Source organism: Dendrobates tinctorius, unplaced genomic scaffold (genome assembly GCF_039654945.1).
Source record: "Dendrobates tinctorius isolate UK_male_01 unplaced genomic scaffold, ASM3965494v1 ptg000044l, whole genome shotgun sequence".
Classification (NCBI taxonomy): Eukaryota; Metazoa; Chordata; class Amphibia; order Anura; family Dendrobatidae; genus Dendrobates; species Dendrobates tinctorius.
The window spans coordinates 31,373,737-31,517,915 of NW_027361712.1; the positions used below are offsets into that span (position 1 = coordinate 31,373,737).

Here is a 144,179-nt window from a genome sequence, read left to right on the forward strand (position 1 = left end):
TGCACAATATATACCATGTGGGAATAAACATGCTAGAAATAGGAGGAAACCACTATGGCTAATTAGAGCTGTAAGGGACGCAATAAGAGATCAAAATAAAGCATTTAGAGAATTAAAGCAAGTAGGTAGTGATGAGGCATTAAATAAATGCAGAAAATTAAATAAATTCTGGGAAAAGCAAATCAAAACAGCAAAGATTGAGACAGAGAGACTCATTGCCAGAGAAAGTAAAAATAATCCCAAAATATTATTTAACTACATAAATAGTAAGAAACTAAAAATGATAGTGTTGGTCCCCTTAAAAATAGTCTGGGTGAAATGGTGGATGAGGATGAGGAAAAAGCCAATATGCTAAATGACTTTTTTTCAACAGTATTTACACAAGAAAATCCCATGACAGATAACATGATCAGGGATAAAAAATTCTCCATTAAATGTCACCTGCTTAACCCAGCAGGAAGTACGGCGGCGTCTAAAAATCACTAAAATTGACAAATCCCCGGGCCCGGATGGGATACACCCCCGAGTACTGCAGGAATTAAGCACAGTCATAGATAGACCATTATTTTTAATCTTTAAAGATTCCATAATAGCAGGGTCTGTACCACAGGTCTGGCGTATAGCAAATGTGGTGCCAATATTCAAAAAGGGGACAAAAACTGAACTTGGAAATTATAGGCCAGTAAGTTTAACCTCAACTGTGGGTAAAATCCTGGAGGGTTTTCTAAGAGATACTATACTGGAGTATCTGGAGAAGAATAACCTTATGACCCAATATCAACATGGGTTTACCAGTGACCGTTCCTGTCAGACTAATCTGATAAGCTTTTATGAAGAGGTAAGTTCCGGACTGGACCAAGGGAATGCAGTTGACGTGGTGTACATGGACTTTTCAAAAGCTTTTGATACGGTGCCACACAAAAGGTTGATACATAAAATGAGAACAATGGGGATGGGGAAAATATGTGTAGGCGGGTTAAGAGCTGGCTCAGGGATAAGAAACAAAGGGTGGTTATTAATGGAGCACACTCAGACTGGGTCACGGTTAGCAGTGGGGTACCACAGGGGTCAGTTTTGGGCCCACTTCTTTTTAACATATTTATTTGACCTTGTAGGGGGCATAGAGAGTAGAATTTCAATATTTGCAGATGACACTAAACTCTGCAGGGTAATCAATACAGAGGAAGACAATTTTATATTACAGGAGGATTTATGTAAACTAGAAGCTTTGGCTGATAAATGGCAAATGAGCTTTAATGTGGATAAATGTAAGGTCATGCACTTGGGTAGAACGAACAAGATGTATAATTATGTGCTTAATTGTAAAACACTGGGCAAAACAGTCACTGAAAAAGACCTGGGTGTATGGGGGAACGACAAACTCACATTTAGTGGCCAGTGTCAGGCAGCTGCTGCAAAGGCAAATAAAATAATGGGATGCATTAAAAGAGGCATAGATGCTCATGAGGAGAACATAATTTTACCTCTATATAAGTCACTAGTGCGACCACACTTAGAATACTGTGTACAGTTCTGGTCTCTGGTGTATAAGAAAGACATAGCTGAACTGGAGCGGGTGCAGAGAAGAGCGACCAAGGTTATTAGGGAACTAGGGGGTCTGCAATACCAAGACAGGTTATTACACTTGGGGTTATTTAGTTTGGAGAATCGAAGGCTTATGGGGTGATCTTATTACAATGTATTAATATATGCGGGGACAATACCAAGACCTTTCTAATGATCTTTTTACTCTTAGACCTGTGACGGGGACAAGGGGGCATCCTCTACGTCTGGAGGAAAGAAGGTTTAAGTATACTCACAGACGCGGATTCTTTACTGTAAGAGCAGTGAGACTATGGAACTGTCTGCCATATGATGTTGTAATGAGTGATTCCCTACTAAAATTTAAGAAGGGACTGGTTGCCTTTCTTGAAAAGTATAATATTACAGGGTATATACACTAGTTTCCTTAATATTGTGTTGATCCAGGGAGCTATTCTGATTGCCGTATGTGGAGTCGGGAAGGAATTTTTTTCCCCAATGTGAAGCTTACTGTTTGCCACATGGGTTTTTTTTGCCTTCCTCTGGATCAACATGTTTGGGCAAGTTAGGATAGGATATGGGTTGAACTAGATGGACTTAAAGTCTCCCTTCAACCTTAATAACTATGTTACTATGTTACTATGTAATATCAGCCCTCAGCTGTCGGCTTTAGTCAGGTTGGTTGTCAAAAATAGGGGGGACCCCACACCATTTTTTTAATTATTTATTTAAATAATTAAAAAAACTGCGTGGGGACCCCTCTATTTTTCACAACCAACCTGGCTGAAGCTGACAGCTGAGGGTCGCAGCCCCTAGCTGTAAGTTTCGTCTGGTTGGTTATGAAAATGAGGGGAATCCCACGTCGGGTTTTCATTCATTCTGCTCTCCTGCCAGCAGGGCAGGAGAGCAGAATGTCAGCCGTGGTCAGCACCAGCCGCCGGGAACAGCACTTACAGTAGCCGCTTCTTCCCAGCGGCAGCACGCTGGTAACTAAGGTACTCAGCTCGTAACTAAGTGACGGCACGCCCTTAGTTACCTGATATTTACCTTAGATACCAGCGTCCTCGCTGGTCCTGATCGCTGGTGAGTCTGCCTGTTTGACAGCTCCCCAGTGATTATGTAGCGATGCACCAGCTATCCTGACCAGGTCGTATCGTTGTCGGGATCACTGGTGCATCGCTTAGTGTGTCGGCACCCTAAATTCAGGTCACATTTCTGTCTTGATAGTCCAGCCGAGGTCAACAAGTCCTGCTTAGTGTAGGATGCTACCTGCTGTGTCTGAGACGGAGAGAAAGCTCAGCAGAGCACTACCTAGGGGTATGTATTGCATTGTCTTAAACCAAGAAACAGTAGTCTGTGCCTGACCAAGAATATAGTGGATCACTTGGCTACTAGTTATTTTATTACTGAAATATTTGGAACTTTTACAAGGTCCACTGAGATGCAGTTTGTGAAGTTTGGTGTTGCGCTTCTCTCCACAACCTAGAACCACCACAGCTGGGGATCAGGCGAAAGAACCACCATAATCCCACATGTTATCTTAAGGGCATGTCACACTAAGAGATATTGCTAGCAATATTGCTATAACTAGTGACGTTATAGCGATATTGCTAGCGATATCTCTGTGTCTGATACTTACCAGCGACCGGCTCCCCCGCTGATTATCGCTGATCGCGCGAGAACCTCCTGGACTGTTTCTCGTCGTCAGCTTCCTGCGGCGCTTCCTGCTGTGAAGACGAGCGACGCGTGGAGCCGGGCGGGAGGACGCAGGATCGCCTGGTCTGACAGGTAAGTAGCGATCCCCGTCCCCAGCGATGTCGCTAGTGAGATCTGCCTGTGTGGCAGCTCACTAGCGACTACTTAGTCGGGATCGCTGGTACATCGCTAAGTGTGACAGTACCTTTACACTTCTATTTATCTATAAACTAATCAAACAAGGAAGATAAGATGCTGCAAACACTTTCCACAACATCTTCTGTAAGGGGTCAGTCAATAAGCCATTGGATAGCTATGATTCACTGACTAAATCTATGTTATATTTACTTGTTCCTCTGTGTTAATTTTAATGGTGAGCGGGTTAGGCCACAGCCTGATTCTTCTGAAATCCATCTACTATCAAGGAATTGTCAAATTTGGCAAAGTTATACCTAATTTCTTAAAACAGGATGTGTAGAGATGTTGAGGAAGCCTGAAATATCTTAGAGACACGTGTACATCTCTATTTTCCATAATAGAACCCTTTCCTGCATGTTACCCCATCTTTATTACTTTATATTCCACTGGCATCGTGTCAAGCTTCCCACCGAGTTACTGCCTTTGTTTTAGCTCTTGATTTCCTTGGCTAACTTTGTCTCGGCTCAAGACAGTTAAGTGCAATCTGCCTATTACTATGCCACACTTTTGGCCTCTCCTGTATCAAAATACTGAAGGTCACAGGATTTCCTGCGGCACTACAAATTGGTTGGACACATATCCCTCAGCATCCTGTTGAGGCTGCGTATGTGACAACACTTTCAATTTATACATCTAGAGGACATCTGCTGTGTGGCTTCATAGTCACTTTCATTGATTCCCCTCCCAATCTCTTCTTACCCTCAATGTCCCTTTTTTTCCCCCTCTTTCTACCCCGCCTCCATCTTCCCCTGCAGAGATATTGTTCTCTGCTAGAACTTCATGATATGCTGAATGAGAAGGGGATCAAAGAGACACAAAAGAATAGAAAACTCAGTGCTACATCCCAAACTTGTCTTACAGGTTTTACAACCAACTTAATGAAACTGTTCACTATTTATCTAGGGAATATATATAATACCGCTTCTATATATTTACTTATTTTTAGAGGTATAGGATTTGCACCGAGAAAATATAAACTGTTTTATAGTAAATGTGTAATGCAGTAAATGCAGTAATGTAATAGTAAATGTGTAATGCAGATAAAGTTTTATTACTGTCGTAGGAAAGTCTTATCTTCTTCCATCTAACATTACTTTTCAGAAATGTCTAGTTCTAGAATTTCATGTTAGAAAACGTTTATGTAAGTCTGGACTAGCCTGAAGCTTTCAAATTTTTTGCCTTAATTTTGTACTTACAGAGATTTTCAGACACAAAATAACCACACGGAAACAATAATAGTAGTGGTTGACAAATAAAAACTCATAAAATAACAAATAAGAAGTTCGGTGTAAGGTAAGATGCAAGATTTTTTATTTCCGTACTATGCTCGACCATGTTTACTGATTTAGCGTTAAAACAAGAGTGATGGAGTGCTGATCTGTCACATGATGAACACTAATGGTGCCCACCGCACTCCATTGACTTATAATGGGCACTTTCTGGTCCATTGTGGTGCCTGCCATTTTAGCTTGAAGAATAGATGTGAACTCAGCCTTATGTCTAGGGTCATCTTTTATTTAGCATGTCCAATGATGATTATTGCCTCAGTGATCAATAATCAAGACAAACAACCTCTAGGGCCAAGGAACAGGTTTGGGGCATATGTGGCACGATTGACCTGATCACCATTAACATGTATTTTTGGAGGGTTTGATGCCTTTCAACAGCATGTTTGGCATGGCTGTTCCAGCCAAAGGTCAGGGCTACTTTAAGATTATGAAAGATTTATTTTAAGATGTTAACATATAGCTCTGTTTCAGAGTGCAATTATTATTATTTATTTATTTATATAGCACCATTGATTCCATGGCGTTGTACAAAAGAACGGGTTACATCAAGATAACAGTATTACGATAATGTTAGGTAGAAAAATAATGGAAACTTAAGAAGGAGCAAGTATTTATAAAGAGCACAGTTTAGACATATAGAGTATTTAAGTGTATGGAGAGTAATAAAATAATATTTATAGCAATTGTAGCAATATTCTTTCCGTCTTTCTATAACTTGTCAAAAGTTCAAATGACTGCTGCATTATCGATGGCCTAACCGCGAAATCACATTAAAATCTGTGGGTTTATCATATAGAAGTTTCACAAAGCCGCATTCTTCAAACTGTCCTCTATAGTAAAAGGAAGGTGACTCTGGGGGGGGAGGACTAGGCACCCATTTCAGAGGGGCAATCAGTCAATTTCATGGAATTCTTGCCTTATTTGTCACATTAAGTGGGAGTTGGAGAAAGTAGGAGTGTCTGATTAGTAGCTGACCAACAGTGATGTGCCGGAGAGTTTGGGACAGGGGCTTCAGATAAAGCAAACACAGGGTGAGATTAAATATGCTACAGGGAGACAGACAAAGAAAGTTCCTAGCACATTTGTGAAGGGTGAATAGCGGGATCGATAGATAGATAGATAGATAGATAGATAGATAGATAGATAGATAGATAGATAGATAGACAGAATGATATGAAGGACAGAGACTACACATGATAAGTGACGTCCAGAACTGAGCAGGGAAGGGAACAAAGGAGGGTCTCATCTATTGTGAGGCAGCAGGCACAGATCAGGTTCTGCACTTGTTCTGTGGACGTGGTGTGGCTGAAATGTCACGCAGGAAACAGAGAAAACCTCAGCAGCTCATCTCTGACTGTGACAACTCGACCTCTTCAGAGAATGGTAAGGACAGAGAGAATGCGATGTAAGGAGGAAACAATTCCCAGCTTGTCTTATTTCCCATCTTATTAGTCTCATGGGAAAAGTTTGCCAACTTATATTGAAAATAGTGATATCAACTTTTAAGATTTAGACTAAGCTCCTCTAGTCCACTTGGATGTAACATGTGGCAGCAATAAATAGCAATGTATATAGATGACAATATGCACTCTAAGCCAGCATTTCTTAGTCATTTGGTGCTCTATGATATCATATGTTTTCTTTGTTATATCCTAAATTGAGAAGTGTTATATGTGGCTTTACATAGGACTGCAGATAAACAGACAGAAGCAATGTTTCCATGGAAATGTTCAAATGTCATCAAACAGAAACAATGAGCAAAGTCGATTACATTACAAGTCTATGTGTGAGACAGGAATCAGGTTCTAATAACTCCGCTTGTTGAGATTTTGATACAATTATTTCTTTTTTGGTAAATCAATATGAGGATCCTACAAGGAGGAAAAGCGTACAGGAAAATGGACTTATCTGTCGTGTATCTACTTGTTTTGGCTAAAAAAGACAAATCCAAAAATTCTTCAGTGTGAACCTGGCCTTACAGACATAACAGCAGAATATTGATGTAGTGCATTTTATCTGTTTCTTCATATCACATCTTTTTAGTAATGATGAGCTCACCATACTGTACAAAGGGTACATAGCACCTCGGGGGCTCCTGGATCTGGAGCCGTTAAGAAATAGTGACTGACTTGTTAGACACAACTTTCCAACTTAAATCATCAGAATGTTTCATTAGTACTAATCTATTTATTCAAACTATTACTAATCATTATTGTCTAAATTGACATGCAATACTACTGATTTATGGTTTTTAACCTATTATTTTATATATTTATTGTATATGTCTAGAGTAACTATATATGCATTGTTTTTATCTAAAGTATGCATTGTTTTTATCTATATCAGTGTAAAGTATCTTTAGTATCTATCTACAGTATCCATCTTTTGTATCTATTTACAGTATCTATCAATCTACTGTAATATCTGTAGTATCTATCAATCTACAGTATTCTTCTACACTATCTTTGTAGTATATCTGTATAGCATCGATTTACAGTATCTATAGTATATCTATACTATATATATATAGTATGTATCCCTCTATAGTATATATCTTCAATATTGACCTATATCATCTATCCAGTAATCTATAGTATCCATCTGTGCTATGTATCTAGTATATATATTTATAGTATCTATGTATGGTATGTACAGTATCGATCTATCCAACTATATTATTTATCTGGTATTTATCTATAGCATCTATTTCTAGTATCTATTCATAGTTTTACCCACAGTACATATTTACACTTTCTACAGTATTAATCCATAGTATCTATATGCAGAATTTACAGTATACATCTATAGGATCTATATACAGTATGTAGCTATAGCTACAATATTTATTTATAGTACCTTTTTATATTATAATATCTATTTACATTATCTATAGTACAGATCTAGAGTAAAGTTTACATTGTATATCCTTGCATATCGTTTATGTATACTATTTACATTATCTATAGTATCTACTTACAATCTCTACCTATATATAGTGTGTATCTAAAGTATCTACATTATTTATAGCATACATCTTTACTATCTATTTACAATGTTTCTCTATGGTATCTATTTACATTATAGCACAAATCTAGATTACTTACAGTATCTATAGCATACGACAATAGTATCTATATACAGTATTTATCTATAGTATCGATTTACTTTATCTAAAGTATATACCTATGTATCTGTTTACAGAATCTACCTCTATACAATGTTTCTCTATATGGTCTATTTATAGTATCTATAGTAGATGCAGTATCTATTTATAGCATATATTTAAAGTATCTATAGCATATAACAATACTAACTATTTACAGTATATATAGTATATATTTACAGTATACATGTAGTACGTTTATATATATATTGTATTTATGTACATTATCTATAGTATATATAGTATCTACGGTATTTGCAGTATCTATAGCATATAAAGAATCTATTATTATTATTTATTTATATAGTGCCATTAATTCCGTGGTGCTGTACATGAGAAGGGGGCTACTAATCTATTCACAGTATCTATATTATACATAGTATCGATTTACAGTATCTGATATACAACTATGGCATCTATTAACAGTATCTATAGTATATATCTATAGTATCACTTTACAGTAGTTATCTTTAGCCTCTGTTCACAATACTGCAATGTCCACATGTAGTCTTTATCTATTTGCAGAAACTGTATGTAACATTTACCTACCCTATTTACAGTATGTATAATATCTAAATCTCATTTTTCAAGTCCATCCGTAGACACTTCTCTGTTCTTTACCCTCTGCTCGATGTGCTTCTCTGTAGTCTTTGTGAGCAACACTACACGACTATTTCATAGAAATGATAATGTAGTTTAAACAATGGGAACTATTTCACAGTGACACTAAGATGTTGTTTCTTAAATCTAAGTTTCTCTTCATTTTGAATTGTCTTCAACTTTTCACTTTTTATTCAAAGTTCTCCCTCTGTCTGCTTAACATAAATGCTGTTAGTTTTCAAATGCAAAAAGTTTTAGTGTAATGAAAGAATGAGTGAATTGCTTAAAAAGCTTCACAAAGATTGGAATTTCTTATTCTAAAGTAGCTAAGTATTGTTACTTTTTAGCAATGGACACTTTAATGAATGAACCAGTGCAATTCTGATGAACATTTTGTCACAATTATCTGTAATGTCCGTATTATTAGGTTTACTTATAAGACCTGTAACCTACATTATCTATACAGATCAATTCTTGTTTTAGTTAAGTCTTCCTGAAGGAGATTGTACAGCTCGTTCCTTAGGCCTGTTTCACACATCAGTTTTTTGCTTCTGTTAAAATCCGCCAAAATGGCGGACAACGGATCCGTTCTTGGACTGATGACAACGTTTGTCACCGGACCGTTATTTTAACAGATCCGTCAAAGGAAGAATTTTAAAGGAACCACTGCCTGGGGAGGAGAGAGAGAGAGAGAATATTTTTGCTGCCAGAACAGAGTTTAGGGTTAAATTTCCTAGTGAGGCAAATCCACCGGGCATGCGCAATGTCAAATGCGGATCCGGCCACCGAAAAAACGTTGCATGGTCCGTTCAAGCATGTCGGCGGATGCCAAAGTTTTAGCGGATCCGCTAAAAAACGGATCGAATGGATGGCCATCCGTCAAGATCCACCGGTAATGCAACTCAATGGGAAAAAAAAAGGATCCGCCAAGCAAAATGGCGGATCCGTTTTTTTTTGCACAACGGCAGATTTTGACGGATTTAAAAAAACTGATGTGTGAAACAGGCCTTATATACGGTACATATAATGAAGGATTCTTACTTTTCCAGCCTTCGCTCACCTACTAGTTTAGAGAGTGTGATGTGAAAAGGCCAAATTCCCAATACTGTTCCCGACAGTCTTTGTACAATGTCTGCTTTTGTGTTAAATGTAAGAGCAGAAACACAGACTATAAAGCTAGAAAAGATGAAATGAATCATGAGTACAAGTCCATAAACAGCAATTTCCTTATTGTTTTAAACCGAGAATCTCTCCTCCTAGGCTGGACGTTTTCAACAATGTTGATGGAGGATGGACGTGAAGAATAAATGTCCTCCTGAGGCGAAAGCCAATTTTAGTAAATATATAGAACAATCATTTGATCATAAAGTCTTTTAGGTTTCAAAAAATGTGTAGCTTGTGTCCCTTTCTCCCATTCTCCATCATCTCCGAGTATGTAGTGAATTCACTGCAGTACATATTCTGTTACAGACTAGTGAAAAGGACATTTGCATTTTCCAACATAATGTGAGTATCGTAAGTGGAATCTGTTACTACCTCAAAGGTCCCTAAACCAGTGCCACTGTCGTGGGCTGTAGTTCAGTAACTTTCTATATAGGCCACTAAATGTATTATCAGTAACTGCATTATGTACATATACTAGTTGTCATGAGTCATGGAGGTAAAACCTATTGGATGAATAGTCACCGTGTCAATACCTTATATGTACCCGCTCTAGCTAGACTGATATCTCTGAAAACTGGATGTGTCATCTTAAGCCAGCTCTTGCAAATCCAGTGCAGTGCACATATAAAGCCAGTACATGTCACTTCACTGGACTTGTGCCTGATGCCTTGGAGGCTCCTTCTGCTGATTTGGATTTCTGAAAAGTTTTAATGAACGCTAGCCTATCTGTTCATTTCCACTGCCTATGAGACTTTATCTCTGATATTAAGTTGTTGATTAAGGGTAGTTCAGACTCTGTATGCCACCGGTCATCTGACAGGGAGATCTTGTGTCTGTTGTCACACAGTTGCTTAAAGAAGTTGTCCACTAATTGGCCAACTCCTTCTTATACCCCACGCTTGGACATGATAAAATAAAAAAGCACATACTCGCCTCCCGAACCATGCCAGTCCCGCAGATTTGGCACTCGCTCTCCCCAGGACTCCCGTGCGGTTATTGTGACATGTGACCCAGGCGCCCAATCAGCGCTGGCTTCACTGTCCCTGCCTCCAGACAAATTGAACATGAAGAGGAAGTCCGGGCTGCAGCTGATCTCTGACTTTCTTTTCATGTTTAATTTGTTCGAAGGTGGGGACAGCGACACCAGCGCTGATTGGGTGAGTGGGTCATGTGTCATACAGCAGCTCGAGAGCCCTGGGGACAGTGAGTGCCGACATGGCGGGAGGTGAGTATAATCTTTTTTACTTTATCGGAGCCAAGCGTGGGGTGTGAGAAGGGGTTGTCCTATTAGTGGACAGCCCCTTTAAGTGCAATAACAGGGCAGAGAAAAAAATTGTTCCATTTAGCCCTCCATTGCCCTACCTGCGGCATTTGACTCCTTAAAATAAATGCAGATCACACCCTAGACTAATAAAAATCACACACAGAGGCATCAGTTACTGTATACAGTGAGAGAGAACATTAGTTAACGTTGAACCTCTATACATAATATGGGAATACAATGTATGTAATAAGGAACAGCATCATATATAATACAGGAGGACACTATGTAACAGGGGATGGCAATGTACATAATAACTGAGTACACTGTATGTTATAAGGAATGGCACTATATATAATAATGGCGAAAACCATTTAATAAGGAAAGGTGCTATACATATTAAGGCAGAATACTTTATAGTAAGAGAACACTATATAGTGTGGACCATATCATGGACACACCTAAATAAAATGGGAATGGTTGGTGATATCAACTTCCTGTTTGTGGCACATTAGTATATGGGAGTGGGGAAACTTTTCAAGATGGGTGGTGACTATGGCAGCCATTTTGAAGTTGGCCATTTTGGATCCAACTTTATTTTTTTCAATGGGAAGAGGGTCATTTGACACATCAAGTTTTTTGAGAATTTCACAAGAAAAACAATGGTGTGCTTGTTTTTAACGTAACTTTATTATTTCATGAGTTATTTATAAGTTTATGAGCACTTATAAAATGTGTTCAAAGTGCTGCCCATTGTGTTGGATTGTCAATGCAACCCTCTTCTCCCACTCTTGACACACTGATAGCAACACCACAGAAGAAATGCTAGCTCAGGCTTCCAGTATCTGTTGTTTCAGATGCTGCAATTCTCTTATCTTCACAGCATAGAAAATTGCCTTCAGATGACCCCAAAGATAAAAGTCTAAGGGGGTCAGATCGGGAGACCTTGGTGGCCATTCAACTGGCCCATGATGACCAATCAACTTTCCAGGAAACTGTTCATGTAGGAATGCTCGGACCTGACACCCATAATTGATGGTATGGTGTGTTATATGAGGTACAAAGATAGTGGGGCCATTCTTCATCAATGGAAACCTCAAAGCCACTGGATATCTGAAATTACTACATGATGATGTGTTGCCCTCTTTATGCACTGAAGATGGCACGTTCCCTCAGTTTTTCCAGCAAGATGGTGCACCACCACATTATGGGTGTCAGGTCCGAGCATTCCTGCAAGGAATCTGACCCCCTTGGACTAGCATTTCTTCTGCGGGGTTGCTATCAGTGTGTCAAGAGACAGAGAAGAGGGTTACATTGACAATCCAACACAATGGGCAGCACTTTGAACACATTTTATAAGTGTTCATAAGCTTGTAAATAACTCATGAAAGATTAAATTTATGTTAAAACCAAGCACACCATTGTTTTTTTTTCTTGTGAAATAATCAATAAGCTTGATGTGTCACATTACCCTCTTCCCATTGGAAAAAATAAAGTTGGATCCAAAATGGCTGACTTCAAAATGGCCAGCATGGTCACCACCCATCTTGAAAAGTTTCCCCCCTCCCATATACTAATGTGCCACAAACAGGAAGTTGATATCACCAACCATTCCCATTTTATTTAGGTGTATCCATATAAATGGCCCACCCTTGTATGGTGCTATACATAATAAGAGAGCTAACTATGTAATAAGTAACTGTGCTATCCATAACCATTCAATCTGGTCATCCAATCTTCTCAATCTGGCCAGGCTTTAATGTCATTTCCTTCAACAATATCTCACTTGTGAATTTTCAGGGCGGAAGTCTGTTGCTCCTTGCTTTTTTAGCAGATCACTGTGTCTGTGAAAAATAATAATAATCTTTATTTTTATATAGCGCTAACATATTCTGCAGCGCTTAACACACATTGTCATCACTGTCCCCGATGGGGCTCACGATCTAAATTCCCTATCACTGTCCCTGATGGGGCTCACGATCTAAATTCCCTATCAGTATGTCTTTGGAATATGGGAGGAAACCGGAGTACCCGGAGGAAACCTATGCAAACATACAAACTCCTTGCAGATGTTATCCTTGGTGGGATTTGAACCCAGGACTCCAGCGCTGCAAGGCTGCAGTGCTAACCACTGAGCCACCATGCTGCCCATGTTAACTAGGTTAACTGCATAAGACCCCTGAAAAAAATTCACATGGTGTACCCTTGAATGTAAACTTGCACCACACCATTAATATATAATTAGCCAATGTGTCCCCCCTTGAAAATATAAGTATTTGATACACAGCCAATGTTGCAAGTTTTCCCACCTACAAAGAATGGAGGGGTCTGTAATTTTTATTGTAGGTACACTTCAACTGTGAGAGACAGAATCTAAAAATAAATCTAGAAACTCACATTGTATGATTTTTAAATAACTAATTTGCATTTTATTGCATGAAATAAGTATTTGAAAAACAGAACGTAATATTTTGTACAGAAACCTTTGTTTGCAATTATAGAGTTCAGACATTTCCTATTGTTCTTGAACAAGTTTGCACACACTGCAGCAGGGATTTTGGCCCACTCCTCCATACAGGTATTCTCCAGATCTTTATGGGGCTGTCGCTGGGCAACATTGAGTTTCAGCTCCCTCCAAAGATTTTCTATTGGGTTCAGGTCTGGAGGCTGGCTAGGTCACTCCAGGACCTTGAAATACTTCTCATGGAGCCATTCCATAGTTGCCCTGACTGTGTGTTTTGGATAATCGTTATGTTAAATACCCAGCCTTGACCTATCTTCAATGCTCTTAATGAGGGAAGGAGGCTGTTGGCCAAAATCCCTATACATGACCCCATCCATCCTCTCTTCAATACGGTGCAGTCGTTCTGTCCCCCTTGCAGAAACGCACCCCCAAAGTATAATGTTTCCCTCACCATGCTTCATGGTTGGGACGATGTTCATGGGGTTGTACCCATTCATCTTCTTCCTCCAAACACGGCAAGTGGAGTTGATACCAAAAAGTTCTATTTTGGTCTTGTCTGACCACTTGACCTTCTCCCATGCCTCATCTGGATCATCCAGATGGTCATTGGCGAACTTCAAACAGGCCTGGACATGTGCTGCCATGATCAGGGTGACCTTGTGTGCCCTGCAGGATTTTCATTCATGAGGGTGTAGTGCGTTACTAACGGTAATGTTTGAAACTGTGGTTACAGCTCTCTTCAGGTCATTGACCATGTCCTCGCATGTAGTTCTGGGCTGATTCCTGACCTTTCTTAGAATCAGCCTAAAGGGCCTGTCACACTAAGCGATATCGCTAGCAATATCGCTATAACGTCACTGGTTTTTGTGACGTTATAGCGATATTGCTAGCGATTTCGCTATGTCTGATACTTACCTCCGACCGCTCCCCCGCTGGTTATCGCTGATCGTGCAAGAACGTCCTGGACCGTTTCTCGTCGTCTGCTTCCTGCTGGGCTTCCTGCTGTGGAGACGAGCAACGTGTGGACGCGGGCGGGAGGACGTCATCATCGCCGCATCTGACAGGTAAGTAACGACCCCTGACCGCTCCTATGTGCCTGTGTGGCAGCTCACTAGCGACCACTTAGCTATGCACCAGCGATCCTGACCGCGTCATATCGCTGGTCGGGATCGCTGGTGCATCGCTAAGTGTGACAGTACCTTTACCCCAAGAGGCGAGATCTTGCATGGATCCCCAGACTGAGGAAGATTGACAGTCATCTTGTGTTTCTTCCATTTTCTAATAATTGCACCAACAGTTCTTGCCTTCTAACCAAGCTGCTTGGGTATTGTCCTGTAGCCCATCCCAGCCTTGTGCAGGTTTACAATTTTGTCCCTGGTGTCCTTAGACAGCTCTTTGGTCTCGGCCATCGTGGATAGGTTGGAGTGTGATTGATTGATTGAGTGTGTGGACAGCTGTCTTTTATACAGGTAACGAGTTCAAATAGGTGCAATTAATAGAGGTATTGAGTGCAGAGTAGGAGGGCTTCTTAAAGAAAAACTAACAGGTCTGTGAGAGCCAGAATTCCTGCTGGTTAGTAGGTGATCAAATACTTCTTTCATACAATAAAATGCAGTTTAATTATTTAAAAATAATACAATGTGATTTTTTGTTTTTTATTTTTTATTTTTAGTTTCTGTCTCTCACAGGTGAAGTGTTCCTACAATAAAATTTACAGACCTCCCCATTCTGTGTAGGTGGGAAAACTTGCAAAATCGTCTGTGTATCAAATATTTATTTTAGTTAAAAAGACAGCAGGTTGGCAGTCACCATTCTCTTGAAATGATTCACTTTATTTCATATCGACAAAGCATAGGCAACATCACGGGAGAAATGTAAAAAGACGGACAACAGCCGTTTCATGCACAATACACTTCAACAGGTCCCATGATGGGACCTGTTGAAGTGCATTGTGCACAAACGGCTGTTGTCCGTCTTTTTACATTTCTCCCGTGCCGGTGCCTATGCTTTGTCGATATGAAATAAAGTGAATCATTTCAAGAGAACGGTGAGTGCCATCCTGCTGTCTTTTTTACTATGACATTTCATGTTTTTTCTTCACATGGATACAGCACCCGTTCAGTAAAGGGTTACAGATGTCACACTGATAGCGGTTACAAGCAGCTTTGCGGGTATTTCTTTCCCAGGGACAGTGCCGGATGTTTTCTTTCTTTCTTTGGACTGATATTTGCCAAATATTTATTTTCCCCACTGTATATAATCTACTTTCTCCCACCCAAAAAAATTGGCTAACACAATAGCACCCTCCCATTAAAAATATTAGCTCATTAGCCACTGTTCGCTCCCATTGAACATATAAATCCATTACCCACTTCTTTGCTCTCCTTAATGCATTAACGACAGTGCTTCCTCTGCTCTAATTCATTACCCAGTGTGTTCTCACCCCAATTCATTACCCACGTCTTCTTCATTAATATATTGCCCACTGTGCCTCTCCTCTTCCCCATTCTTTACCAACCTTGCCTCTCATTCATTAATCACTGCCCCTCTTCCTCAAATTCATTACACACTGGCATACCCCCTTAAAATATATACCATAACTAAATTAATAGCAGCCGAGAAATATCACTTACCTTTCAATAATCCCATGGAGAGCCACTTACATGTGTGTCAAAGGCCTCTCCTGGCCAGGATCCTGTTGAATAACGCAGGCAATTGCATCATCGCTTTCCTGCCTCACAGAGACCAAGTTGGGCAGGGAGTGAGGGATGGCATCCTGCCATACCACTGATATATTCAGTTATATCTGCTTCCTTAAGATGCTGATTTAATTGTACAAGGCAGGCATGAGACCTGCAGGTAGCTACCCTTGGCAGTCAGCCTTGAAACCTTGCACCAATGGTGGCGATTCAGATTGTAATGGGGCCAATCTGGTCATTCCCACCACCTTCTTGAGCATTTTGCCTCTGTGCCTCAGTGCATAAAAGTACAACAATTAGAATTCACTATAATTGTACCAACCAATAGAATAAAGTTAAGACATCATTTTTACCGCACTGTGAATGTATTGCTATATAAAAGGAAAAAAAACATGGAAGATGGGGAGGCAAAATTAGGGTTGATTACTTTTGTGTCATATTTTCTGAGAGCGATTATTTTTTTATTTCAGTAGCAGAGCTGTGTGAGGACCTGATTTTTCCAGGACTAGCTGTGGTTTTCCTTGAGTTTCCTGGGTACATGCAACTTTTTGATAACTTTTTGGTCACACTGTCTGATACAATTGAATAGGAGCATTCAACTACCTTTGTTAGGGTATGTGCACACATCGCGTTGTTCCTGCCTTTTCCCCAAGCGTTTTTGCCTTGAAAAACGCAGCATTTTACTGTCCTAGCAAAGTGAAGGAGATTTCTCAAAAAATCTCATGCACATGTTGCTTATTTTTTCTTTGCAGACTGGAAACAGTTTCATATTTGCAGCAGGTCAATTTTTTCAGCGTTTTTCACCCATTCTAACGACTGGGAAAAACACATAAAAACATACGAAAAAGAGGCAAGACGTGCGCTTTTTAAGAAGCGTTTTTCCTGCTAAGAGATGCTTTGGATGCAGAAGTGTCTTACTTAATGTGCACATACCCTTAGTGGATGAAACCTAGCAAGCGGGCTTTTGGCAATGGCTCTAACTTCTGAGATGGCTCAGATGAGAGGAACATAAGGTAACATGAGTCATCATTGAAATTTGAATCCATTTTGGATATTTTCCATGTTGTATACTTTATCGCAAATGAGAAAAACACAACTTCAATGAAAAACCAAAGCATTAATTTGCTTGTAGCTGTCTGCAGTTTTACAAAACTTAGTTCCCTTGTAAGGCCGGGGTCACACTGGCGAGGAATACGGGAGAGTGAGAGGCGCAAAAAGCACGCATTAGACACGGACCAATGATTCTCTATGGGGTCCCTCGCACCAGCCGTATATTTCTCATCCGTATTCTACGCTCCGTGCCACTCGCAGCATGCTGCGATTGTCAGCGTACTACGACCGTAATACGCCAATGCAGGTCTATGGGTGCGCAAAAAATACGGATTACACACGGACCACACGTGTGACTTGCGAGAAATACGCACCAGGTGTCTTTGAGCAAAGCCGGCAATTCAGTGCGCTATACAGTAAACTCACACTGACAGGTTTAATAAAGATAGAAAGAATAGATATAGACACATAGAATACATAGAATGCATATATATATATATATATATATATATATGTGTGTCTATATCTATTCTTTCATTTCTTTATTAAAACTGTCATAGGGCTCCATTATATGTCCATTTTGCAAGCCTGTGAGAAAATCTCGCCATACGGATGCCATACGGATTACATACGGATGCTGACATGCGCAAAATACGCGACCACACCTTGATTACGGATGAAATACGGAGCACTGTTTAGGGGTCTGTCATCCGTATTACGCATGTAAAATACTGACTGTATTTTGCGCAGGTTAGTGCGACCCCAGCCTAAATGGTTCACATGACCATTTAAAAATCGTCAGTTTTATCCAGAAAACTCGGACGATTTTCTTTCTGACTCATGCATGTAGTCTATAATCAATCCATTTTTTATGGTAGCAGCTATTAGTCATTTAGAATACCATTTATAAGGTCACGTTCACACGTTCAGTATTTGGTCAGTATTTTACCTCAGTATTTGGTCAGTATTTTACCTCAGCTATTAGTCATATAGAATACCATTTATAAGGTCACGTTCACACGTTCAGTATTTGGTCAGTATTTTACCTCAGTATTTGGTCAGTATTTTACCTCAGCTATTAGTCATATAGAATACCATTTATAAGGTCACGTTCACACGTTCAGTATTTGGTCAGTATTTTACCTCAGTATTTGGTCAGTATTTTACCTCAGCTATTAGGCTGGAGTCACACTAACCTGCGCAAAATATGGTCAGTATTTTACATGCGTAATACGGATGACAGACCCCTAAATAGTGCTCCATATGTCATCCGTAATCAAGGTGTGGTCGCGTATTTTGCGCATGTCAGCATCCGTATGTAATCCGTATGGCATCCGTATGGTGAGATTTTCTCGCAGGCTTGCAAAATGGACATATAATGGAGCCCTATGACAGTTTTAATAAAGAAATGAAAGAATAGATATAGACACATAGAATGCGTGTATATATATTTATATATATATATATATGTGTATTCTATGTGTCTATATCTATTCTTTGGTTTCTTTATTAAACCTGTCAGTGTGAGTTTACTGTATAGCGCACTGAATTGCCGGCTTTGCTAAAAGACACCGGGTGCGTATTTCTCGCAAGTCACATGTGTGGTCCGTGTTTAATCCATATTTTTTGCGCACCCATAGACTTGCATTGGTGTACTACGGCCGTAGTACGCTGACAATCGCAGCATGCTGCGATTTGCACGGACATTAGAATACGGATGAGAAATATATGGCTGGCGCGAGGGACCCCATAGAGAATCATTGGTCCGTGTCTAATGCGTGCTTTTAGCGCCTCTCACTCGGCCGTATTCCTCGCCAGTGTGACCCCGGCCTTAGTCATTTAGAATACCATTTATAAGGTCACGTTCACACGTTCAGTATTTGGTCAGTATTTTACCTCAGTATTTGGTCAGTATTTTACCTCAGCTATTAGTCATTTAGAATACCATTTATAAGGTCACGTTCACACGTTCAGTATTTGGTCAGTATTTTAACTCACTATATCTGAAACTGAACCGGTCAAAGACTGAACTCCTGGTGTTTCCTCCCTCTACTAATGTACCTATACCCGACATTGCCATTTCTGTGTGTGGCTCCACTATTACTCCCCAGCAACATGCCCGCTGTCTTGGGGTCATACTTGATTCCGAGCTTTCCTTTGCCCCCCACATTCGATCACTGGCTCGCTCTTGTCATCTGCACCTCAAAAACATTTCTAGAATTCGACCTTTTCTTACTTTTGAGTCTGCAAAAACTCTTAGGCTGGGGTCACACTAACCTGCGCAAAATACGGTCAGTATTTTACATGCGTAATACGGATGACAGACCCCTAAACAGTGCTCCGTATTTCATCCGTAATCAAGGTGTGGTCGCGTATTTTGCGCATGTCAGCATCCGTATGTAATCCGTATGGCATCCGTATGGTGAGATTTTCTCGCAGGCTTGCAAAATGGACATATAATGGAGCCCTATGACAGTTTTAATAAAGAAATGAAAGAATAGAAATAGACACATGGAATGCGTGTATATATATATATATATGTATTCTATGTGTCTATATCTATTCTTTCATTTCTTTATTAAACCTGTCAGTGTGAGTTTACTGTATAGCGCACTGAATTGCCGGCTTTGCTAAAAGACACCTGGTGCGTATTTCTCGCAAGTCACACGTGTGGTCCGTGTGTAATCCGTATTTTTTGCGCACCCATAGACTTGCATTGGCGTATTACGGGCGTAGTACGCTGACAATCGCAGCATGCTGCCAGTGGCACGGAGTGTAGGATACTGAGGAGAAATATACGCCTGGTGCGAGTGACCCCATAGAGAATCATTTGTCCGTGTCTAATGCATGCTTTTAGCGCCTCTCACTCGGCCGTATTCCTCGCCAGTGTGACCCCGGCCTTACTGTTTCTCTTATTCATTCTCGTCTCGACTATTGTAACTCTCTTCTAATCGGTCTCCCTCTTACCAAACTCTCCCCTCTCCAATCTGTCTAGAATGCTGCAGCCAGGATCATATTCCCCACTAATCGTTACACCGATGCCTCTACCTTGTGCCAGTCATTACACTGGCTACCCATCCACTCCAGAATTCAGTATAAACTTATTACCCTCACCCACAAAGCCCTCCATGGCTCAGCACCACCCTACATCTCCTCCCTTGTTTCAGTATACCACCCTACCCACGCCCTTCGTTCTGCTGATGACCTGAGGTTAGCATCCTCAATAATCAGAACCTCCCACTCCCGTCTCCAAGACATTACATGTGCTGCGCCAATTCTTTGGAATGCACTTCCCAGGTCAATACGATTAGTCCCCACAATTTTAAGCGTGCCCTGAAAACACATTTATTCAGACTGGCCTATCGCCTCAACATATTAACCTAATCTATCCCTGTGTGGCACAGCCAAAAGTTTTACCATAACCAGGTTCCCCGCATCATGTTCCCACATGCTTTATGCATCCATTAGCCCTCTGTGTCTGTACTGATACACACTTAACATTATGGCTGGTCCATACAATCTGGGCAACTGTTACCACCCACCTTTCGTGTCTCCCCTTTTTCCCTCATAGATTGTAAGCTTGCGAGCAGGGCCCTCATTCCTCTTGGTATTTGTTATAATCTATGTGATTATTATAATGCTGTAATGTCTATTATCTGTACAAGTCCCCTCTGAAATGTAAAGTGCTGGGGAATATGTCAGCGCTATAGAAATAAAATTTATTATTATTATTATAGCATGTGTGAGCCAAAACAAAGAGTGGGTGATACATACAGAAGTGGTGACGTGTTTCTATTATACTTTTTCTCTGAATGATCCTCTCCTGGTTTTCGATTACAAATACAGGGGTAAAAAACTCACCAAATACTGAACGTGTGAACGTGGCTTTACAGTTTCCTATGTTACAGAACTGCTGTGCATCCATTAAAACTGGATGCTGTACTGTGGCTCTGTATGGCATCCAAGTTTGCTCTCCTACCTATAGGCTCAAATGCGCAAGTCTCATTCAATTTACAGAAGAAAATGGAGCATGCTATGATGATTTTTCACACAAAAATTTGGTCAGTGAAAAAAAACTCTGCCCCATTGAATAAAATTGGTTTAAGCGTGGTCCATTTTTTATGGACAGCACTTGGACCGAAAATATGGTTGTGTGAATGTGTTGAATTTAAGTCATTACTTTTAGGTTTTTGTGACAGACACAGATTTGTTGAAAACATTTCTGTGGCAATTAGGGTTTGTAGAGATACCGCATATACAGCTCTGGCAAAAATTAAGAGACCACTGGAGTTGGTTTCTAACCGTTCGTGCAGACACATGCACATTTGTAGCCTGCTGGAGGTCATTTTGCAGGGCTCTGGCAGTGCTCCTCCTGTTCCTCCTTGCACAAAGGCTGAGGTAACGTTTCTGCTGGTGGGTTGTTGCCCTCCTACGGCCACCTCCACCTCTCCTGGTGTACTGGCCTGTCTCCTGGTAGCGCCTCCAGCCTCTGGACACCACGCTGACAGACACAGCAAACCTTCTTGCCACAGCTCGCTTTGATGTACCATCCTGGATGAGCTGCACTACCTGAGCCACTTGTGTGGGTTGTAGAGTCCGTCTCATGCTACCACGAGTGTGAAAGCACAACCAACATTCAAAAGTGACCAAAACATTAGCCAGAAAGCATTGGTACTGAGATGTGGTCTGTGGTCCCCACCTGCAGAACCACTCCTTTATTGAGGGTGTCTTGATAATTGCCAATAATTTCCATCTGCTGTCTATTCCATTTGCACAACAGCATGTGAAATTGATTGTCAATCAGTGTTGCTTCCTACTTGGACAGTTTGAATTCACAGAAGTTTGCTCTACTTGGAGTTATATTCTGTTGTTTGTGTTCCCTTTATTTTTTTGAGCAGTGTATTTCATAATCAACTGTGAACTAAACTATTGAAAAATGACAGCATTTAGGAACCACAGCAACTCAGCCAAATGGCAGACCAGAATGTGGTCATTGAGTGCTGAAGTACATAGTGCATAAAAGTCACCATCGATCAACCTTAACAACAGAAAAAATCTGCACCCGAAGCTTCATAGTAGGGGTTTCTAAGGCCAAGCAGCTGCATGCAAACCTTACATCATCAAGCGAATGGAGTAGAGTAAAACACACCACAACTGGTGGACTCTCAAGCAGTGGAAAGGTGACCTGAGAAGTCACCTGGAAGGCAGATAGATGAATCTGGCTTGGGGGAATAAGTGTAATACAATGGTGTTTTTCAGGTGTTCTTAGGGGTTGATAGACCAATAGTTCCAGTGACGTGAAATCTTAAAGCTTCAGCAAACTAAGACATTTTGCACAATTGTATTCTTCCGACTTTCTAGTAACTATTTGGAGAAGGACCTTTTCTGTTCCACCATGACCTTGTCCAAGTGTACAAAGTCCGTAAAGCCAAGTTTGGTAGTTTGGTGTGCAAGAACTTCACTAAACAGATTAAGAGACCTGAACTCAAACCAATCAAACACCATTGTGGTGAACTAGAGATTGTGAGCCAGGCCCCCCTCATCCAACCTTTCCTCTCACCTCACAAATTCTCTTCTGCTAGAATAGGCAAAAATTCCCACAGTTCACCATAAATATAATGTCCAAAAAACAAGTGAAAAAATGGCACTTCACCTCAAAATTACACACTCAAACCCTTACTTATAATAAAGAAGGGGAACAGAAGAGATCCATAAAACAAATTATTTTATTTAAATATAAAATTAAAAAACAGAAGAAATAACATAAAAAAGCAGAATGCCTCACATGAAAGGACCGTGTATCTCAGCTCCACATTTTCAAGGTGAATCAGTCTCCTATACTACGGGCTTTGCTATGCATATTCACATTATGTTTGCATTATAGGTTACGTGGCATTATAAAGATGATTCATCCTTTTGCTTATCATAGCAGTTGACCTGTTTTACTATATGCCATTTGGTGTTTGTCGATATTGAGGGATTTGCTTTGTTTTTCTTTTTGCTTATTATAGCATTTGGCCTATCTTTAAGCCATTGCGGTTAGTATTGCACTTTATTGTTTACCACATTATATACAGTAATTTTGCATAATTGGTGTCATAATTTGTGGAAATGGGTATAGTATGGTTTAGGTGACCCCAGGGAGTACATATATGGCTTTTATACATGTTATCTTATTTTGGTCAAATTTTTGTGTTTTGCTGACTCGTCCTTTCATGTGAGGCATTCTGCTTTTTTATCTGTTATTTCTTCTGTTTTTTTAATTTTATATTTAAGTAAAATAATATTTTTTATGTATCTCTTCTGTTCCCCTTCTTTATTTTGAGTATGTAAAAATTCCCACGGGCACACTCCAAAATCTAGTACAAAGCCTTCCAAGAATGGTAGAAGCTGTTATAGCTACAAATGGAGGCCAGTTCCATATTAATGTCTATGGATTTAGAATGGGAAGTTATTAAAGCTCCTGCAGGTATAATCTGTCGTGTGAGTAGTTGTCACAGTTCCACCCCTCAGTGTGATGCAGTGACTGACAACTCAGCCGTACAATCTCGTCTAGGGGCGTGCTGAAGCTGTCAGTACTTTCACTGAAAGCTCAGTCATCCAGTCTGGTGCAGGGGCATGCTGAGCTGTCAGTGTGTTGATTGACAGCACGGTCATCCAATATGAGCCTGAGAGATGCTGGCTGTCTCCAATTGTTCATTGTCCCAGGTGATTGCCAGGTTACTTGACTGGACTGCTACTCCCAGACCTCTACCAGACGTGTAGGGTCGGTGGGCCGGGCTGGGGGGTGGTCCCTCTGTATACCGCGCAGTGGACACAAGATGGAGGCAAGTTTCGGGTGCAACAGGTCCAAGTTTATTCTCTCACCGTCCACACGACGGCCTCACAGCACATCACAATCCTCTTCAAGGCTCTCCGGTTACAGAACTCATCAATGTACCGTACTTTTCACCTGGGACGTATATCTACGCACCGTCCCTTCGCACTTAGTGACGCTCTGACAGCTCCGTCACTGTGGCTGCCTTAGGCCTGTACACCAACAGTAATTTTACTGGTCAAACGTCGTTCCCTATACGGTATCCTTCACCCGGAGCCTCGTCTATACTGCGGTACTTCGTGTCAGGACCACCCCCCTGACTTCCTTTCTCCTCAGTCCCCTGGTTAGGTTCTCCTCACAGTGCACCAACTGTCACTGTCTCCTCGTCACTTGAGCTCCCCCTGGGGACTGGAATCTTCTGGAACCCTTCTGTCAAATTTATAGCTTTCCCGGTTCCCTGTAACTCCGCCGCCCATGACCAACGGTTTCTTAGCCCTAAGCTGATGTCAAGTCCTATGCTCAGACTCCTCCCTGCCCTCTAATGTCAATTCCAGGTACTGCACGTCACCTACACTTTCCTAGCTGTTTTCCCTTCTGTCATAATAACTGACATCCTACCTGACAAGTGCAAACCCCTTTGAAACCTGACCAGTCAGTCCATCCGTCAGGTCACCTTCCCTACAGACGTACATTCAGCTACTGTGTGGATTTTCTCTCTGTGCTTTGAGTTTTGTTTGTAGATCTTTCACTACCTGACCTTGGACCTCATTCTGACCATCTCTCTGTTTAACCCCTTCTGCTCTGATCCTCTATTCTCCTGATATTCTGACCTCGGAATGTTACCTGACTACGCCTTTGTCCTTCTGTTTATGATGTACCTTCCTGAATGTTGACCTCGGACTCATAGACTAACTCGTCTCATCTCTTGGCTGTGAGAAATGCCTTAGCATCACAGTAGTAATCCTAATAACTGAAGGAACTCTAGCATAGTGTCTATTACTAGACTTTCAATTAAATCAGAAGCATATGGAGGTACGCTACTGCATGTAAATATCTATGGGTGCAGCATAATGGCTCCATACATCTCAGAGCTTGTGATTGTGCAAAGCAAACAATTTCTGGGTCCAGTGTGTGGGCAATACATTTTAACTAACTGATGCAGCATACATTTATGATCACATATTTATAATGGCTCAAAGGACTGGGGCAAAGATCTAATAAGTTCAAGTATTTTAATACAATTTTTAAGATGCTCTAGATTTCCCGTAGCCAAAAATGCAGAAATGGGAGAAGCTACCTGTATCAATCCAATGTTAAACGTGTAGAAAAATGAGATGTGCAATATATATTTACATAGTTACATAGATTGAAAAAAAGACCTAGGTCCATTAAGTTCAACCTTTCTCCAACAATTGTACATTTTGTCACTAATTTATCTATAACCCACAATGTTATGTGTACTGAGGAAATCATCCAGACCTTTTCTAAAAGCTGTTATAGTGTCTGCCATTACTATCTTTTATGGTAGGGCATTCCACAGTCTGACTGCTCTAACTGTAAAGAACTCTTTCCTAGTTAGCTGCTGGAATCACCATTCTTCCAACCATGAGTGCCCCCTAGTCCTCAGTATGTGTCACGCCACCAGTCACGCTGCTCTCACCTCGGGCTGGGACCCTGCACCCAAAGTCACCACTTCCATTGCCACGGCCGCTCTCGGGGTCATGTCAGGTGCGCACGCTCACCTCTCGTGCCTAGTCCCATGGCTGCGCTATGTTCCTAGTGCGCACATGCGCTCTTCTCTGCTCTGACTCCAGTCTTGTTACCTCTATGGTCCTGGAGGACCTGACCCAGAAGTGTCAGCGTCCGTGTCCTATATCAGGCTGCCTCTTCCTTTGGGAGGCACCTGATTATTGTTGAGCTTCCTGGCTTGGTCTGCTTGGTCCTTGCTTGGCTGCGCGCTGTATTTGGGTCCTCTGCCTTGTGCTCTGTGCCTGTACTCTGCCTTGTGCTCCGTGCCTGTACTCTGCCTTGCCGTGCTTCCTAGCACATTGTCACGGGGCAACTGGCCCTGTGTAACGTGACCCGATGATCGGTCAGTCACCAAGCAAAAAGACAAAACAAGGGGACACCAGGGACACAATTACAACGGTGGGCCCTTCAATAGGGAATGGGGAAGTGGACACCTCCTGCACTCTCCTAAGGAAGAGCCCTGAACTCTCCTCACGTTCCCTATACAGGTTCTTTCAACCTGTTGCCGACCAGGATACCTAGGTCCCTCACTTGCCCTGGACCTATCCCTTACTAGGAACTGGCAAGTGCGGACACTGGTCCCACTGCTGTACGAATAAGACACCAGGGAAAATAGCAGACAGGGAAAAACAACAACACTTAGCTTGCTCTGTAGTCATGCACCGGACCGCAGAGTAAGGCACCCGAACACCGCTTCCAGCAGGATAACCACTGCTCCGGATCAGCTGCAAACAGCATTGCTCAAGATAGCTTCTCTTTTCAGCATGGTTGGCTTCCAAATGAACGGTATTACCAACAGCTAGATGGTGTACCAGGTGACCTTATATAGGAAGGAGGGAGTGGTCACCAGCAGCTTGACTAACTTAACATGCAGTAACACCCGTGGCCACCGGATGCAAAAACCCACAAGCAGACTAGCTAAACTTGTAGTAACAAAAAAACTCACTTTCAAAAAATTATGCCAAGGAAATTGAAATCATATAGTGAACATAAATCTCCTTTAAAAACAAAAATGTTTAATTTAATACTTTTAAAAGCCACCTAACCCAGTGTAGAAAGGTACATAAACCAATAAATACAAAATATAACTGACCAAGCACCTGCCTGCCAAAACCCTACAATAAACCTAATCTCGCTCTTTCCTTGCTGTGGAGGTTGGCACTGTGGACTGTCCCTCTCTCCCCTGGTTTAACCCTATCAATATAGGTGGGAAAACAATATAGTGAAGGAAAGAAATGAAAGGAATAGATCCTTATATAATATATAACATCTCATACGTTGCTCTATGGGTGTGGCAGTACAGGAGCAGAAACAAACAAAAATCTCAAAAACATGCCCAAAATCTGCCTGCTCAGTGGCTATCTGGCAGATCTTAATACAATAGTCCTATACAAAAAGACATTATAGCATCAAGAAAGCATATAGCCCAGAATACAATAGAGCTTCACATAAATTGAGGGTGTTCAGTTTCCGGTAGTCCACGCAGAACCGTAGCATGCCAACTTTCTTCCGCACCAGCACGATGGGGGCTGCCCAGGGGCTTTGGCTTTCCCGGATAACCCCCTTTTGCAGCTCTTGACCCAGAAGAGTCTTCACTTCTTGGTATAATTGCGGAGGGATCTGCCGATATCGTTCTCTGATGGGGGCTGTTCCTTCGGAGGGGATGTCGTGGGTGATAGCTGTGGTGCATCGGGAATCATCATCGTGGCTGGTGAATGCCTCTCGGTAATGGCCCAGAATAGCTTCTACCTGGTGTATGTGGGTCGGCTCTAGTCTGGAGAGTTCCGCTCGCTTCTTCTCCAAAGTTACTCGCCCTTCCTGCTCAGGCGGCGACCCTGCGGTCTGGATGGAGCGTACAGTCACTGCCCAGGGATCCCTCATGCTCACCCCCAGCTGTATCTTCTGGACCGGGAGCATCTCTTCCAGTGATTTCACCAGTTTTGCCATTTCGGTGCAGGGTTTCAGAACGATATCTTGATCCTGTAGATTGACACACCGTACGAGGGCTGTCCCCTTCCGCACGGTGGCTAGGGCGTGAGCCACCAGGAGCCCGGGGGGTAAGCACTCAGAGAAGCATGGCCCCACCTGCACCTCTACTCCTTCCAGAGGCACATGGGCCCGGACGGGCAGGGCGACTACTGTCTGTCCTGGCGGCAGCACCAGCTGAGGAGCTGCAGGCGTGATCACTCACCCCAGCACCTCCCCCTCCTGATAGTCTTCTTGGACTCGCGCCCCTCGCACCAGCTGCTGAAAGATCTGCCCCTGCGTCGTACGGGAGCTCCATTGTTTCAAAGTCTCTTGGGCGGGTTCACTGAGGAGAAGGCTGCCGAACTCCTTTAGTATATTCATGCCCAGGGTGACAGCGTGTTTCTCGCCTGGGTCTCCCCGAGTCAGGACCACGCCTCGCCAGCCTAATTGCTTGCCGCCCATCGAGTTCTGCATCCAGGCTACTCCAACTATGGGGATTGGTAGGTGGTTGGCGGCCACTAGCTTTATCACGGACCCCCTTTTGGGCCTAGCGGCTTCAGGGAAGTGCTGCTGGTAGTAGGTTTCCGGCATGGTAGTAACTTGCCACTCTGTATCCACCAAGTGGGTCGCCCCCGTCCCAGGGCTGTGGGGTACTCGGTACCGAGCCAGTGTCAGGGGAATGTGTCACAGCAGCGGTGACCCAGTCCGTGTAATGGCGGAATATGTAGTTAATGGAATGGAATAGTTTGTGACGCCACCTGTGGTGTTCGGCAAGGGAGGTATTAAGCCGACGCTGCAGACAGATCCTCTGGGACAGATGGTGTGATGCAGCAATGGTGGTATAGCCCTCCACAGGCAGGGCTGTTGTCCCAGGGCAGTGTAGATATGGGGACACTTTGGTGGTGTAGTGTCCGACGCAGGGGATGCAGCAGTGCTGGCGGGCGCAAGAAGGAATGGAGGACACCAGTGCTTGCAGTTTCAAGGCTTTACTCACAGTTCGTGGTACACACTGGTGCCCGCTTCCATGCCGTGTCCTCCGGGGCAGAGACTCAATCAACCTCCCAGGCAAGTCAGGATTCTCCTCTCCAACACTCCGCCAACATGTACCTTTCCTGAACGATTCCTCTATTGCACCGAAGAGCTCCAGTACCGTGGTACTCTGGAGTTCCTCCTGTCAGATGTTACTAACAACTCTACTCGTATGGCAGACAGCTGTAGCCTCTATCGGGGACTCCCTTCTCCAGAGTCCTGGCTCTCTATTCAGTTGCTGTTGTGCCCCAAGTCTTAGATGGGAGTAGTGCATTTCCAGCCAACTACTCCACCGGTGTCTGCTGTAGAACCATAAGTGCCCATACAACCTCGGGGACCGGGCCCCGGCCTTGTGCTGAGAACCTATAGGCAGGGTTCCTCTTCCAACCCACAACTCCTCTCTGTCCTCTTACTCCTTCGTTCCGTACTGATCTTTCTCTCTCTTATGGAAGCTTAGGTTGCAGTTCTACGTCTTTCTCTCTCTTGCTCTTTTCCCGTGCCAGCTGTCTCAGATCACTAAGACAGCTGCAGCACTCCTTCTTCTCTCCCTCTTCTAGGGATCTGCTTCCTCTCGGACCCGTCCTCAGACTCTCCTGACTGACTGTCCTCTCTCTTCTCGCCTGACCTCCCGCCAGACTGAACCTGTAATTCTAAACCTTCCCAACCTTTTATATGAGTCTCAACTCCACCCACCTCCCAGCACATCCAGCGTTCCAAGCAGGGAACCACCAGAGGTGCTCTGCTACTCTCTAAGCACTGAGCCGCAATGTGGTTGTGCAGAACTACCCTGTTGTATGGGATGCGAGTGTTGGAGTGTGGAAAGGAGCTCCCAACTTACCTAGGCGGTGGGGCACTACACCTTAGGAGAAGGTGCAGTACCTCTGTGGTGACTGAGCCTCAGTGGCGCCACATACCCCTCCCTGTTAAACACAGCACGTCCGCGGGCTGCAAGGTAAACAGAGTTAACAGCAAAGAAACATACAAAAATTTTATAATGCTGCATAAACATTTCTTATACTTATCTTCCTAGTATAGGAGGTACTCATTCTTGAACGTTACAAACAATTCTAATTTAACTATCTAAATTTCAAGTCAAAAAGTGCAATTTTTCATTTTAAGTGCCATTATCTGTGACTCACTATCACTTTATTCAGCTTTCCTTCTCTAGTACACATTTCTTTATTATTATTCTCTCTTCTAGACGCAAGACGCTGACCGCAAGTACCTGGTCCGTCATCTGTCTACTTTCAATTCTTTATTCTTAATTCTGTATCAAAACATTCTCAATTCTCTGTAAAAGCTATTTCTCAGTTACTAATACTCTTATAAAACACATTGTCAAATACTTTACAGTAAAACATTCAACAGTCATTCTTGTAAGTGCTGGACACCGCTCCCAGCTGGGATCTCTTGCAGTGTCCTTTGAGGTAGACATCATCTTTGAAAAGTGTCCATGCAAATCATCATCTTCGCAAAGTGTCCTTATATAAAACTTGACATTATCTTCACAAAGTGTCTTTTTATGTAAAACCAAGAGAGGGCACCTAAAGAGGTGCAAACTATTTACAACAAAAGTTTTGGATCATACAGCGTTCATGATCTCCTCAGTTCCAAATATAGAAACGCTGCCAATGAAAACAGGGCAACAAAAGTGCTACCAGAAAAACATGATAGCAAAAGCAAAAAGGCACAACTGGTGCAAACAAACCCTCCTGGGTAACAAAATTTAAATTTTCTTAATTGTGGTCCCCTCCTGGGGTTCTGGAATTGTCCTCATCCTGACTTTGGTTTCTGGCTAACCGCATGTACTCTGCTTCCCACAGGGAGAGGTAGGGACTAGTCGGGGTTATTGACAGGGCCATAGAAATGTCTATTGCCTGCAGGGACGGCATATCCGCTACCTCCGATGCTGCTTCTGCTGCCGTTGGTGACTCAGCCAGCGTTGTCACTGGTTCCTCGGAGTCCGACTCTTCGGTGTCCATCGGGACCTCGGTCAGTGGTACCACAGGCGGGGATCGTCGGCGGAGGTCAACTGGGCCATTCCTATCCCTGGGTTCCGCTCCCAAAGTTAGGGTTAACCCGGGGCAGTAATCATACCTGGCGTTTCCAGACGCGGTTCCGGGTCCGGTTCCTGGTGGTAGATGGCAGCAGCCGCAACTCCTGGAGTGACCGAGGGAATGGACCGCAGTTGGATCCGTGTCGGGGACAGGCCGGTCTCAGCCGGGGTCGTCGGTGGAGGTCGGTACAGCCGCACCCGGTCCGGGCAGGGGCACGGTCCCGGCCCTCCGTTCTGCTCCAGAGCCCTCATGTATCTTCTCCAAACGGGGCTCACCCAATGGCAGTATCGGGTGTGCGGTGGTGGCGGCCGCTGCTGAGGATGTATCAGCGGTCGCAGCCTCCGCGTGGGCGGCCTACGGGCGAGTGACCTCTCCTCCCCCTGTTCTTCTGACTTCTCGTCTTCTTTCATCATGGCATTCTGGCGTTCTTCTTCCTGCCTCAGCCCCTTTCCCGCCACTGACTTCTTCTGCTCCTCCTTCCGGGGGGCGGCGTCTTCTTCCAGCACCTCCATACCAAGCCAGTATACGAACCCCTCGGGGGGTGGGCCATGTCGCTGTCACATTGTAATTCAGGCAGGGAAGGCCCAATACTCTTCGCGGTCTTTTCCTAGGACCTCCCATCTCTTCACGCCCTTCTTCTCCGCGCCAGCTGCCATTTCTAATGTCCATTTTACAGTCTATCAAATCAGGTCTTCTACACATTTTCAAAAGTATAAAGTCCAACAAATCTTAGGCACACAGAACCCGATGGCATCGGGTCTCGTCATCCTGTTCGTGACGCCAAGTTGGGTCGCCCCCATCCCAGGGCTGTGGGTTACTCGGTACCGGGCCGGTGTCAGGGGAATGTGCAGTTTCAAGGCTTTACTCACAGTTCGTGGTACACACTGGTGCCCGCTTCCATGCCGTGTCCTCTGGGGCAGAGACTCAATAAACCTCCCAGGCAAGTCAGGATTCTCCTCTCCAACACTCCGCCAACATGTACCTTTCCTTAACGACTCCTCTATTGCGCCATAAGGTGTGAAGAGCCCCAGTACCGTGGTACTCTGGAGTTCCTCCTGTCAGATGTTCCTAACAACTCTACTCGTATGGCAGACAGCTGTAGCCTCTATCGGGGACTCCCTTCTCCAGAGTCCTGGCTCTCTATTCAGTTGATGTTGTGCCCCAAGTCTTAGATGGGAGTAGTGCATTTACAGCCTCCTACTCCACCGGTGTCTGCTGCAGAACCAAAAGTGTCCATACAACCTCGGGGACCGGGCCCCGTCCTTGCGCTGAGAACCTATAGGCAGGGTTCCTCTTCCAACCCACAACTCCTCTCTGTTCTCTTACTCCTTCGTTCCGTACTGATCTTTCTCTCTCTTATGGAAGATCCACAGGCAAGGCTGTTGTCCCAGGGCAGTGTAGATGTGGGGACACTTCGGTGGTGTAGTGTCCGGCGCAGGGGATGCAGCAGTGCTGGCGGACGCAAGAAGTAATGGAGGTCACCAGGGCTTGCAGTTTCAATGCTTTACTCACAGTTCTTGAAAACCACTGGTGCCCGCTTCCATGCCGTGTCCGCCGGGGCAGAGACTATCAACCTCCCGGGCAAGTCAGGCTTCTCCTCTTCAACACTCCGCCAACATGTAACTTTCTGAACGACTCCTCCAAATGCGCCTTTTAGGGCGAAGCACTCCAGAACTTAGTTACCCTGGAATGCCTCTCTCTAGGTGTTCCTAGTCTCTACTTGTATGACAGACAGCTGTAGCCTCTATCGGGGACTCCCTTCTCAGAAGTCCTGGCTCTCTTTCCAGTTGCTGTTGTGTCCCAAGTCTTTGATGGGAGTAGTTCATTTACAGCCAATTACTCCACCGATGTCTGCTGCAGAACCATAAGTGTCCATACAACCTTGGGGACCGGGCCCCAGCCTTGCGTTGAGAACCAATAGGCAGAGTTCCTCTTCCAACCCACAACTCCTCTCTGTTCTCCTACTCCTTCATTCCGCGCTGTTCCTCCTCTCTCTTATGGAAGCATAGGTTGCAGTTCTACATCTTTCTCCTTCAGCCTCGCCTGACTGACTGTCTTCCTTCACCTTGAGCTCCCCTCAGGCTGACCTGCTGTCAGCCTGCTCTCCCTCTCAGACCCTCGTCTGACTGACCTCCAGACTCAACTCAGACTCAACTCCAATTCTACACTTTCCCGCTCTTTTATACTAACGCCACCCACCTCCCAGCTCATCTCGTGTTACGAAGCAGGGTTCCACGAAGGGTGATCTGCTACCCCCAGCCTGAAGCTGCTATGTGGACCTACTGAACTATTCTGTGTGTGGGATGCAGGTGTTGGAGCGTGGAAAGGAGCTTCCAACTTACCTAGGCGGTGGGGCACTACACCTTAGAAGAAGGTGCAGTACCTCTGTGGCGACTGAGCCTCAGGAGCGCCATATATATATGGCTATTTTGAATAACTTGCAAGCTAACAATAGTTATTTTCACAGGGATCAAACAATAATAGACTGGTAACATGGTAACACGGTTATAACTACCCGGTCGGAACCGGTAAGTATGAGGCCGCGGTGTGGCCGACTACGGGTCCAAGAACTAAGAATGAACAACTACGACGTGTCACTTATCCTCCTCTGACATACGGCAGAGTGGTGGTCGGTGTCTATTTGGCGTCTCAGCCGCTGGGCCCACCTGACGAGGAGCTGACGCAAGCTTCTGGCGTTCCTACACCCAGGTGGAGCGTGGGCACAACAGGCCCCTGAAGAGTTCCTCTGCGTTGCGCCTCCCGGCGGAGGCGGAATGGCGGTGGCCGGGGCCCTTGACGTGTAGGCCGCAGCCGCGGGCTGGGGCCAGGCAGCAGCGACCACGGGTGATGGCAGGCAGGCCGCAGCTGCGGGCTGAAGTCAGGCAGCGGCAGCCACGGGTGGCAGCGGGCAGGCCAAAGCCGTGGGCTGAAGTCGGGCAGAGGCGGCCGCGGGTGGCAGTGGGCAGGCAGCGACGGCGGGCTGGAGTCGGGCAGCGGCGGCAGCGGACAGACCATGGGCTGGAGTCGGGCAGTGGTGGCCGCGGGTGGCAGTGGACAGGCCGCAACCGCGGGCTTGAATTGGGTAGTGGCGGTTGTGGGTGGCGGTGGACAGGCCGCGACCACGGGCTGGAGTGATGGGAGTGGGAGTCCGGTCGTTCAGTCGGCGTCACACGGCTGGGCTGCTTGGTGCTGTCTCCTCCCTGACCGTGGTGAGTCCCCTTCTAGGCTCTCTGGTCATCGCTCACTCCTTCTGGCTCTGGCATTCTGGCACCACCTAGGCTTCCTGCTCCTTCTCTCCCGGTCTGTCGAGTGCCCCCTGCTGGCGTTCTCAGCTCCTTTTATATCTGCTCCACCTCCACTCCTTCTAGAACTGTCTCCAGTCCGTCCTCTAATTATGTCCCCCAGAAACAGTCTCCCTAGGAACCTTGGAGATAGTCTCCTTGGTTCCAACCCGGTTACACAGCGGGGACTCTCCCTCCTACACATGCTCCATTCTTACACTCTGCTCTGTGCTCTGTCGTGCTTCTTGGCACACCTTCTGCATTGCCTTACACTCAGGCATGCTTCCCAGCACGGGCTCTGGCTAACCCTGTGCTCTAGCGTGCTCCCTTGCACACAGCCGGGCGTGCTTGCCAGTGCGCGCCATACGTGCTCCCATGTAATCGCCTTGCACTATCCTGTATGTAGTGCACTCCCGTGTACACGCCTTGTATTGTCCTGAGCCCTCCGTACACTCGCCCTGTATTGTCCTGTACCCTGCGTACCCCTGTGTCCACGCTTTGCACACTCCTGTTTTCTGCACACTCCCAGTGGCACCCTGCAGACACACTCTTTCGTGTCTCCTGTGAGGCCGGCCACCTGGTTCCAGCAGCCGTGGTACCTTACCCCCTTGGGCTTGCCCCTGACATTCCCTGTGTAGGGGGTGGTCCTCACTAGATCAGCTCACCCTGGGTGGGTTGGTGCCACAACCCAGAAGGTCCACTCCAGGAGTCACAGTACGGTCTTTGGAAGGAATAAAGCATGTGTCAGTGCTTTGTACTGAACACACATATATTTAGACATGTAAATCAGATCTCCTTTGAGACATCTTTATTCTAAGCTAAACAAACTCAGCTTTTCCAACCTGTCATCATATCAGAGGCCTTTCATCTCTTGTAATAATCTAGTTGCCGCCTTTGAACTGACTCTAATTTCTGAATATCCTTTTTAAAATGTGGAGCCCAAGTTTGGATGCCATATTCTAGATGTGGCTTCACCAGTGATTTATAAAGGGGTAATAATACGTTGGGATTGCAGAATTTTCTCTCTCTTTTTATACACCCTAAAATCTTGTTTGCTTTTGCAGCTGCTGCTTGACATTGAGTACTGCTGCTCAACTTACTTGTAACGAGAATATCCTAGTATTTCTCCTGTTCAGTAGTCGCGAGTATGCTCCCATTCAATGTATATGAAGTAATAGGATTACTCCGTCTTAAGTGCATCACTCTCCATTTATCAACATTAAATCTAATTTGCCAAATGTTGCCCATTCAGTCATCTTATCCAGATCTTTTTGTAATATTGTACTGTCAAGGTCAGTTTTTAATATCTTACATAGCTTGGTGTCATCAGCAACTACCAAAACCTTACTCTCAATTTCACCAACAAGGTCATTAATAAAGAGGTTAAAAAGAATTGGAAGAACAAATTAATTCACGTAAGGGCAGGTGCAGCACATCGGGACAGTGTTATGCTATGGGACCACTGCATACCTGAGTTTGATTCACAATTCGGAACGCCATCAGCCATGCAAGTCAGTGAGTGTGTGGACAACATTTAGCTGAACTCGGATGACATCCAAGTGCGATACGATTTCCACAGACTGACAGAATAGAGAAGATGGAGACATTTTTTCTCCATATACTCCTCATCTGAAAGAATTGGATCACACAATGCTTATGCTCTGATCAGAGTATCATTTGCATATGTAATGTGTCATGGGGCGGTAGTCGTGTGGGCGAGGTACTTGTCTCTTGTGCCCCAGCACATTACATGAAGGTGGTGGTCCTGGCTGGGTGTGTGGACTTGTGCTGTGTGGGCGGTACACCCTTGTAGGCCACACGTAAACAATGACTTGAGTTGGCCAGGACCAGATGTTAGACAGTCCAATGATGGAAACCACCAGTCAAAAAGAAACTTTTTATTCAATGTTAACTTGGAGGGGATTATATACAGTAGATAGCGGGTAAATAACTTTATGAACATTTCCGTCACATTAAGGAGCATTTTCCTCACAGTTTAACTTAATTCTTTTTTACTTGCCTCTCATCTATTTTAAATGTTCCTCTCTTCTTCACCACAGCCCAGCTCAGTAATACAGTCCAGTTAGCAAGAGTCCTATTCTCAACCTACGGTTCAGCATCTTCTTTTCCTTCTAGGGAACTATATTGCCAATATGACTGATACTTGTCTTCTCCGTCTCTGAAGCTCTGGGGGCACTCGCTTCATCTTACGTACTCTGTCTCGCTTAGGCCCGTTACCTCTATGATTTATAAACTCTGGGATGTACTGCTAAGTGTCCTGACCTAGGACCCGTCTCTAATCGATCACTCTGTTCTTTCGGTCATTTCTCTTTCTCTTCTCTAGGATCTCGCTATCCTCCATATCTGTCTCCTCTCTCGTTAGGGACACCCACATCATGCAGCACCGCTCACATCAGATTTTAGGTTCTTTTTCTATGCACGCTGGGCCCTTTTCTGACTTACTGACGGAAGCTGTCTCTGTCTCTTCAGGTTAGCCTCTCCAACTCTGGGTTAGTACCAACCATTTTCTCTCACTTTCCCTAAGATTAAACAGCATACAACATTAACGCATATCACTATTCACATTACAACAACACACTTGTTCTTCAAGGGGGAATGTGGACAATATGTTAGTTTCCTTACACATAATTGACCTGATTCTCTTACATGAAACAATACATGCTCGTCTGCACCTGACCTAAAGAGTATTCTGATTTCAGCAAATAATGCTTCACTTTCCTAGTATACATCAATTCAAAATCTCTGCTTGCAGTCACGCAATAAAAACATTTATTCATTAACTCTGTCCTAGTTATATCATGGTTGTAACAGCTTACTACAAAACAGCTATCAAGGCCTTCAATTGTAACAAACTGGCCCCCTTTTTGACCATTACATGACCAGGCCAGGTTGTCAGGTTCAAGGAGTGAGCAATTAAAAGTTGCTGCTAATAATAGGAGTAAGCAATGAGCGGAAAAAAATTAGTATATCCCAAAACTGCATGTGCTTCTATCACACAATGAATAAACTTTCTGGGAAAACTGGCCTAAAAGCTTTCAAATGTCCCAACAATTTTGATCAATGTGAAGTTTTGGTGTTTTCGCAAAGGTTTGAATCAGCCCGATGAAATGGGTGGACTTGGGTGGGATGGGATTGTGACCACATTCGCCCATCAATGACATGAAAAATGCCAGCGTTTTGTATGCCAGAAATGCTCCTCCACTTTATACATTTTGTACAGAAATGCTAATGAATGGCATGAAGGAATAAGTTGAGACAAATTGATGAATTCATTAAAGGCAATCTGTCACCCCATTTTCAGCCTATAAGCTGGGGCCACCGCCATCAGGGGCTTATCTACAGCATTCGGTAATGCTGTAGAAAAGCCCCCGATGTAACCTGAAAGAGAAGAAAACAAGTTAGATTATACTCACCGGGGGATGGGTGCGGTCTGTGTCGCAGTCCGGTCCGGCGCCTCCCATCTTCATACGATGACGTCCTCCTCCTTGCTTCTCCCTCGACTCCTGCGCAGGCAGACTGATTTGCCCTGTTGAGGGCAAAGTAAAGTATTGCAGTGCGCAGGTGCCGGGAAAGGTCAGAGAGGTCCGGTGCCTGCGCACTGCAGTATTTTTCTCTGCCCTTAACAGGACAGATAAAGTATGCCTGCGCAGGAGCCGCGACAGAAGTAAGAAGGAGGACGTCATCGCTAGAAGATGGGAGGCGCCGGACCGGACCACGACACCCATCGGACCGGACCGAACACCCAGGTGAGTATAATCTAACTTGTTTTTCTTCTCTTTCAGGTTACATCGGGGGCTTATCTACAGCATTACAGAATGAATGCTGTAGATAAGCCCCTGATGGTGATGGCCGCAGCTTATAGACCGAAAATGGGGTGAGAGATTCCCTTTAAAAAGCACACGGCCATTAATGGATTAGGCACATATTATCAGTGGCGTGCACCCCCATGTGCCGCTCCAGATAAGTTACTTGAGTTGGGGACTTTTGATGAATATGTTGGGTGGGCTTTGCCACGTACTGTCCTGCTCCAGCTTAACCCACTTTTACAGAGCTGGCTGACTGTGGCGTGAAAACACCAAAAAGTCAATGATTTTTTTTCCCAATTGTGTGCAAAAATTTACAGATTTTTCAAAGTCTTTTACGCCAGAATTCTGGTGTGAGCACCATGATGGATCTGGGCCAATGCCAATATGTTGAAACTGGATGCCCTAAATCAGTTTCATAAATGGGATTTTTCTAAAGAGAGAAGTCAGATAGCCTGGAAAGTAGATTTGAAGTTGTAGTACTATTACATTAAGGTGGTCTATTAATTATTACCTTAACAATTAAGGCTAGAACATAAAGCGGTATGGGTATGGCCAGGCTTAGAATATTCTAATATACATGCTTTTCTAGAAAGTGTCCAGTACTCCTTTGTTAATTGGCTCTTACAAGGTACTGTGGAATATGTTGGCATCTCGCAAATACGTAATATTAATGCAAGGCCACACACAGTGTGGATGAGATAAAGCCTTTCTGGCTTGTAGAATCAGCGGCAAAGCTCGGATGGGAATTCAGGGGGGTTGTCTCCATTCTCAGCTCATTGGGTTGGGACACTTTCTTTGCATTGTCCCTGTGATGAGAGGGGGCTTTTGTGACTCACAACCTTAGTTCAGCCAGCTGCAAAATCTTTTTCCCAGGATCTGAATAGGAGAAAAAGCGTGAGTGAAGGAGGGGGAGAAGAGCAGGAGAGGAGGGGGTGAGTGAAGCAGGAGCAGGCATCTATGCACTGGGCTTCTGCGGCTCATCTTAGAAGGGTGGGCGCCGCGGCCTTACCTGACCAGCTTGTAACGTGACATGAATTGTACAGTAATTCTGTATGCTATATGATATAGACAAAGGAGAAATAACTCACCATTACATGGTGAGATATTGCAGAAATCTTTAGATAGATTGTATCAACCAGCAAAATGTAACAATTCCATGCAAATATAATGTCAGATCATCTCATTCAAGGTTTATCTTCTCATCCTGGAGGAAACAAGATCAGACAGGTGAATACAACCTCTCTAATTTTTTTTACACTTATACCTTATGCTAAATGAGGGTTTGCTAGATTTGCATACCGATTTTCCATTCCAAAATAGCATGATCCATCACGTGTAATGTATTGTTGTGCCGTAGGCTATGAGATATTGGTGCTGAGGGAGATTATGGGGAATGATCAAGTGGAGCATAGCCTCTATGACTAAGCTACTGGTTCTAAAGACCAAGCATTATTATATAAAATCAATTAATATATATTATATATATTAATATCCTAGAAGTCGTCTCCTCAAAGATTTTTCACTCATATAAGACATTAAAAGTACATGCTTAGAGAGCAACTCTCCATCCTGGCTCATAGAGAGAAGACCCCTCTGTAGGATGTCTATATACTCTCACAGGGCAGATGGACAGGGGTGGCATGAGGAGATAATTATTGTAATTGTTTCTGTAGCAGATACAGTAAGTATAAGTCAAGATAAGGCTGCGGCTACATGGTGACATTTGTCATGTGAGAACAATTCTCAGAAAAATTGAGCGGCATAAAAGAATTGTGCACCCAGCTTGTGACTTGCTGTCGAATGACTATTTTACAGCCGTGCTCTTGCTGTAAAAAAAAGCGGCAAAATTGTAGAGATGTTGCAGTCACTTGCGACTTGAATTGAAGTCTGACCCAACTAAGCCGCTTGCGAACAGAGGAAAAAATCCAAAACAATTGAAAATATTTGCGACTCGGTGTCACAGGACGTCACAATGCATTAGATGCAAAGTTGCAATGCGTCACTGTGATTTCAATGTCATGACGTCATGTCGCCGTGTAGCCCTGGCCTAAAAGGGTAGTCTCACAAGAAACATTTATGGAATAGCCAAAAAATATGCCATAAGTGTCAGATAGGTGCAAGTTCTAGAGGTGAGACTAGCATCTATCTCCAGAGCGAAGGGCCTCCAAATCCCCACTCCATCTTGCATGGCAGAGCATGCGTCGGCTCTCTCCATTCATTGCTATGGGAGTTCCAAATATAGCTGAGTAAATGTGTTTATATCAGAAGACCCCCATAGGTGCCGGTCCAAGAGGTGGGACCAACATCTATTAGACATTCATGGCATATCTTATGAAAATGTCATCAAGGTCTCTCAGTGGAAAATCCCTTAACTAATGAAACTGGTTTGATTTTTAAAAAAAATGGAGCTATGAATTCTGACATTAGTTTGTGATGTTTTTAGAATATTTTACTGTAGTTGAAAAAATAGACAACTGTTACAAATCAAAACAAAAGCCATAGCAAAAATGAAGGCACTTGTGACCACCGCGCATGCACAAGGTTTTACAAATTGCACTTATTTCATTGCATCAAATCATCCATAGTTTTCAATTGTTTGTTTTTTTTAACTTATGTACAGTATAGAGATACCATGCTTTCACAGCAGGATTCGCACAGCAACTGCAATGTTTTATACAGTAGCAAGTAATCTTGTGGCGATAGAACAAATATAAATTTGTGATTGTCACCTAGTTGCCAGCAACTTTTTTTTCACATAGGGACTAATTCAAGTTCAGGTGAAATTTTACTGACTCAAGACAATGCCATATTGTTGTGTAGCTCTGCCTGTCACCTGATTCATGCTGCACAATTGCAGCCAGGGATATTTTTCTCTAAAACACTCTGACATTTCAGACATAATATGCTTTATACAGTTGTGTGAAAAAAGTGTTTGCCCTTTCCTGATTTCTGATTCTTTTGCATGTTTGTCACACTTACATGTTTCGGCAGGGCCCGACACTGACAGCTTGGGGCCCCTGTGCAAGAAATGTGTCTGGGCCCCCCTCCCTGCCCGGTACACTGCTTATGATGAGGTCACTTTGGCAATGGGAACCCTGGAGCCTCAGACTCCAAGAAACAAGCCAGATCGCCCTTATTATTACTGCCCTACAAGCAGGGGAGTACATAGCAATCACAAGGCTGCATAGCAAAAGTTCTCTTTGGGCCTCCCCAGGCCTCTAATAAAAAATATATATATTTTTTACACTGAGACTGGAATATATATATGTATGTGTGTGTGTAATAAATAAATAAATAAATATATATGCTATATATATATATATATATATATAATATATATATATATTTACATACAGTATATATATATATATATATATATCCATTAGCATTTGGTTCTGCTGCTTGCAGCACAGTCAGACTTGCAGTCAGGTGATAACTAGTGTCGCTGTGTCAGTGAATAGAACACTGCAGATGTGGCTGACTCTCTAGTTGGCATATGACAGCAAGTGTGCAGAGCGCCTCCTCGTGGTTACATGATAACTGCTGGAATCGGCAGAGCCTGACTGTGTGTATATTATATTACATTATATGTCTGGTGTCTGCATCATCTGGTATCTATACTATTCAATGTCTATGTAACTAAATAGTGAAGATGGCTTTAAGGTGCAATGATACACTGCGCTGCTGTAGGTATAATTCAAGGAAATTTATTGGTGCCTACGTGTTTCCTGAGCTGTCCCAGCTCACTTCATCAGGGCATGATGAAGTGAGCTGGGACAGCTCAGGAAACGCGTAGGCACCAATAAATTTCCTTGAATTATACCTACAGCAGCGCAGTGTATCATTGCACCTTAAAGCCATCTTCACTTTCAAGTCCTTGGACCCAGTGCAGACTGCAGCAGCTGTTTCATGCGTTTGTAGGTGTTGTGACCGAAGTTTCACAACCCTATCAGGTGAGTCTCTCCTTGCCTCACCATTACAATTGTGTTTTAAAGGTTTCACACAGTGGATGCGCCCTGTTTTGTTTCTTTTATGTAACTAAATAGAAATAGCCAAGCACAGTGCTCAGCAGCTCTGTACATAATGAATACAGGGGCCAAGCATGCACAACTCTGCTCTTTCCAGGGCGTGACTGCAGACCCCTGTTCTCAGAATCTCTGGGGGGTCCAGTGGTCAAATCCTCAGTGATCAGCAAGTTATCCACAATCCAATAGATCACACATCATGTACATTGTACAGTAGATATACCATACGTACATACATACGCACATAAACTGTACATACATATACTGTACATACCTATACCATACATACACACACACAGATACACATACCTTATACCGTACTTAAGACAAAAAACTGACTGGCACATCCAGACTAGTGTGAATAGGTGCATACCAGGAGGAGCTAACCCCATATACAATACACAAAATAAGGTTGCACTCTATCATGCTAAAGCATGTTAATATAGAATATATGAAACTTGAACAGAATACAGCTATGGAGTATTAAGAAAAATGGTGTATTGTATATGGAGGTAGTATGCGCAGTGCTCCCAGCGAGATCTGCCGGCACCTGGCAGATTCCATTCATGGTACATTTTGATCACTGTGATAACCCTATCACAGTGATCAAAATAAAAGAAATAGTAAATAAACCCCCCTTTTATCATCCACTTAGTTGGTGAAAAATAATGAAATAAAGAAAATATATTTGTTTTCATTTTCCATTAGGGTTAGGGTTAGGATTGGAATTAGGGTTAAGGTTGGAATAAGGGTTAGGGTTATGATTGGAATTAGGGTTGGAATTAGCGTTAGGGTTGGAATTAGGGTTAGGGTTGAAATTAGGGTTGGAATTAGGGTTAGGGTTGGAGTTAGGGTTTGAATTAGGGTTAGGGTTTGAATTAAGGTTAGAATTAGGGTTAGGGTTGGAATTAGGGTGAGGTTTGGAATTAGGGATAGGGGTGAGTTGGGGTTAGATTTGTGGTTAGGGTTATGGTTACAGTTGAGATAAGGGTTAGGGGTGTGTTGGGGTTAGGTTTGTGGTTAAAGTTAGGGTTGGGAATAGGGTTATTGGTGTGTTGGGGTTAGGGTTGAGTTAGAATTGATGGGTTTCCACTATTTAGGCACATCAGGGAGTCTCCAAACACGACATGGCGCCACCATTGATTCCAGCCAATTTTGCGTTCAAAAAGTCAAACGGTGCTCCCTCCCTTCTAAGCCCTGACATGTGCCCAAACAGTGGTTTACCCCAACATATGGGGCATCAGCATACTCAGGACAAACTGCACAACAACTTTTGTGGTCTAATTTCTCCTGTTACCCTTGTGAAAGAAAAATAACGGGCTAAAAAATTATTTTTGAGGAAAAAAAATGATCTTTTATTTTCACGGCTCAGTGTTATAAACTTCTGTGAAGCACTTAGGGGTTCAAAGTGCTCACTACACATCTAGGTAAGCTCCTTGGGGGGTCTAGTTTCCAAAATGGGGTCACTTGCGGGGGGTTTCCACTGTTCAGGCACATCAGGGGTTCTGCAAACACAACATGATGCCCACAGACCATTCCATCAAAGTCTGCATTCCAAAACGGTGCTCCTTCCCGTCCAAGCTCTGCCATGCACCCAAACAGTGGTTCCCCCACATATAGGGCATCAGCGTACTCAGGAAAACCTGCACAACAACTTTTGGGATCCAATTTCTCCTGATACCCTTGTGAAAATAAAAAATAGCGGGCTAAAAAAATCATTTTTGAGGAAAAAAAAGAATTTTTATTTTCACGGCTCTGCGTTATGACTCTGGTTATAAACTTCTATAAAGCACTTGGGGGTTCAAAGTGCTCACCACACATCTAGATAAGCTCCTTAGGGGGTCTATTTTCCAAAATGGGGTTACTTGTGGGGAGTTTCTACAATTTAGGCACATCAGGAGCTCTGCAAACGCAACATGACGCCCGCAGACCATTCCATCAAATTCTGCATTCCAAAACGGCAATCCTTCCACACATATGGGGTATCAGCGTACTCAGGACAAATTGTACAACAACTTTGGGGGTCTAATTTCTCTTGTTACCCTTGTGAAAATAAAAATTCGGGGGTGAAAATATCATTTTTGTGAAAAAATTATTTTTTTATTTTCACGGCTCTGTTATAAACTTCTGTGAAGCACTTGGAGGTTCCAAAGTGCTCACCACACATCTAGATAAGTTCCTTAAGGGGTCTAGTTTCCAAAATGGTGTCACTTGTTGGGGGTTTCCACTGTTTAGGCACATTAGGGGCTCTCCAAACGTGACATGGCATCCGATCTCAATTCCAGCCAATTCTGCATTGAAAAAGTCAAACAGTGCTCCTTCCATTACAAGCCCTAGCATGCGCCAAAACAGTGGTTTACCCCCACATATGGGGTATCGGCGTATTCAGGAGAAATTGCACGCACAACAAATTTTGTGGATCATTTTCTCTTTTTACACTTGTGAAAATAAAAAAAATTGGCTCTGAACTAAAATGTTTGTTAAAAACAAGTAAAATGTTAATTTTTTCCTTCCACATTGCTTCAGTTCTTGTGAAGCACGTAAAGGGTTAATAAATTTCTTGAATGTGGATTTGAACACCTTGAGGGGTGCAGTTTTTAGAATGGTGTAACTTTTGGGTATTTTCTGTCATATTGACGCCTCAAAGTGATTTCAAATGTGATGTGGTCCCTAAAAAAATGGTTTTGTAAATTGCATTGTAAAAATGAGAAATCGATGGTCAACTTTTAACCCTTATAATTTCCTAACAAAAAAATTTTTTTTTCCAAAATTGCGCTGATGTAGACTTGTTTGAAATGTTATTTATTAAGTATTTTGTGTGACATATCTCTCTGATTTAATGGAATAAAAGTTAAAAGGTTCAACATTTCAAAATTTTTTGCCATATTTCCTTTTTTGTCATAAATAAATCCAAGTCATATTGAAGAAATTTTACCACTAACATGAAGTACAATATGTCACGAAAAAAACAATTCAGAAACAGCAGGATCCGTTAAAGCGTTCCAGAGTTATAACCTCATAAAGTGACAGTGGTCAGAATTGTAAAAATTGGCCTGGTCATTAATCTGCAAATTGGCTCCGTCACTAAGGGGTTAAATGAAGGTCTTTATTATTAAGGGAAAGATAAATCCAAACCTACAGGGCCCTGTGTGAAAAAGTGATTGCCTCCCCTTTAAAACATAAATTAACTGTGGTTTATCTCATATTTGGGAAGCTGACAAAGTGAAGTAGACCAAAACTCCTCAAAAACTAGACACCATGCCACGATCCAAAGAAATTCTGGAACAAATGAGAAACAAAGTAACTGAGATCTATCAGTCTGGAAAAGGTTATAAATCCATTTATAAAGCTTTGGGACTACAGCAAACCACAGTGAAAGCCATGATCTACAAATGGCAAAAACATGTAACAGTGGTGAAGCTTCCCAGGAGTGGCTGGCCAACCAAAATTACCCCAAGAGAGCAGCGATGACTCATCCAAGATATCACAAAAGACCCCACAACAACATCCAAAGAAGTGCAGGCCTCACTTGCCTCAGTTAAAGTCAGTGTTCATGACTCCACCATAAGAAAGAGGCTAGGCAGAAATGGCCTGCATTAGAGTTCCAAGATGAAAAACACTGCTGAGCAATAAGAACATAAAGGCTTGTCTCATTTTTGCCAGAAAACATCTTAATGACCCCCAAGACTTTTGGGAGAATACTCTGTGGACTGATGAGACAAAAGTTGAACTTTTTGGAAGGTGTATGTCCCATTATATCTGGCATTGAAGTAATACAAGATTTCAGAAAAGAAACATCATACCAACAGTAAAATATGGTGGTGGTAGTGTGATGTTCTGGGGCTGTTTTGCTGATTCAGTGTCACTGAGTGACTCGACCCCAATGGGAGGTCAGTCAACGGATGGCACAATTCACACATAACGGAATGAAAAAAGCGAAAGGAAGGCCCTAGCGATAGGGAATGAGGGATGGTCACCACCTGAGCTCAGCCTGAGCCTGTCTCTAAACTCCCCTAACACCCTATGCAGGTCCTTCCTCCCTGCTGCCATCAGGAACCTAATCCCTAGTGTCACCTGTCTCTGCCCTGGCTAATGTGTGGGAGAAGGGGCCCCCATCGAGTGTCCGGGCCGGAACCAAAGGGACCATCATTTGGGTTCCGGGGCAGGTTGTTTCCGGAGGACAGAGTTCAGGGCCGGACCATTGAGACTGACAGATGGGCTGGGGGAGGAGCCGATATAAAAAGGGAGAACGCGAGTCACAGTGAGTCAGCAGAACGGGGAAGGAGCAGGATACCGTGGGAGTGTGTGAGAGCCAATGCGACGTACAGAGGCCAAAGAGGACAGAAGCAAGAGGGACACTTACACCGGATGGCAGAGGGACGGTGCCGAGTCGGCCGTCAGAGAACCGCTGCTCCGCCTCAACCCGCGGCCTGCCCGCGGATACCTGCGGCCGTTGCCGCCTCACTCCAGCCCGCGCCTGCGGCCTGTCCGTGGCCATTACCGCCTCACTCCAGCCCGCGGCTGCAGCCTACCGCACGCCGCCCGCAGCCTCCCCTCTTCCGACCGTGGTTGTGGCCAGTTCATTACAGACGGCAGCCACTAGTTCCCTGCTCCAGTCCCGGGCAAGTGTCGGGCCGTTGCCAGCCGCGGGCACCCTGTTACAGCCGCTGGCTGCGCCGGTGGCTTGCCAGTCGCCACCTCGCTTCGCGACCGCTTACCCCGTCCGGGGATTGCGGCCCATCCATCCAGGAACTCTTCCGTGGCCTGTTGTGCCCCTGCTTCACCCGAGCATCAGAACGCTGGAAGACTGCGCCAGTTCTTCAGCAGCTGGGCCCAGCGGCTGCTACGCCGAAGAACCATCACCCAGGACGCCGAGGACGTCAGGATGGATAAGTGACATTATATAGCTAAGGACACGTAGTCGGCCATACCGCGGCCCTATAGTGACTGGCTTTTGCCGGGGTAGTCGTGTTCCTATATATCTGTGTTTGCTTGTGTTGAGTCCCTGCGAGGACAATCCTTGTTACCTGTTTGGTTGCTTAGACTAGTCACCTTATCCATACTTATAAAAAGTTATTACCAAAAGCATAAAGCTGTCTCGCGTCTCGTCACTGCATCCCACGTGCCTGCCAGTACCACAAATGCACTGGCCAGCAAGGAGCATTAGCCTTTGCCACTACAGATAGTACACACAGGGGAAAGTTACAAACACCAAAAGGGACTAGGAGAAAAAAACAACACACTTAGCTTATATGCAGCGCTGCAAAGCGCCACAATCCAGATACCAACAGCAACAGGACTCTTCACCCCAAACGTGGCAGGCACCAGAGAGCTGCTTCTGCTAGGCTGGTCTCCAGAAAGGACTTGTATAACCACCAGTCAGCTGATGCATCAGATGACCTTTAAAATGATGGTGGGAGTGGTCACCACCCACATCAACAGACCCAGCAGCAAAGTAATTACACCAGCAGGCCAGCAGAGGAAACTGACATTAACCCCCAGATGGCCTGAAAGGAAAAAAGTATTAATCTGAGAATCTGGATCTGCCACAGATCCAAAAATGGATTGTGACCTTCAGGACCTGCTGTGGTAAATGGAACCATGAATTCTGCTGTCTACCAAAAAATCCTGAAGGAGAATTTCTGGCCATCTGTTATCTCAAGCCTCTGGATGGCTTAAGAAAAACAAAATTAAGACTTTGAAGTGGCCTAAGTCCTGACCTTAGTCCAATTGAGAAGCTGTGGCATGACCTTAAAAAGGCAGTTCATGCTTGGAAATTCTCCATTATGGCTGAAATACCACAATTCTGCAAACATGAGTGAGCCACAATTCCTCCAGAGAGTTGTAAAAGACTCATTGCCAGTTATCGCAAACACTTGATTGCAGTTGTTGCTGGTAAATGTGGCCCAACCAGTTATTAGGTTTAGGGGGTAATCACATTTTCACACAGGCCCCTGTAGGTTTGGATTTCTTTTTCCTTTAATAATAAAGATCTTTATTTGAAAATTGTATTTTGTGTTTACTTGTGTTATCGTTGTCTAATATTTAAATTTGTTTGGTGATCTGAAACATTTAAGTGTAACAAACATGCAAAAGAATAGGAAATCAAGAAGGGGGAAAACACTTTCATACAACTAACTGTATATCTAGTCTCATTTCCCACTTTGATCATAACCTGGATTCTCCCAGTGCTTCTGCAGGTGACTTGACATATCTCTTCCTGAGTGTGAGACCTTTAAATTAATTATCTATAGCAGAGCTGGGAAAAGCCGACCTGGGGCACAGCCAGACCACACTTGTGTCTGGGTATGGTCCTCAGCTGGCTTCTCACAGTGCTGCTGTGGATGACTGACATGTCTGTCCCTGAGTGATAGACCTATAAATCACCTATGGCAGCACTGGGAAGAGCCTGTCCATGGCAGAGCTGGACAAGCTTGTGTTTGGCTATGGCACTGGCTGGCTTCTCCTTAGGTCGCTGCAGTTGATTGACAGAACTGTTCTATAGTGAGACAATTGTAAATGTCTTACAGCAGCACTCAGAAGAGCCAGCTTGTGACAGAGCCGGACGAGACTTGTGTCTGGCTATGGTCCTTCTCCTAGTGTCGCTGCAAGTGATTGACAGGACTCTTCTATAGTGAGAGAATTGTAAATCACTTATAGCAGTGCTGGGAAGATCTGGATCAGGGGTGGAGCCAAACTAGTCTAGTCTATGACTATGAATCTTTAAAGCACCACTCCAGCATTTTTTTTTTTCATTTCTAAAACTAGAGTGGTGCCACTAATGTATGCTGTCTGTCTCTAGCATTATACTTACCAGCCTCTGTCTTCATACTTTATCAGCACTGCTTCGGTCGGTCTTAAGCAGATTGTGACCTGTCGGATTGCTCCAGTATTTGCTGGGCAATGCAGAAGTCACAACTCAATATAAGTCTATGAGAGCCAGAAGGAGGATCCCATAGACTTGTATTGAGAGCTTGTGAGTGCTACTGCTGACTTCCGGTCAGTCAGAAGTTAAGGTCACAAGATGGCGGATCAGGACTGAAGCGGCACCAGGAAGAACTGAAAACATTGAGTATAATACTAGGGTCAAGGAACTTACATCAGTGGCACTACTCCAGCATTGAAATGGAAAAAAAAACGGGAAGTGGGGTTTATTTTCTTTTAAAAAGAACCACACCTGGTTGCAATCATGCACCCAGACTCTGATTCACACTGCTCGCCGTTTGGGCATCATGAATCAGGTGACAGGTTCCCGTTAATGAACCGGTACATTAGTTAAGGCGATAGCTATCTCTCCTGACTCTTTCACACATGTTCTCCATGAGAGCCGCTGTCAGACTCCTCCTCTGGTAGTGGCTTATCTCCCCACCGATCAAAAGATCAGCAGCTCAAATACCAATGGCAGGATTCTTCTCTCCGGTGCATAATTTTTATAAAACAATAAAAGTGATTATATTCTAAAGCCCCCCCCCCCATAAGCATGAGGTGGTTGGCCAATCTTTTTGAAATTAGCTGGTTTGGATTACTTTTATCTTGTGTGTGTTAGTTTTTAATAAAGGGCATTTTACTCCAGGTGAGCTGTGGAGTAATATATGCAGGTTTTGAGCTAAACATAGGAGCAGACACAAAAAAAGATGAGACTTATCAGACTTTTTTTTTCCATTTTCCATTTTTATCTCTTTTTGCATTCACTTTTATCTTTTGGTTCAAAAACTGGTGTCAAAAGCGTCCATTAAAATGGCATGTGTGGCTTCTTCCTCAAACAGTGTTCACATTATGCCTTATGCATTTATTTTGCTGCAGTTTTCCAGAAACATAGTTAAATAGGCTGATTTTTACCACATTTTTTGAAAATTGTAAACACAATGCCTGAACATGGCCTCAGCATCCTACTACTTAGATTAAGGCTATGTGCGCACGTTGCGGAATTGCCGCGGAAATTTCCACGGGAATTCCGCAACTCCCTGCCGCGGGAAACACGCTAGAATTCCGCATGTGTAGTTCCCGCGTATTTCCCGCATTTTAACTAGCGTTTTGCAAGCGTAATTAGCTTGCAGAATGCTAGCATTTTCCAAGCGATCTGTAGCATCGCTTGGAAAACTGATTGACAGGTTGGTCACACTTGTCAAAACATAGTGTTTGACTAGTGTGACCAACTTTTTACTATTGAGGCTGCCTATGCTGCATCAGTAGTAAAAAGATATAACGTTAAAAATAATAAATAAAATAAGAAATGGTGTTATTCTCACCTTCCGGTGTCCCGTGCAGCATCCCCGATCCTCGCGATGCTCCCAGCAAGTCCCGTTCCCAGTGATGCCTTGCGACAATGACCTTTGATGACGTAGCGGTCTTGCGAGACCGCGACTTCATCAAAGGTCATTGTCACAAGGCATCACTGGGAACGGGAGTTGTGGGTAGCATCACTGAGGCCTGGGAAGGCTGCGTGGGATGCCGGAAAGTGAGAATAACATGATTTTTTTTTACAGGAATATAGTACCCAGAGCCTGGAGGAGAATCTCCTCTCCTCCAGCCCGTGGGTACCATCCGCACATTTTCCGCTTACTTTGCGCATGGTGGCCATAGCCACATGCGGAAAGTAAGCAGAACAATGCTTTCCTATGTGTGCGGAATTCCCGCGATTCCGTACATAGAATGAGCATGCTGCGTATTTTTCTGCTATGCGATTTTGCCGCGGAAAATTACGCAGCATTAGCACAGCATGTGCGGAATGCCATTGAATACAATGGCTTGCTTATTTTATGTGCTTTTGCAGCATTTTCGCCGCGAAAAAACACGGCAAAAACGCATCAAATCCGCGGGAATTCCGGACTTGTGAACACAGACAGAAGATGCCAAAGCCTAGCGGGCTTGAGCTAGTCTATGAACTCTGGACAAGCATGCTATATATTGGTCATGAGGATAGGGGTAGACAGGGGACCCACTCTTGCTCAAGGGTCAGCACAAAATGTGATGTCAAACTTTCTTTTTGATATTTAGTAAGCTAATATTTAACAAATGAAGAGATGAATGACTAGAGGGCGCATACAACTACATCAATCTAAGAGCACAATTCTGCTAAAATCCAGCATCAAAACTTGGTATTGGGCACAATATTTTGCTAATTACAGTGAAATCAGTGATTTGTTCTAATTAGCTGGTGCTGTCGTCCGTAATTCGCAGGTGGCATCATTTGGGAATTTCTGACTTCTGGTTCACACTGAGATTTTTGGTTCACACAGTTTTTCTTCAATGCTTTGCTGTCAATCATTGTACAATTGTGTGCCGTGCCAAGCAGCAATAAATGGTCTGCAAACAATAAATTGCATATGATGTCATCACATTGGTCAGAGGATTTAATAACATAATGAGGAGGAGGCTCATCCTGGCAGAAAAGTCACAATGTGCTTCATAATGCAGATTTGGAGCATTTTTTAATGAGTTGGGTTTTCTTTGTTAAATTTAGGAATGGACAAGAATCCAAATTTTCCAAATGTTCTAGCTAAAAAATAAATAAATACATAAAAACTAGCAAAACTGCATTGTGTAGCCATGGCCTAACATAACATATACTGTAGATGCTATACTGTTCCCCACTGAAATTAATGTTCTAAAAGTTACCTAAAATCCTGATAGAAAGAGAAAGCCCCACTGTATATGCATTCTCTCATTTTTGATGGAAACATTTCCTAAAATGGTATTTCAAATATTAAAAAAGCACATCCACTCATTGATTCCCCCTACTCCCATTCTGTCACTATTTGTTCCCTTTACAGTCTTTACTTACTGCTACAGCGATAAAGTTTTACTCCTCATTTATTGCTCCAGCGATGAAGTCCTGCTGGACAACCCCTTTAAGTCATGGCTTTACTTTTATCTTCTGCGCTGTCTTGTACAGGACTAGGATATATACCTGTAGCATGCAGGTATCTAAAAGTGCAAAGCCATGATTTTTCTCTGATAGATCCATACTTAAAGAGGCCCTCCCATGAGCATTTTTTTCTCTAAACATAAGTACACTATATGTGTATGTACTGTAGTATGAATGTGTTAATATACTGACCCACCACTGTCCTCTCCCGGATCCAGCACCGTTCTGCTACTCTTCTCACTAATGTCACCGTTCTACAGACTCATTGTCATGCCATTGTAGCAAGGTGACATGGGGTGGTAGTCATGGGCGAGTCCACTAAGTCAAAGTCAGTGAGCACCCCGGCCCCTTGCACATAAAAAATAGGCAGATAAAGTCCCGGTTCTGCGGCACAGTCAGTTACCTCTATCACACTGGGATTGCGTCCTCTGGATGCATCACAAGCCACGACTTTGTTCAACATTAGAAATACTTTTAATGAACATGAGGTGAATAAAGTAATACTTTGTGTGCTTTCCCTGCGTCTTCACAAAATATGCAGCATCAACGGCCCCCCTCTGGATTTTGGGAACCAGCAGTCCTCCTGCAGTTGCTCCCACTGAACCGGGGCCCAACCACACTGCCCAGCAGTCTTTTGGCCGCTTGTACTCCCCCGACTGGGGTATCCTCTGCTCCGGTTGGTGTAGAGCGTCCTGCCCTGGGCAAGCCTGCCCGGGCTCTGCTGCAGAACCAGGAACTTCCTGGAAAGTCAACCTGCTGGACCGGCCCCTCTTTTTAACCCCTTCTATCCCTAAGCTAAACAGATGTAACAGATAACATACGCAGCACAGTTTACACAATTCTTGAACATACATACAAACACAGCGCAACATATTGGTAAAACATTAATACATGACATTATACACTCACTGGCCACTTTATTAGGTACACCATGCTAGTAACGGGTTGGACCCCCTTTTGCCTTCAGAACTGCCTCAATTCTTCGTGGCAGAGATTCAGCAAGGTGCTGGAAGCATTCCTCAGAGATTTTGGACCATATTGACATGATGGCATCACACAGTTGGCGCAGATTTGTCGGCTGCACATCCCTGATGTGAATCTCCCGTTCCACCACATCCCAAAGATGCTCTATTGGATTGAGATCTGGTGACTGAGGAGGCCATTTGAGTACAGTGAACTCATTGTCATGTTCAAGAAACCAATCTGAGATGATTCGAGCTTTATGACATGGCGCATTATCCTGCTGAAAGTAGCCATCAGATGTTGGGTACATTGTGGTCATAAAGGGATGGACATGGTCAGCAACAATACTCAGGTAGGCTGTGGCGTTGCAACGATGCTCAATTGGTACCAAGGGGCCCAAAGAGTGCCAAGAAAAAATTCCCCACACCATGACACCACCACCACCAGCCTGAACCGTTGATACAAGGCAGGATGGATCCATGCTTTCATGTTGTTTACGCCAAATTCTGACCCTACCATCCGAATGTCGCAGCAGAAATCGAGACTCATCAGACCAGGCAACGTTTTTCCAATCTTCTACTGTCCAATTTCGATGAGCTTGTGCAAATTGTAGCCTCAGTTTCCTGTTCTTAGCTGAGAGGAGTGGTACCCGGTGTGGTCTTCTGCTGCTGTAGCCCATCTGCCTCAAAGTTCGACGCACTGTGCGTTCAGAGATGCTCTTCTGCCTACCTTGGTTGTAACGGGTGGCAATTTGAGTCACTGTTGCCTTTCTATCAGCTCGAACCAGTCTGCCCATTCTCCTCTGACCTCTGGCATCAACAAGGCATTTCCGGCCACAGAACTGCCGCTCACTGGATTTTTTTTCTTTTTCGGACCATTCTCTGTAAACCCTAGAGATGGTTGTGCGTGAAAATCCCAGTAGATCAGCAGTTTCTGAAATACTCAGACCAGCCCTTCTGGCACCAACAATCATGCCACGTTCAAAGGCACTCAAATCACCTTTCTTCCCCATACTGATGCTCGGTATGAACTGCAGGAGATTGTCTTGACCATGTCTACATGCCTAAATGCACTGAGTTGCCGCCATGTGATTGGCTGATTAGAAATTAAGTCTTAACACACAGTTGGACAGGTGTACCTAATAAAGTGGCCAGTGAGTGTACATTAACACAGGGGTGAACCATCAGGGTGCCACATGGGACATACGTGCCCGACATATAGGAAGGAGAAGGCAGCTGAGGGTCCCCACCACCTCTTTACACTGTGCTGTCTGTGACCCAAAAGTGGCTTTTACAGAATAAGCCTATAGTGTCAGAACAAGGCTTTATAGACTTACATTGTTAAAGAGACTTCCGACTCCTGCATAGAGTGAGCTGGCAAGTCTGAAGATCGGTAACATCACTGAGAAGAGGAGCAGATACCAGAGAAGATGATGGTCGGTGAGTATATTTACACACACACATGGCACTACATACACATATACACCGGTGTATGGAGAAAACATAAAGTTTATGGAAGGTTCATGTGTGTAATCAAAGAAATCTAGGGAGGTAGTAGGCATAATAAGCTTGTATGGGAACCATGCTGCCCTATTGCTCCATACTGAGGTATGGAACTGTATTATAGTCTAATGTGGGAGGTCTATCATAACATCATGTGTGGCTTTGCTATTAATAACTTACCAGTAATAGTACAGAAAAAGTAGGATAAGAATAATCTGGAGCAAAAAGATATAACAAATGAGATAACATGAAAATCATAACATGTATGTGTTCATCACTTTAAGGTTGCATTCACATGTACCAATTTTTCTTTGCTGATTTAGCTGTGTCTCCGTAACAGATCTGCATCCAAATCCACGTGTGAATTTGTTACGGATTTTACCCTATTCATTGCAAAGGTTCATATCTGGAGCATAAACTGACATGATCTGCAATGTATCTTACCTCTTGTCAACATACCTCAGAAGTTACGCTGGTTTCACATAGTATAGCCGAACCAGTTGCGGGTATCCAGAGCCAAACTCAACAGTCTCATAAATGCTTATAAGGCTGTTGAGTTCAGGTCAGGGGCCCATGGCTGGTTAAAACATCATGGTCCATACTCAGGCCGTGAAAGTCAGATATGTGAAACTGGTCTTCTCAAGTTTAAAAGTTGCCCACTATTCTAGGGATACGGGATAACTTTTCAATCATTGGAGGTCTGACCACCATGGCCCCCAGTGATCTCAAGAACCAGGACTTTCAAGACCCTGGCTGAATGGAATGGAGTTTGATCATGGGCACAGCTGCTGCCTTCACTCTTGAGATTGCCAAGTACTGCTCTTTGCTGATCTTCAGCACCCATCTCATACACAGGAGCATTTGTTCGGCCAAGCGCTCCTGTGTCATCTATTACAAAGGCTATGTGAACAAATGATTTGGTAGTCTGAAATTGGAAGTGCTGGATCAATATCTGCCCCAACAATCAATTGTCTGGGGCTCCAATATACATTACAGTATCAGCCGAAATCGGCGGGTTCGGCCGGCAGTAGTTTAATGTGTATGCGGACCTTCAGATTTGTAAGGTGGAGCCCAATCCAATATGCAGGCAAATAAAAAGGCTTATCTTATTTTACGTGTATAGTGTACATTTATCTTTCCATATAGAAGATGAAAGTAAATTCCAAGAAGCAGTCACTTGGTGCTGTGTACTTTCTCTTCCCAAGCTGTAGCTCAAAGACCTAGTACCCCCAACCAATTCAACAAGTTTAATTAAGCTCGAAGAACCCGGGAGTAAATTAGCCAGAACAAGGGACAGTTACCATGAAAGGATTACCATATCAATGCTTGGAAGTCGGTCCCCTTGGCTCTTGTATGAATACAAATCAATTACCAGGAGCTGTGAAGCTGGCTTTTCTCTCCAGAGTATTAATGTTTGACAAAAGCTGGGATACAAAGAGAGCCCTGTTAAATGAAGAGAGAGTGTGTGTGTTTATGTGGGAGTAGAGGAAGATCGAAATGGGGGTTTCATTGAAAATAAAGGGCACTAATGTTCTAGGTTAGATTTTATTTTACTAATTTTATTGTCTAAAAATCAAAATATATAATGTAGCTAAGTATTATTTAGCCTCCAATCAACATCAATAATGTACTTGTAGTTGCACAGGTGTGCAAGGTTAGCAAGAACAGTTACCTTTTTGAGTAAAAATCATTACTTGAGAATCCATATAGTGTATGTCAATCCCATTATCAGATTTAAGTCTTTCCCAACTTTAATTTTTAATGCAATCTTTTTACAGGGGACACAGGTGAAGAGGTTCAAGTATGCAGAAAATGTTGCGCCCAGTTTGATGAACCTTCAGAATTTGCCAAGCACAGGGAATGCTGCCAACTAAACAACCATGTTGTAGTAATTGTAGAGAATCAAGCAGAAGCCAGTAGGAAAAATCCACAAACCAGCATCATTGAAGAGTCTCTTTCTGGACCTAGTTCTCCTGAAAGTATCGCATCAGGGAAACACACAATGGTGACCAAACAAGATGAAAGAGAAGCATGTTCTCAAATGATGGACTCTATGAAACCAGAAATGGACAAAAAAGGTGTGGGCCCATCTCAACGATTTCTCATTCCCAATGGAGGACTGATTATGGAAGGTCTCTCAGGACCAAAAGCAGGGTTAGCGCCAATGAGTCAGGAAGCTGTAACTGGAGGTCAGACTGCTGCAGCTCCCATTAACATTCCCATGATCTTGGAAGAACTGAGAGTTCTCCAGCAGAGACAGATACATCAAATGCAAATAACAGAGCAAATATGTCAACAAGTACTTATGCTTGGATCTCTTTCCATGACTCCATCAAATCCACAAACATCTCCACCAGAGAAAAACACTACAACAAAATCTTTACCTATCTTTAGCCCAACAAAACAATCTGAATCTCTGCCCGACTCAGCAAAAATATTTTGTAGAGATGAAGCATCAAAACCGTCTTTTCTTCATCTCTACAACCCTATAGGACAGACATTTGCAGCCAGAAGTATTGCCAATTTGAAAGACAAATTCATGGATGGGTTTTGTGACAAATCTGCTACGGGCCAGGCAGTCATTTCAAATTCCCCACCAAGTCACCTCATTACACCACATGCAATTTTCCCACCAGGATTACCCAATTTACCAACTGGATTATTTTTAGGGGCAAGAGTAATGGAAAATACCCCAAGCCTTTTAAAGCAGAAAAATAATGAGTCACTACGTGTTGAAAGTCAACAAGAAAGAGCATCAGGAAAGCACAAGTGTCGGTTTTGTGCAAAGGTTTTTGGCAGCGACAGTGCCCTCCAAATTCACCTGCGATCTCATACTGGTGAAAGACCATATAAATGCAACATATGTGGAAACCGCTTTACAACTAGAGGCAATCTGAAAGTACATTTCCATCGTCATAAGGAAAAGTACCCTCATATACAAATGAACCCACATCCAGTTCCTGAGCATTTGGACTATGTTTTAACCAGTAATGGACTCCCATATGGCATGTCAGTACCTCCAGAGAAAGCAGAAGAGGAGACAATAGAAAAGAAGCCTGTAATACCCCAAATAATGACCACTGAGGGCTTAAATCTCTTTTCTAGCTCAGGTACTCAAGGACTGCCACCAGTTAACAAACTAGTCCTCATGAAATCTGGAGATGTTTCTTCTGTTTTAAAAGGTCCCAATGGTTGTCCAAAGGCAAAGTCTGATGAAAACACACCTCCAGCTGAAAAGACAGTTACTGGAGGAATTGATGCCACTGGAAGGATGCAAATTAGCAAGTTGGTAACTTCCCTTCCTAGTTGGGCATTGCTTGCTAGTCACTTTAAGTCTGGAAGCTTCCCATTCTCTTATGCTGTAGATCCATTAGGATACTCAGAGACTTCAAAATTGCAACAATTGGTAGAAAAGATTGATAAACAGGTAACAACACCAAATCAGTGCGTCATCTGCTTAAGAGTATTAAGCTGTCCGAGGGCACTTAGACTTCATTATAATCAACATGGAGGGGAAAGACCATTCAAATGCAAAATATGTGGCCGAGCTTTCTCAACCAAGGGGAATTTGAAAGCTCACTATGTAGGTCATAAATCAAGTGTATCTTCAAAACTCCAAAATTCATGTCCAATTTGCCAGAAGAAGTTTACTAACGCAGTTACTCTCCAACAACACATACGGATGCATCTAGATGGGCAGATTCCAAATGGAGACATTGCCCATGGGGATGGTAGCAAAACAGAATCAATACAAGACAAAAGTACCCCAGACTTTTCAGACGAAATGAGTACAGATGAAGACTCTTTAGATGCTAGTGAATCAGAAAGTGAAAAAGCAGCATTAGTAGAGTCAGAAATATCGAGCATGGATGATGATGCTGCTGCTTCTGTTATGAAGAAAAAAGGAGAGAATGACATATCAGCTCACAACAGTGCTGAAATTGTTACAGAACCAGAACAAAGCACTAGCAAAGAACCTGAGGAAACAAAAGAAAAAATGATTTGTGAACAGTTGAACAGTGACAGAGAAGAGAAAACTGAGGCGGACAAAAACGTGGAAGATGCCAACAAGAAATCAGAAGCTAGTAAAAGCAACCATGAAAAGAAAGAGGATACCGAAGCAGATAAAAGCAATACATCAGAACAAAGTCCAGATAAAAAAGATAACATGCACATATGTAATCTGTGTTGTGAAAAACTGTCCAGCAAGGAGTTACTGGAGGACCACATGAAATGTCACACCAAAGATGGGCTATTCCATTGCTTAGTTTGCAAGCAGAGCTTCCTGGAGGCATCCATACTGACGAAGCATATGATCCAAGCACACCAGGTGAGCCAAAACTTCCCTCCGCAGCCAATCGGCAGTCCTAAACACCCAAGTGCAGATTTGCCAACTCCAGGCAAGACATTTCTGGTGAGAGCAGTGAAGAGTGAAGTATTAAGCCCAACCCAGACATTGGCATTGGTCCAGCTTCCACGGCTGACGGTGCCTTCTTCCCTGTCCCCTCCTTTGAGACGCAGCCCTAAGCAGCATCTGTGCATAGTATGTAAGAAGACTTTCTCCTCGGCCAGTGCTTTGCAGATACATGAGAGGATACATACAGGAGAGAAGCCTTTTTCCTGCAATATGTGTGGAAGGGCGTTCACCACACGGGGGAACCTAAAGGTAGGCTCTCCATCTCAATGAATTATTCAGTGAAATTCAAACTTGTGACAATCACTGAATTACACAAACCCACACTAAAATATACTGCACAAGTAAAAATGTTCACAAAATATGCCATTATTTTAATATAGTATAATAAAGATTTTTTTATGAAAGCGCACAGGATCACCACGATTAAATGTAACATCTGCAATTATTTTAGTATGTTGTGAACTCCAAAGCACCATAAATTATTTTGATTTTAGTAGTTACGTCTTGTAAGTATTAAGAATTGCTTGTAATAAATTAGACAGAAGTCTCTTCTAAACACAAGCAAACTGAATATAGTGTAGCTAAGTAGGTCAAATTGAGGGTTGTTCCTAAGGGTTGTTCCTAGCTTCACTTTGTTAATTCAGTGCTGGCAGACGTCCTTGTCAGATAACCTATTGATGGTTCAGTGCTGGTAGACCTCTTTGCCTGACCACCTATTGATGGTTCAGTGCTGATAGATCTCCTTGCCTGATCACATATTGCTGGTTTAGTGCTGGTAGACTCCTTTCCTGACCACCTTTTATTGGTTCAGTACAGGTAGACCTCCTTGCCTGACCACCTTTTGTTGGTTCAGTGCTGGTAGACCTCCTTGTCTGATCACATGAGTGGCTCAATAACAGAGACTACTGAATAAACTGAACATGAATAGTCTACTAGCTTCTTGTGAATGCAGTGTAAGATGAATAGGTATATATAATAATCAAAATGTAAAAGCCCTCAATACTATCTATTTGAGACGTGTTTCAATATAATTTTTCAAAATTTTCTACATGCATTTCATTAATTTTTATTAACATTTTCTAACCTTTCTTTTTAACCACAGGTCCATATGAGCACCCATGTATGGAATAATAGCTCATCCAGAAGAGGAAGGCGTCTCTCTCTGGATAACCTTAGTCCCTTGCTATCTGGAACCCCAGTGAAGCTACAAGACTTCCTGTCCAGAGATATTCCAACACAAGTAGTTGGAGTTAGTCCATTATCATTCTGGAACCAATATACTGCGTATCTTACTAGTGGCCCTACATCATCAAATGGTAGCATCAACTCTCCAACTGCTGTTATTACACCACCAACCTTGTTTGGCTTGCGAGCAGCTAAAATTGGGCACATTCCTGCCAGAGGGTTAATGGAAGTAAAAGAAAAACATCCAGGTGGTACAGAGGCTTTACATGAGAGCTCAGGTAAAGAGGAGAAATAGAAGGCTGATCTGAAAATAGACGTAATGACAATGTTTGACAAAAAAAAGTTGTTCTGATCTCTTTAAACTTTCCCAGTAGGAAGACACAATGAAGACAAAGGAGTCTAATGTTAAGTCGCCACATGAAATTCAAGTTATCTAACCAAGAGATTATGGGTTCTTTCATAATATGAGTTTGAAAATTGAATTTTAGTCCAATTTCAGAGCTCAGTTAAATACTTAGGTTAGTGGAAAGAGGTTGCTATACACAACTAGCTTTTGAGCTGTAACCATCAGGAAACAATTAAGAATTTTATCAGAGGACAAAATCCCAATGATGGAAAAGAAAAATGGAATATGTAAAACCAGCCACTCGTAAACTGTAAGTCATGAAATCTCCAACCCGAACTGCATAAACAAGCAAAACCTACGAAATGGAAAAGATCTGTTTTATAGATGAATAGCAAGAAGTAACCATAGTTTTCCTGTTACCTCACTCCACAAATTGTCTTTTTTCTGTTCCATGCGTTCTTTATCACATAGAAGGTGCCTTCCACAAGAATGAGGTCAAAAGCTTAGAAAAAATATTTTTCTTCTCTGTCAGTAAAGGATAAAGCAGAATGTATTAATTACGGTACATATACTGGATTAAAGAACCCAGGGGCAAAGTTATACAGCATGCAGAGACTGTGGCCAATGCTAGGCCTGAAAACCTGAGGAAGCCCAAACGGCCCTACTATCCCATCGGAAGAAACTAGAACTATAAATTATGTATTTTGTCATGTTTCATTATTTTTTATATCTACATAAATCTGATGACTCAAAGGAAGCTATGTAGTATATGGGCATTATCAGCACTGGCCATAAAGAACAATAGGAATCAATACAGAATGAAGGAGAACACCTTCATAGACGTTGAGGCAGATATATCAATAATATTGCTGGCGCATTATGTCATACAACTCAAATAGTTAATAATGCCAACAGGAGCAAGCTCCAGATCAGGTCTGACCTCTTGTACATATATACTGTCTGCAGACCATCGTTATCTCCAAAGCTAAAGCTAACAAGCCACATATACCTGTCATGATCTCTGGGTGGGATATGTATAAATAGGACTTGAAGGGAACCTCTCAGCTGATCACTGCTGCCGAAAGATGGGCAGCATGAAATCTACACAGACTATGGCCCTGATTCAGTGTTTGCATTTTTTTTAGTATTTTTTTTTCATTTGTTGCTCTTTTTGACCTAGCACATTTTGTACCAAATTCAACAAAATGGCGCATGATTTTTTTTTCTGCTCCATTTCTTCATTTTGCACCTTATTTGATTAAAATATTGTACATCCCTGTAAATAAGCTTCAAAATAACGCATCTTAGTCTTCAAGTGCAGTATAACTCCCAAAATAATTTGGCTACATTTTGAATAGTTTCAAATGATTTATTAATCTGGGTAATGAAAACCATGTCCATACTGCGAAGCAAAGCTGCAAAATTATGAAAGCTCAAAAAACTAAAGCAAAAACGGCTCAAAAGCCATAATAATTTAGCAAACATTTAGTCTAAAAAAGGTGCAAAAAGAATGATGAATCGGCTAATGTTTTCTCGGAAATGCCTCAGAGAAATGTTCCAGAGAAGATCATGTCTCTCTGTCTGTTTCATGCTCCGCGACGTTAAAACTGCATGAAATGTTTCAGCTGGTTAATAAATATGGTGCCCACAACCGGTCACACACAGCGGCATATAAAAGTTTAGGACCCACTGGTCAAATTTACTGTTATTGTGAACAGCTAAGCAAGTTAAAGATGAAATGATCTCTAAATTTGTTAACATTACAAATCATACATTTCCTTTGTACTTTAGGCAAACAAATATATTTAGCCATTTTTTACATCTTAAACATTACAAAAGGGAAAATGAGCTGATGCAAAAGTTTGGGTACCCTTGGAGATTTGTGTGCTCAAATAACTTTGACCAAGTTTTCAGACCTTAAAGGGAACCTGTTATGTCCCTTTTGCGTTTTAAACTGCATCACTAACATTGTTTTCTCAAAGAAAAGCTCACAGATTATATGTGTAAAAATAATTTATATCATTAGTAGATTGCATCACATACCTTTTGTTTCAGTCATACGGGTGGCATTTTTTACCGCTACAGTCACAACCATAGTCCTGTTTAAAATTATTCACACCCACCGCATTCTGAATGAATTACATGACGTCATGGCAATGACCTTGGAAATCTCGCACTTGCGTACTGCCCATCAGCTCTCCGGACATGCGCACTTAATCTGGTTGTAAGTCCCCAGCTTCTTTTCACACTACTTTCCACTCACAGCGGCTTCCGAGCATGTGTGCAAGTGCGGGATTTTTGAGGCAGTTGCCGTGACGTCAAGGCAGTCACGGTAATCAATTACAATGTGGTGGGCATGAATAATTTTGAACAGGACCATGACTGACCGTGACTGAAGTGGTAAAAAGTGCCACCCCTATAACTGAAATGAAAGGTATGTGATGCAATCTACTAATGATATATAGTGTTTTTACATTTATATACTGGGAGCTTTTCTTTGAAAAAAACAATGCTAGTGATGCACATTGCATCAATAACAACATACTGGAGGCAGTTTAAAACACAAAAAGGACATGACAGGTTCCCTTTAATTAGCCTGTTAGGGTTACGGCTTGTTCACTATCATTGCTAGGAAAGGCCAGGTGATGCAAAAACTCCGCCTCCTGTAACCTTGTGCCCAAAAACAGCAGTCATGGGTTCTTCTAAGCCGCTGCCTAGCACTCTGAAAATGAAAATGGCGAAGGCCCACAAAGCAGGAGAAGGCTATAAGAAGATAGCAAAGCATTTTCAAGTTGCCCTTTCCTCAGTTTGAAATGCAATTAAGAAAAGACAACAGGAACAGTGGAGGTCAAGATAAGGTCTGGAAGACCAAGCAAAAATTCAGTGAGAGCTGCTGGTAGGATTGCTAGAGAGGCAAATCAGAACTCCCGCTTGACTGCAAAAGACCTTCAGAAAGATTTAGCAGACTCTGGAGTTGTGATTCTACTGTTCAGAGACACCTGCACAAATATGGCCTTCATGGAAGAGTTAAAAAAAAAACCTCTCCTGTGTCCTCACCATAAAATTCAGTGTCACAAATATGCAAAAAAATCTAAACAAGCCTGATGCATTTTAGAAACAAGTCCTGTGGATCGATGAGGTTAAAAAAGAACTCTTTGGCCACAATGTTAAGAAAAAGGTGGATAGTTTCAGGAAGAGAACATCTTGCCAACCATTAAGAATCGGGATGGATCAATCATGCTTTGGGGTTGTGTCGCAGCCAATGACACGGAAAGCACTTCACAGTTAGAAGGAAGAATGGATTGAATGAAATTTCATCAAATTCTTGATGTAAACATAACACTATCTGTAAAACAGATGAAATTAAAAAGAGGATGGCTTCTACAAATGGATAATGATCCTAAACACAAGTCAAAATCCAGAATAAACTACCTCAAAAAGCGCAAGCTGAAGGTTTTACAATGGTCCACACAGTCTCCTGATCTGATCATCATTGAAAATCTGTGGCTGGACCTCAAATAGCAGTGCATGCAAGACGACCCAGGAATCTCACAGAACTGGAAGAATTTTCCAAGGAATAATGGATGAAAAAATCTCAAAAAAGAATCGAAAGACTCTTGGCCGCTACAAAAAGCGTTTACAAGCTGTGATACTTTAAAAAACAGGTGATACTAGGTGCTAATCATGCAGGGTGCACAAACTTTTGCATCGGACGATTTTCTTTTTTGTAATTTTTAAAATGCAAAACATGAAAATATATATACATTTTTTGGCATAAAATATAAAGGAAATATGTCATCTTTAACTTTAGGCCATTTAGATCTTCAACTTGCTTAACTGTTCACAATAACAGTAATTTTGACCTGGGCTGCCCAAACTTTTACATGCCACTGTATTTCTGGACTCACTCTTATCAGATTTAAAGCTGCACATTATTATATATATATTTTACAGTCTTTTACTCTGTATCAGTTTACAACCATGTGAATATGTTACAATTTATCCTGCATCACAGAACCGGACAACTTATATAAAATAGCTTTCTTAGAAATGATATGCACATAAAAGCATTGTTCTTCCATGGTCATCATTAGCATCTCCTTAAACTCACGACTGCTAATACTAATTATACTGACTTGCTTTCAAACTCCAAAGTAGATGTCCTCCTAGATAATAATGGAAATGTGGTTAAAATCTAAGTTAATACTTTTAGGGGTTTTCCATTTTAGGAAAGTGGAACCCAGGTGTTCTCAAATACCTAAAATAACTATCAGAGCAAATGCTCATCATTCCCAGTGTTTTGCATGCAGCAGTGACCTCATTTCGACAGCGCACATCACCATTGAAGCCAATCACTGAGCTCAGCAGCTCTCGCCATCGGCAGCGGCACTGCTGCCAAGCTCACAGGTATTATAGACTTGTCAACATGGCGTCACTGCTGCATGCAAAACACTAACCAGCAACGGGGATCCTGCGCTGGACCTAAGGAGGGTGAATACCTGCATTGTTATTTTTGGTTCTATAACACCGTTTAAGGACCACTTTCTGTAAAGTGGAAAAACCCCTTTAATAATTTACTTACTTGACATTTGTTTTGCCACAAGAGAGAGCTTCCTTCCCTCGCTGATGGGTATAAGCAGGCTGGCCTACCTGCTCTTTCCAAAAGTCAAGCCAGCTCCCTTTTCTATATATGCATCGACCGGGAACTGGCTTAGATACTGAAAGGGGCTTCTCAATCAGTCCTCCTCATACACAACACTGGTCCTATGCAAACGTAAAATAGGAGGAAGGTCTCTACTGTGTCCAAATTCAGAAATGGAACAGCCGGAACCTATTTCAAACACATCTTTTTATCAAGCTCGACAAGTGCATTAACCGGTTTTCTGTTTTATGTAACAAGTCTTAGTGCTGTATGATGAACCGTTTTGCATCGTTCTAATATACTCATGAAGATAAGTGATTGCTATCAGTGAATAGAAACATTTATGCTTGCATCCAGGGGTTGAAAAGCCTGTCCTGGTCATCTCCAGCTGCCGGACTTGTTATAGAGCTCCTCTGATGAAGACGGGTTTATTAACAAGCAATGATGTAGAAATGGTGACAAGATGGACACATCTCACACTATTAGATAGTTGGAGACTTCTCGCTGTGAATAAGCTTCATGGACAAAAGACCAGAAAACCCCTCTAGCCATAGCTTCCGGCCAAGCATTAATAACTCTACTTGCTTTGCACCCTCTTGAAAGCAATGTCTGCTTTTTGACACCATCTTATAGTTTATATAAAAAAAAGCACACAATTTTGTAAATACATTTAGCTGTTCATCATTTTACTGGTCCTGAATTACATTGTGTATTCCACTGGTCACTTATGGAGCTACTCATGACAGACAAGTTCCTGAGCTCCTAAAATTGAATGCTGACTTCTGCACTACATTCTGAGACAGTCAATATTTTGTCCATCGAATTAGGCTGCTTTCACATGATCATACTTAGATCACAATACCCAACCCACCACTGGGTCTCCTGACTTGAGCTAACTGCCTAACAGGCATATATGAGGCAGTTAGCATGGGTTAGGAGTAGTGACGAGCGAGTATACTCGTTGCTCGGGTTTCCCCGAGCATGCTCGGGTGGTCTCCAAGTATTTGGAAGTGCTCAGAGATTTAGTTACTATTGAAGCATTGTTAGGGAATTCCCACATGTGTTCAGACTGTCAAGTAGCCGCAAATCATACAGCTGTGGCAATAAAAACAAAATCTCCGAGCACTTCCAAATACTCGGAGACCACCCGAGCATGCTCGGGGAAACCCGAGCAACGAGTATACTTGCTCATCATTAGTTGGGAGCCCCATCTTTTCGAATGGGTTTTGCAAACCAAACACGATCTGTGTTTCATGGATGTGTAAAATCAGCGTCACGGTATATTTGACAGTGTATATTACATAATCATAGATCGATGATATTTCAGATAATTATAGGGAGTCTGTCAGCACAGAATGACCAAGTAGAAGTGTTCTGTGCACCCTTGGTGTGGCCAAATATTTAAATGCACCTTCATATCTACTAGTTTTCCAACTATCTCTGCCCTTTTCTGGCTCTATAAAGCCAGAGCTGTCACTCAAAGGAGATGGAGGATATAGAGGAAAAACAAGTAGATAGGAAGGTGCACTGAAATGTTTGGCCATGCCATGATGCACCAAGTGCCTTTACTTGGTTTAAACAGTCATTCTGTGCTGACAGAGTCCCTTTATTACACCTGCAGTCGGTCCAGGACACTCAGCCGTAATGTGGACACTAAAATGTGATTGTAATATGCTCATATTACAACTGTAGTGAAACTGGCCTTGGGAATGCAATGTAAGGCAAATCACCAGAGCAAGCAATATTGTTATACTGAGCAAACAGGAACATTCTAGCTTAACAGCCTGCTGAATTTTGAATGCAGCTGTCAATGAGAATGGGCAATAATGAAGCTGGATCTACATAGCGACTTTGGCTATGGCACAGTATAATGCTGGTGAATGGGGTTGCATTGCGACCATTAGGTTACGGTGACCAAAACAAGCAAGTCTTAATAAATCCAACTGTTTCTGACTTTTTGTGACTCACTAGATGTGGTTTCATTGCCACCCCATTCCATTCCTTTGCAATTTTGCAGATGAACAGAACAATTTTGGGCAACACAACCTGTGACTCAGCCGAAGTCACTATGCAGACAAAGCCTAGAGATTGTAACTGATGACCAGAACAAGATCAGTAAAGAAATGTATTTGAAGGTTCTGTAAATTAAAGGGGTGTCCACTACTGGAAAATCCTTTCTTAAAAGCAAAAGTCCTCCAGATAAAACATACTCCTCTTGCGGACTGTTATAGCAATGTCAAATCAAATTAACAGTCCAAAGGACAAAGGACCATCATTTCGAAATGTTCACATCCACAAAATTTTGAAATAAAATATTAGTTTTACTTCTTGATTTTACACATGCCGTAAGAAAACTAAAAATTGGATCGCTAACTGATCCTTGAAGGGGTTTTCCTATGAACAATGTACACTAAAATCAATAGATCTTGGAACAACACGATTGGATGCGTTAAAAAAATGTTCCTGTTCTGCGATAATCTTATAAATGTGCCTGTACTATGTGCTGTGTAATGGCTAAGTCTAATCGTGCAGGAACATGGTCTGATCGTACCACATCTCCTGTGCAGGAGAGGAAGCAAAAGAGTATACAGGCAGGACAGCATGAGATCACAGCTGACTCTTTCTGTGAGGTAAAACAAGTTTTTAAACAGGCAGGAAAATGTTTTACCTCTCAGAAACAAGCAGTTGTGATCCCACGCTGTCCTGTCTGTATAGTCTTTTGTGTCCTCCTGAGCAATAGCATTGGAATTGAGTCTGGCTGGTGCTACTTATAACGTTCGCAGAGCACCTACACCCTTTACAGTTCTGTCAGACTGTAACGTGAAGGATGAAGGCACAAGGGGACCACGAGACCGTCAGAAGAAACCGTACCGACATACTGCCGTTCAAGAGGCATGTGTTTAATTTTATCTGGGGGACTTTATCATTTAAGAACCGGTTGTTAGGCCAACCTTTTCATCAACACTTTGGGGTTTGAAGGCAGACATAGACTGTCAACTGTAAGGAATGTACAGTGAACAGTTGGTTTCGTTAGGAGAAATTACGAGAACATAGCTTTTTTTCATTATAGTTTTCATATGAAATGTGTTTGTTTAATAAAAGTAATCTCTGCGATAAAAAGATTGCTTATTTTTCTTACAAATATATATTTAGATACAAATGGAACTTTAATAGGAACTGGTGTATATGTCGTCCAACTGTGGATATTATCCAGTATAACCCATTGGATTCTTAAATATAAACACATGAGCCATGCACACAGTGAACAAGTCTGTAGGACAATGTTCACACCACCAAAAGACTGAAACACAGAAAAACACAGTATAACAAATGTATAAAAATACTCTGCTGTAAAAAAGTAGCAATAAACAGCAAGTGCTAGTAAAAAGATGATAGCAAAACAGGGTATCTAGTTGATATACTTTTTTCTTATTTCTGCAAGATTAGGGAGGTCTCTACCCCTCCTTTGTGGACCATGCACATATAAGCCGCCTCCCACAGCGTGTCCACATCGGACATTACCTTTCTGAATCCTGCTCATGTAGGTACTATACACATAGTCAGGTTTTTAAATACATCGGTTAGGGACTGCTTTGATATGGGTATACCTTGACATTTGGTAGAGCAGCTTAGTGTACGTTTTTTGCAAAAAACATCAACCAAATACCCTGTTTTGTTACCATCTTTTTACTTGCACTTGCTGTTTACTGTTACTTTTTTACAACAGAGTATTTTTATACTTTGTTATACTGTGTTTTTCTGTGTTCCCACTGGATTCTTAGCACGGTCCAGCAATTAATGGGAATTGCTAAACTAGGAGTCATCGCCTTCTATAAAAGGCACCTTAGTCGTCAGAGCAGAACGCTTTAGGCTGACACATGCCTTACTTTATTAGAGACCGGCATTTTAGAATGTTTCTCCTCCTACTGCTACTCTGTAAGTAACGGTAATGGAAAATTGCAGTGTTAAATAGCAGCCAGTATACTGTAGCTGAGCTGTACGAGAAAACAATCGGAATATGGCAGCTTTGGGCAGCTTTTGTGCTGTGCTTCTGGAAGTATTTACATCTTAATGTCGTCAAAAAGGACAGAGCGGAGAATTTGTAGCCAATGCTGCATATTAAAAGGTGCTGGGTTTCCATGGCTCCTGTGTTCTTAATTTTCAGCCACTAAAGCAGCTGAGCATAGGCCTAACGTTCATTCTTCTCACGAATTGCAAGAAGAAGGGATCAAGAGGTCCTGGTTACAGATAATATTATTTAAGCGATTATGTTTGACTTGCCAGGCTCACGGTGCAGATATCCCCCACTGTTAGACCAGCTGGCCTCCCCTTCTCTATTCAACCAAACTTCCTGCCAACTGAGCCCAGCTTTAATCCCTTTAAAGCACTTGGGTGAACATTTCCTATTTATCTCTGGTTTTAGTTTACCCCCTCCTTTCTTGCCTGGCATTTTTCCATATTTTTTCTCTTTGTACGCCATACATAAACACATTTTCTTCAGGAGGGGTGCACTTAGAGGGATATATTATTATTTTATTTGCACTCGAGTGTCCCATATGATACATTGTCAGCACCACCCCAGGTGAGCAGGATAAGGGGCATAGAATCGATAGGACAATACCCAGCGAGCAAATAACTGCTGAATCAATAAGACTCTATGTAGTGAATGGATACTACCATATGTTCAAGAGAAAAGTGGTGAAGAATGTGCCTTTTTGTTGGCATTGACTTGGCATCATGCCACTGAGTTATCATGAAGTGGGCTTCTTGCCATTTGGCATGTATAATACCACTTAATCTTGACTGAATGAACGCAAAATCTACCACTAAGGACTAGTTGCAAAATGTAGTATTAAGCACTTTATATATTTGCACCAGTGAATTGTTTGTAGTGCTCCTGTATGACATGTGTGGAGAACAGTTGATAAAGGCTATGAATAAGATACATACTGGGCTACACAAGATCATTTACAGTTTCTGCTTGGGATGCTGAAGTCACTCGCTCCACTGCAAAATAGAGCATCTTTCCTTGGACCTTCATCCGGTCATCTCAGAAGAAGACTACAACTTGAAAATGAAGGACACACTCTTACTTCCATGAACTTTAAATTATTTGTAATGGCAAACACACGGAGAAAAGCCAAGAGTTTATACTACAGCAGTAATATTAGTATAGTCTACAATTCCCTGCTGCTACCTAAATTTTGAAATGGATAGATTCCACCAATATTTGGCCAGATGTCTGGTTCCTGAAATTAAAGGGGATCTGTCACCCCATTTTTCGACTATCAGCTGCCGACACCGCCATCAGGGGCTTATCTACAGCATTCTGTAATGCTGTAGATAAGCCCCTGCTGTAACCTGAAAGAGAAGAAAAGCGAGTTATATTATACTCACCCAGGGGCGGTCTCGGTCCAGTTTTGGTCCGATGGGTGTCGCAGTCTGGCGCCTCCCATCTTCTAACGGTGATATCCTCTTCTTTACTTCCTGTCGCGGCTTCTGCGCAGGCGCACTGCTCTGCCCTGTTGAGGGCAGAGTAAAGTACTGCAGTGCGCAGGCACTGGGAAACATCAGAGAGGTCCGGCGCCTGCGCACTGCAGGACTCTGCTCTGCCATGAAGAGGGCAGAGCAGTGCGCCTGCGCAGGAGCCACGACGGGAAGCAAAGTAGAGGACGTCATCGCTGCAAGATGGGAGGTGCCGGACCGCGACACCCATCGGACCAAAACTGGACCGGGACTGCCCCTAGGTGAGTATAATCTAACTCGTTTTTCTTCCCTTTCAGGTTACATCGGGGGCTTATCTACAGCATTACAGAATGCTGTAGATAAGCCCCTGATGGCGGTGGCCGCATCTTATAGGCCGAAAATGGGGTGACAGATTCCCTTTAAGAAAAAGGCTTGTTTTCTATTTCCAGAAACATCACCAGTCCTATTCAAGGATAGTGTCTTGCCTTACAACTCATTTTCACTTAAAACCCCCATAAACAACAGATAAAAGTCGGCCAAACCCCACCAATTTTGGCAGGATTAGCCAATGATCCAACTCGTACGGTAGCCTCTTGACTCTACCCCAACAGATGATGTCTGGAAATCGAAGAATAAAGCTATCGGGATTTCTACAGTAGATCTTTTGTTAAGTGGGGAGGACACAGGAGTGCTCGGCTAAGTCAGGCATTCAGATGTATTAGGCAGTCTGGATAGATAGCTGTCAGCCAATCGATAGTTTGTTTAAGGTTGCACAATCAGAATGCATATATTTCCACTAATTCAATTACTTATTACTTTTCAAACTTAATATTTATACAAGTATATCCAACTATTGTTATCACTGGTAACATTGCCTTATGGCAAGACATTTACAGTGGTAGGGTATACAACTTTGGTTATACTGATATATCAAAGCTTCACAAAATAAGATACCATCAGCCTCTGTTCTCATAACCAGGACACCAGATCCAGTGCGTTCTATTCCCCAGATTCCTTTGTCCATGGGCAATCTGAGATTAATAGAGAAGAGTTGGACATTAGCAGACAGCGGGTGCAGGGGAATTAGTGAAGTAGAAACTGAGAGACAAAGCAAAGTAGGAAAAACATGTAAAGAAAGAAAATCCTTGGGGACTTGAACAATATAACAGTCTTAGATGACCAAGAAATGAATGCAAATTTTGTGTAAACCTCTCCAAAGGAATTTCGTGGGAATGGAAAAAAGAGCATTGTGAACCAAAGGAAAGGAGGTCACCTGTTGAAATAAAGTGCCTGACTGAAAAAGGAGCTGTAAGATACTGAGTACAATGGCACTAAAGCAATTACCCATAAGTAATAACAGCAATAGGCGTAATATGATAAAATAAATATGACAGCATATTAAATTACACCTAATACTAATATTTCTAATATGTAATTGCTTTATAGTGCTGCCTAAAACTTTTGTACAGTATTGTATATGTATACCGTAGTACTGCCCATGTATACACTTATATATATATATATATATATATATATATATACACACACACACAGCATATCACAAAAGTGAGTACACCCCTCACCTTTTTGGAAATATTATATTATATCTTTTCATGCGACAACACTTTGATACAATGTAGTCAGTGTACAGCTTGCATTACAGTGTAAATTTGGTGTGGTTGTCTTTTCAAAATAGATATATGAGTGCTGCCAGCATTGCTGCAGAGGTTAAAAGGGTCCGGGGTCAGCCTGTCAGTGCTCAGACCATACGCTACATACTGCATCAAATTGGCCTGCATGGCTGTCATCCCAGAAGGAAGCGTCTTCTAAACGTGATGCACAAGAAAGCCCCCAAACACTTTTTTGAAGACTAGCAGAATAAGGACATGGATTACTGGAACCATGTCCTGCGGTCTATTGAGACCAAGATAAACTTATTTGGTTCAGATGGTGGCAAGCGAGTATGGGGGCATCCAGGTGAGGAGTACAAAGACAAGTGTGACTTGCCTACAGTCAAGCATAGTAGTGAGAGTGACATGGTTTGGGGCTGCATGAGTGCTACTGGCTATAGAGAGCTACAATTCATTGAGGGAACCATAAATGCCAACATGTGCTGTGACATACTGAAGCAGAGCATGATGGGTGTACTCACTTTTGAGATATACTGTAAATACACATGCTCAAATATATACAGTATACAGATAAATGTGGTAGATTGTCTCACTTGGCTGAACACGGAGGTAGACACAGGAACACTGTCTCTTTAAGAACTTCCTATGGTTTATTATAAGCAGCATAAAACAAGGTGTAAAAAAAAACAAATACAGCACTCTAGGCAAAACACGAAAACAAAACAAAGTAGCCCAAAGCACAGTCCTTCTGGTAGCAGGGTTCCTCCTGCTCACCGTTAGCAGAACACACATGGTTCAGGTTGGTTCTAGAACAACCACTTCTTTGGAGTGTTCCTATTCAGACACTGAACCACTACTGCCTCTGGAGGCCAGCTACTTAAGACCCAGACAACACCCTGGGGTGGAGATAAGGTGGACATCCTCCCACCCACTCTATGGATGACCACATAAAACCCAGCCCATTATACAAATTAGCTGTTACACCCCTCACCGCACTTAGTGTTCTCGAGGAAAATCTCTGGGTTTTATATTGCCATTAAGCACAGTGAAATCTCCCCCTCAACAGCTTACCAGTGACTTTGTCACAATATATAAATATATATTATATATAGAGAGAGACACGGGATCAGTGGGTGCTATCGTTCGCTAGCCCAGCTGTCTTTAGAAACGCTGCATGGACCAGTGCTCATACCACTGAATGTCCGCTTTCTTTTCCCGTGGGCAGAACACAACTCAGACAACACAGGGTGAGGATAAAACAGTGTGACAATAGTTCATTGAACCACCAACAAACAATAGCATATGCATAGTAACATAGTTATTAAGGTTGAAGGAAGACTTTAAGTCCATCTAGTTCAACCCATATCCTATCCTAACTTGCCCTAACATGTTGATCCAGAGGAAGGCAAAAAAAACCTATGTGGCAAACAGTAAGCTTCACATTGGGGAAAAAAATTCCTTCCCGACTCCACAAACGGCAATCAGACTAGCTCCCTGGATCAACACAATATTAAGAAACTAGTGTATATACCCTGTAATATTATACTTTTCAAGAAAGGCATCCAGTTCCTTCTTAAATTTTAGTAGGGAATCACTCATTACAACATCATATGGCAGAGAGTTCCATAGTCTCACTGCTCTTACAGTAAAGAATCCGCGTCTGTGAGTATGCTTAAACCTTCTTTCCTCCAGACGTAGAGGATGCCCCCTTGTCCCCGTCACAGGTCTAAGAGTAAAAAGATCATTAGAAAGGTCTTTGTACTGTCCCCGCATATATTTATACATTGTAATAAGATCACCCCTAAGCCTTCGATTTTCCAAACTAAATAACACCAAGTGTAATAACCTGTCTTGGTATTGCAGACCCCCCCAGTTCCCTAATAACCTTGGTCGCTCTTCTCTGCACCCGCTTCAGTTCAGCTATGTCTTTCTTATACACCGGAGACCAGAACTGTACACAGTATTATATGTGTGGTCGCACTAGTGACTTATATAGAGGTAAAATTATGTTCTCCTCATGAGCATCTATACCTCTTTTAATGCATCCCATTATTTTATTTGCCTTTGCAGCAGCTGCCTGACACTGGCCACTAAATGTGAGTTTGTCGTCCACCCATACACCCAGGTCTTTTTCAGTGACAGTTTTGCCCAGTGTTTTACAATTAAGCACATAATTATACATCTTGTTCATTCTACCCAAGTGCATGACCTTACATTTATCCCCATTAAAGCTCATTTGCCATTTATCAGCCAAAGCTTCTAGTTTACATAAATACTCCTGTAATTTAAAATTGTCCTCCTCTGTATTGATTACCCTGCAGAGTTTCGTGTCCTCTGCAAATATTGAAATTCTACTCTCTATGCCCCCTACAAGGTCATTAATAAATATGTTAAAAAGAAGCGGGCCCAGAAATGACCCCTGTGGTACCCCACTGCTAACCGTGACCCAGTCCAAGTGTGCTCCATTAATAACAACCCTTTGTTTCCTATCCCTGAGCCAGCTCTGAACCCACTTACACATATTTTCCCCTATCCCCATTGTTCTCATTTTATGTATCAAGCTTTTGTGTGGCACCGTATCAAAAGCTTTTGAAAAGTCCATGTACACCACGTTCACTGCATTCCCTTGGTCCAGTTCGGAACTTACCTCTTCATAAAAGCTTATCAGATTAGTCTGACAGGAACGGTCCCTTGTAAACCCATGCTGATATTGGGTCATGAGGTTATTCTTCTTCAGATACTCCAGTATAGTATCTCTTAGAAAAACATCCAGGATTTTACCCACAGTTGAGTTTAAACTTACTGGCCTATAATTTCCATGTTCAGTTTTTGTCCCCTTTTTGAATATTGGCACCACATTTGCTATACGCCACTCCTGTGGTACAGACCCTGTTATTATGGAATCTTTAAAGATTAAAAATAATGGTCTATCAATGACTGTGCTTAATTCCTGCAGTACTCGGGGGTGTATCCCATCCGGGCCCGGGGATTTGTCAATTTTAGTGATTTTTAGACGCCACCGTACTTCCTACTGGGTTAAGCAGGTGACATTTAATGGAGAATTTTTATCCCTGATCATGTTATCCGTCATGGGATTTTCTTGTGTAAATACTGTTGAAAAAACGTCATTTAGCATATTGGCTTTTTCCTCATCTTCATCCACCATTTCACCCAGACTATTTTTAAGGGGACCAACACTATCATTTTTTAGCTTCTTACTATTTATGTAGTTAAAGAATATTTTGGGATTATTTTTACTTTCTCTGGCAATGAGTCTCTCTGTCTCAATCTTTGCCATTTTGATTTGCTTCTTACAGAATTTATTTAATTTTCTGTATTTATTTAATGCCTCACTACTACCTACTTGCTTTAATTCTCTAAATGCTTTATTTTTGTCACTTATTGCGCCCCTTACAGCTCTATTTAACCATAGTGGTCTCCTCCTATTTCTAGCATGTTTATTCCCATACGGTATATATTGTGCACAGGTCCTATTCAGGATGCTAATAAACGTCTCCAATTTTCTTTGTGTATTTTTATGTCTCAGGATATCGTCCCAGTTAATTGCACCAAGATCATCTCTCATCCATTGGAAATTTGCCTTCCTGAAGTTTAGTGTCCTTGTAGTCCCTCTACTACACATCTTATTAAAGGGTTTTAAGGATGATTTTACATATAAACACACGCCTCCCCCTCGCTTATTTGTAAGGTCATTTCTGAACAGACTATAGCCCTGTAAATTAACCACCCAGTCATGGCTCTCGTCCAGCCATGTCTCAGATATCCCCACCATGTCATAATTATGTTCCAACAACATTAACTCCAATTCCTCCATTTTGTTGGCGAGGCTTCTGGCATTAGTATACATGCACTTTATGTATCTCTATGTACCTCTATTCTTTCTTAAATTATTAACTGTTCTAACCCCACCCCCCATTTCATTATTTGTGCCCAGGTCTCTATCTGCACTGTCTTCCCCTCCTATAAAAGGAATACCCTCCCCCCATCCCTAGTTTAAACACTGCTCCAACCTTCTAGCCATTTTCTCCCCCAGCACAGCTGCACCCTCCCAATTGAGGTGCAGCCCGTTCCTAGCGTAGAACCTGTAGCCAACTGAGAATTCGGCCCAGTTCTCCAGGAACCCAAATCCCTCCTTCCTACACCAATTCCTGAGCCACTTATTAACCTCCCTAATCTCCCGTTGCCTCTCTGGTGTGGCACATGGTACAGGAAGTATTTCCGAAAATACCACCTTGGAGGTCCTTGCTTTAAGCTTGCAGCCTAATTCCCTGAAATCATCTTTAAGGACCTTCCACCTACCTCTAACTTTGTCATTTGTGCCAATGTGCACCATGACCGCTGGATCCTCACCAGCCTCTCCCAGTAATCTGTCAACCCAATCAGCGATGTGTCGGACTCGAGCGCCAGGTAGGCAGCACACCGTTCGACGATCCCTGTCTTTGTGACAGATTGCCCTATCTGTTCCCCTAATAATTGAGTCTCCCACTACCAGAACCTGTCTGGCCTGCCCTGCTCTCCTCTCCTATTTCCCCCCTTACTGGAGCAGACACTCCTCCGGCTTTCAGAGGACATTCCTTGCTGCAGCAGTGCTACTCCTGCACTAACACTCCCCTCATCTGCCAACTTAGCAAACTTATTGGGGTGTGCCAGATCAGGACTAGCCTCCCTGGTGCTATTCCCTCTACCCCACCTTCTAACTGTCACCCAGCTAGCTGCTTCATTGTCCTGCAGCTCCAACCTAGCATCCCCCTCCTCATCTATCCCATTGAGAGTCTGCTCAGTAAGCAGAAGACTCCTTTCCATATTGTCTATGGATCTCAGTGTTGCCAGCTGCACAATTAGATCCAGTATCTGGGCTTCCAAATGCACAACGTGCTCACATCTCATACAGCAGTATGCACCCTCGACCGGCTGTTCAAGGATTTCATACATGCAGCAAGACGTGCACTGGATGGCATTGGCAATAGTGGAGCACATTCTAATGGTGATTGCACCAGACAGAAAAGATAAGCAAAAATAAAATAAAAAGTATTAATAAAACACAACAGTAATTCAGTAATACCTCCCTTGGAAACTCCCTGAATCCAAAGTCACTGAATCACAAGTCACACTTACCACAGTTTGCACTTACGCTCAGGTCACACTCAGCTCATTCACACTTGCTCAGGCAGAAGATTTAAAAGAGATTTTTTTTCCCTTTTACCAGCACACCAACCGGCTGCTCAATGCACTTCCAAAAACAGTCCCAGCAAAATACCAAGATGGCACACATTATAGTCTCACCCTTCTCATGACTCACCAGAATTAGAGCTGCTTTCAGGGCCAACTACCCCCACCAGTGGCACCCTGCTTTTGGAAGGCCCCCACAGAGAGGAGGTAACAACAAGCTTAGGAAGCTAACGGAGAGAAGTGAGGTATGAGGCCAGGTGACCAGCTGCGATCTGATAGCTGCCACTGTGTAGGCGGCGCCATCTTGCTAGAGGAAAAAAAATTGGCTCCTCCAAGATGATGCCGCCTGCACATGTGCAGTAGCAGCTATCGATGATCTGATAAACGCAACTGCACAGGTGGTGCCATCTTGAAGGAGACAATTTTTTTTTCTCTAGCAAGATGGTGCCGCCAGCACCTGTGCAGTAGCAGCTGTCGTGGCCGGCACCATTTTCAGACTTTTTTTTTTTAGGAATTAATGTATATCTGTCACTGATGTGGTTTGTGGAACTACTATACCTACCTCGGACCATGGAGAGCCTGGAGGGGCGTGACTAAACAAGCACTGGACTTTTCACTAGTGCCTCTGGTGGTGAGGTTAGACTTGGCTCCGAGTGAGCGCCAGGTGCCACTCCAAGACAGACCAACGGACGCTTGGCAGCTGGACTCAGAAGAACAAACTGGATGGTGAAGCAAAGAGTTTTTTTAGAGTGCAGCAGGCAGGATCTGCAACAGAAGGCAGCAGGTAGGATGTGCACCAGAGTGCAGCAGGCAGGATCTGCACTAGAGTGCAGCAGGCAGGATCTGCACCAGAGTGCAGCAAGAACTGGTACGTAACTTTACTCAACTTATACTGTGGACCAGGAAGGTTGCTCAGGCACCTCCCCAGTGGGGAGGAAGCAATATATACAGCTCTGGCAAAAATTATGAGATCACTGCAATTTTATAAAAATCAGCTTCTCTACATATCTGACAGCCATTGCATTCCAGTGTCAGTTGAATTCCAACCAGAGTACACCTCATTCTACTTAATGTGCTTCTGATTAGGTAATCACCTGAACCAAATCTTATTTAACAAAGTAAAGTATAAAAAAAACTGCTTTGGTGTTTACAATCTTCTTGCAATAGGACAAGCTGGATGGCAAAACAAGTGCTAGTAATATCCCAAAAGTAATAGGAATGAAAAAAAAACTTTAAACCATGCCAAAAATGTTGAAAAGAAAAGTCTTGAGTGAGGAAAAGAAGGGCTCAATTCTGGCTTTACTAGCAGAGAGATACAGTGAGCATCATGTTGCCTCCATCCTTAAAATTTCTAAGATGGCAGTCCATTACAACAAGGTCAAGCAGCAGATATTGGGGACAACAAAGCTACAGACCGGCAAAGGGCGAAAACGACTCTCCACTGACCACGATGACCGTCATCTTATTCAAATGTCACTCAGCAACCGCAGGATGACATCAAGTGACCTACAAAATTAATGGTAAATGGCAGCTGGGGTGAAGTGCACGGCAAGAACAGTTCGTAACAGGCTCCTGCAGGCAGGGCTCAAGTCACGTAAAAATAGAAAAAAGCCTTTCATCAATGAGAAGCAAAGGAGAGCTAGGCTGAAGTTTGCCAAAGACCATAAGGAATTGGACAATAGAGGACTGGAGAAGGTAATCTTCTCTGATGAGTCTAATTTTCAGCTTTGCCCAACACCTGGTCATCTAATGGTTAGATGGAGACCTGGAGAGGTCTTGCATCCACTGTGAAATTTCGTGGAGGATCGGTGATGATCTGGGGATGCTTCAGCAAGGCTGGAATTGGGTAGGCTAATCTTTGCAAATGATGTATGAATCAAGCCGCTTACAAGGTTATCCAGGAAAAAAACAGTTGATTCCTTCTGCTCAGGCACAGTTCCCCAACTCTGAGGTCTGTTTTTTCCAGCAAGACAAAGCACCATACCACACAGCTAGGTCAATCAATGTGTGGATGAAGGACCACCACATCAAATCCTTGTCATGGCCAGCCCAATCTCCAGACCTCAACTCCACTGAAAACCTCTGGAATGAAATCAAGAGGAAGATGGATAGTCACAAGCCATCAAACAAAGAACTGCTTAAATTTTTGTACCAGGAGTGGCATAAGGTCACCCAAAAGCAGTATGAAAGACTGGTGGAAAGCATGCCAAGACACATGAAAGCTGTGATTAAAAATCATGGTTATTCCACAAAATACTGATTTCTGAACTCTTCCCGAGTTAAAACATTAGTATTGTTCTTTCTAAATGATTATGAACTTGTTTTCTTAGCATTATTTGAGGTCTGCAAGCACTGCATTTTTTTGTTATTTTGACCATTTCTCATTTTCTGAAAATAAATACAAAATCTAGTGCTTGGAAATTCGAAGACTTGCCGTCAGTAGTTTATAGAATAAAAGAACAATTTACATTTTATTCAAAAATATACCTATAAAGAGAAAAATCAGACAAACTGAAAATTTTGCAGTGGGCTCTTAATTTTTGCCAGAGCTGTACATAATGCCTCACAGCCATTGGCTGGGTAGGAAATAGCAAGTGCATGCATTGGCCCTTTAAGAGGGTGGAGCGCTCGCACGCATGCTCTAAGGACATGGCTGGAGGCCTGCCTGGAAACTCTGCTGGAAGCATGCGGAGCACGAGACAGGAAAGCGCGGGTAAGTGAAGTGACACGCCAGAGACCTGGCCTGTCAGAGCAGGGATCCGGCGTGGTGCTAACAATACCACAAAAAAATAATTAATACACATTATAGATGCGATCATACTGCATCGCAGACCTGTAGACTATGATTTTTTTAAAAAAACATATATAATATTCAATATGTAAACTAGGGGGCAGGTCACTAAACAATCAGTGACCTGTCAGAAGTCATACTGGTGAATAGCTAATCAGAGCATTAAATGAAGACCCTCCCACACAGGCCGCCCCGGGGAACGAGCATATCATTAACTCAAAACTGAAAATACAGATTAAACAACAACCACAAGACGGATTTCATCAAGCCAGGTATCATTTTTATCAATATAACAGCACAGACCGGACACTGTCTGTAGGTTACTGTGCACAATCCTGCTGACAGGTTCCCTTTAAGGCTATGTGCACACACTGCGGATTCTGCTGCGGATCCGCAACATTTCGGGCCCTGCGGGTCCGCAGCATTTTCTGCTGCGTTGTACAGTACCATTGTTTTCAATGGTCAAACCAAAAATGTTGTGCACATGCTGCGGATTTTTCCGCACGGATTTGCTGCAGGTTACAATACACAGCATATCAAATCTTTGTGCGGAATCCTCTGCGGTTTCACACCTTATCCATTATGAGGTGTGAAACCGCAGGGCTAAACCGCAGGCTAATCCACAGGTAAACCGCAGGACTTTTGACCTGCGGATTTTTACTAATACGCGGGGACAAATCCGCAGCTCTCCAAACTACGTGTGCACATAGCCTATAGGGGGCTTTACACAAAGCGATATTGCTAGCAATATCGCTAAAGCGTCACCAATTTTGTGACACAGCAGCGATATTGCTAGCGATATCGCTACATGTGACACTTACCTCCGACCGGCTCCCCCGCTGGCTATTGGTGGTCGCGCGAGATTGGCCTGGTCCATTTCTCATCAGCGGTTTCCTGCTGGGCTTCCTGCTGGTGCCGACAAGCGGCGCGAGGACGCGGGCGGAGGACGTCATCATCGCCGTGTCTGACAGGTAAGTAACGACCGATGCTGCGTCGCTGCTGAGATCTGCCTGTTTGGCAGCTCACTAGCGACCATTTAGCGATGCACCAGCGATCCTGACCGGGTTGTATCGTGGCCGGGATCGCTGGTGCATCGCTAAATGTAACGGGGCCCTTAGTCTCAAGTATCTTGAAAAAAACTGCCAAATCTTAATACGGATATTAGGAGTAGGATCATTAGAGATCTATCTACAGGTATTGGTATTCTATGGTGATGCAAAAACAAATTCATTTTTTAAAAATATTGATTTTTAGCCTGCAAAAGCAGCAAAGCTTAAAAAACTATATAAATCTGGCATCGCTGTAATATTGATCTGACAAATAAATCGGTCTTATCACTTTTACGGCACAAAAAAATTAAAAAACTGTTACTGAATTGATGATTTTTGTTAATTCTGTGTCTGAAAAATCAGAATAAAAAGCAATCAAAAAATATTTTGTACCCCAAAATGGTATAAAAAAATAAATATAATAATATAGTGCACAAATTCTGAAAAAAAAAGATTTAAAAGAAAAGAAAAAGTAACATTAGAAAACATCACATCAATGCTGTGCATTGGGAAACATACAAATAGTTTAATATTGTCTTTGCCAAGAAAGGAAGATCTAATAAATTGTCCCAAAAACTATATTTTTTTACTTTATAAAAGAGCAAAGCAACTTGTGGAATGTAAAGCACCCCTTTTGTACGGCAGCTCTTTGTAATCATTGATTTGCTGTCTTTATCTGTCACATTATTTGTCAAGCTTTTCTGTCTTTGACTGACCTATAACCCAATAATTCTAATACAAATGATACTTTTCCTGACTCATACCCTCAATAAGATGACACATTATCTATTACTTTTAAAAATTTCGACCTTTCACTTTCTGACCCAAAGTGTTTTCAACCAATGACAAGACCACTTATCCGTCAGTATGACTGCAGGCTTTCTGTTACAATATTTAAGTGTATAGTAATCTTGTTTTGTAAATTTTGAAACATTTTGGACAAAGTACTATTTTTTATGACTGTTTTCAGAAAATTACGGTAAGTCAAACAATTATGTTTTGTTTTTTGATGTCTTCGTACATGTTCTTTACCGGAAATGAAAAAATTGTGTTGCATGCGGTCAAGAAAAGGAAAACACTGATCACTGCTTTTTCTGTCCTTACTGTATCACAAGCATAACTAAGGCTAATGATACGCTCATTTCTGGCCATTGTTAGGCGCTTACACTCGGGAGGTAAGTGACGACAGTGGCCATACTCAGGATAGAAGCCTAGACACCGGTACACCATAGGGAGTCATTGTAAAGGAAAAATACATACTACCCACAATATTTATGTTTTTGCAGTGGTTCTTTGCAATTTCCTATACAGTTAAATGGTATGCCGATGCACACCGACCAGAGAGATGTCAAAAGAATAATAATATTTTTTATTTCTATAGCGCCAACATGTTCTGCAGCACTTTATATTACTTGTCGGCGGCAGATTAATCTCTGCACTGTCAAGCCTTTAAACAGTGTATATATATTTATTCAGGAACAAAGATAACACAGCTTACAACTGGTATTTCTTATAGCTTAGGATCTTAGCATATTCTATGTCAGCTTGCAAAGTGAAAGTAAAAATGTGCTCCATCTACACACACACAGTGAGTGCAGGAACTTCCTGCATTTTGGGGGGATTTGCTTTTTTAGCAATGGCTTTAGTGACAATATAACACTATTCCTGGTGACGGAAACCTATGCACTATTCAACAGTAGTGAATAGTAGTTGATGCATTATATACAATAATACAATAATAAACAATATTCCAGCACCCCCACTCATTAACTACTTGTTTTCCCATTGTGGTTCTGAGTTCTTCGAATTTGGCTCTTGAGAGTGGCTTGGTCGTAACATCAGTTTTCATCTGATCAGGCTCACAATAAACAAACTCAATTATGCCACGTTCTATCAAATCACACAGGTGGTGATGTTTAATGTCAATATGTCTGGTTCTCACCTAGATATTCTCACTGCATGCAAGTTTAAAGCATCCTTGGTTGCAGTCATAAATCACCGCCGGTTGAGTTGATGGCTTTACCAAGATCGCCTAACAATTAGTTTAACCAAATGACCTCTTGCGTGGGCTACAGGCACATACCCTGCTTCTCTAGATGACAATGCTACAGACACCTGTTTTCTGCTAGACCAAGAAATTGACCTTTCTCCAAGCTGGAACAAATAACCATTTGTAGATTTACGATCATCTAAGTCACCAGATCAGTCTGCATCCACATAGCCCCATATAATGTTTCATAAAGTTCATGATGGGCCCGATAAGATGCTCCATACAAAAAATATGCCCATATAATGCTGCACAAAGGTTAATAATGGCCCCATAAGATGCTCCATATTAAAATATGCCCATAAAATGCACCATAAAGGTTAATAATGGCCCCATAAAATGCTCCATAGAATAATATGCCCCATATGCTGCTCCATAAACGTTGATGGCCCCATAAGATGCTCCATAGATATATATGCCTCATATACTGCTCCACAAAGGTTGATGGCCCCATAAGATACCCCATATAATGCTGCATAATGGTTATGGCCCCATAAGATGCTCCATAGATATATATGCCCCATATGCTGCTGCTGCAATTAAAAAAGAATGACATACTCACCTCTCATCGCTGGGGTCCAGTTGCCGGTGTACTGAGCAGGCGGGGACACCGGAGCGCCGCTCTGTCTTCCAGGTCTCTGCAGTGACTGATCAGGCAGAGGGCGCGCACCAACCGCATCATCACGCCCTCTGACCTGAACGTCACAGTCAGAGGATGCGGAAAACAGAGCGGCGCAAGGCGGTGGAATGGAGACAGGTCAATATCACATGGCCCCTCCCGTTGTACTTATCCCCTCTGCACTTGCTTCTCCGATGGTCTCCGGCGCTGGCAGCTCCTTCCAGTGTTCAGCGGTCATGTGGTACCGCTCATTAAAGTAATGAATATGCGCTCCATGCCTATGGGAGTGGAGTGGCATGCATATTCATTACTTTAATGAACGGTACCCCATGACCACTGAACTTAGGAAGCGCTGCGGCGCCGGAGACCATCTGAGAAGCAGGGAAGTGCAGAGACCGCGCCAGGAGGGGGTGAGTATGATGTGACAGCCGCCGGCTCCTGCGCTCCCCCGAGAGGGGCACTTTCAGCCTAAAAGAAATGGGCTGAAAATCTCGGCTTATACTTGAGTATATATGGTACTTAGTAAAAAACATTTCCCACATGTCTACTTTACATCAGCACAATTTTGGAAACATAATTTTTTTGTTAGAATGTTCTAAGGGTTAAAAGGTGAAAAGCGATTTCTCATTTTTCCAACAAAATTTACAAAACAATTTTTTTAGAGACAACCTCACATTTGAAATGAGTTTGGGGGGTCAAATATGACAGAAAATACCCAAAAGTGACACCATTCTAAAAACTGCACCCCTCAAGGTGCTCAAAACCGCATTCAAGAAGTTTATTAAATTTATTAACCCTTCAGGTGCTTCACGAGAACTAAAGCAATGTGGAAGGAAAAAATGAACATTTTACTTTTTTCACAAAAAATTTACTTTGGAACCAAACTTTTTTATTTTCACAAGGGTATAATGAGAAAATGGACTACAACCCCATATGTAGGTGGGGGAAAGCCACTGTTTGGGTGCAAGGCAGGGCTCAGAAGGTAGGGAGCACCATTTGACTTTTTGAACCCAAAAATGGCTGCAATCAATGGCTGGCACCATGTCGTGTCTGGAGACCCCCTGATGTACCTAAATGGTGGAAACCCCCCAATTCTAACCCAAACCGTAACACAGCCCTAACCCCAACACAACCCTAATCCTAATCCCGACCCTAACCATAACCACAAACCTAACCCCACCACCACAACACAAACCCCAACACAACCCTAACCCCAACCCAACCCTAACCCTAGCTCAACCCTAACACTAGCTCTAACTGTAGCCCCAACCCTAACTATAATCCAAACTATAATGTATAATATATGGGGAAAGACAACCAAGCCGTCAGAAAAGACAATCAATGATTTCATAAAACCTGAGGCTTAAGAAAATATTTCTTGATATGCAAATTTTATTGGTTTTATTTGTCAGTCACACAGAACCAACGTTTCGGCCGAACAGGCCTTCATCAAGGGTATTTATCTATGTGGCTATATATTGCAGTTTCAAAGGTTCTGGACCGAGGAAATGCGGTAACATGGGACTGCGCCGCTGCCTATGAGGTGTGTGCATATTAACCCTAACCCAACCCTAACCCTAGCTATAACCCCAACTATAACCCCAACCCTAACTTTAACCCCATCCGCAACAATAGCCCAAACCCTAATGGAAAAATGGAAATAAATACATGTTTTTATTTTATTATTTTTACCTAATTAAGGGGGTGATAAAGGGGGGAGTTGATTTACTATTTTTTTTTTCATTTTGATCACTGTTATAGGGTCTATCACAGTGATCAAAATGAACCAATAGGAAAAATTTCCTATTGTTGCCGGGTGCTAGATCACATCAGAGGAGAGAGAAATTAAATCGGAAATCTGACTTTTTTTTGCAGTCACCGACTTGCCATTATTCCGTGAAAAACAGTGATCGCAACACTGGGGTCGGTAAAAACTCTTTATGCATCAAATGGCCAAGTTTTCCAAAAACTATGACATAGTTGTCATGGGAGATTTCAACTATCCAGACATTTGTTGGGAATCGTAATGGCGGACGTGATATGGCGGTATAATAACGGAACACAAAGGGTTAACCTCACCCAATGTGTACAGAGGCGGACTCTGTTATCTCACAGAGCTGCACAACCGCCAAATAATAAATGCCGTAGCCTGTTATTGCTCACAGAGCTCGGCAGTGTGAGCGCTAGCATATGGTCACAGAACTCAGCCCTTAGACCTCAGGACTAAAGTCCCTCTAGACCGCTAGCGCTCGGCGCCGCGACTGCGATGCCAGCAAGGGTTAAATAAATAACGCGTGCAAGTGTGCACAGCGCCGCTCAGGTGGACGCCACTAATCGCCCTGGGCTGGGCCAGATAAGCGAACAGGTTGCGCAAGGCGTTGCACCGGCGTGGCTGTCACTTGCCGCAGTTCAATGGTACCCTGCAGTGGGCGACACCATCGGACGCTAGTGTGCAGATGGCTGGTATGCACTGTGGCATATGGACTAGCCACTTACAGATGCTGACTCGGACTCTAAACCCTACCAACATACGTGTTAAAGGAAAGGGGTTTCATAATAAGTCAGTCACCAGATACATGCATCCATCATCATACACTCCATAACTATTTGAGTCTATACTAGCGCATGGCCGAGTGGCCATGCGACTCTTTTATAGCAGCGTCCTTTGGGACCTTCCTGACCTTTCTAATGGTCCAATCCGAGCTGGAGAAGGACCTGAGCATGTGACCTCCGATCTTCAATGAGAGGTCGTCCCACGTGCATGCACAGTGAACTGAAAGGAGGACTTAGTCCCTGGAGTAGCTCGCTGCTGGCCAGCATGTGTTGCTATAGCTGTACCAGAGGTGACAGCAGCAGCTAAACCTACAGAGCTGGTCTGAGCAGAGCGCCTGGATCGACAAGTCTGCTGAGCAGCCTCCTCTGTGGCCGGAGAGGAATGAGAGACTGACGAATGCAAGGCTCGGGATTCCTGCTGTGCAGCGACAGGGACCCGACGCCTAACACTCTCTCAGGCAAAACTAACAGGTCAAGGAAATTCTTATCCTCTCTTGCTGACCACTTTATCTTGCAAAAGGTAGGGGAAAAAACAAAGGGAACTGCTACCTTGTATCTAATCTTTATAAACAGGGAGGAAATGGTTGAGGAGGTAAAAGTGGCTGGGACCCTAGGAGTTAGCGACCATGCTATCTTAGAATTTTGGATAACTAGAGGAGGAAGACCTGTGAAGACTCAGACGTCAAGGTTAGATTTCAGAAAGGCAGATTTTAAGGAATTCAGAAAGAGAATTGGAGGGATCCAATGGCTGGATATCCTTAAGGACAAAAATGTCCAGGAAGGATGGGAAATCTCGAAAAATGAAATTCTCAAAGCACAATTGTTAACAATTCCGAAAAGAGGGAAGAATAGGAAGTGTTTAAGGAAACCAGGATAGATGAACACAGAACTTAAGCACATGCTAAAATGGAAGAAAGAAATGTTTATAAAATGGAAAGAGGGAGGCATATCTAAAGAAGAATATAATACTGTCTGCCAATGAATTGAGGCTTGCAAGAGATGTCAAAAGCAATAATAAAGGATTTTGGGGATATGTCAAAAGTAAAAGAAAAGTCAAAGATGCTATAGGATTTTTACAGGATGAAAATGATGAAATGGTAAGACAGGATGTTGAGAAGGCCGAACTTTTAAATTCCTATTTTGCATCCATTTTCTCTCAGAAAGGAAATGTAACATCAACTATTCTTCACTGTCCTATTAAGGGAATAGAAGAATCCAGGATATCTATAAACAGAAAGATAGTGAGGAAACACTTAGTTAACCTAAATGAATTCAAGTCTCCAGGTCCAGATGAATTACACCCCAGAGTATTGAAGGAGATAGCAGAAGAAATTTTTTAACCCCTCTCCATAATCTTTGAATATTCGTGGACAACAGGAGAAGTCCCAGAAGACTGGAGAAGAGCAAATGTTATTCCTATCTTCAAAAAGGGAAAGAAGGTGGACCCTGGCAACTATAGGCCGGTAATTCTGACTTCTATACCAGGAAAGATCTTTGAACAAATTATTAAACATCATGTATGTTAGTACCTGGATAAGAATGAAGTGATTAAACAGAGTCAGCATGGGTTTGTAACTAATAACTCATGTCAGATTTACTTAATTTCCTTCTATGACAGAATCACTGATTGGGTGGATCAGGGAAATGCTGTTGATATAGTATATCTTGACTTCAGCAAAGCATTTGACAAAATATCTCATACAATCCTTATTGAAAAAATGACTAAGTATGGAATGGACAAGGCAACTGTTAGGTGGATTCATAACTGGCTTAATGATCGGACCCAAAGAGTGGTCGTAAATGGCTGCACATCCAGTTGGAAGAATGTCTCAAGTGGGGTACCACAGGGCTCGGTCCTGGGCCTTGTATTGTTCAACATCTTTATCAACGATTTAGATGAGGGAATTAAGGGTAAACTGATTAAATTTGCTTAAATCAGATAAAGCAAAAAAGTCGGAAGCTTATGCCAAATTAAAAATGAATCAACTTTATTTCACACGTTTTTTTTAAAAAAATAACATACATATAAAATAGTTTCCAGTGGAGAAAAGTCACAAAATTATACTGTTCAACAAGAACAAAAATGCTCCAAAAGATTGCCTCAATGGCACATTGTTTAGTACATGACTAGTCACATAGTAAATAGATGCTTGCAGTATTTGCATGGATCTCACTCATAATAAACATATAAGGCTTTTTCAATTGTACCTAACCAAAGTAAATGTACTGGCCGTTTAGAGTATATAGCAAAGGAGTATTAGTCCTACAGAGATTTATATTTGGGTATCACCCAATGTTTATTGCCAACAAACAATTACTCAGAAGTTTGATGATGCCTAAAACAGGCTAAGAAAAATTCCTTGAAAGCTCACATATCAATAAAGCTACATACAAATAAGCCACAATGGTTATTATTAACAAACAAATAATCAGGAGTAGTATTGCCTGAACCAGGCTAAAAGAAATCCCTTAAAAATTTGTATGTCAGTATAACTACATATAAATGAGCCACATTGCAGTATGTAGTAAGGTACCTTAAAATATATGGAAAAATTATGCACAATTAACAATATAATCAGGAGTTAGTGTTGCCTAAAGTAGGCTGTTGACACAAAGCTAGGAGGGATAGCTAACACTAGAGAAGAGAGAGAGAGGATTCAAAAAGATATAAATAAACTGGAGCAGTGGGCAGCAACAAACAGAATGGTTTTTAACAGGGAAAAATGCAAAGTACTACATCGTGGCAATAAAAAAAGCATATACAGAATTGGAGGAATAGGGCTAAGCAACAGCACATGTGAAAAAGACTTGGGTATACTAATAGATCACAGACTGAATATGAGTCAACAGTGTGATGCAGCAGCAAGAAAAGGCAAATGCAATTCTAGGATGTATTAACAGAAGCATACAGTCTAGATCACGTGAAGTCATTATTGCCCTCTACTCCTCTTTGGTCAGACCTCATCTGGAATACTGTGTCCAGTTTTGGGCACCACATTTTAAAAAAGACATCAACAAACTGGAGCAAGTTCAGAAAAGAGCGACCAGAATGGTGACCGGTATGCAAACCCTGTCTTATGAGGAAAGGTTGCAGGATTTGGGAATGTTTAGCTTGCAAAAGAGAAGACTGAGAGGAGACTTAATAGCTGTCTACAAATATCTAAAGGGCTGTCACATTGTAGAAGGATCAACTTTATTCTCATTTGCACAAGGAAAGACTAGAAGCAATGGGATGAAACTGAATGGGAGGAGACACAGATTAGAAATTAGAAAAAACGTTTTGACAGTTAGAGTGATCAATGAGTGGAACAGGCTGCCACGAGAGGTGGTGAGTTCTCCTTCAATAGAAGTCTTCAAACAGAGGCTGGACAGACATCTGTCTGGGATGATTTAACGAATCCTGCTTTGAGCAGGGGGTTGGACCAGATGGCCCAGGAGGTCCCTTCCAACTCTACCATTCTATGATTCTATGAATCATGTTCTCCCGGGTCTGCTACCGGAGAATTTCCAATGCTGGGGGGCACTATACACTTCTCAAAGCCATTAAAAAGCGGCGCTAAGGAATAAGTACCCTTAACTGCTGCCGTTAGAAGGCGTATCGGTGGTCGTTAAGGGATTAAATCCCTCTTCCAATAAGACTTTGTTTATTTTGGTGTTCCATGCTCTTGCCAATTGCTTAAGACCATAGATATATTTTTAAGTTTGCAAGCGAGACTCTCTTCATCCTATTTGATATAACCCTGAGGTTGAGCCATGTAAAAGTACTCTTCAATGTCTATTTAAAAGAAAACAAACACCGCTTGTACAGCAGCTACAGTGGGAAAATAAGTATTTGATACACTCCAGATTTTGCAAGTTTTCCCACCTACAAAGAATGGAGAGGTCTGTAATTTTTATTGCAGGTACACTTCAATTGTGTGAGACAGAATCGGAAAAAAAAAACATAAAATCATATTGCATGATTTTTACATAATTAATTTACATTTTATTTCATGAAGTAAGTATTTGATACAATAGAAAACAGAACTTAATATTTGGTACAAAAACCTTTATTTGCAATTACAGAGGTCAGATGTTTCCTGTAGTTCTTGACCAAGTTTGCACATACTGCAGCAGCGATTTTGTCCCAATCCTTCATACAGATCTTCTCCAGATCCTTCAAGTATGTTGCTGGGCAACATTGAGTTTCAGCTCCCTCCAAATATTTTATATTGGGTTCAGGTCTGCAGACAGGCTGGGCCACTCCAGGACCTTGAAATGCTTATTACGGAACCACTCCTTACTTTCCCTGGCTGTGTGTTTTGGGTCATTGTCATGCTGGAAGAACCAACCACGGAGCTTGGAGATTGTTGGCCAAAATCTTCCGATACTTGGCCCCATCCATCCACCCTCCAATAAGGTGCAGTTGTCTTATCCCTTTTGAAGAAAAGCATGCCCAAAGTATGATGTTTCTCCACCATGTTTCATGGTTGGGACTGTGTTCTTGGGGTTGTACTCATCCTTCTTCTTCCAAACATGGTGATTTGAGTCGATACCAAAAAGTTCTATTTTGATCTCATCTGAATACATGATCTTCTCCCATGCCTTCTCTGGATCCTCCAAATGGTCATTGGCAAACTTCAAATGGGCCTAGACATGTGCTGGCGTGAGCTGGGGGATCTTGCATGCTCTGCAGGATTTTAATCCATGATGGCTTAGTGTGTTACTAACAATAATGTTTGACACTGTGTTCCCAGCTCTCCTATGTGGTACTGGGCTTATTCTTGACTTTTCTCAGAATGATCCTTACCCCACGAGGTGAGATCTTGCATGGAGACCCAGACTGAAGAAGATTGACAGTCATCTTGTGTTTCTTCTATTTTCTAATAATTGCACAACAGTTGTTGCCTTGTCACAAAGCTGTTTGCCTATTGTCCGGTAGCCCATCCCAGCCTTGTGTAGGTCTACAATTTTGTCACTGTTGTCCACAGACACCGCTTTGCGCATGGCCATGAAGAGGTTGGGGTGTGATTGAATGTGTAGACAGGTGCCTTTTATACAGTTAATACCGTAATGAGTGCAGAGTAGGAGGCTGTAAGAGCCAGAATTCTTGCTGGTTGGTAGGTGATCAAATGCTTATTTCATGCAATAAAATGCAATTTATTTATTTAGAAATCATACAATGTGATTTTCTGGTCTTTATTTTTAGATTCTGTCTCTCACAGGTGAAGTGTACCTACCATAAAAATTACACACCCCTCCATTCTTTGTAGGTGGGAAATCTTGTGAAATCAGCAATGTATCAAATAGTTATTTTCCCCACTGCATAGCCATTAGAGTCCTAAGGCTATGCGCGCACGTAGCATGCGTTTTCCTATGCGTTTTTGCAATACAACCGTATGTATGCGGAAACGCACGCGTTTCTGCAAAATTAATGAACATGCTGCATTTTTTTCCACTAAGTGTTTCCGCAGCGGAAAAAAACGCACCATTAGCACAACATGTGCGGATTCCATTATGATTACATTGGATGCTTTTCTTAAGCGTTTCCACGGCAGAAATGAGCGTCTAAAAGCGCCGCGGAAACGCTTAAAAAGCGCAACGTGAGGACACAGCCTAAATGTGGTCTGTTTAGCAACTAGAGAAAATGTGGCCTCATAATCTTCACCATATTTCTGAAAGTATCCTTTTGTGTCTAATCTTGCTTTAAATCTATGAACCTTGCCTTCAGAGTCATACTTGGTCTTAAAAATCCAATGACATTTGATTTCTTTCTTGACTTGTGGTAGTTTAGTGAGTTTCCAAGTGTGAAGCTGATGAAGGGACTTCATTTCCTAATTAGCAGCATTAATCCACTTCAGTTTATCATGGACAGATAGTTGTTGCATCTCATCCCATGACTGCAGCTAAGCCTCAGGTAGCGTTTTGACATACTAGGATAGACGCTTAGCTGGTACACCTTTGTTTGATCTAGGTGATCTTCAGGCTTCAGGTTCACCTGATTTTTCTATTGCTTCATCAGTGGTTGAAGAACCTAACCAAACCTCTACATCCTTTTCTTTGTTATTTTGAAATTGTGATTGAGATTGTTGTTGCTCCAGCTGAACTATTGGTATGATGTTATGAAACTTGAGTGACACAAGGTTCTCATCAATCAAGAAATCTCTGCTTATTGTGACCTTGCTCATTTCTGGATATAAGATTCTATATCCTTTCTGCGTTTTACTGTAGCCCACCAGGATACCTTCTTTTGCATGAGATTCCCACTTGGTACGCTTTTCTTTGGGAATATTTACAAACACTAAATCTGAATATTTTTATCGTTGTACCATAGTTCAGGCTTCTTCCTAATCTATTGCTCAAATGGAGTTTTCTCAGTAGCCTAACCTGATAGTCTGTTTCTTCAGAGTTGTATCGTACAGTGGTCTGAAGCACAATTCCATTTTTAAACACTTTGTGTCTCATAACTTCTTTTCCACCCCTCAGTGCAGTTACTGACAGCTCACACGTCCAGTTTGGTAAAGGGGCATACTGAAGCTGTACTTTAATTGACAGCTCCGTCATCCAGTCTGGTGCAGGGGCAAGCTGAGTGGTCAGTGTTTTGACAGACAGCTCTGCTGTCCAATCTGAGACCGGTAGGCGCTTGCTGTCTTTAGGTCTTCATTGTCCTAGGTGATTTCCAAGCTACTTAAACTGGAATCTGTCAGCAAGATTGTGCACAGTAACCTACAGTGTCAGGTCGGCGCCGTTATACTGATTAACCCCTTAGTAACAGAGCCAATTTTTTAAATCTGACCACTGTCACTTTATGTGGTAATAACTCTGGAATGCTTCAACAAATCCCAGTGATTTTGAGATTGTTTTTTCGTGACACACTATACTTTATGATAATGGTAAATTTAGGTTGATATGTTTTGTGTTTATTTATAAAAAACATCAGAAATTTGAGAAAAATGTTAAAAAACTGGCAATTTTCAAACGTTGAATGATTATCCCTTTAATTCAGATACTCACACGACACAAAAACATTAATAAATAACATTTTCCACATGCCTGCTTTACATCAGCACCATTTGTAAAATTTCCTTTCATTTTGTTAGCATTTTAGGAGGTTTAAAAATGTAGCAGTCATTTTTCATTTTTTCAAGGAAATTTACAAAATTAATTTTTTAGAGACCTATCCAGGTTTGAAGTGCCTTTGGGGGTCATATATATTGGGAAACCCCCAAAAGTTATGCCATTTTAAAGACAGCACCCCCTGACATATTGAAACCTACAGTCAGGTAGTTTATTAACCCTTCAGGTAATTTTCAGGAATTAATGCAATGTGGCATGACAGAAATGAAAATGTGTATTTTTACCATCTAAATGCCGCTAACTTCTGAACAGGTTACAACATCCGTCAGACGCTAAGGCCGCTATTTGGTCGTGAATTGCCATGGCAAACATCAGGACCACACAGTCATGATCTGAGGGCACCAACGGGGATAAAGAGGGAGCCCCCATACTCAGTTAACCATTTATATGATGTAGTCACTATTGACAGCAGCATCTAAGGGGTTAAACAGATTTGAACGATGAAAACACTGATCGTGGCTGATGCAGCAAGTTGTCAGCTATAGTGAACAGCCGACAGCTGCTGGAATGTCACCTGTATATGGGGAGGCTATTTTCTTATATCTCAGGTCAGTTAAAAGACGTATTGGCGGTCATTAAGGGGTTAAAATGATACCTGGGATGATGAAATCCGTCTTGTGGTGGTTGTTTAATCTTTATTTTCAGTTTTGAGTTAACGATATGCTCGTGCTCCGGGGCGGCCTGTGGGGGGAGCTTCACGTGGCGCTCTGATTTGGCATTCACCAGTATGACTTTTGACAGGTCACTGATCCTTCAGTGTCTTGCACCAAGATTTACATAATGAATATCATATACACTAAAAAATAAAAATCACCTTCTGCAGGCAACAGTTTTTTATGGTATACATAAATTAAAATAAAAAATCAGTCAGCGATCCGATAGATGCTACTGCGCAGGCGGTGCCGTCATGCTAGAGGAAAAAAAATTGTCTGCTCCAAGATGGCACCGCCTGTGAAGTGGCATTTATCGGATCGACCATAGCTGCTACTGTGCAGGCGTCGGCGGCGTCATCTTGCTAGAAAAAAAAAAATTGTCTCCACTAAGATGGCGACGGCGATGATTCATGCTAGCTTTCCAGGCTCTGCACTCAGCATTTAGGTGTCACGATTTATTGCAGACAAAACACGTGTTTCTTTCAAATTACTTTTTTGGGGGAGGTAGACCTTGGGTTTTTAATGGAGATTCTGCTTGCACATTCCCTCACTGCTTACACTTTCTATCTATAGCTTATACTCATCTGCAAGCTTTCCTCTGACATACGCCAATGTAAGCTCATAAAACGCTGCGTAAACGCTAAAAATCCGCAACCCATTGAATTCAATAGCATTCTGCACATGCTGTGCTGATGCTGCGAATTTTTCGGCGGCGGAATCGCATCGCGGAAAAATACAAAGCATGGTCAATCTTTTTGTGGAATCGCGGTGATGCGGCTATGCCCACCATGCGCAAAGTAAGCGGATCATGTGCGGATGGTACCCAGGGGGTGGAGGAGAGGAGACTGTCCTCCAGGCCCTGGGTACCATTTTCCTGTTAATAAAAAATTGTGATATTCTCACCTTCCGGCATCCCCTGCAGCCTTCCCGCCTATCAGCTACGCTCCCGGCATCTTCCGGTCCCAGTGATGCCTTGCGACAATGTCCTGTGATAACGTAGTGGTCTCGCGAGATGCTACGGTATCGCGAGACCGCTACGTCCATCAAAGGTCATTGTTGCAAGGCATTGCTGGGAACGGGACTTGCCGGGAGCATCGCTGGGGCCTGGGGACGCTGAGGGGGACGCCGGAAGGTGAGAATAGCACGATTTTTTATTTTTTTATTATTTTAAACTTTATATCTTTTTCTCTTGATGCTGCATAGGCAGCCTCAATAGTAAAAAGTTGGTCACACTAGTCAAACAAGTGTGACCAACCTGTCAATCAGATCGCTTGGAAAACGCTAATATTCTGCAAGCTAATTACGCTTGCATAATGCTAGTTTTTCACGGGAACTACGCAGGAATTACGCATGCGGATTTCCCGCGGCAGGGAGTTGCGGAATTCCCACAGAAATTCCGAATTCCGGACGTGTGCACTAGGGTGAACGGATCTCATATGGGGGGGAAAAAATGTCAGAATCTTGTTCGTCTGGACCCCACAAAACGATTCCCCTTTCTAGATATTGAGATAGCCAAAATTTGAGCTCGATCAAACGACGTTAACCCGTGCCGCTCGTCGCTCAAAGTTTGAAAAAATCCAAATTGAGGTATTTTAAGATTTAGGTATTTTGCATAGTCTGTTAGACTATAAAGAATGTGACAACAACATTGCAGAAATAGCCCTGACCAAATTTTCGAACCATTTGTGGTATTTGAATGCAGAGTTGGTGGGATTATCGTTTTTTGATCCCACCATTACAGACAATGAAAAGTTGTTAATGGCTAATAAATTGCTCAGTAGCACAGATGAACCATCAGAGCACGCTAACCTACATGAGTTAATAATTTTACATAGTTATCTAATCTATTCTAGAGCTTTTGTTAAAGTAGTTTTTGAAACGTCAGAATATAATGCTCGGCATTTGCTTACAACTTGCAGGACATATTGCTTTTGTTCTTCATCTTTTGTCAGAAGGTCGTTAAAGTCGGTTACTTCCTACCTCTTTTAGGCTGGTTTCACATTAGCGCTTTTTAAGCGCACGCACGGCCGGGGGTAGCTCCGCCCCCGAGCCGGCACTCTGCCCGGCGTGCCCGCCCCTTGCTTGTAGCGCCGCCTCCTAGCGCACAGCGGCGCCTGCGATCGGCGCACCCTATCTTTAGCATAGGGTGCGCAGATCGTGCGCAGGCCGTGCGCTAGTTGCGCTTTGATCTGCGCTGCGCACTTTTGACGGTGCGCCGTGCGCGCCAAAATCCGAAAAGTTCGATTATGGCGTGCACGGCGCACCGTCAAAAGTGCGCAGCGCAGGTCAAAGCGCAACTAGCGCACGGCCTGCGCACGATCTGCGCACCCTATGCTAAAGATAGGGTGCGCCGATCGCAGGCGCCGCTGTGCGCTGAGGCAGCGCTACAAGCAAGGGGCGGGCACGCCGGGCAGAGAGCCGGCTCGGGGGCGGAGCTACCCCCGGCCGTGCGTGCGCTTAAAAAGCGCTTATGTGAAACCAGCCTAAATTTTTCTTTCCTAACTTTTGGATTCACAACCCTAACATGCTCTGATGGTTCATCTGTGCTACTGAGCAATTTATTAGCCATTAACAACTTTTCATTGTCTGTAATGGTGGGATCAAAAAACGATAATCCCACCAACTCTGCATTCAAATACCAAAAATGGTTCGAAAATTTGGTCAGGGCTATTTCTGCAATGTTGTTGTCACATTCTTTATAGTCTAACAGACTATGCAAAATACCTAAATCTTAAAATACCTCAATTTGGATTTTTTCAAACTTTGAGCGACGAGCGGCACGGGTTAACGTCGTTTGATCGAGCTCAAATTTTGGCTATCTCAATATCTGGAAAGGGGAATCGTTTTGTGGGGTCCAGACGGACAAAATTCCGACATCGATTTTTTGCGGTCACCCTAGTGTGCACATAGCCTAAATGGCGCTGTACTATCAGGCACTGCAGCCCAGATCCCAGTGTCCTGAAGAGCACCCACACCGGCAGTGACGGAGTGCAACCTGCAGTGACATCTACTGGCCAAAATGGAAGCTTCTCTTATATAGCAGACACTAAACCAGAGGAACAGAACGGAGGAGAGCAGCGTCGCCTCACCGCACTACTCACAATAATAATACATGTCTACGTCCATTCCTATAGAAACCCGGTGACCAATCCGAGGTCTCCTCTCATCGGACGCGTAGCTGAGACGCACTGTCATTGGCTAATTCTGATGCTTCCCCTTATTGGCTAAGAGTGACGCGCTAGTCAGTTTGTACCGTTCACGTCCGGCGCGCGTTATCAACATCCGGTTTGTCCTGTGTTCCCGTCAGCCGTGCAGTACCCGGCACAGAGGCTGCTAGTAGTGTCCGGAGGGTGGCGCTACGCCCCCGGGGGCTGCACGATGTCGGACACGTGGAGCTCCATACAGGCGCACAAGAAGCAGCTGGACTATCTGCGGGAGAGGCTGCAGCGCAGGAGGAAAGATGTCAGCTCTCAGCTGGTGCTCGGTGAGGGGGCTCCGCGCTGTGCACGGCCCTGCTGGCCGGCGGGATAGCCACTCACGTCTGCTGTTTCTCCTCAGATCTACAGAACCCGGAGGCCGGGCTGGCTCCTTCCCTCCGCAGTGACAGCCCGGTCCCTGCAGGGGCCTCTCAGCCGCCAAAGGGAGCGGCGTCCTCAGAAGTGACCCCTGACCCCGAGCTGGAGAGGAAGCTGCTGTACCACCTGTCAGACCTGGCTCTGGTGCTGCCGGCAGACTCCGCGGCCATCCAACAGGCCATTACCACGGTGAGGGCCCCTAGAACCAGCAGGCCGTGACCACGGCGAGGGCCCCTGGGGCCAGCAGGCCGTGCCCACAGCGAGGGCCCCTGGGGCCAGCAGGCCGTGCCCACGGCGAGGGCCCCTGGGGCCAGCAGGCCGTGCCCACGGCGAGGGCCCCTGGGGCCAGCAGGCCGTGCCCACGGCGAGGGCCCCTGGGGCCAGCAGGCCGTGCCCACGGCGAGGGCCCCTGGGGCCAGCAGGCCGTGCCCACGGCGAGGGCCCCTGGGGCCAGCAGGCCGTGCCCACGGCGAGGGCCCCTGGGGCCAGCAGGCCGTGCCCACGGCGAGGGCCCCTGGGGCCAGCAGGCCGTGCCCACGGCGAGGGCCCCTGGGGCCAGCAGGCCGTGCCCACCATGCCTGTGGGAGGGCCAAGGAAGGAGCTCCTCAGCTTTCAGTCAAGCCTGTAGATTAAGCGGAGGCTTGTCACACACTACCCTGCCATATAACAGCGGCCCATCTATGCTGCCTTCGCTCATCTTCATCAGACAGTTCCTACACTGTTGGTCTGTCTTAATGAGATATCATCCTCTATAAAGTGAACATGTTAGCAGGATTTTGCTAAGTAAACTACAGACAAATTCCTTTCACTATGCTGTAACGTCTGGCCGCTGCAGGTTTGATGCTGCAGAAATACACAGCGTCAAACCCGCAGCAATTCCTGATCATTTGCATGTACCTTTATACTAATTAAAATAATGCCTTGGTTGATGAAATATGTCTTGTGGTTGTTCTGTAGTCTGTATTAGTAGTTTTCAGTTAATGATATGATCGTGCTTCGGGGCGGCCTGTATGTGTGTGTGTGTGGTGGTTTATGTGGTGCTTTGCTTAGAAATTGATGAGTCACTGACCTGCATGCTATTTTACATACTGTGATTGCGCAGTTCATATTGTGGTCTTTTAAAAAAAAAAAAAAAAAAGAGAAAAAAAAATCACTTGTCGATAGATGCTACTGCACATGCGCCGAGCACCATTTTGCTGTAGTTTAAAAAAAAAAAAAAATTGTAAATTATGTATTTAGAATAGGGGGCAGGTCAGTGAAGGTTCAGTGCTGTCATTTAAGCCCATAAGATGAATGAGAACAGAGCACCAAATAAAGCCCCCCCCCCCGCAGGCCGCCTTGGAGCACGAGAATCCCATTAACTGAAAACTGCAAATACAGATTAAACAACCACAAGATGGATTTCATCAACCAAAGTTTTGATCAGTGTATAAGGATACATGCCCACGATCAGTAATTGCTGCGGGTTGGACGCTGTGTATTTATGCAGTTTTAAACCCGCAACTGCCAGCTGTTGTTGGAATAAGGAGCGATGGGGGGGGGGTGTTCGAAAAAACAAAAATTAAAAATCGTTCAGGTGGGAGATGGTTAATAAGTGTCACATTAGGCAGTATGTTATACGTCATAAGTCACTTTTACATTTTCAAAATCATTTGGCCTATCTGAAAATGGTCTTGAAGGGATTGTATAAGGATCCCAACTTATCACCTATGTACAGGATAGATGGGGGAGCATCTCTGGTTCCAGCGAGTCCCACCATGTGAATACAGTGGAGCATGCACACTGCCACCTCAGAGTACAGCTGTGTAAGTCAGTGTGGTAGATTTACACGTAGCAGCAGAGATATTTGTGAATAGGTGATCAGGTTTGATCTTAGTACAACCCCTTTCAAAGTTTGTCCATGAGGCTCTGAGGTGATTATACTGATGTCTCATTTTTGTGAGGAAAGCTGCTTTTAAGAAGGCTTTTCTTCGTTCGTGTCTGCTTTTGGAGAAATGTAGTATTTCATATCTGCTAAATAGCTTGAGAAATACACCAGTCCAGCGTGGAAATGTGTTGTGGAATAAAAAAAAAAGCTGCTTTATATTATTAGATCAAGGATCTTCATTTCAGCTAGCTAGTCTGCTAGAATGGGTGCTGCTCCCATCAATTGACTTTCTCCTGATCCATAAAGGGGAGTTCCAAATGGTGGACCACTCTCTCATGTCCATATGCTCTCTTTTGGTTCTGGTGCAGTCAAGAAATGAACTTATCTTGACCATTGTGTGCTAAACTCTGCAAGGTCTCCCATCAGCTCCAAAGACAATAAGGACATTTCAGATTCTTCATGGAAAAAAAAGCCTTCTTCATTCCTTATCAATTAAAAACATCACAGGAAGACAGCAGGCAACTTTTTGGCCATAATTGGCCTTTTTTGAAGCACAGACTAGGACCATTATAGATGGAAAGTTGCTTGCTGTGTCTTCCTGTGATGTTTTTTAATTGAGATGGAATAAATAGCAAGTTTTTTTTTTAATCAAGAACCGGTTATTTTGGTGCCTCAGCTTTCCTGAAATGTTCTTATTTGTGCTGGTGCAGACCAACCTGGGCAATTCTCACAAGGGTAAGCGTGGGTGAGAATGCCTCTGTGAGCTTTAAAAGCATTCCTGTAGATGGCAAGCATGTAAGACAACTACTTGTAGGGTATACGCATATGCAACTGACTTTTTTTTTTTTGTCTTTTGTTGCACGCACCAAAATCAGAATGTGTTACATGTGGGTTTTTCTACAAATTTTGTTGTGGATTTGTACAGACGTTATCCTGTACATTTTAAGGTTGAAGTCTGAAATGTAATCCTCATAAATCTCAACACAGCACGTCAAACTTACGTGCAGAAAATATTCTCGGCGTGTAAATGAGGTTTCTTAAGTCTAATCTTCATTGCTGGTACAGTATTACTCTGCAGATTCCCCACTGGAAAATCTGTGCGGAAGGTAGGCTATTCTTAAACAGAGTTATAGCACCATCATATTTATCAGTAAATGTGAGGTCACCTGCTCCTCCGCAAATGGCAGGTATCAGTAGATGTGAGGTCACTTGCTCCTCCGCAGACGGCAGGTATCAGTAGACGTGAGGTCTTCTGCTCTGCTGACCTCCCAATGTCGAAGTGAGTGGAATGGGAATACCTCGTCAACACACCTTGTATAAAATCTATTCATCTGACTCGCTAAGAATAATTGTGACATATTTCTCTTTTATCAATGTAGCCAGACTTTTCGGTTTCAAGGCACGCTGTTGAAAGCCTTTTGCAGAAATTTGCTGCTCAAGAGCTGATTGAAGTGAAAGATATCGAACATGAAGATGATGACCGACCCACTTTAGTGACTTTTGCCGACCACTCCAAGCTCTCAGCTATGATAGGAGCTGTTGCAGAAAGAAAAGCCTCAACCGTTGCCCCAGGAACCAAAAAGAGAAGGATTCAGGAAACTGATTCGTCAGCATCTTCACCATCCACTTCTGCCGCAGGTATTTCAAAGGAGAAGAAAGTATCAGAGCCACAGAAGAAGGCAAGAAAACACACGTCTCATGTGGACCTGGAAATTGAGAGCTTGTTAAGTCAGCAGTCCACCAAAGAGCAGCAGAGCAAGAAGGTGACTGTGCCTTTCTTATACACTTTCATAAAACTGCTACATCTGCTACTATTCATATTGTGATATTCTAGGTAAGCCAGGAGATTCTTGAACTACTGAACACCAGCACGGCAAAGGAGCAGTCTATTGTGGAGAAGTTCCGCTCTCGAGGCAGGGCTCAAGTCCAGGAGTTTTGTGACTATGGTACTAAAGAAGAGTGTAAGAAAGCATCTGGGGCTGACGCTCCTTGTAAGAAACTACACTTCAGGTGACTGATTTTAGTAATGCTGTTCATGTCTTCTAGAAGTAATAGTGTGGTAGAGATCTGCAGTTTACTTTATGTACACAATAGCGAGTTTGCTTCTTTTTCTGTCTTACCTGTGGGTCTAGTACTGTTGATGGCTACACCTGGGGGGTCAGTTGTAGCGTGGGAAGGTTAGATATCAGGGGATTATATGTTACAGAACATCTTCTTTCCATTAGACTTCTGTGAAAGACTCACAATACAACCCTGGAGTGTAAGAAATATGATAGAGATAAGCAATTGCTTTGTCATGTTATATCTGTTTATGTACAATACATATGACTGCTTAGATTCACTTGTATTTTTCTTTGTGTAGGCGTATAATAAACATACACACAGATGAATCTCTTGGCGACTGCTCCTTTCTCAATACTTGTTTTCACATGGACACATGTAAATATGTGCACTATGAGATTGATGCATACGTAGAGCCTGCAGGAACCACAGCCGGTTCAGAGTCTACTCTAAGCCAAGATATGCCTCTGGTGAAAGGTGTGGGAGATGCAAGTGTAGGACGTCTGTTCCCTTCACAGGTAAGATTTGTGCAGCCAAACTTTGTAGGCCGGAGGGAAACAACCAAATAGGTACAAATACTCAAATTTTACACTATTCAAAAATTGAATCTGAATTAGAAAACCCTGCTTGCAACATTGAGGGTCCCAATGGGGGTCTGGTTTTTAGCTTGCATTACACAGACAGTGAATTTAGTTTATTATGCACTGTGTAATCCTGTTTCTCCCTTGTTGGCATGAGTGGGTCATTCACTCCTGGGAGATCTGCGGTTTAAAGATCACTACCTATTGTGAATTGCAGATCTTCCATATAGCCTGTGTGTTTGTGTTTCATATTAAATGGATTTTGTTTCCTTTGGTGCTGAAGAGGTTAACAACCCTTTCTATTCTGGTTAGAAACTTTCAGCTCCATCTCATACCTGTTCTGACCTGGTCATTTGCTCTCACTATAAAATCTGGCCAGACCTTCTCTTCCTTGCCAGTGAAAGTTTTGCTTCCTAGCTCCTTGGAGACACTGTGCAGAATAGGAGTGTGTTGTTGCTACTGGAAATTGTTGTGTGCTGTTTTTGGGTGTATGCTTTCCTCATTGTCCTATTCCCATTTGGTTGGTACATTCCCATCCTCTGTACCTTTGGTGAGTGGTTTGTGTGTTTATTGCTTTCTGTTATCCCTGTCTGTCTTGCGTGTTTATTCCTTGGATATCTGTCCCAGGCCCCCTGGGGGAGTGGAGGTGGACAGCTTAGGGAATTACAGAAGAACAGTAAGGCTGGTGGCCCAAACTGCCTCACCTTTTAGAGGTACCTTTGGGAGCAGGGATAGTTAGGGCCCCACTCCTACGGGAAGCTTCAGGGCCCCTTTCCCGAAACACGTACAGTCACAGCGTGACATGATCACTTTCTGCCAGGTTCCACTGCAGAATACAGCTGATCTTCAGCAATTCTAGCACTCTGTAATCAGCATTTCTTTAGGGGATCCTTCTTATTAAAAGGTTGTTAAAAGCCTACAGCGTATGTGGTAATGATTATCCAGACTAAACAAATGTGTAAACATAAATAATGAAATATAAAATACATCCTTCATTTTACAACTGGGTGGGTATTACTTACAGCTATAAATGTAACCCAAACTCTCTCAAGTCCCGTGTGCCCGGTTTTGTACATAAGGCTGGCATATTCTCCAGCATCACGGTGGCACTATTGCATAAAATTGGCTTACTGTAAGTAAATCTGCCTGTTTATAAATGGTACAAAACCTACAAAAGAAGAAAACCCCTGCTGTAAGTAAATAAATAAAAAGTAAAAGTGCATATAAATAAGAGTTTTTAGTAATACTGTATTTAATCAAATATAGCATAAAGGCCATCCCACCGTCGGTGACTCTGTGATCAGGGCGGTCCTACACTTTCTAATATTAAAAACCTTATCATATGTCAAAGTTGACGTCCATGAGTGAATAAGGGCAGACAAAAGGACTGGGTCCCAACTAGTGGACACCAGTCAGGGGAAGCCTAACAGTATTACTAAGAACTCTGTATTATTTAGATGCTCTTTTGCTTTTTATTTAATTACCGCAAGGTTTTTCTCATTTTGTCTCTTGTAGGTTTTGTATGCTTCATAGCCAATGTGAACATGCGTTTATATGCTGCATGTATACCAATCAAACCAAGCTCCATTTTTGTGGGGGGTGGTTTTTCTATTCATAAATAGTACACATTACAACTTTCGGACATTTGTTTTATTGGTGAAGCTAATGCAAATATACTCTACTGATGCTTACTGTTGAAGAGATTCACTGTGTGAAGTTTGTGAAAGATGAGATTACTCTACGTAGCAATTTCAGAACTTAAAGGGGTTGTCTACCTTTGGAGACCTTTTTTCTTAAGAGCATATAATCAAAGCAGAAAATAAGTTTTTTTTGTTTGTTTTTTTTTAAGCACGGTTTGCTTTACATAGCCTCTGTGTTTATTGCTGACTGCAGAGTGAGTTAACTGAGAATTCATCAGTCAGCACGCTATGATGGTTTTACAGGCTGAAATGCTTTTATCTGTGTTTTTAAGCTCTTCTTAACTGATTTATGCCCACAGTCTATATCAAAGTTAAATCAACAGTTGGCATGTAAAGAAACTCCATCCTTTCAGGAAGTTCACACAATGATGTATGCAGTTATTAGAGTCGTGGTCTAATATGTTTAATGGGGTATGTACTTTTTTTTCTTTTTTTTTTTTATCTCTTATGAATTAGTGGATCCGGTGTGACATCCGATACTTGGACATGAGCATCTTAGGAAAATTCTCAGTTGTAATGGCTGATCCACCATGGGATATTCACATGGAGTTGCCATATGGAACTTTGACTGATGATGAGATGAGGAAGCTCCAGATCCCAGTGCTGCAAGACGATGGCTTTCTTTTCCTCTGGGTCACGGGCAGGTAAATGGCATACTATAAAGGTGGTAGCAATGCTGGTGGTGGCCTCGTTGTAATTGGTTGTACAGGAATATGTATATTGCCATAATATCCTATATAAATAAATAGGACAACATGATTGCTCCTGGCCTACTTCATGGTTCTCCCCACCTAATTTTGGTACAGCTAAATAGTTCCATGTTAAAGTGAACATGTCAGCAGGATTTTCTTCAGTAAACTACAGACTGTCAGGTTGGCGCCATTATACTAATTAAAGTGATACCTTAGTTGATGAAATCCGTCTTGTGATTGTTAAATTTTTATTTTCAGTTAATGTGATTCTCGTGCTCCAGGGCAGCCTGTGGGGGGTCTTGATGTGGTGCTCTGTTTAGATATTCATCTCTATGGGCTATTTTACATACTGCATATAATATTGTAGGGTTACAAAATAAAAAAATTACTTTCATCAAAATTGCGGCACCTGCGCAGTAGCATCTATCGGAACGCGATTGATGCTACTGCGCCAGTGCCATCTTCTTGAAAATATATATTTTCCCCATGATAGTATAGGACTAAAGCAGAAATGCATAGTAGGCCTCTTTCACACGTCCATGGCTCCGGTACGTGTTTTGACAGTTTGCTCACGTACCGGAGACACTGACACACGTAGACCCATTAAAATGAATGGGTCTATGCAGATATCTGTGTGCAAAATACGCTGACATGTCCGTTTTAACACGGACACAAGGCCCACAACATGTGCTCCACATGTGCGCATGGAGAACAGTTCACACTGTCCTCCGTGCTCATGGACGGCCGCCGGGAAGAAGCGCTACAGTAAGCGCTGTTCCCGGCGCCTGGTGCTGACTGCGGCTGTGATTCTTCTCTCCTGCTCTGCCGGCAGGAGAGAAGAATGAATGGAGACCTGACGTGGGGTCCCCCTCTTTTTATGAACCAACCAGACGAAACTTACAGCTGGGGGGCTGCAGCTGTCAGCTTCAGCAAGGTTGGTTCTCAAGAATAAGGGGTCCCCACGCTGTTTTTTTAATTATTTAACCCCTGACTGCCATGTGATGTACTATCCCGTCCATGTGCCCTGGGACTTAATTCCCAGGGACGGGATAGTACGTCACAGCGATCAGCGGTGCCCACGTGGTGAGCGCTGCTGATCGCGGCCGGGTGTCAGCTGATTATCACAGCTGACACCCGGCACAATGTGTCAGGGGCGCTGCTGCGGCGGTCTCCTTCCCTGCAGGTCCCCGAATCCAAGATGGCGACGGGGACCTTCGGGGGCCTGCAGGGAGCTGGCTTCCTCAGTGCCTGCAAAGCGCAGGCAAGAGGAAGTCTTCAATGCCTGTGACAGATCGCTGATCTGTCACAGTGATCTGTGATGTGACAGATCGGCGATCTGTCACAGGACAGTGATGTCCCCCCTGGGACAACCTAATAAAGTTAAAAAAAAAAAAAAGTGTAAAAATAATTTTTTTAAAAATCGTTAAATTAAAAAAAAAAAATTTCCCTAATTCATTTTTTGGAAATAAAATAAAACAAACAAAAGTACACATATTTGGTATCGCCGTGTCCGTAACGACCTGCCCTATAAAACTGTCCCATTAGTTAACCCCTTTAGCGAAACCCTTAAAAAATAAAAAAACAAAGCAAAAAATGTTTTATTATCATACCGCCGAACAAAAAGTGCAATAAAGCGCGATCAAAAAGACGCATATAAATATCCATGGTACCACCGAAAACGTCATCTTGTCCCGCAAAAAACGAGCCGCCACGCAGCATCAAAGACAAAATAAAAAAGTTATAGCTCGCAGAATAAAGCCATGCAAAAATAATTATTTTTTTTATATAAAATCGTTTTTATTGCATAAAAGCGTCAAAACATAAAAGACATAAAAGAGGTTTCTCGTTCGCCTTATTGGGGGACACAGAGACCATGGGTGTATGCTGCTGCCACTAGGAGGCTGACACTATGCAAAAAAAGGTTAGCTCCTCCGCAGTGTACACCCCACCGACCGGCAGGGAATTTCCTTAGTTTAGCTTAGTGTCAGTAGGAGGTGGATACGGGTCCTGCATTGGACCCATATCTACCTCGATGTGCGTCGTTCCCTTTCAGGTCTTAGGCGGGATACAGTGTGAACGGTCACAACTGTACTCCCACAAGAGACTGAGTACGGCGTGTACTGTCACCCCGTATCCTCATAGTTCTTCGGGCGGACCACGGGCTCAGCACAGGACGTGCCAGCGCAGACGGATGGTCCTTGCCCCCTGCCTCCCACCCACTCGCCCACCAGAGCCTGTCGGTTGGACGAGGCGCGAAGACGGAATGGACAGACAGCGTGGGATATGGAAGGTACCTTTATTGGACCGGAAGAAGACACCACCGCTCCCAGAGTCTCCACAAGGACGCCGGGTGGCGGCGCCAAAGTAGCGCCGCAGGTTATCAGCGGCCGGCGCTTCCCAGTCGCCGCATCCCTTTTGGCCCCAGCTGCGGTGCAGGCTTTCTTCACCCCACCGCCGGTATTTTTGCGTAGGGTAGCGTCTGGGAGCAGGGCTAGGGCGGCATTCTTCTTAGGGGCGGGCGCGGCTGCGCCGCAGTTCTTCCGCGCCGCCCTGTGCTGACAGGCGGCCGCCATGTCTAATTTAGCCCCCGGCTTCAATTTGGGCCTTCGCGGCCACGCCCCTGTCCGCTCTCATAGGCCGTTGCCTTCCTAAGCCCTCCCACCGCCTCTTCAGGCTTGTGGCTGGGAAGGGGGGGGCGGGTTTTCCCTCTGGTGGCGGCGACTAGCTCCGCCCTTCTTCTTGCACAGAAATTGCGCTTTTACTTCCTCACGTCGGGCTGTCGCCATCTTTGCAGCCTGACAGCCGGAGACCAAAGCAGAGACCAGCGCTTCCTGTCGGTCCCTGGCCAGTTGCAGGAGCCTAATTCATCTCTTTCGGGGTCACCAGACCGTGAGTACTTCTGCATCTGCAGACTGACACCCTACTCTGCCTTTCTGTCCCCCAACCTTCCGGCAGTTCCGCAGGTTTTCATCTTCTCTTCCTTCACCATGTCTAAGCCTGATCGTGGCCGTCCGCCAGTCCCCACGGGCACCCTAGTCCAGTTCTTCGCATGCTCCTCTTGCAATCGCAAACTTCCCTCAGGTCAGCCTACTCCCATCTGTCTGGACTGCAGCAATCCCGTTCAGCATGACCCCGTCCAGGAACCACCTACTGCGCCACGGGAAAGCGAACCACCCATTCCTGGCTGGGCCTCGTCTCTTTCACAACCTGTGGCCGACCTCACCAGGGTGTCTCAGTCCCTAGTGGCTGTTCTTGACACGTTGCCCCTGGACACTTCTGCAGGGTCCAGCAGGTCACAAAATGCTCCATCTGAGCCAGCTAGCAGAAGCCGCAAGAGGCCCAGGCAGGATCTCCGGCCGGAATCCTCTCCTGGCCCCTCATCTGCACCTAGTCCTTCCCAGCAGTCGCCCTCCCGTGCCTCCTCACCCAAGTCAGGTGAAGCGTTCTCGGATATGTCTTCTGAAGGGATTGTAGAGCTGGAATCTGGCCATGACGTGGACATGAAGGTTACAGTACAGAACCTCATCGCGGCAATTAACCACACCTTCGAAATCTCTGACTCCCCTGCGAAATCCTCAGATCAGGAGGTTTCGTTCAGACGGGAGGAAACACCCTCCAGGGTATTTCCTTTTCATTCCGAGTTTGGAAAGATTTTTACAAGAGAAAGGGAAGATCCGACCAGACGCTTTCAAAGAGGAAAGCGTCTCGGCGTACTGTACCCGTTTGCTAAAGAGCTCACGGATAACTGGTCTGCCTCTCCCACGGTGGACCCTCCCGTGTCCAGACTGTCTAATAATACGGTTCTCCCGCTTTCAGGTGTGGCGTCTTTAAAGGATTCTAATGATAGAATTATAGGATCCCTGGCGAAGTCTGCCTTCGAAGCGGCTTCGACGGCGGTATGCCCAATCTTAGCTTCATCTTGGGCAGCAAAGGCCATAGCTACTTGGGCAGAGGATCTTCGTCAGGGCATCCTAGAGAAAGCACAACCAGATCGATTGGCCGATCTCGCCAATCAGATTTCCCATGCGGGGGATTATCTGCTTTCTGCTTCTTTGGATGCCGCATCCTGCACAGTTCAGGCGTCAAGCAACGTCGTGGCAATCCGACGTACAATTTGGCTCAAAGCCTGGCAGGCGGACTTGTCGTCTAAAAAGTCTCTTACTAATCTGCCTTTTCAGGGAGTACGCCTCTTTGGATCCCAATTGGACCAGATTATTAAGGACGCCACCGGAGGCACGAGTTCCCTCCTCCCTCAGTCCAAGCCTCGCAGACCTCCACTAAGGCGTCAGTTTCGACCCTTTCGGGCTTTCCGCCGTTTCAATACGGCGGAGACATCCTACAACCAACAAAGGCCGCAGGCACGCCAAGATAGGAAGAAAGTTTCATTCAGACCCACTCCCTCCTGGAGATCCCACTCTTCACAGGGCAGACCATCCAGATCTGGACGATCCACTTCAGCATGACTATCCTCTGACTCCCGAGGGTCCCTTCCAATTGGGAGGTCGACTCTTGTTCTTCAAGGACGTCTGGCTGGCCTCAGTAGAGGACGCCTGGGTCAGGGAGGTCGTATCGTCAGGATACAAGATAGAGTTCGTCTCTTCCACGGGATCGTTTTTTCAAATCCCGTCCTCCAAAAGATCCAGCCTTGATCCCGGGGTTCTTTACGGCCATCGCCTCTCTCCTCAGTTCCGGGGTGATTGTGCCCGTTCCCGAATAGGAGCGGTTCACAGGGTTTTATTCAAACCTATTCGTGGTGCCGAAAAAAGACGGGGCGGTTCGACCCATCTTGGATCTCAAGCGGCTCAACAAGAGAGTCCGTCTTCGCCGCTTGCGGATGGAGTCGGTTCGTTCGGTAATCGCTTCCATGGAGGAGCAGGAATTCATGTGTTCAATAGACATCCAAGATGCCTATCCACATGTTCCCATATTCTCCGGACATCAGAAGTTCCTGCGTTTTGCGATTCGCCAGGAACGTTACCAGTTCGTGGCGCTGCCCTTCGGTCTCGCCACCGCTCCCAGAGTCTTCACGAAGATCATGGCTGCGTTGATGGCCTTGTTGAGGATCAGAGGTCTCGTTCTTTTTCCGTACCTCGACGATATTCTGATCAAAGCTCCCTCTTTTCACCAGGCGCGCCTAAGTTTGAAGATCGTCCTAGACACTCTTTCCATTTTCGGGTGGATCGTCAACAGGAAAAAGTCCTGTCTGGTTCCCTCTCAACGCCTTGTGTTTCTGGGCCTACTGTTCGACACTCGTCAGTCAAGGGTCTTTCTCCCACGAGAGAAGATTCTCTCCCTGCAGCAGGATGTACGATCGCTGCAGACCACACGATTCCCGTCCCTCCGAACAACCATGAGGGTCCTGGGAAAGATGGTGGTGGCGATAGAGGCAGTTCCCTTTGCCCAATTTCACGCCAGACCTCTCCAACACGCCATTCTGTCGAGGTGGAACAGGTCTGCTCTGTCCCTGGATCGCCCTGTTCGTCTTTCATGCCGGATCAAGCGGTCTCTCAACTGGTGGTTGACGTGACCTCTCATAATCTGGGGGCGGTCTTTTCTTCCCGTTCACTGGCAGATTGTAACAACGGATGCCAGCCTCCTCAGATGGGGGGGCAGTGTTCCGCAATCACACTGTTCAGGGTCGTTGGTCGACTCGGGAATCAGCCCTGCCGATCAACGTCCTAGAGATACGAGCGATTTATCTGGCTCTTGTCCACTGGGAGAGGCTCCTCAGGGGCCTGCCTATCCGGATTCAGACAGACAATGCCACAGCGGTGGCATATGTCAACCTCCAAGGAGGGACACTGAGTGCCTCAGCCCTGGCAGAAGTGTCCAAGATCCTTCAGTGGGCAGAGATTTCGGTACCGACAATCTCCGCGGTACACATTCCCGGCGTGGACAACTGGGCCGCTGATTTTCTCAGCCGCGAGGGTCTCGCGGCAGGAGAGTGGTCCCTACATCCGGAGGTGTTTCTTCAGCTTTGCCGTCGTTGGGGGACCCCGGATGTAGATCTGCTAGCCTCTCGCCTCAACAGGAAAGTCCCACAGTTTGTATCCAGGGCTCGAGATCCTCTCGCAGTGGGCGCCGACGCTCTGGCCATTCCTTGGTCGCAGTTCGAGCTCCCCTACCTGTTCCCTCCCCTGCCCCTTCTTCCCAAGCTGTTGAAGATCAAAGCAGAAGGAATTCCAGTCATTCTCATCGCCCCGAATTGGCCCAGAAGATCTTGGTTCGCGGACATAACCTTCTCGCAGACGCCCCCTGGAAGCTTCCAGACAGGGCAGATCTGCTGTCTCAAGGCCCGATTTGCCACCCCAATTCTCAGCCGCTCAATTTAACGGCGTGGCTGTTGAGACCGAGGTTTTGAAACCAGCAGGATTCTCCGGTCGAGTAATTCATACCATGATCCGAGCCAGGAAGCCATCGTCTTCCAAGATTTACTACCGTACTTGGAAGGTTTATTTCACTTGCTGTGAGGCCAATAACATTGCGCCCATGTGCTTTTCGCTCCCTTCCGTTCTGGCGTTTCTTCAGGCAGGGCTGGATGCGGGGCTTGCTCTCAGTTCCTTGAAGGGTCAAGTTATGGCGCTGTCCATTTTATTTCAGAAGACGTTGGACTCCCGCCCTAAGGTCAAAACCTTTCTTCAGGGCGTGGCTCACACGGTTCCTCTGTACCGAGCGCCCATGGATCCATGGGATCTTAATTTCGTTCTTGAGGTTCTGCAAGGTTCTCCTTTTGAACCTCTCAGGGATTTTTCCCTTTCTCTCCTTTCTTGGAAGGTAGCTTTTCTGGTGGCCATCACTTCCATCCGGCGCGTGTCGGAATTAGCGGCTCTTTCTTGCCGCTCTCCTTTCTTGGTACTTCACCAGGACAAGGTAGTTCTACGGCCTCCGCCCTCTTTTCTTCCGAAGGTGGTGTCCTCCTTTCTCCTCAATGATGATATTGTTCTGCCGTCCTTTTGTCCGAGTCCTACTCACCCTCGGGAGCGGTCCCTGAACAAGCTGGATCTGGTCAGGGCGATGAGAGTCTATCCTGTCTAGGACGACTTCCTTGCGGAAGACAGACTCTCTTTTCATCATTCCAGATGGGGCGCGGAAAGGTCACCCGTAGAGTTGAGCGAAACGGGTCGAAAAAATTCAAAAGTCTGCCGACTTTTGGCAAAGTCGGGTTTCATGAAACGAAACCCGACCCTAGGATGAGGTCGGCCACGAGGTCGGCGACTTACGCGCCAAAGTCGCGTTTCAAAAGTTTGTTTTGCGCTCTTTTTCAGCCAATCAGGATCCACGGACACTGTGGGCAACGTGATGACCTAGGCACGGGTCACCACCATCTTTCAGAAGGGCATGCAAGTGATTGGCTTGCTTTGGTGGGCGTCACAGGGGGTATAAAAGGGCGTGCACGCCGACCGCCATCTTCTGCCGATCTTAGTATCGGGAGAGGTTGCTGCTGATTCTTTAGGGAGAGCGTTAGGCAGGGAAGAAGACAAAAAAACTGCTTCTGCTGCTAGCGATTTGGCCTGCACAACACACAAGTCACTGTGTGTGCAGTGCAAGGGGAGGCTATATTGTGGTGTATCAGTGGTGTTGGTTGTTGGGCTGCCTTTTAAGGCTTCCTGACACGCTGGCATTGCTGTTTACCCACTGCTCCGCAAACTGCTTTTTTAAAAGCAATCCAATCTCCCTTATCCTCTAGTCACTTTTGTCACAGCTGTGCCATCGAGCCTGTCACATAGCGCTCAGATATCAGTGGGCCTCACACAATCCACAAGTGTCCAGTGTCCAAAAGTGTGCGCAGAGATTCAAAATCTCCATTATCCTCTCGTCACTTTGGTCACAGGCAGCTGTGCCATCGAGCGTGTCACATAGCGCTCAGATATCAGTGGGCCTCACACAATCCACAAGTGTCCAGTGTCCAAAAGTGTGCGCAGAGATTCAAAATCTCCATTATCCTCTCGTCACTTTGGTCACAGGCAGCTGTGCCATCGAGCGTGTCACATAGCGCTCAGATATCAGTGGGCCTCACACAATCCACAAGTGTCCAGTGTCCAAAAGTGTGCGCAGAGATTCAAAATCTCCATTTTTCCCTTCACCCATGACAGCACCACCTGAGAGAGGGATCCGCCCCGCCAGGACAGGAACCTACTGAGACATAAGGGGCGGCACCTCTCCCCCGCTTCAGTTGGGTTCCTGTCCTGGAAGGAATCCCACTGTGGCGGTGCCTGTCATGGGCGAAGAAAAAGATAAAAGACCCAGGCCCGTCCCGGCGCGGCGCGGGAAGAACAGGTAGCTTACCTGTAGCGCCGGCCGTCGGGTCCTGGAAGCGCAGTCCCCGGGGTCCCTGGGGCTCCGGGTTCGTGCGGGCGTGGATGGGATCCCGGTGGCTCCGGGAAGCCCCCACCGCGCCGCCCTCCCCTCGCGCACGCCGCATCTCGATCCCCGTGGTAGGGGAGAGACGCTGGCGTCTTCCGGCCGCTGACGTCAGCGGCGCTTGGAATGCTGGGTGCGCTGGCTGACGTCAGCAGAAGGCGACGGTGTAATGGCGCCGGGTGCGACGCCGGCCGGCTTCTGAAGCGCTGAGCCGGCGGTCGCAGGGGGGAGGGGAGGAAGACCCTCACCAGGCGGAGGCATGCAATTTAAAAGGAGGAAGACAGCTGTAGATCGGCGGTGCAAAATGGAGTCCGAGCAGGAACATTCAGCGTCCCTGCCTCCCTCACAGCCCTCTGGCAGGAAGCATGGAAGCCATTCAAGCAGCAGTCGCCCCCCGGCCGCAGGTCGGGGCACTCCTCAAGGTCCAAAGAGCGCGGGTCAGGTGCTCCGATGCAGCCTCCAAGTCCGGTACCCTTGATTACGGGTGGTGAGTGATCTTCGTGAATGTTAACAGTATATTAATAGGGGTTTTCTATTGTATGCTTCACCCTGTAGGAAAGGCCCAGAAAAGCGGGAAGCAAGAAGAATAATAGGGGTTGTGCTATATGTAAATCTCCCCTAGCAAGAGACTGGCAAAAAGATCTCTGTGCTTCGTGCATTCAGCGGACTATGGCGGAGGAAGCGCCTAGTTTCGCAGCCATTCTAATATCTGCCCTCAGGTCAGAAATGGAAGGCTCAATTAAGTCCCTATTGAAAAAAGGTAAAAAAAAAAGCAGGAAGGATTTCCCTAGTTCCCCCTCAGATTCCGCGTCAGTATCATCTCAGGCGGAAAAATCATCCTCCTCAGACTCCTCAGATAGTGACACAGGGGGTAAGCCATGTTTCCCTGTAGAAGATACAGATGCCCTCCTAAAGGCCATTAGAACCACAATGGGCCTACAGGAAGAAAGGGCGGCTAAAACCCTAGAGGACGTCATGTTTGGGGGGCTTCAGGAGAGGAAAAAACGAACCTTTCCAGTAAACGCGAAAATCCAGGCGCTTATTGAGAAGGAGTGGAAAAAGCCTGAAAAATCGGGGGCCCTTCCATCCGCCTCTAAGAGACGATACCCCTTTGAATACAAGGATACGGAGGTATGGGACAAAGTCCCAAAAATAGATGCAGCGGTGTCCAGATCTTCCAAAAGGTCGGCCCTGCCCTTGGAAGATGCAGGGGTTCTTAGAGACCCGCTGGACAAAAAAGCGGACTCATATTTGAGGCACGCATGGGAAGCGACAGCAGGAGGTCTAAAGCCGGCGATAGCGGGCACCTGCACGGCACGCTCCCTCATGATCTGGCTGCAGCAGTTAGAAGAGAAGCTGGCGTCAAGGGTCCCAAGAGAGAAGATCTTATCAGACATGTATCTCTTGCACGGGGCAGCGGCTTTTTTGGCAGATACCTCGGCGGACTCTATGCGATTGACAGCCAGAGCAGCGTCACTATCAAATGCTGCTAGACGCGCGTTATGGCTTAAGGGCTGTCCGGGTGACCTTCAGTCCAAGGCCAAATTGTGCTCTCTCCCCTGCGATGGTCGATTCCTGTTCGGCAAGAACTTGGACGATATTCTGGAGAAAGCAGGCGATAAGAAAAAAGGCTTCCCCAGATTCCCTATGGATCAGAGGAGACAGCCCTTTTGGAGGGGGAGATTCAATAGAGGGCGTCCTCCCGCTGACAGGAGAAGATGGGAGGATAAAAGAAAGAAAGAATCAGGGTTTATGTTTGGTGGAGGCACCTCCACCTCAAAAAAGTCACCACAATGACGCCTTTATTCCAGTAGGAGGGAGATTGGCACTCTTTTTCCAGGCCTGGGAAAAGATCTCCTCCAATACCTGGATTCTGAGCATCCTAAAAGAAGGCCTGAAAATCCCCTTTATTCGTCAGCCAAAACCCGTGGTCGTCATCACACCTATCAGGAAGATGACCGAAGAACAACTGGCCTTAGAAACAGAAATCCTGAGCCTGATAGACAAGCGGGTACTGTCCGAGGCGCCACGCTTACAGGAAGGAAAGGGGTTTTATTCACCCCTTTTTCTAATAAAATAACCGGATCACTCGTTCAGGACAATCATAAATCTCAGACGCCTCAATCTTTGGAGAAGGAACCCGACCTTCAAGTTGGAATCAGTGACTACGGCAGTGAAGCTGCTACATCAAGATTGCTTCATGGCCGTAGTCGATTTAAAGGATGCATATTATCACATCCCTATCCATCCAGATTACCAGAAATACCTGAGGGTAGCGCTTTATATTCAGGGCACACTAAGGCACTTTCAGTTCAGGGCTCTTCCGTTTGGCATATCCATAGCCCCGAGGGTCTTCACCAAGGTCATAGCGGAAGTGACAGCCTTTCTCTGGATTCACGATACGGTCATAATACCATACCTGGACGATTTTCTTATAGTGGGCAGTTCAGAGGACCACTGTACAGCACAGTTGACTCAGGTGATCAACACCTTGCAAGAGTTAGGGTGGATAGTCAATTTCAAAAAATCAAAATTACAACCCCTAAAGAAACAGACCTTCCTAGGATTTATACTGGACTTAGAAAGGCAAGAGTGTCTTCTCCCAGCTCCCAGAGTCCAAGATAGAGAAGGTACAAAATCTGGCCTTGGCGGGCCGAAACCAACCATGTATGACATTAAGAAAAGCAATGTCCCTACTAGGTACCCTAACATCCTGTATTCCGGCGGTCAGGTGGGCTCAGTTTCACACCCGGCAACTCCAGGGGGAGATACTAAGAGCACAAAGATCGCTAAGAATTGGAAGGGAAGCTGGAGCTTTCCTCAAAAACCAGAGACTCTCTCAACTGGTGGTTGAACGGGACAAATCTGACCTTAGGAATACCATGGGACAGACAGGCGACAGATATAATTTTAACAGATGCAAGCTCCTCGGGGTGGGGGGCACACCTAAGGGGCCTCATAGGTCAGGGTTCCTGGACACCTCAAGAAAGGAAGGCATCCTCCAACCTGAGAGAACTGTGGGCAGTGGGCAAGGCCCTAAGCCACTTCATTCCGCTACTCCAGGGTCGAGACGTACGCATCATGTCAGACAACAAGGTAGCAGTGGCATACATCAACCACCAAGGTGGGACAAAATCACACTCCTTAATGGAAGCAGCAACAGACATTCTGAGCAGTGCAGAGGAACACCTACACTCCGTGACAGCCCTACACATAAAAGGGGCAGAAAACATAGAGGCAGATTTCCTGAGTCGCAATACCCTGAGGCAAGGAGAATGGGCGCTAAACCGGTCCATTTTTCAAAAGATAATTCGGCTTTGGGGGGAACCGGTGATAGACCTCTTTGCAAACAAGCACAACAGGCAAACAGAAAGGTTCTGCTCTCTAAACCCGAGGGAAAATCCATGGGCAGTGGACTCGTTGCACATCCAGTGGAACTTCAGACTGGCTTACGCGTTCCCCCCCAGTAGCTCTGATCCCAACTGTGGTAAGAAAAATCAGAAACGATCAAGCCAGGGTGATTCTAATAGCTCCATTCTGGCCAAAAAGGCCCTGGTTCGCTCTGCTACGGAAGATGTCCCTCTCCGATCCATGGGTTCTGCCAGAAATCCCGGACCTACTAGCTCAGGGTCCAATATTGCACGCTCAGGTCAAAGGATTCCATCTGACGGCGTGGAATTTGAAAGGTCGCTTTTAATGGATAGGGGGTTCTCCCCTGGGCTGGTGGCCACTCTGCTAAAAAGCAGGAAACCGGTGACTACTAACATCTACGGCAGAACATGGGATAAGTTCCTACAGTTCTTGGGTAAGCCGTTAGGAAAAGAACCCCCGATTAGGGCCATCCTAGAGTTCTTACAATCTGGGTTGCAGATGGGGTTAGCAGTAAACACACTTAAGGTTCAGGTGTCGGCGCTAGGGGCGCTCTACAATTGCAAACTGGCATCAGATAGGTGGATAGCCAGATTTATTAAATCCTGCCATAGAGCTAAGCCTATTCCAATTCCCAGAATAGCCCTCTGGGATTTAAACCTGGTGTTAGAAGCCCTTACAAAAGATCCGTATGAGCCATTACATCAGCTACCCCTAAAGTTCTTCACCCTAAAAACAATCCTGTTAGTAGCCCTCACATCAGCCCGCAGGATAAGCGACTTACAGGCTCTCTCAGTAAATCCTCCTTATACGCAAGTCTTTCAGGATAGGGTAGTATTAAGAACAGACCCCAGTTATCTGCCCAAGGTAGTATCAGATTTCCATCGGGGTCAGGAAATTGTCCTTCCATCCTTTTGCGAAAATCCAAAAAATCTGGGGGAGGAAAAATTCCATAGTCTGGATGTTAAAAGGGCTCTCGTAGAATATATATCTGCCACTAGCCAGTGGAGGAGGTCACAGTCCCTATTCGTAGCTTTTCAGGGTGCCAGGAAAGGCTATGGGGTTTCAAAAGGGACTATTGCTAGATGGATTAGGGAAGCCATTAGTGTAGCCTATTCAGCTAGTGGTATCCCGATTCCTGACGGCATCAAGGCTCATTCCACCAGAGCCGTGGCGACCTCCTGGGCTGAAAAGGCAGAGGTATCAATCGAACAGATTTGTAAGGCCGCTACCTGGGCCTCACCTTCAACCTTCTTTAAGCACTATAGATTAAATCTATCCTCCTCTGCTGACATAACCTTTGGTAGAAGGGTGCTGCAAGCGGTGGTCCCTCCCTAAGGTGTTTCGAAGTCTCCAAAAATCTCTCAGGTGGTGCTGTCATGGGTGAAGGGAAAACCACCATGGTTACTTACCGGTAGCCGGTTTTTCCGGAACCCATGACAGCACCCGTACATTCCTCCCCTTTTTCACTGTATGGGTGTGCACAATTAGTAGGGTGTTTTGAGTGTTGTGGTGTTGGATTAAACATGTAACTAACCGGGAAGTCCTCTCAATGCTCTGTAACCCAACTGAAGCGGGGGAGAGGTGCCGCCCCTTATGTCTCAGTAGGCTCCTGTCCTGGCGGGGCGGATCCCTCTCTCAGGTGGTGCTGTCATGGGTTCCGGAAAAACCGGCTACCGGTAAGTAACCATGGTGGTATCCTCTCGTCACTTTGGTCACAGGCAGCTGTGCCATCGAGCGTGTCACATAGCGCTCAGATATCAGTGGGCCTCACACAATCCACAAGTGTCCAGTGTCCAAAAGTGTGCGCAGAGATTCAAAATCTCCATTATCCTCTCGTCACTTTGGTCACAGGCAGCTGTGCCATCGAGCGTGTCACATAGCGCTCAGATATCAGTGGGCCTCACACAATCCACAAGTGTCCAGTGTCCAAAAGTGTGCGCAGAGATTCAAAATCTCCATTATCCTCTCGTCACTTTGGTCACAGGCAGCTGTGCCATCGAGCGTGTCACATAGCGCTCAGATATCAGTGGGCCTCACACAATCCACAAGTGTCCAGTGTCCAAAAGTGTGCGCAGAGATTCAAAATCTCCATTATCCTCTCGTCACTTTGGTCACAGGCAGCTGTGCCATCGAGCGTGTCACATAGCGCTCAGATATCAGTGGGCCTCACACAATCCACAAGTGTCCAGTGTCCAAAAGTGTGCGCAGAGATTCAAAATCTCCATTATCCTCTCGTCACTTTGGTCACAGGCAGCTGTGCCATCGAGCCTGTCACATAGCGCTCAGATATCAGTGGGCCTCACACAATCCACAAGTGTCCAGTGTCCAAAAGTGTGCGCAGAGATTCAAAATCTCCATTATCCTCTCGTCACTTTGGTCACAGGCAGCTGTGCCATCGAGCCTGTCACATAGTGCTCAGATATCAGTGGGCCTCACACAATCCAAAAGTGTCCACTGTCCACAAGTGTGTGCAGAAATTCTAAATCTCCCCTGTCCTATAGACACCTTGTACCTTGTTTTACATTACTATATAGTTTGTTGGATTTTGTCTACATTTCTACCAAAAATGAGGAAGGCTGGTGGAAGAGGCCGTGGAATTGGGCGGGGGTTGGCAGCTGGTAATGATGGTGTTGGTGGTGGATCTGATGGTAGTGGCAAGAGCAAAATAGGACTGAATGCAGGAGGTGCTGACCCTGCGTCATCGTCTGGCTACATAAGGCCTCGAATGCTTAGTTTTCTAGGAGTTGGCAAACCGCTTTTAAAGGCAGAGCATCAGGAAAAAGTTTTGTCTTACATTGCTGACTCAGCCTCCAGCTCTATCGCCTCCTCTTCTTCAGTTGTAAAAAGTAAAAGCACTGAGTCGTCATTGGAGGCTCATGTTCATGAACCACACCTTTCCTTGTGTCCTTCACCCCAACCAAGATTGAAGGATGACGCAGGCCATACTACTGATTACTCCATGGAGCTGTTTTCACATACCATGCCTGGATTATCAAGTGAAATGGTGAATTACCCAGGCCAAGATGAATCTGACATGGAGTGCACTGATGCACAGCCGCTGATGGATGATTCTGCTGGTACATTCACTCAGAGCACTACATTGTCCTCGCAGTGTACAGAGCCAGATTCTGACCCTGATGAGACTCAGGTGCCCCTTCCCACACACTATACCACCATACACGGTGACACAGAGGAAGGTGCACATGACATAGAAGAGGAGGTGATGGATGACCCAGTTGTTGACCCAGATTGGCATCCATTGGGGGAAGAGGGTGCTGCTTCCAATAGCTCAGATGAGGAGCATCCACAGCAGACATCGACATCGCAACAGCTGTTATCTGGCAGGCCCGGAGCACTCCAAAGACAGGTTCCAAACATCAAAAGAGTTGCTGGACAGCTTGTCCAGAGGGTCAAAAGATCACAGCGTGCTAGGCCGCAAAATGTCTGCCAAAGTAGGAAGAGTGCAGTGTGGCAGTTTTTTGAACAAAATCCTCATGATCAGGCCAAGGTTATCTGTAAGAAGTGCGCAAAGACCTTTAGCCGAGGGAAAAATTTGAATACCAGTTGCATGCTTAGACATTTAACCAGCATGCACTTGCAAGCGTGGACACAACACCAAACCTCAAGTGCCACATGTGCAACTGATCACAACGAAGGTAGTCAGCAACGCTACATTGTTTCCCCCACTGTAAGCCCACCGGTTAGCACAGCAGCAAATGTTGAGGTGTCGTTGCAAGACCACAGCAGTCAGGGAATCCCACTGTTATATCAACGAAAGACTGATTCTAGGCCATCAGAAAGAACACCAACTCCATCACCATCATCAACCCTCTCTCAGTCCGCCCTGTCCACCGCTACTTCCACCATATGCAGCTCTCAAGTCCAGCTCACCCTCCCAGACACTGAGTAGGTCAAGAAAGTACTCAGTCTCTCATCCGCGTACACTGGGTTTGAACGCCCACATTGCCAAACTAATCTCGTTTGAGATGATGCCCTTTCGGTTGGTGGAAAGCACAGCTTTCCGCGAACTCATGGCCTATGCAGTACCACGCTATGACCTACCCAGTCGCCACTTCTTCTCTCGCAAAGCCATCCCAGCCCTCCACCATCATGTGAAAGACCGCATTGTCCATGCACTCAAGCAGTCAGTGAGCGGAAAGGTGCACCTCACAACTGATGCATGGCCAGGGCCGTTACGTGTCCATCACTGCGCACTGGGTTAATGTGGTGGATGCAGGGTCCACAGGGGACAGCGGTGGTGGGACAGTGCTGCCTAGCCCACGGTATAGGAAACAGTTGGCTGTAGGCGTTCGACCCTCCTCCTCCTCCTCCTCCTCCTCCAGAAGCGAAAGCTCGTCCACAGAGCGCAGTCGTACGAGCATTCCATCTGCAGCTGCCACTGTTGCACACGATGTGTCCCCCTATCGAGCAGCTAGTGGAAAGCGTCAGCAGGCTGTGTTGCAGATGATGTGTTTGGGCGACAGACACACCACCGAGGTGCTGGCCGAGTACTTGAAGCGACAAACTGAGTCATGGCTGGGCAGTGTACATCTTGAGGCAGGTAAGGTAGTTAGTGATAACGGCCGTAATTTTGTGGCAGCCATAGCCCTTTCAAAACTCAGCCACATACCTTGCTTGGCTCACACCTTGAACCTGGTGGTGCAGTGCTTCCTCAAAAATTATCCGGAGTTAACAGCCCTGCTCCAGAAGGTGCGAAGACTGTGCGCGCACATCCGCCGGTCGCCTGTACACTCCGTTCGTATGCAGAAGCTGCAGCGATTGCTCCACCTTCCCAACCACCGCCTCATTATCGACATTGCAACAAGGTGAAACTCCACCCTGCACATGGTGGAGCGGCTGTGCGAGCAGAGGCAGGCCATAATGCATTTGTGGGAGGATACACGGCCAGGCACTTTGAGAGCAGACATGGAGTTGACAGGCGTGCAGTGGTCGAAGCTGAAAGACCTTTGTAAAGTCCTTCAGTGTTTTGAGGAATGCACACGGCTGGTAAGCGCAGACGACGCCATCCTAAGCATGAGCATCCCACTTATGCGTCTGCTCATGCAAACTTTGACGCACCTTAAGGAGCAGGCGTCTGCAGCCAATGTTGATGAGGAGGAAGAGGAGGAGGGAATCCTTGATGACATTCAGCCATTGTCTGCTCAGGGACCTCTCCTGGACGAGGTGGAGGAAGAAGAGGAGGAGGAGGAGGATGATGGGGATGATTACTTAGGGGAGGAGGATGCATCTCGTGGGGCAAGTGAAAATGTTGGCGTGGCAAGGTCTGGTACAGGGTTTGTGCGTGACTGGAGGGATGTGGATTTGCCAGAAAGTGCTCCTCCACCCAGCACTCGCAGTGCATCATTGACACCGGGAACATTGGCCCACATGTCAGATTATGCCTTGCGGATCCTAAAAAGGGACCCCCCGCATTGCCAAAATGATGAACGATGACGACTACTGGTTGGCCAGCATCCTGGATCCACGCTATAAAGGCAAATTACAAAACATCATGCCACAGGAGAACCTTGACCTAATATTGGCTAATAAACAAGCAACTCTGGTAAATCGGTTGCTTGATGCATTCCCAGCACACAGCAGCGGTGATGGTTCTCACACGAGCCGTACGGGCCGGGGGCAGCTTGGCAGAGGTGTTCGTGGTGCACACAGCAGAAGTGGCGTTGGAGACAGGGGTTTCATGACAATGTTGTGGACTGATTTTTCAAATACCGCTCACACAACTGGTAATACTGCATCGATGGAAAGTGACAGGAGACAGCAGTTGTCAACTATGGTTACAAACTACTTTTCCTCCCATATCGATGTTCTCCCACACAGGTCATTCCCCTTTGACTATTGGGCCGCTAAACTGGACACCTGGCCTGAATTGGCCCAATATGCCTTACAGGAGCTCGCTTGCCCAGCTGCAAGTGTGCTATCGGAAAGAGTCTTCAGTGCAGCTGGATCAATCCTGACAGAAAAAAGGACCCGTCTGTCAACCCAAAATGTGGATGATCTAACCTTCATTAAAATGAACCACGCATGGGTTTCCAAGGATTTTGTCCCACCTTCCCCTGATGACACATAGGGTGACAGAAAAATGGCTTGCTTTGGTCCACCTCTTCCTGGTACTTCACCTATTTCGCCTTTTGCATCAGCTGAATGTCCAACATCAACATATGCCACTTTCTAAAACTCCCTAACTGTGCTGCCTCCCCCCCCATGGCCGGGGTCACCACCTACCGCACGACACCGTGCGAGTGCCGTTGCCCTGGACAGGTGGGTAGGCCGACTCTTGGGCGCGGGCACTGGCACAGGGTCCCTCATAGTGCAATCAAGTGTCTCTGACGGTGGTGGTGCACACCCGCCGTCAGACACACCGCTGTACTATGAGGGGCCCAGTGCCAGTACCGACGCCCACGAGTGGGCCCCCCTTGCTTGGGCAGGGCCCCAGCATTTGCAATCTTTACCTCTCCCTGCTCCTCCGCTGTGTAATCTGGGCCGTCAAATCCATACTGTGCCTGACACCGTCTGAGCCTGCCTCCTGAGACATATATTTTGAATGTGTACGCTATCCATACATGTTATCCGGGGATACGGTACCCTTTCTAACCTTTGTGCAATCACGTGCAATCCATACTGTGCCTGACACCGTCTGAGCCTGCCTCCTGAGACATATATTTTGAATGTGTACGCTATCCATACATGTTATCCGGGGATACGGTACCCTTTCTAACCTTTGTGCAATCCATACTGGGCCTAACACCGTCTGAGCCTGCCTCCTGAGACATATATTTTGAATGTGTACGCTATCCATACATATTATCCGGGGATACGGTACCCTTTCTAACCTTTGTGCAATCACGTGCAATCCATACTGTGCCTGACACCGTCTGAGCCTGCCTCCTGAGACATATATTTTGAATGTGTACGCTATCCATACATGTTATCCAGGGATACGGTACCCTTTCTAACCTTTGTGCAATCACGTGCAATCCATACTGGGCCTGACACCGTCTGAGCCTGCCTCCTGAGACATATATTTTGAATGTGTACGCTATCCATACATGTTATCCAGGGATACGGTACCCTTTCTAACCTTTTGTGCAATCACGTGCAATCCATACTGGGCCTAACACCGTCTGAGCCAGCCTCCTGAGACATATATTTTGAATGTGTACGCTATCCATACATGTTATCCAGGGATACGGTACCCTTTCTAACCTTTGTGCAATCACGTGCAATCCATACTGGGCCTGACACAGTCTGAGCCTGCCTCCTGAGACATATATTTTGAATGTGTACGCTATCCATACATGTTATCCGGGGATACGGTACCCTTTCTAACCTTTTGTGCAATCACGTGCAATCCATACTGGGCCTAACACCGTCTGAGCCTGCCTCCTGAGACATATATTTTGAATGTGTACGCTATCCATACATGTTATCCGGGGATACGGTACCCTTTCTAACCTTTGTGCAATCACGTGCAATCCATACTGTGCCTGACACCGTCTGAGCCTGCCTCCTGAGACATATATTTTGAATGTGTACGCTATCCATACATGTTATCCAGGGATACGGTACCCTTTCTAACCTTTGTGCAATCACGTGCAATCCATACTGGGCCTGACACCGTCTGAGCCTGCCTCCTGAGACATATATTTTGAATGTGTACGCTATCCATACATGTTATCCATGGATACGGTACCCTTTCTAACCTTTGTGCAATCACGTGCAATCCATACTGGGCGTGAGAACGGCTGGCGAGCTGTTAAGCAAGCTACAGCACCTGTCCAGACAAGTACAGGGATTCCCTAGTGAGGAGACTTATTTGATTGTTTTCAATGTTGGGACAGCAATTTTTGGGGAGCACTATACTCTGGAGAATGATAGATGGGGCCCACCATACACTGGAACATTCCAAAGGTGGACATCAGACACTGGAGCAGCATTTACAGGGCCCATTATACACTAGAGCATTAGAAATGGGGCCCATTATGTTTGGAGCATTATTTGGGCCCATAAGACAGTGGAGCTTCATCCATGGGGACCAACATGTACTGTAGCATTATGTGGAGCTCATCATATACTGTTTCAAACATTATATGGGACCAATGATTCTGTATGGAGAAATAGATGGGCCTCGTCATGAGATGTAAAAAGTGAGGTATTTTTCATTGTACTATACCGCTATTTATCTGCCGTATCGGAGCATGATGAGTTGTGGTATGTGTTAAAGGGGCGCTCTTTCGCCCAGGGCACATGAAAACCTGCAGCCAGCCCTCCCCCCCCCCCACAACTTTAGCCAAATAACCCCCATTTTTCAGTGCGTAACTTGTATTATGAAGTTAATTAAGGTTGACAAGCTTAAGTAAGAAGAATTGATGCTTTTGGCATTCAAATGGGCACTGTAGGTGTGTTTCCTGTCCTCCTCTCACTGCCGACTTTTATTCCCCATTGACTTACATTGGGTTTCGTGTTTCGGGACGACCCCGACTTTTCCCTATAATCGGACGATCTTGCTCGACCCGACTTTTGGAAAAGTCGGGTTTCACGAAACGAAACGCGACCCTAAAAAACCAAAAGTCGCTCAACTCTAGTCACCCGGCCTCCATGGCTACTATTGCTCGCTGGATCAGATCGGCAATTTTGGAGGCCTACCGGGTTAAGCATCGAGTGGCCCCTCCGGGGATCAGAGCGCACTCTACCCGGGCAGTGGGTGCTTTCTGGGCGGTACGCCACAGAGCCTCCGCGCTGCAGCTTTGCAAAGCTGCAACCTGGTCATCGGTTCACACGTTTGTGAAATTCTACAAGGTCCACACCTACGCTTCGGCGGATGCCAGCCTAGGTAGGAGGATTCTGCAGGCAGCGGTGGTGAGTCCACTGGCCTGATGGAAGTTTGTTTCCCACCCCAGGGACTGCTTTGGGACGTCCCATGGTCTGTGTCCCCCAATAAGGCGAACGAGAAAACAGGATTTTTGGATTGCTTACCGTAAAATCTGTTTCTCTGAGCCTTCATTGGGGGACACAGCACCCTCCCATGTTCTACAACTCCTGTTCTTACTTTGGTTGATTGGTTACAGTTGAGTTGTTTGTTCTGTTCTCAATCTATTCTGTTACTTCTCCTACTGCTTTCTCACTAACTGAGGAAATTCCCTGCCGGTCGGTGGGGTGTACACTGCGGAGGAGGAGCTAACCTTTTTTTTGCATAGTGTCAGCCTCCTAGTGGCAGCAGCATACACCTATGGTCTCTGTGTCCCCCAATGAAGGCTCCGAGAAACAGATTTTATGGCAAGCAACCCAAAAATCCTGTTATTGCTGTAACCGTACTGACCCGAAGAATAAAACCGCTTTATCAATTTTACCGCACGCGGAACGGTGTAAACGCACCACCCAAAAGAAATTCATGAAACGCTGGTTTTTGTTCATTCTGCGTCCCAAAAATCAGAATAAAAAGCGATCAAAAAATGTCACATGCCCGAACATGATACCAATAAAAGTGTCAACTCGTCCCGCAAAAAATAAGACCTCACATGACTCAGTTCGTCAAAATATGGAAAAAATTATAGCTATCAATATGTGGTGATGCAAAAGCTATTTTTACAATAAAAAGGGTCTTTTAGCGTGTGACAGCTGCCAAACATAAAAACCCGCCATAAATAGTAAATCAAACCCCCCGTTATCACCCCCTTAGTTATGGAAAAATAATAAAATTTAAAAAAAGTATTTATTTCCATTTTCCCATTAGGGCTAGGGGTGTGTTGGGGTTAGGGTTGGAGTTAGAATTGGTGGGTTTCCACTGTTTGGGCACATCAGGTGCTCTCCAAACGCAACATGGCGTCTGATCTCAATTCCAGCCAATTCTGCGTTCAATAAGTCAAATGGTGCTCCTTCCCTTCTAAGCTCTGCCATGCGCCCAAACAGTGTTTTACCCCCTAGTCAGGACAAATTGCAAAACAACTTTTGGGGTCCTTTTTCTCCTGTTGCCCTTAGGAAAATAAAAAATTGGGGGCAAAAATATAATTTTTGTGGGAAAAAAATGATTTTTTTTATTTTCACGCCTGGGCGTTATAAACTTCTGTGAAGCACTTGGGGGTTCAAAGTGCTCACCACATATCTAGATAAGTTCCGTGGGGGGTCTAGTTTCCAAAATGGGGTCACTTGTGGGGAGTTTCAATAGTTTATGTACATCAGGGGCTCTCCTAACGCACATGACACCCGCAGACCATTCCATCAAAGTCTGCATTCCAAAACGTCACTACTTCCCTTCCGAACCCCGATGTGTGCCCATACATTAGTTTTCTTCCACATATGAGGTATCAGCGTACTCAGGACAAATTGGACAACAACTTTTGGGGTCCATTTTCTCCTGGTACCCTTGGGAAAATAAAAAAATTGGGGACTAAATGATCATGTTTGTGGAAAAAATACGATTTTTTTTTTTTATTTTCACGCCCGGGCGTTATAAACTTATGTGAAGCACTGTGGGGTTCAAAGTGCTCACCACACATCTAAATAAGTTCCTTAGGGGGTCTAGTTTCCAAAATGGGGTCACTTGTGGGGGGATTCCACTGTTTAGGTACATCATTGGCTTTCCAAACGCGACATGGTGTCCGATCTCAATTCCAGCCAAAAAAGTCAAATGGCGCTGCTTCCCTTCCGAGCTCTGCCATGCGCCCAAATAGTGGTTTATCCCTACAGGTGGGGTATCAGCGTACTTAAGACAAATTGCACAATAACGTTTGGGGTCCTGTTACCCTTGGGAAAATAATTGGGGGTGAAAAGATCATTTTTGTGGAAAAAATATGATTTTTTAATTGTACCGCTGTACTTTATAAACTTCTGTGAAGCCCTTGTGGGTTCAAAGTTCTCACCAAATATCTAGATAAGTTCCTTGGGGGGTCTAGTTTCCAAAATGGTGTCACTTGTGGGGGGTTTCCACTATTTAGGTACATCAGGGGCTCTCCAAACGTGACATGGCATCCGATCTGAATTCCAGCCAATTTTGCATTGAAAAAGTCAAACGGCGCTCCTTCCCTTCTGAGCTCTGTCATGCGCCGAAACAGTGGTTCCCCCCCACATATCAGGTATCAGCGTACTCAGGACAGATTGCACAATAACGTTTCTAGTTTAATTTCCCCTGTTACCCTTGGTAAAATAAAAAAATTGAACCTGAAGTATTTTTTTGTGAAAAAAAGTTAATGTTCATTTTTTTTTTTTTTTTTTATATTCAAAAAATTCCTGTGAAGCACCTGAAGGGTTAATAAACTTCTTGACTGTGGTTTTGAGCACCTTAAGGGGTGCAGGTTTTAGAATGGTGTCACTTTTGGGTATTTTGTATCATATAGACCCCTCAAAGTGGCTTCAAATGTGATGTGGTCCGTAAAAATAAAATGGTGTTGCAAAAATGAGAAATCGCTGGTCAACTTTTCGTTCCAAAATTGTGCTGATGTAAAGTAAACATATGTGAAATGTTACTTATTAAGTTTTTTTGTGTGCCGTATCTCTGTGATTTAAAGGCATAAAAATTCAAAGTTGGAAAATTGCTAAATTTTCAAAATTTTTGCCAAATTTCCATTTTTTTCACAAATAAACGCAAGTTATATGAATAAAATTTTACCACTATCATGAAGCACAATATGTCACGAGAAAACAGTGTCAGAATCACCGGGATCCATGGAAGCGTTTCAGAGTTATGACCTCATAAAGGGACAGTGGTCAGAATTGTAAAAATTGGCCCGGTCATGAACGTGCAAACCACCCTTGGGGGTTAAGGGGTTAAGTAAATAATTTTAAAAAAACGGTATAGGGTCCCCCGTAACCGCTATTTTTGACAACCAACCTGACTAAAGCCGACAGCCGGGGGCTGATATTCTCAGGCTGGTAAGGGACCATTGATCTTGGCCCCCCCAGCTTAAAAACGGCAGCCCCCAGCTGCCAAGAAAAGGCGCATCTATCTACGGATGTCTGAAAGAGGCCTATGCAGTATGTGAAATAAGGAGCAGGTCACTAAGGTCACTCCAACTCCACAGCAGTGTTCACAGTCGGTGTCCATTTTGGTGGAGTCGGTATAAAATGGGCCAACTGACTCCTGCAAATTATAATAAATTGGGTACAGTAGTACAATGTAGGATGTGCTGTAAAATGTTTTTTCTAAGAATTTGGAAAGTTCTGAAATGTCCTATAAATGTCTGTTCGGTTCCTGATCTAAGGATCTGGGCTTTTAGTTGAGATGAATCTGTGCTGCACTTTATGTACATGCTCAGTAGGAAACAGAGCTGTGGGGTTGTGAGTCAGGGAAATTGAGTCTGACGTTTGGCTTACCGACTCAATAGCCATGGACCCATTTTTAAAACTAAAAAAAGTAGTGGATTACTGAATTAATGTAGAGTGCTATGCAGTCCTCATTTTACTCTGCTCTAGTCAGTAGGAAGAAAGTTTTTTGAAAACGAGAAATGAAGTAGAACAGCCAGCTCTAATAGTAATCCAGTCTATACAAGTGACTGGTATCTGCCTAACCAAACACTGGGCCTCATGGATGGAAATTGCTGCAGAGAAGAGCTGTCGGTGCTGCTAATAAAAATCTATTGGAATTCAGCTTTAATTTTTTTCAAGCCAGATCTGAAAATCTGCTGAGGTCCATTGTGTTATGGCTGCATATAGTTTTGCTTAAATAATATTTCTAATTATAGGGCTATGGAACTGGGTCGGGAATGCTTAAAGTTGTGGGGGTAAGTGATCTGTCGCTTCTTTTAATAACTAAATCATGGTTGATACATGTATTGATTTGTTGAATTACATATGGGGGAGGATAAATTAAGATTGGGAAATAAAATATGAACTGAGTAAGTTTTATTAAACGATTATAAGATATTTCTTTGGAATTAAAGGTCATTTAACATTTGTTCTGGTGACCAATTTGGAGTCTGTCTGCTATAGGGGAAGATGACGGATATCCCTTTAAGATAATGATTACAGTCAAAAAATTGTGCCATGAGCTCCACACTATAGAGCCATAGATCTGGACAAAATGAAAGTATTATATACGCCTCAAATCTGCACCTCTAGGCTTAATGCAGCTAATACTGAATATACAAACTGAATTCTTAAAAAAAATTTGGGTAATGTGTTCAAGTCTTATGACCTTTTCTTAATCACTTTATTGCACCTGTTATATTTGTGCTGTGATTATATCAGCGGCCACTATAACCCCTTATCGACCGCCGATACGCCTTTTAACGGCGGCAGTTAAGGGAAGAAAATGGCGGGCGCATGCGTAGTGTGCCTGCTGAGATCTCCCGGCCGGCAGCAAAAGGAAATTTTTCCTATTGGATCATTTTGTTCACTGTGATAGGGTCTATCACAGTGATCAAAATTAAAAAAAAGAAAAAAGTAAATCAAACCCCCCTTTATCATCCCCTTAGTTAGGTAAAAATAATACAATTAAAACATGTATTTATTTCCATTAGGAAAGGTTAGAGCTGTGTTGGGGTTAGGGGTGGAGTTAGATTTGGGGGTTCCACTGTTTAGGCACATCAGGGGGTCTCCAAACGCAACATGGCGCCACCATTGATTCCAGACAATTTTGCGTTCAAAAAGTCAAAAGGTGTTCCCTTCCTTCTGAGCCCTGCCATGTTCCCAAACAGTGACTTTCATCCACATACGGGATATGGGCGCACTCAGGAGAAATTGCACAACAAATTTTGTTGTCCTTCTCCTGTTACCCTTGTGAAAATAAAAAAAATAACGGGCTAAAAATTCATTTTTGAGGAAAAAAATACATTTTTTGTGAAAAAAGTAAAATGTTCATTTATTCCTTCCACATTGCTTTAGTTCTCGTGGTGCACATGAAGGGTTAATAAACTTCCTGAATGTGGTTTTGCGCACCTTGATGGGTGCAGTTTTTAGAATGGTCAGGTGTCACTTTTGGGTATTTTCTGTTATATTGACCCCCCAAACACTTCAAATGTGAGGTGGTCCATAAAAAAACGAATTTGTAAATTTTGTTGGAAAAATGAGAAATCGCTGGTCAACTTTTAACCCTTATAACTTCCTAACAAAAAAAAATTGGCACCACGCTCTGATTTTAAGGGCACAAAAATTAAAGTTTTAAAAATTGCAAAATTTTCTAAATTTTTGACAAATTTCCGCTTTTTTAATAAACGCAAGTTATATCGAAGAAATTTTACCGGTCACATGAAGCCCAATATGTCATGAAAAAAAAAATCTCAGAATCAGCAGGATCCGTTGAAGCGTTCCAGAGTTACTGTATTACCTTACAAACTGACAGTGGTCAGAATTGTAAAAATTGACCCGGTCATTAAATACCAAATTGGCTCTGTCACTAAGGGGATAATCAAAGCATCTTGGATGTGATCACATTGCTGCACATAGTATTAACACATACAGTGGCTTGCAAAAGTATTCACACTCACACCCCCACCTTGGCATTTTTCATGCTTTACTACCTCACAGCCTGGAATTTCACTTTTTTGGGTTTGCATCAGTTCATGAAAAGAACATGCCTGCAACTGTGAACATTTTGGTTTTCTTATTATTTGTGAAGCAAACAACAAATGGGACAAAATAACTAAACTTCAGTGTGCATTACTATTCACCCCCATAAAGTCAGTACTCTGTAGAGCCTCCTTTTTGGCAATTATAGCTGTTGCTTTGGTAAGGCTAGTTTCACACTTGTGGTGCGTAGCACTGCGAATGGCAGCCTACTTCCTCCTTTCTTCCTCCATTAAGCCCCGTCCACTGCTGTACCTCTTCCTTCAGCTCTGCCTACGTCTGCATGCGTCCTGCGTACCTATCTTTAACATTGGGTACGCAGGTCATGCGGATGTTTGCTGACGCATCCGCATGCGTCGTTTTGACGTGACCGCCAACTGCAACAAAATGCAACATGTTGCGTTCGGTGCAGCGTCAAAACGACGCATGCAGTATACATCCGCATGGCCTCCGTTCCCAATGTTAAAGATAGGTACGCAGGCCGCATGAAGATGTAGGCGGAGCTGAAGGAAGAGGTACAGCAGTGGGTGGGGCTTAACGGAGGAAGAAAGTAGGAAGTAGGCTGCCATCCGCAGTGCTACAAACCACAAGTGTGAATCTAGCCTAGTCTCAATGAGCTTTCCACATCTTTCCAATTCCTCAAGGCAAAACTTCTCCAGCTCCTTCAGGTTAGATGGTTTCCTCTGGTGAACAGCAATCTTCAAGTCTGACCACAGATTCTCAATTGGATTAAGGTCTGAGCTTTAACTAGATCACTCCAAAATATTTATACGTTTCCCCGTAAACCACTTGAGTGTTGCTTTAGCAGTATGCTTTGGGTCAGTGTCTTGTTGGAAGGTGAGCCTCTGCCCCAGTCTCAAATCACTGACAGACTGAAGCAGGTTTTGCTCAAGAATGCTCATGTATTTCACACTATCCATCTTCCCCTCAACTCTGATCATTTTCCCTATCCCTACTACTGAAAAACATCTCTATCTCATATCTCTATCCAGAATTATACATGATTCCCTCTACTTGCAGGGATTACAATATACCTTATTTTTTATAGACAAAATTATTTTGAGAATGAATTTATGAATACAAAATGCCTAAGAAGCTTCCTATGAAGTCAGCTGTATTTGAGCTTTTCACATTAACTCACGATAAAAAAAAAAATATTTGGTCAGTGAATGACAGATGAAAACAAATGCTATGAGCTCAAAGTCAGTGCATACCCAGGCAGTCATAAGGCATAATGTATTGCATATTTACAATTTCTTAAAGTTTTTTTCCAATAAATATATTTTATGTTCATCTGTCTATCTTGGCTATTATATCATAATGGTGTTACCATTTTACCGCAGTAAATGCATCACTTAAACATGAGCCAGGTATGAGGTAGTCGGAGGTTTGGCTTACCTTCTCCACAGCCCTGCTCTCTTGACAGGTTTGTTGTGGTACCATGTTTTTGCCATTTGATGATAATGGATTTGATGGAGCTCCGAGGGGATCATCAGAGATTTATATTTTTTTACAACCCAACCCTGACTTGTACCTCTCAGCAGCTTAGTCCCTGACTTGTTTGGAGATCTCCTTTGTCTTCATGGTGTTATTTGGTTAGTGGTGCCTCTTGGTTAATGGCGTTGCAGCCTCTGGCCTTTCAGAAAAGGTAAAGTGTATATACTGACAGACCATGTGACACTTAGATTGCACACTGGTGGACTTCATAAGTCATATGCTTAGTGAAAGGAATATAATTGCTTGCACCAAAAATGTTTATGGGCTTCATAGCAAAAGCGGTGAATACATAGGCACGTGCCAATTTTTAGTTATTTGATCCCAGAAATGTAATTTATGCCTATATTTTTCTCACTTCACCAACTTAGACTATTTAGTGCTGATGCATCACACACAAATCAGATTAAATATTTTTGTAAACCCAGGTTGTAATGTAAAAAGCCAAGGGGGTGAATACTTTTGCAAGCTACTGTACACAGGTATTGCTTAGGATTATCATCTGGTGTTCCACACGGAGGCTGGAGACACTGAGCCCAACGCGGGGGAATTCAACCAGCCGCTTTTAATTGTGCTGTACTTAAGATATTACTGTCTACAAGATAGTTGCAGCACTAAACTGTTGTGCATGCTTATTCCTAATATAATATACTAGCTATTGAACCCATTTTATGCCCAGGTGATGAGCATTTTTATCGCTACATTTATACAGTGTCTTTAGTAAAATGGCACCGGAAATTGCAAGATGTGCGCATGCTGACTCTGGCTCCATTTAAAGGGAATCTGTCACCCATTTTTTGAGTTATCATATAATGATATCATTCAGTTGTGTGTCACATAAGGATTCTCTTACTACTTTTGCTTCCCCCTGACCCCGCACCTTTCATGCATAAATATCTTTTTTATATTGGTTCAGATGTATGTAAACTGCCGCTGTCCGGTCCACTGGGCGGGGCTTATTCAACTGTTCCAGAACCAGGAGGTTCACCACATGTAACAAGGCTGCTGCTCTGTAAGCCAGGCAGGGAGGGGGAGAGCGGTTTTTAACTATTTCTCATCACATAGCCCAGCACCCAAGAATGGCATCAGTGCTCCATAACATAAACTTATGCTATCAACCTGGAAAAATAAAGTGATAATAGAGCGCCAGTACCTTGCAGCAGTGTCCATGCTCAGAATCACATATAATAGAAAAATCAATGCAAATACTAAAAATAAAGAAGAAAAAATAATAATAATGCACTAATGACATGGAAACTGCACCTCAAAAACTGCAGCATGTGAACAATGTATCCTAAAAATGGTGGAAACGCAGACAATCGGCAAGAAATATATATACCTTTAAATATATCAAAAGGGTAATGCAATTTCATGGATTACATCAATCAGGTAACCAATATAAACAGGAGGGAAAATATCAAAGATGAGAAAATATTCCATAAAAATCGATGATGCCATAATTCATAGTACCAAACTGGTCAATTCTGTAACAGTAACTATCTTTCTAATCAGAATGTATATTCAAAAAAACTCAGGTTATTTAACACAGCAACCAATGTGATTGAGGGTATAAATAAATCCTATCATGAGGAAAAATTATTTCTTTTTTTCTCTTCTATTTTCCTTTAGATGGAACTAGAGGGCCTATCAAACCCAAACTAACAAAACAGAGCCATTTGGCTCTAATGTGTTGATTTGGTGTTTTTCATGTACTTCCTATGCATTTTTTTTTTTTTTTTTGCTATTTTCTATCATGATTATCATTAGAGCCATTTTGGCTCTGTTTTGTTAGTTTGGGTTTGATAGGCCCTCTAGTTCCATCTAAAGGAAAATAGAAAAGAAAAAAAAGAAATAATTTTTCCTACTGTGCAGGCGTCATGACTCATTCTGGACTCAGGTTATCTTCATCACACAGCTGACGCCGCACTCAGGTGTCGGCGTGCGCTGTAGTGATTACAATTGCAATTGTACTATAAAGGGGACTTGATATCATTCCTGGCTACTTCCCCTGACGAAGCTGCAGGTCAGCAGAGACACGCGTTGGGTTCTGTGGGCAGCGTGAGTATGCTTAGGTAATTTTATGTGATCCAGCAATTGCCTTCCCTCATCTATGACCTTGCATGGTAATCATTTGGATTGTTTACATAACTACAAGTGACTATTAGACTGATCAGACTTTACTGCTACAAATTATCCATATGTTTATACTAAACATTTTATGCATATTATATGGTGATAGTGGGCATTGTTGTGAATGCATATTTTGAAACACTTATTTATATAAACATTTCTTCCTTTGTATACTGCATGTGTTCTCCACCTGCCCACTTTTTTCATTTGTGGTTTTTAATTGTTTTTATTGTACACTTGGATCTCTCTAGCTATTGTATGTCACTAAAAGCCTTTTTTCACATGGACATTCTTCAATAGAATGGCGCCATAGACGATATGCAGGCTGTGGACAGAAGGACGCATCCACCATTATATAGAACATAATTACATTTACTAGCTGTGTACGCGTTATGGGAACTTTAGTCAATAATTGTCCTTTTCTTGGAATTTACAGCTCCTATATCTCTTGTATTACATATATACAGATATGAGCGAGTGGATGAAATAATTTGGGTGAAAACCAACCAGTTACAGCGAATTATTCGAACTGGACGCACTGGTCATTGGCTTAATCATGGCAAGGAGCACTGTCTGGTAATGATAGCTGTCATTGATCAGCAGTTGTGTTTTTTTGTTTTGTTTGTTTTCTTGTCTCAAGTATGCCACTTTCTTGATAAATGCAAACTTTATTTTGTAGGTGGGCGTCAAAGGAAGCCCTCAAGGATTTAATCGGGGCCTAGATTGTGATGTCATTGTGGCAGAGGTAAGATGCTCATGATCTATCCTGTGCAAGAAAAGATTCCAACTATACTTGTCCTTTGCTGAAAGTACTTGTACTAACTGAGGCCAAGTAATTGCATTTATGTAAATTGCCCAATCTCATTGGCAACATTGGAGAATCTTGACAGTGTGTGCTGATTCAGAAGTTTACAATCACGTAGAGTACTTGCAGACTTTCATCAGAAGACTGGTCAACCCCTTTAAAAAGACCTTTAACATTTCTTTTTTATTTTAAACTGAATATATCACTAGCAAAAGGCCTAAGGAGCTAATTTAAAACTTTTTTTTTTTTTATCTCCATTCGGTTGCAAAGCTATGGGCCTTTGATATTTAGGGTGCCCAATATGCAAATTACCTTTTTAACTAAGGGGACATTTTACTTTTTCACCTCTAAAAGGCTTTCCAATCTTAAAGGGAATCTGTCACCCCCTGGGACGCTTTTAAGCTATTATGGGCATAAAGGTAAAAAAAAATGGTTAAAATATATTCTTACCTGTTTGCCTTAAAGCTGCTGTCTAGATGTTGAGAAATTTGAGTTTTAATCTTTTATGTTAATGATTTCTTCCAGGCTCCGGAGCATGCAGTGCCTGGAAGAAATCTCTGCCTCCTGTCTGCATTATAATACCACCCTCCTCCCATGCAAGTCACAATGACCTGTGATGTGCAGCTGTGGTGTCGAAATCCTGCTCCTGCACCCTGCTGTTATTTGAACCTTATCCACCCTTCTATGGGCAGTGTCTTTTTACTTTAGTGCAGGCTCTGGCAAGTCACTGCTACTGTGCAGAAGAAGAAGGAAGCCATTGCCCAGAGAAGGGCAAATAAGGTTCGGATAACAGCACAAGTGCAGGGCACAGGATTACGACACCACAAATGGTGGGGGGGGGGTGTTTTTATAATGAAGACAGGAAGCAGAGATTTCTTCAGGCACCACTCGCCCCAGAGCCTGGAAGTCATTAACATAAAAGATTAAAATTTCAATTTCTCAGCATCTAGACTGCAGCTATGAGGCACACAGGTAAGAATATTTTAACCGTTCTATTACCTGTATGCCCATAGTAATAGCTTAAAAACAACCCAAGGGGTGCCAATCAGGAGAAAAAAGCAAAAGCCAACGGAAAATGTCAGTATGTGTATTGTCAGTGTCCCTCACTTGATTCATTCCCAATGGTTCCTGTCATTACACACCAGGAGAGGAGAGCTGCAGCGTGGGAGTGCCTGGAGCAGTGAAGATCATCAGGGGAAGCTGTGTTTATCGCATACAATGCTTTTGGACCTTTTAGGTATCGGGGCATACTGTCATTCTCCTTATTCCCCAATACCTGTAATGGTTCCGGAGCATTTGTACATGACAAACACAGCTTCCCCGATCTCACTGCTCTGACACTGCAGCTCTCACCCTCTCCCAATTTTGCAATGAACAGAAGCAACAGGAGTGAGGAGTTTTCAGCATTACCATGTGAGAACATGCTGAAAATGGCTGCTTTGACCTCCTTTGATTTTATGTATTTTTATATATATATTTATATATTTAAGCTGTCTTATGATTAGGCAGTGTCATAGAGAGGAAGAAGTAAATGCCTCCAGAGGAGAACCTCTATCAAGGTCTCCTTGGTTAAAGAGAAACTGTAATACGTGGTCGCACAGCACATCATATCATGAAGCAGTTCTTGTTCTCTACTTTTAAATGATCTGATCAAATTCATTTTATTACCTAATGTAAACTTTTAATTGTAACTGTGTGGTCCTTCATCTAGGTCCGATCTACTAGTCACAAACCTGATGAGATATATGGAATGATTGAACGTCTTTCTCCTGGAACTCGAAAGATTGAGCTGTTTGGACGTCCACATAATGTGCAACCAAATTGGTTAGTGTTTTGGGTGCTTTCCCTACTTGTTAATTAATAAGGAGCAAATATGGCTGGTTTTCCACATCCGTGTTTCCCAGTTGTCGGGATCCCTCAGATTACTCTTTCATCTGAAGGACCGATGTTCTTAGGTGTGAAGCACCATATGTCTCTAATCGATTGCTCCGTCGAGAAGAATGACACAGACACGGGCTGTATGATACAACTCGGGATGCCTGCTGAGCGCCTCTCTCTTATCAGCTAGACTTCCGTCTTTTATAGTAAAGAATTTAAACATTTACAGACATGCGCAGTATAAATGATTTCACAACTTGTTTTCTACAAAGAAAGTCACGTAGGCCAAAAAGCAGAAGTATTTGACCTTGGTTCACAAGGGAGATGTCTGAGACATCTCGAAGAGAAGATAAATTTTAAACAAGAAAATGCAACATAGACAGAACTCAATTTAACTCCTTCAGTTCCTATCACAGTGTAATTACAGAACGTGATGTAGACTGGCTACAGATCTCCTAACCCGAATGCACTGGCACATTATGTATTTTTCATAGATCTATACTATTGGTTGAGTCTAGCTGAGCAAACCCGCAGCCAGTCATTACATCATGGTCCATACTCAGGCCAGTTTTACACATTTGTGTTTCACTTCCCTAGTCTTTGGCTAGCGTTTCATGGGCATATTATCAATGCACCTGTATTCTTAGTTAGCTGGCAGCTCAGGTTCTCAGACTTTTGTTCCGGCTGGGACTTGCTTTTGTAATTCAGGGGCACTTATGTTTTTTCACAAACTGTCCTTTTTGTGGTCTTTCCACAATAGAATCTAGTCCCAGCTACTTTTCTTCACACGGTGTCCATAGCTCCAGATTGCTGCTTTCATTTTCCCAATATCGTTAGGAAATGCATTTAGAATCTGAGAACTTGATATGGTCAGCAGCTCTGTTACCTTTGCCCTAGTTTTGATAAATTGTTCTCATTTTGGTGAAAAGAACATGATATACTTCTATTTAAGTCTATTTAAAGGACTTGTAAAACTACTTTTAATCAGAGCGAAACTGTGTATGATTCCAGCCATAGAAATGTTTCCTTGCATTAACAAGCATTTGTCATGCGAAATATGATGAGCGTGTAACAATTGTATAAAAAATCTTCACTTTCAATTCAGCATCTCATTCCAGCGTTTTAATTCTCTTCTTTAGGATCACTTTAGGGAATCAGCTGGACGGGATCCATTTGTTAGATCCAGATGTAGTAGCTCGATTTAAGCAACAATATCCAGATGGAGTGATTTCAAAACCAAAGAATATGTGACTGCCTCCGCTGTCTTGGGAGAGAACAAAGGATGAGAACTGTTTTTTTTTTTTTTTTTTTTTTTTTTTTTTTTATACGGTTCCAGGCGTCTTTGATTCAGTGTAAATATTGCTTTTATGATGTCATTCCACGGTAACGCATTCAGAAAATTAAACCAGAAATCGCTGACGTCAAGCTTACATATGCTCCTGAGACATTTATTTTAATGTCTCTCAACCACCACAAGACCTCCCATTTATTGTTTTCCACCAGTCAATAATTTGTGCAAAAATTCTACTTTTTGCAATACATTTTTTTAAGAAAAATTTACTGGGTCTCTAGAATAAATGCTTGTCCCACGAAACTGGATAAACCAAAACACCGCCTACATGGGAGCCATATGCACTACAAAGCATTCTCTGATTTCCAGGACTTCCCTCCTGACAGCACCATGGAGGGCGTTTTCCTCCTTACAGGCACAGGAAAGCACACGAGAGGTTAAAAGTTCCCAGCCCACCCCCATTCCCTCAGTGTTTTTTTTTCCTGTCCCTGCATGGAGGGACATCAGTAAGCAGATTTGTGACCGCTTCACTTGGAGCACATGTATTGTGGTGGGTCAACCGCCCAGCATCACATGACTCTTTATGCTGTTCTTCCGTCTTTTACGGTGCCTTACTTTTTGTCACTATTTTAACACTTTCAGTGACATCACACTGAATTGTGACTGCAAGGAAACCCAACATGGTCTTTGCGCCTTAGATTGTTATGGGATCTGGCTAAACTGTCCACAATATCAAAAGGCATCAGTGCTAGCAATAGCAATGTCTATACACTCCCCAAAGTGTCAAGAGATCTGACAATAGACATGTAATTGATCATCTTATTAGGACCTCTGTTGTCGACCCTCCTGATACCCTGGTGTGGAGAGTTAAGCCCCCGTTACACACTGCGATATCGCTAGCAATATCGCTGTAAAGTCACCGATTTTGTGACGTTACAGCGATATTACTAGCGATATCGCTGCATGTGATACTTACCTCCGACCGGCTCCTCCACTGGTTATCGCTGATCGTGCGAGAAGCTGCTGGACCATTCCTCGTCGTCCAATTCCTGCGGCGCTTCCTGCTGTGACGACGAGCGATGCATGGAGGCGGGCGGGAGGACGCAGGATCGCAGCGTCTGACAGGTAATTAGCGATCCCCGTCCCCAGCGATGTCGCTGGTGAGATCTGCCTGAGTGGCAGCTCACTAGCGACCACCCAGCGATTCACCAGCGATCCTGACCGCGTCATATCGCTGGTCGGGATCGCTGGTGAGTCGCTAGGTGTAACGGTACCCTTAGATCGTGTTATTGCTGGCACTGATGTAGCCAGCGCTTCTGCCAACCCAGGGACCATATTGATTGTTGATTACTATGATTCCGGACAGAATTGTGAGTGTGTATACAGTACTGTACTGAAGTTTAGTGCAGGTAATGTACAGTCATGTACCTCACCATATTAGAAACCATGACTGCAATATACGCTACAGCAAAAGTGAAGATTGCTGTCAATAACACTATCTCTGTGCTCCCTAAGGTAGCTGGAGAGCTGACATGTCCTAATAGGAATATTAACATTATGCCTGGGATCACTACCGCCAGCTCTACTTAAAGGGAACCTGTCACCTCTTTTGGCCACTATAAGATGCAGCCACTGCCTTTCAGGGCTTAACTACAGCATTCTATGATGCTGTCGATAAGCCCCCGGTCCGACCTGCATGATTGAAAAATAAGTGTTATACTCACCCGGGAAGGGCGGTCCAGTCCAATGGGTGTTGCAGCGCCTCCCATCTTCTTGCGATGTCTTTGTCCTGCTTGCATCGTCGCTCCCTGGCATTGCACTCCTGCGCAGGCGCACTCCTCTGCCCTGTTGAGGGCAGAGCAAAGTAATGCATTGCGCAGGCAGCGGGAAAGGTCAGAGAGGCCCAGTGTCTGTGCACTACAGTACTTTGCTCTGCACTCAACAGGGCAGAGAAGTACACCTGCACAGAAGCGATGAAGCAAACAGGAGGGCGTCGTCACAAGAAGACCGGAGGCCCTGGACCTGCGACACCCACCGGACCGGACCACCCCCTGGGTGAGTATAATAAAACTTATTTTTCTTATCTTGCAGGTCGGACTAGGGGTTTATCTACACTATTATAGAATGCTGTAGATAAGCTCTGAAAGACAGCAGTCGCATCCTATAGTGGCCAAAAGAGGTGACAGGTTCTTGTTAAACAATCAGGGAGCGCATGGACAGCATTACTGTGACACCGATGCGCCCTGTTGAATGTATGGATACTACAGAGAGCGCTGACAGCTTGTGAAGCACATAGCTGGTGTTACTGCCAGAACCGATGCTACATTTTCATTTAGTAAATAATACACCGAGGGCTGCCACTAGGAATTGTGGGGGCCACCTTGAGACTCCGCCCAGGCTCCACCCAAGCCCCGCCTCCACCCCTCAAACTGTCCACAGTCCCATCGCTATCTCTTGGAAAAACTCCACTTCTCACCAGTCACACATTAACAGTTCCCATCACCAGATCACACATATAGCCGGTAGCTTTTGCTTTGGCCAAAAGATTTTTTTAAGCCGCCACCATAACATGGTAGACGCTTTTGGCCGAGCTCTACTGTAACCTATTAAATATTTGTTAAAATATGCAATACAATTTAGATATATTTTTATTTTTTCAATTTTTAAAATGACCAGTAATATCACATACAAGGAACAAATACCACCACACCATGTCCAGACCACATACTACCACCACAGTGTCCGAATAATATCACATACAAGGAACGAATACCACAACACCGTGACCAGACAACATATTACCACCACCGTGACCGAATAATATCACATACAAGGAACAAATACCACCACACCATGACCCGACGACATATTACCACCACAGTGACCGAATAATATCACATACAAGGAACAAATACCAGCGCACTTTGACCAGACCACATATTACCACCACAAAGTGACCAAATAGCACATACAAGGGACAAATACCGAAACACCATGTCCAGACCACATATTACCACCATATAGTGAATGAATACTTCAATACTGATCAGTAATAAAAAAAAACAATACTATCACCATTAGTGCCATTATACACAGGAGATCTGTACTTAGTATGCAGTGTCTGTGTACAGGTAATACAGTCATCAATGACATTATACACAGGAGCTCTGTATATAATGTATAATACAGTGATCACTGGTGACATTATACACAGGACCTCTGTATATAGTATACAGTGTATAGTGTTATTGTACAGGTAACACACTGACTCACCAGTGACATCTCTAAGTGAAGTCCTTCATCTTTACTTTTCATCTTTCATCCAGCACAGACCGCCATCACTTCTTCCAGCCAGGACTTGTCTATGCAGGAAATAACACAGTTATCTAAAAGCTCCACTTTCAGAATACATTACTTTATTTTTTCCCAACTTCTACATTACACCTTATGAAGAAAAAAAAGGTGACATAATATCACTCTACACAGTAACAGGACCACCCCTCCATTTAAAACCGTATACTCAAAAAATAAAATAAATACATCACTGCAGTAATAATATCCCTTAATTAGCCCCTATGGTAATAATATCCCCCATCCTGGCCCCAGTGTCTCACATTCCTGGCTTCAGCCATATGTTCTCCCATCCCGCCCTCATGAGTATCGATTCTGCCCCATATGATCTCCCTATCCTGCCCCATCTGCCCCCAGTGTCTCCACTCCTGCCCCCCGTGTCTCCATTCATGCCCCGTGTTTCCATTCTGCCCCCTGTGTCTGCAGTCCTGCCCCCATGTCTTTCATCCTACCCTGTGCTTCCAGTCCTACCCCGAGTCTCCATTCTGCCCTCGGTGCCTCCAGTCATGCCCCCTGTATCTCCAATCCTGCCCCATGTCTCCAGTCATGCCCCGTCTCCAATCATGCCCGTCTCCATCCTGCCCCCTGTGTCTCCAATCATGCCCCTTCTCCATTCTGCCCCCCCATGTCTCCAATCTGCCCATGTGCCTTTAATCTGCCCTAGCAGGATGGAGACACATGTTGCTTGTGTCTCCATCCGGCCGGGGAAACATATTGGCCGCTTTCAATAATTAAATAAAATAAAAAAACTTCTTACCTGGCCACGCTCCTGAGGTGAAGATTCTGCTGCAGTGCTGTGTGAGCTGAAGGACCTGTGGTGACGTCATCGTCATGTGATCAGGGGGCGGAGCTGATCAATGGTGAAGGCCTGTTATAATGATGACGTCACCACAGGTCCTTCAGCCAGCGCTTCCACTTCTGCAGCCAGCTCTGATGATGGCCGCTGTGGCGGCTCTGTTGATGTGCCCGGCCGCAGCGCACAGCACTTGGGGCCCGTTGACTTGAAGCACAGGAGCGGGGCCCCTGACCTGCGGGGGCCCCCTTCTGCACTGCTGTTCACCAGGCCCCATACAGCAGTAAGGCCTGTAATGTTCTGATGGTGGCCCTGAATACACTCATCGTGGTGGGAGCAATGGGTGCACTGTTCACAAGATCAAAAGGATCAAGATCAGTGCCGGTAACATACATTCTCTATGCACTGCACAGTCTATCGGGAATGCTGTCACAAATCTTGGAGTGCACATATCCAAAGTATATGCGTTTGTGAAAAGACAGTCAGCCTTGATTGTATGCTCTGGTCAGAATGATTCCATGCGAAATCGCTGTTCTGGTCTGACAGATGATAGACTACTCAGAACAAGGTTTGTAACACCATAAGTATTGAAAACGTCACCAATTTTCTAAGTAGATCTGTTTCTAAGGATGCTATTAACATTCTTGGCAAATTTCTGTAGCAACACATTGAATCCACACAGGCAAAGAACTTAACACAGATGTCCATAAAATAAGTTTTGTGTAATATTGAGATGTAAATACTTATGTCCCCCCCCAAAAATTGAGAAAAGTGTTCAAGGAGTGATACCTTTATTGGCTAACCAGAGAATTGCAAGCAAATATAAAATATAAAGGTATCACTCCTTGAATACTTTTCTCAATTTTTATTTGGGGGACATAAGTATTTACATCTATTTTTCTGGCTAACACTGTACCGCAATATTATTTTGTATAGTGTAATATTGAGAAATGGCACAGGAAAAAAATGTATTGAACACAAGAAGCAAGAGTGATAAAAAGCCATGGAAAGTCATGACACCAGCTAAAAATCTATCAGTAATTAGAAAGCAATCCTGCCACGTACGTAAAAATATCTGCTGATTCAACTGATAGCTCACAATGGGTAAAACCAGTGAGCTACCTCAATGCGTTTGCAACCTTTTTATTGCAAAATATACATTGATGGCATTGACAGAAGAATTTTTAAACTACTAAAGCTTCCAGTGAGCACTGTTGGTGGAAACAATATCATTTCACTAAGAATTATCAGAAGAGTTGTCCAAGGAGCCACAGAAAGACCTGGAATCAGCAGGTACAATTGTTTCAAAGAAAACAGTAACTAATGCACTCAACCTCCATGGCCTTTATGCACACTCAACACAGAAGACTCCATTGCTGAACAAAAAGCATGTTCAAGTGTGTTTAAAGTTTGCTCAGCAACATTTAGACAAGCCTGGTAAATACTGGGAGATTATAGTCTGGTCAGATGAGACCAAAATTGAACTCTTTGGATGGCCTAATGCCCACCATGCTAGAACACCATACCAACAGTGAAGTTTTGGGGTGGGAACATCATGGTGTAGGTTGTTTTCCAGCATACAGTAATGGTGAATGTCATGTAATTGAAGGAAGGATGAATAGACAAATGTACTGAGACATTCTAGATAAAAATCTGTTGATGAAGATGACACAAGGGTGGACATTTCAGCAATACCATAATTCCAAATACACATCTAAGGCTAGGTTCACATTTGCGTTCCTCAGAGCTGTGGAGGGCGGCATAGTTCCTCTGAAGCTCCGCCCACTGCCGCACC

The 144,179-nt window shown here is 43.9% G+C and overlaps 2 protein-coding genes across 5 annotated transcripts; both read left to right on the forward strand.

Moving 5' to 3' along the window:
* The first annotated feature begins 5,709 nt into the window (after positions 1–5,709).
* On the forward strand, positions 5,710–67,921 carry SALL2 (spalt like transcription factor 2). 4 transcript variants are annotated; one of them, XM_073575476.1, is made up of 3 exons: positions 5,710–6,107; positions 55,990–58,877; positions 59,731–67,921. In XM_073575476.1, the coding sequence occupies exons 1-3, from the start codon at positions 6,035–6,037 to the stop codon at positions 60,106–60,108; spliced, it is 3,339 nt and encodes a 1,112-aa protein (XP_073431577.1). In that variant the 5' UTR covers positions 5,710–6,034; the 3' UTR covers positions 60,109–67,921. The 4 variants fall into 4 exon arrangements, 3 of the variants coding, with proteins under 3 accessions (XP_073431577.1, XP_073431578.1, XP_073431579.1); XM_073575477.1 differs by having other exon boundaries at positions 55,990–58,541; XM_073575478.1 differs by lacking the exon at positions 5,710–6,107 and adding an exon at positions 38,978–39,080.
* A 29,246-nt stretch (positions 67,922–97,167) lies between these two features.
* On the forward strand, positions 97,168–138,379 carry METTL3 (methyltransferase 3, N6-adenosine-methyltransferase complex catalytic subunit). Its single transcript, XM_073575479.1, has 11 exons — positions 97,168–97,400; positions 97,475–97,680; positions 100,738–101,121; positions 101,193–101,368; positions 101,721–101,937; positions 104,157–104,344; positions 128,821–128,859; positions 134,734–134,842; positions 134,946–135,011; positions 136,783–136,895; positions 138,089–138,379. Exons 1-11 carry the CDS (start codon positions 97,295–97,297, stop codon positions 138,198–138,200), a joined length of 1,716 nt encoding a protein of 571 aa, XP_073431580.1. The 5' UTR covers positions 97,168–97,294; the 3' UTR covers positions 138,201–138,379.
* The last annotated feature ends 5,800 nt before the right edge of the window (positions 138,380–144,179 follow it).

Coding starts and splice junctions, on each gene's coding strand:
- SALL2 (XM_073575476.1), top strand. CDS start 6,035: ATGTCACGCAGGAAACAGAGAAAACCTCAGCAGCTCATCTCTGACTGT. Junction 6,108..55,989: donor CTCGACCTCTTCAGAGAATG/GTAAGGACAGAG, acceptor ATCTTTTTACAG/GGGACACAGGTGAAGAGGTT. Junction 58,878..59,730: donor CCACACGGGGGAACCTAAAG/GTAGGCTCTCCA, acceptor TTTTAACCACAG/GTCCATATGAGCACCCATGT.
- METTL3 (XM_073575479.1), top strand. CDS start 97,295: ATGTCGGACACGTGGAGCTCCATACAGGCGCACAAGAAGCAGCTGGAC. Junction 101,122..101,192: donor AAGAGCAGCAGAGCAAGAAG/GTGACTGTGCCT, acceptor GTGATATTCTAG/GTAAGCCAGGAGATTCTTGA. Junction 128,860..134,733: donor GAATGCTTAAAGTTGTGGGG/GTAAGTGATCTG, acceptor ACATATATACAG/ATATGAGCGAGTGGATGAAA.